Here is a 124,753-nt window from a genome sequence, read left to right as displayed (position 1 = left end):
TTCTACCAGTCTTTTTTAAACACAAATAATGGGATATCATACGTACTGGTGTTCTTGTGTACCTTAGTTTGTTTAAACCTTCTATATATACATATGTCATTTCCAGTACTTTGTAATTTCAAACAATAAATGATTGTACAGAAGTAGTTTTATGTGTGTCAACACACGTGTAGGTTAAATTCCTAGAGCAGGGCTTAACAACTTTGGCACCACTGAAATTTTGGGCTGGATGACTCTATGTTGTGAGAGGCTGTCCTGTGCATCACAGAATATTTAGCAGCATTCTTTGCTTCTACCCACCAGATGCTAGCAGTATTGCACCTCATCCTCCTGTTGTGGTCATCGGAATTATCTCTCATCCTTGCCAAATGTCTCTTGAGAGTACATTACACTTTTTAATTCTTAAGGATTAAAAATAGTTCTCTCGAGTAAACTGGGTTCTCAGTCTTATTGCCTCATGTCCTTGAAATGTGAGGCTTTCTGTTTTCATCCTTCCTAATTGATATTTTTATGAAAAAACTTATGAGAGGTTTTTTGCTGTATAATTAGTTTTTTCCTTAAGGTGACTAATCTTTAAGGCCATCCCCATTTAAAAAGTCATCAAAACTGATAACCTGCATCTTCTTCAGTGATATTCCTGTTTCTTTGCCTCTTTTCGGCCAAACTCTTCAAGGGTTGAAGTTGTTTTATACTCATTTCATTTCCTCACCTCAGCATTCACTCCTTAATTGAATCTATCTATTCTGGTTTCTGGGCTTCACCAGTGGCTCAGCAGTAGAGAATCTGCCTGCAATGCAGGAGACTCGGATTTGATCCCTGGGTTGGGAAGATTCCCTGGAGGAGGGCCTAGTAACCCACTCCAATATTTTTGCCTGGAAAATCCCATGGACAGAGGAGCCTGGTGGGCTACAGCACATAGGGTCACAAAAAGTTGGACACAACTGAAACGACTGAGCATGCATGCATGTGCATACACATGCATATTCTGGTTTTCATCACTCAGCCCTCACCAAAAAGCTCTTAAGCTCACTAAAGACCTCTATGTAGATAATACCCACAAACATCTTTCAACCTGTTTTACTTGATCTAAGTTAAAATTGACATTTTTGTCTGAACTTCCTTCTTTCCAATCATCCCATGATGATTCCTGCTTTATCCTTCAGATGTCACAATTATCACTTATGTAGAGGAGCCTTCCTTGACTTCCTTCCATATCCCCATTCAGTTCAGTTCAGTTCAGTCACTCAGTTGTGTCCGACTCTCTGTGACCCCATGAATTGCAGCACGCCAGGCCTCTCTGTCCATCACCAACTCCCGGAGTCTACCCAAACCCATGATCGTCGAGTCGGTGATGCCATCTAACCGTCTCATCCTCTGTCGTCCCCTTCTCCTCCCGCCCCCAATCCTACCCAGCATTAGGGTCTTCTCCAATGAGTCAACCCTTCGCATGAGGTGGCCAAAGTATTGCAGTTTCAGCTTCAACATCAGACCTTCCAATGAACACCCAGGATTGATCTCTTTTAGGATGGATTGATTGGATCTCCTTGCAGTCCAAGGGACTCTCAAGAGTCTTCTCCAACACCACAGTTCAAAAGCATCAATTCTGCGGCGCTCAGCTTTCTTCACCGTCCAACTCTCACATCCATACATGACCACTGGAAAAACCATAGACTTGACTAGACGGACTTTTGTTGGCAAAGTAATGTCTCTGATTTTCAATATGCTATCTAGGTTGGCCATAACCTTCCTTCCAAGGAGTAAGCGTCTTTTAATTTCATGGCTGCAGTCACCATCAGCAGTGATTCTGGAGCCCCGAAAAATAAAGTCTGACACTGTTTCTACTGTTTCCCCATCTATTTCCCATGGAGTGATGGGACCAGATGCCATGATCTTAGTTTTCTGAACATTGAGCTTTAAGCCAACTTTCTCACTCTCCTCCTTCACCTTCATCAAGAGGCTCTTTAGTTCTTCTTCACTTTCTGCCATAAGGGTGGTGTCATCCGCATATCTGAGGTTATTGATATTTCTCCCGGCAATCTTGATTCCAGCTTGTGTTTCTTCCAGCCCAGCGTTTCTCATGATGTACTCTGCATAGAAGTTAAATAAGCAGGGTGACAATATACAGCCTTGACGTACTCCTTTTTCTACTTGGAACCAGTCTGTTGTTCCATGTCCAGTTCTAACTGTTGCTTCCTGACCTGCATACAGGTTTCTCAAGAGACAGGTCAGATGGTCTGGTATTCCCATCTCTTTCAGAATTTTCCACAGTTTATTGTGATCCACACAGTCAAAGGCTTTGGCATAGTCAATAAAGCAGAAATAGATGTTTTTCTGGAACTCTCTTGCTTTTTTGATGATCCAGCGGATATTGGCAATTTGATCTCTGGTTCCTCTGCCTTTTCTAAAACCAGCTTGAACATCTGGAAGTTCACGGTTCACGTATTGCTGAAGCCTGGCTTGGAGAATTTTGAGCATTACTTTACTAGCATGATGCCAATATCCCCATTGGAATGTACCAAAAAACCTAATTCACTTTAGTTTAAATAAGAGAACTCATTGGCTCATGTGAGTCTCATGTGAATACAAAGTCTGAAGATAAGATGAACCTCAGTGTTGATTTGACTCAAGTATCAATGAGAATTTGATTTCGTTCCTCTTGACTCTACTTTCTGCTCTGCCTCATCTATCCTTAGGCTGAATCCTTACCTTTATATTTATTTGTATGTGTTTTGATTAATAATTGTCTCCACATGTAGATAAAAACTTTTCATGAGTCTGAGGAGCCATGTTTTTCTCACCATTGCATCTCTGGTAGCTAGGATCTCATCTGAGATGGTCGTGGCAGTTTTACAAGAGCATGTATGGGTATGAGTGTGTGTGTGTAGGGTGATGGTAGTCCTTTGGTTATGTGAAATTCGGAAGGGAGTCAGGCATGTAAGTCTCTGTATAGACTTAACCCACCCTCAGATTCTCAGCCCCGATCCTTTTTTTTTTTTTGGTGGAGATGATTTGTGCTGTTTTGCCTGATCACCTCTGTGGGTCATATAGATTGTAACCACCTCTGTTCTGCTAAATTTACCACTGCTTTTCTATTTGTCATGCAACCAACATTTGTTAAAATCTCATCTCTGCTATTGTCTTTTGTTTGCCCTTTGGACTCTACTTTCAAAAAAATTACTTAACTGTGTTATTCATTTTCCATGTTTAACCAAGGTATTCTGTCATGTTTTTATGGTTTTTTAATGTTTAGTTTTCTAATTCACTTGAAACCTTTTGTATATAAGAAATAGGATGTCAATTTAAAATTTTCCTTCCAAATGGGAGAGTCAACTGTCAACATCATTTCATCAATTTACAGATGAAATTATTTGAAATGCTATTTATATTCTTTACTAAATTCACAGACATATTTCTAGATTTGAGTCTGGATTCACTTTTTCCATTGTTTTATTTGGCCAGCTCTAGTATGACAATTAATTGCTGTAGCTTTAGTTTGTTTTGATTTTTGATTGGTGTGGTGGCCATATACACGCACCATTCTGATTTCCTTAAAGATAATGTACTCTGGAGAACAGTTATTCGACAGTAAGTCAACCCTTTGGGGATCCACCATTCTGTTTGTACCACAAATAACTCCAGCTGCCCGGTGACCTCCAGCCAGCGACTGAGCAAGCAGGGGGTATACAACTTGTCCTTTCTTGTCCACAGAACTCCTCTAATGGACAACTTTGGCTTGGGGAACTTATCAGCCAGGATGAGACTTTCTTGGAATTACACTAGTCTGAAGTTCTGCTGTTTTCTTCCCTTCCTCCTTTTACAGGGGTCAGACTTGGCACCATGGTCTGTAGGCTTTCCCTGTCAATCCTGAGCCCACCTGTTTTATCCTTCACTGACATTTCTCCCAATCATTATCTTGCATGTGTAACCCCCTTCTTGGCATCTGCTTTTCTGAGGATCAGGACTGGTAATAGGTGATACAGGGAGTGGTGTCAGAAATCAGACAGTAAGATGTGGTTTGGGAAATAGTTGACTCAGTCCCTTGCAAAACATGGCCATCCTGATTTCACCAGTAGTGACCTAGTAAAACATCCTAGAATGCTGTCACCTATTCAGCAATTTAGGATTTGAAAGATATGGGGGAAGCAATGCTTATGAGAGCAGAGCTGGCCAATTAAGTTATACTTCCTTGCAGAGGGATAATGAGTTGAGGGCACTTAATGCTTAATGCACAGGTAAAAACTAAGTTTGGAAAAACAAAAACTAAGTGTGAGCCAGACGGGGCTCTTTGGGCTTCATAAAGAGGCTCTTATTCCTACAGTGAAAAAACTGACATGGGATTAGACAGTTACAAGAGCTCTGAAGGTACTTGGATCTTCAGCCTAGGGAGGTTTGCTATACAACTAGGGCCCTGCTTGAGAAGGCCTGAAGCTTTGAAACATGGGGTGGGTGCCCCTGAGGATTTTGGCTTTGAAAACTTCCCTGGATCCTTGGGGATTGCAGAAGCAGCTTATAATTCCTAGAAAGAGATAACACTGGCCCCCTTGTAGAAAGTTCTCTTCCATAGCTGCTTCCATTTCTTCTGGCTGAGAGGCTGTGGTAACTAGGGTTAAATCTAGTTGTAATATGCCTGGGGACTGCTTTGCCTGATAAGGGAGGAGATCACACACCAAAGGAACTGAAATAATAAACTAGCATCTACTAGCAGGAACCACAGTACACTTGGGATTGAATTTTGAGGGTTCTTGATCAAGGGGACTGGAGGCTAAGACTGGATAATCAAGATTTCATTGACTTTGGGACAGAAGATTTAACTCTGGTCAGGACCCCAGGGGATGGGGCAAACTCACTGCTGGTGTAGCTCTTTGAAACCTGGAAAAATTGAGAGGAGTGGAAATGAGCTCATACCATAACAGCAGCTGACTGCTATTTATTTTGGCAGATATATGTGGCCTGTTTTATAACAATTTAAAGTGTGTTTTAGATAATCATCTGCAAATGTTTTTTCTTTTCCACCTGTTTTTAATCTCATCACACTCATTAGGACCTCAGAACACTGATGGTGTATTATGTTCATCATTCAACACTGATGAATCAAATAATGTGATTCTTGTTTTGTTCCTGACTTTAATAGCAACATCTTCAGTGTTATATACATGTTCTTCATTGCTGATAGACACCACTTACCAAGTTGAGGACAAATACTAATATTCTAAATTCTCTAGGAAATGTACACTGACTCCTATAAATTGCCTCTCTTGCATCTGGTTATTATATGGTTTTTCTCTATAATTCACTATAGAGATTATATGCCTACCCATCCTTGCATTCCTGTAGACTATTTGGTCCTAATAGCTGTTGCCAGTATTTTATTAAAATAATTATCTGTTTTCACAAATGATAATGGCCTACACATTTTAGCGTTTTTAAAAATATCATCTCTTCTGAGTCCTTGGCAATTGCATTTAATTTTATGGCCACAATATCAAAACTATAGCCAACTATGCAATTTTGGTTTTCATGAAACAATGGGTATTCTTTAGTGTTTCTCAGTATATGCAGAATAAAGTTCAGAGTCCTAAGTTTAATATCTTAAACCCCTCTACAATCTGGCCTATACTTACTGCCTTCTTCATCCACTGATAAAACTGTTCCATTCCACAGGCAGCCTTTCCCTTTATAATCATTCTTAAAAGCCCAACTCAAACATTACCTTTACCTAATGATGTCCTATTCAAATTCCACTTCTTAGAAACTTTCACTTTTTCTTCTGATTAGAATTAACCTATTTTTTCCCCTTCTTATGACTTTTTAAAAACCTTTACTAGACTGCTTATCAATCAGCTTCTCATAAATTATTGACTCTATACGTACATCTCAGAAGGAAATAAACTATTCCATAGCTTAGTACTGTGCTCATAATAGGTAGTTTTAATTACCTTTAATTTTGTAAATTTCAGAGTTACTTTGAAACCTGTTGCAGTGATTTGAGATATGCTTGAGAGGGTAAAACTAAGATTGTTTTAAAATATTCTCTCTGCAAAAGTCATTTATGCCTCAGTTGCTTTTTCAGATATTCAGGTGAATATCCAACCAATATGTTGGTTGGTGATTTCATGCTCATATTTAATAAATCAAACATTTTTCTTTAAAACTATTTACCTGTCCAGGTTTACTATTCATGTCATAGATCTGCCTGTCTTCACAACCCTCAGGCTGAAATCTGCCTTTTCTTCTCTCACCTGCATCCCCTACTATCTGAGTTAATCTAAGTCTATCCATTTTCTTTTTATGTTTGTTCTGCAGTATCTTGGGTATAGGCTCAGTCCATTTTTTCTGTACATTCTCCTCTCCCAGGAATAAGCCCTTAAGAATTCTTCGACTTAGTTGCTTGCACCAGGTTTAGGGTTATCAGATTTAGCAAAAAAAAATACATGAAACCCAGTTAAATGTGAATTTCAAATAAATGAGGAATAATTTTTTAAAAATATAAGTATATCCCAAATATTGTAGAGGCCATACTATACTGAACATTTGTTTACCTGTAATTTCAATTTCACTTGGCATTCTGTTATTTTATCTGGCAATCCTGATCAGGTTTGACACCTTTCTCAAGTTAAGCCTGTCCTTTTCTCCTCCAGAAATTGAACTCAGAGACAAGTAACTTCCTGTGGACAGCCATCTTTTGCCCCATGCTATGAAAACATATTGACTTAGAAGAAAAAAGCTGTTATATGGAAAGAAGCACAAATGAGAGGTCATGAGACTCCATAGGTAGGGGAGAACTGTCTTAGTTCCTAATAATTACCTGACAGTTCTGGTTCCATTCCACCATAGGGATTGTGACTTACTTTCTGTGAAATAAATTCATGACCCCGTGATAAAATTCCCTCTTGCTAAGCTAAGTTGCTTCAGTCGTGTCCGACTCTGTGCGACCCCATAGACGGCAGCCCACCAGGCTCTGCCGTCCCTGGGATTCTCCAGGCAAGAATACTGGAGTGGGTTGCCATTTCCTTCTCCAGTGCATGAAAGGGAAAAGTGAAAGTGAAGTCGCTCAGTCGTATCCGACTCTTAGCGACCCCATGGACTATAGCCTACCAGGCTCCTCTGTCCACGGGATTTTCCAGGCAAGAGTACTGGAGTGGGATGCCATTGCCTTCTCCGAAAATTCCCTCTTAGCTGTAGCTTAATTTAGATTGGTTTCTGACCCTTGATACCAAGATATATTCTCTTTTCCATTTTTGCTGCCTACCACCCTAGTCTCTCATGAGCCTGGAATTTTGTAAAGGCCATTTAAACTTATACAACCTTCATATCTTTTCTCTTCTTACAAGTAAGCAAACATTATTCTTTCCAGATTAAATGCTTTGAAAATTACCACCTTGCACTGATTATATCTCCTCGTTTTATATTCTTTTATAAAATTTGCTTTCTAATTTTGGTGAAGAACAGGCACAAGACTAAGGAGTAAAAGGACTATGTGAAATTGGTTCCTAGAATAGAAAGGCTGCTGTATATTCTACACATACCATACTAATAAAGTTGTTAGTCCCTTTATCTGGAATCTTCTTTCAAAAATTGCTGTATATCTTCCTCCACTTCATTTAGGTCTCTACTCAAATGTTACCTATTCAGAGATGCTATTCTGGATCATTTTATCTACAATAGTACCTTTTTTAATTAAAAAAAAAAAAAAATCACTCTATGCCCTTACCCAGTTTTTCTTTAAAGAACCTACCACTATCTGACTTGTATAGTTATTGTTTCCATCCACTAGAATGTGAGCATTGGAACTTTGTTTACTGATATACCTCCTGTACACATTCTAGAACTTGGCACATAGTAAGTATTGAATAAATGAATGCTATGCTTGGCTGAACTGAACTAAGAAAGATAATGATGTTAGATCCAGAAATTCAAGATATTCTGTAAGAGAAGAAAAAAATTATTGTATTAAAAAAACTGATTTATGGGCAGGAAGTGTTAGTAACAAAGATTATAAAGGAACAAGTCTTGTGAGTACCTATACTGCTTTACTACCAAAGATGGGTAGTCAATTTGAGTCATTATAAATTAGAGATCTTAGCATATAATAGCCCTCATAGAAAAACTTTATTGGAAAGCAGGGAAAACTACCAAGATATGAATGAAGACAAAAATAAAAAAAGTTCAGATATAAAGTGTATGACCTTGGTTTAAGTGGAAATGGAACCCTTTGGTGGTCTGTAGTTAGTGACCTATATTTTCACTTTGTGGCACTGCTGCTGCTGCTAAGTCGTTTCAGTCGTGTCCGACTCTGTGCGATCCCATAGACGGCAGCACCCCAGGATCCTCCATCCCTGGGATTCTCCAGGCAAGAATACTGGAGTGGGTTGCCATTTCCTTCTCCAACGCATGCAGGCATGCTAAGTCGCTTCAGTCGTGTCTGACTCTGCGACCCTATGGACAGCAGCCCACCAGGCTCCTCTGTCCACAGGATTCTCTAGGCAAGAATACTGGAGTGGGTTGCCATTTCCTTCTCCACTGGTCTCTAGAAGTTAAGAACTAGTTTTATTTTTCCAAATTATTAGCAGTTGGGAGTCTTATATGTATAAATGATTTACTTTTAATAATAAATATGTATTGATTTATAATGTAAATAATAATACAGGTAACTTGGAATTTAAAAAATGGAACACGTAAAGTGAGCATTTTCATACAACTCATTAGAATATATTTATATTATATATAAATCTATATGTTAGAAGATGCTACTGAAATTTTGCTCTATAGAATATAGAATATCACCGGGAAGAATTAGATGATGACTGTGAAACAGATTCTCCCATTACAATACTACTTCTGTCATTTAAAGTTTTGACAACAGTTGTAGCTGGAGACTGAAGCACTTTACGAGAAAGCCTCATTCTTCCATCAGCTGGATCACGTCCGAAGTATTTCACCTGTGTTAAAGAAACAAATATACTTTAAATATACTGGCATGTTGCAGTCCATGGGGTTGCAAAGAGTTGGACGTGACTGAACAACAACATACTTTCAAAGTTATAGCACATTGACTGATACCCAAATTAAAAGATACTTGGTCCAAAAAGGCAATGATTAAAGCTTTTACTTGTTCACTGAAAGCATACCTCAGTGCTAATTGGAGGTATATGCTAATAAATACTTGGTTAAGTAGTGATTATAAAAAAAGAAAAGAGACAGGCATTTAGTTGCCCAATTATAACCTTCTGTTAGACTTACCTGTGCCTATTTGTTTGTCCCTATTATGGAAGAACAGTAAAAACCATGGTGAATGAATCTAGACAAGAGCTTCTTGACCCTAACTGTGCTACAATCTATATAGGATTATGCTTAGGTCACTCAGACTAACACTCAGAGGACCATCTTATCATGCTGAAGGTTATTTGGCTTGACCTTAGACACCAGAAGTCAGGGGGAGATGTGCTAACTCTTAAATCCCTTCTGATGTAAAAAAAAAAAAAAAAAAAATCTTATACAGACAGATTATGTTGTAGTTGTTACCTTTCCCTGGAGGCTTTGTGAATAATGGAATGACAGATTGGGAATAAATTTATGTCTTAGTTTTTACTCAGGTCATAGGTATTAGGTACTGCTGCTGCTGCTAAGTCACTTCAGTCGTGTCTGACTCTGTGCGACCCCACAGACGGCAGCCCGCCAGGCTCCCCCGTCCCTGGGATTCTCCAGGCAAGAACACTGGAGTGGGTTGCCATTTCCTTCTCCAATGCCTGCAAGTGAAAAGTGAAAGTGAAGTCGCTCAGTCGTGTCCGACCCTTAGCGAACCCATGGACTGCAGCCTACCAGGCTCCTCTGTCCATAGGATTTTCCAGGCAAGAGTACTGGAGTGGGGTGCCATTGCCTTCTCCGGTATTAGGTACTACTGGAACAGAATGTAGTGTAGCCAAAAAAAAAAAAAAAAACCAGACTGGCAACCACTTCTTTCATCTATTCATAAGGACTATTACAAAGGTCAATTTTGTTATCAAAATTCCAGAACTGACATCATGGCTTTCATCAAACTCAAAAACTCTGAAAGTTTCAGCCTCAACCAGTATATACGGAAGCAATTCAAGTCTTAACTCCTCAAATAAGACAAAGACCTTCAACAAAGTTACCTATCATGTTTCTCATGTCCTGTCTCTGAATCACTGATTCTACATATCCATCGCTGAGTTGCTCATGAATTTTTTTTTAAGGGGACTATTGTCCTAAAAAACCTGTAAGCTCCTTGAGGGTAAGAACTGTATCTAAATCCCTAAAGAGTCTGTTTTAAGGAAGAAGTTAAAAAAGAAGACAGCATATAAATAATATAAACCACAAATGTAGATTTGATTCAGCTTATTTGATTAAATAAATAATTGAAACTTAAAGTATAATTTACAACTTTAAGGCTAAAATGATGAATACAAGTACCTGAATTTCTTGGCCAACTTCTAATCCTAAAGCACTGGGATGTTTAATCTGAAAGACAACATGTTAATCTATTAGTTGTCACACATAACTACCTACTATCCATGGTAGTACACATTTTTTTCCAAGTGGAAAATAGCTTTATTGGTTTAATCTATGAATGTAGGGGAACGGTATATGAGTATTCAGTCTATTATTTTTTCAAGTTTTCTGTAGGTTTAAAATTTTTCAAAATAAAATGCGGAGGAAAAATAAATTGCAGTCTTACAATGATTATACATTCATGTACTCTCTCTTCTCAGAACAATGTCCTACATGTGATGGGACTTGTAGGTCCAAAGAAACTTGTACCTTTACTAGACACTCTCCAAAAAGTTTGCCCCAATTTACATTCCTGTATGTCCATTTTTATCTACACTCTGATGCACACTGGCAAATTTCAACTATCTGAAAAGCTGAAATTGGAATTTGGCTTTACTTGCATTTAAAAAAATTGCTATTGATACTGAATATCTTGGTCAGCTTAAAAAACAATTTTTCCATGTTCTTTGCTCATTTTTCCTGTTGATACTCATTTTTCTTACTGGTCCATACAAGCCCTCAGTATATGAAGCCTCTGTAATATGTTAAAGTATTTTTTCCCCTAAATTGCTGCTTGTCTTTCAGACTTACTATAATTTTGCCATAATTTTAAAAAATGATGGGGTCAAATGTTATCACTTTATTTACATTTTTAGCTTTGATAGCATGTTGAAAAAGAATTTTCCAGTCCCAAGATTAATAAAATATCTGTATTTTCATCTAATGTCCTCCCTCAACCCTTACCCTTCCTGATGCCCAGATTTTTTTTTCTGCCCTCAACTGCCTTAAAAATTTTTTTCTTTTTTACATTTAACTCCTTGATCCAAATAGGACTTTGGTATAAAAAGAGGAAAGATCCTGTTTTATGAAAACAGGCTATTCCAATATGGTTTATTGAATAATCCTTGTTTCTCAACTAAAAATGCAACTTTTAGTATGTATTATATTCTTATGCACATAACTGGGTTTATTTCTGATTTTTGTTGTCCATTTCTGGGCCAGTAATCCATTGTTTTATCCTGTATTGCTTTATATAATATTTTAATATTTGGTAAAACACCTAATATTTCTCTGCCCCATAGTATTCTCGAGTGGTTTCATATTCTTAGTCTTCCAAATATAGACTACAATAAAGATTAAGGCCATCCTAAGAATTATCTTTCCATGACTGGTTAGTCAGGAAAATTGGGAAAACAGGGCTATAGCTAGATATTTTTAGAAATTGCTATGTGTTAACTCTAGAACTGTTCCACCTCAAAACATTCAAGAATGTTTCTACTCCATCATCGAAGGAGAAACATTATCTGGTAAACAGTGTAAACCCTTTTGTCAAGCAGTATTTCTTTTTTGTTTTGTCTTTGTATTTAGTATGGTTATTTTAAGGCAGCTAAAAAAATAATCAAATCTGCCTTTCTTGTTTTTACCTTTCGTTGATCAAGTTGTGTGTTGTGAAGTAGTACTGCAGTCATATTTGGATAGAGTTTAACCATTACTCCAGTGTCTCTATAGTAAGGAAATAAGCCTGATTAGAATAATAAGGAACTTTATTATCTACGGATAATTAAACTGTAGTTATGTTTTCACAGGAGAACAAAGTAAAAAAACACATAAAAACCACTCTCCAGTACATGTTTTTTATAACTATAAAAAGTATGATTATCTAAGTGGGATACTTATTTTTCCAATGGAAAATACACCTTGTATTTAAATACTTAAGGATGAAAGGACAAAGAAAAGATAAAGGAAAAATAGGTGGGGAAAAGATTTTGGAATATACTTTCTTTTATATTTCTCTTCATGATATTTTCCAAAAACTTCTGAAATGGCATTAAATATTTTAAATTAAGTGTAGAATTATCATCAACCTGTTAAGTAGTGATTTAAGGAAGTGAAGTGAGTGAAAGTTGCTCAGTCGTGTCCGACTCTTTGTGACCCCATGGACTATACAGTCCATGGAATTCTCAAGGCCAGAATACTGGAGTAGCCTTTCCCTCCTCCAGGGGATCTTCCCAATCCAGGGATGGAGCTCAGGTCTCCCGCATTGCAGGCGGATTCTTTACCAGCTGAACCTTAAAGGGAAGCCCAAGAATACTGGAGTGGGTAGCCTATGCCTTCTCCAGTGGATCTTCCTGACCCAGGAATTGGACTGGGGTCTCCTGCATTGCAGGTGGATTCTTTACCAACTGAGCTGCCTGATTTAAGGAAGCAGGTTAGATAAAATGGCGTACTTATTTTATTAAAAAATATCTCTCTTTTCCTCTAATATACTAAATAAACTATTCCATTGTCTTTTATAATTCATTTCAATTAGTTTTGAATATTTGTTACATCTGATAATTTCTTTTTTTTTTCTTATTAAGTGAATTTTCTTTCTTTTGGTGGGCAGGTGGGAGGGAGGGGATGTGGGATCATAGTTCCCTGACCAGGGATCAAACCCACACCCCCTGCAGTGAAAGCCTGCAGTCTTAACCAATGGACCACAAGGGAAGTCCCAAAAAGGTAATTTTCTGATTCAGAAAATTCAGTCTTTTTAGCTAGTTAAAAAAAATGAGTTGAGGTTGAAACTGGCATTTAAAAAATTGTACTACTTAGGCATTTAATACTATCTTTAAAACAAGTCAACAAGAAACTACCAAAAGGAAAAAAAGTACAAAGAGAAAGGAAATATGTTTATTGGAAGATTAAATGGTGGGAACTTTGGTTAAAGAAAACAATTCAGTCAGAAAAATCTATTAGTATAATAATCATCACAGAACCATGGTGGTGAAAAATCTACAAACGGGTATAGAAAATAAATTTTATCTTAAGAATAATGATTATATGGTAATTGACACATAATCTAAACACCTTATACTTTCAAAATAAATAATGCAAATGTGAAGTTAATATGAGCTTATAATATAAAATCTTACAAAAAGTAGCACAGCAGTTTAGTTGATATTACCTGATTTCAGTTATTGTGGCAGTGTACACTGCTCCAAATTCTAATTGCTGCTCTTGCTGTAAGAACAAAATAAACCGTAAGATTCATAAAGAAAATAGTAACAAAAGGTAGAAAAAAAAAGTAACTATCGAAAGCTCAATACTTACATCATCTTTGCAGATATCAGTAATGAAGTCTCTTGCTTCATGCATAGCACTAGGTGTTGGTGCAAAGATAGAAAACGTTTCTTCATCTACTTGGCTAATAGTGACTCCTTTAAAAAAAATAATTTTACATATTGAAGTTAACTTGCTCATTCTAGTGGAGAAAAGCCTTAAAAGTAAATTTGAGAGCAGGGGGTGACCTGGATGTAGCTGGGCAGGGTTGTGTGTTTAATCACAAGGAATCACAAAGAGATTCATTCATCAACAAATACACATGGCACACCTGCTATCTATCCAACACTGCGCTAGGCCCTGGGGATACAATAGTGAACCAGTGTCCCTACTTTCTTGGTGGGAGAAAATATTTAAGTTCTAATTTTGGTTCTGTGCTTTTAATTAGAAGAAACTATAGAACACTTTCCTCACCATTTCTTCTTTCTCCCTCTTTTTAGAGTGGTCATCGGATGGATGAGGGATGAAATCATGTCATTTCTCAATCTTGAGAACTGCCTAAGGTTACTTGACTTCTTATGCTCCTTCTATAACCTCAAAGCTGGTAAGTGACTAGGTATCCCAAAGATTGATTCCAGAAAAAAAAGCAAATTAAAGCATACTACTTCTACACATATTCTCTAAATAAAAGAGTCTACATAAGACTAAGTGAAAGACAGAACTCATAATAAGAAAAATTAAAGAAAACTCTTCTAACGTGAAAAAGCAGTTTTTCTAAATGTCTGATTTTAAAATGTTGAAGAAAAACGGATTAATTGTAAGTCACCCTTCTTGAATATAACTAAAGATGATCATTTACTAATTAAGAGGCATACACAGAAATAAAGACATGTCAACATTACATCCTTTTCTCATCTCATTGAAATGTCAATGCTACATTTCTCATTTCTCAAACTTATTTTTGGAGAAACACAGTAGAGATATAATGGCAAATTTACATGACCTAAATAAAAAATCCAAACTTCATACAACCCTTACCTGTTTCAGCCTGAAGTTTTTTTAAATGATATCCACCCGGTCCAACAAATTTTGCTCGTTTTGATAATGGAACCTGAACAGTTTCTGAAATGTAGCATAGACAAAAATAGAAATAATTCACATTCATATATATGTATATATATATATGTATGAACCTAAAAATGTACTGGTTGGTCAAGACTTGGCTAAGACACATGTACAAATATTTTAGTATGAAACAGAAAAACAGTTTACTACGTGACTAAAAAAGTTCTTATGTTTCAGATTATCCCCTCAAATTTAAAGTATTTTAACTGTAAAAGCATTTAAATTGTTTCATGTATGGATTTAAAAATTTTTTTTAAATAGCAGTGTACTTCCATATAATAATGTTTACCTTATCATCAAATCAATAATTTTAATGTATTACCTACAACAGGTCCATTTTCTTTTCTAGATGCTCGAGGTTTTGAAATAGTTTTGTTCATTATCTGTAATATCTCCTTTTTTGCCACTAGAAGAAATAAAAACATAATAATCAAAGTTCTTCGCATCTCAATTACCTTAAGAATTCTACTTGTACTCCCCTCTCCATAAATCCTATCTTGGGGAGTCAATTTGTAAAAACTGAATTTTCACTGGTCATCCACTTTGGTGATAGTCATGTACCTAGTAACTTAATACTTCTTGATTTAGGTTATTACATTAAATTTCATTTTTTAAAGCAGTATTTTTGAATAAGCCTATTTTAAATAATAAGCTTAATGGGAATTATAATTCACATTTAACACATAGACAGTGATGAAAGAAGAATAAGGTGTACTGGCTTGGCATACCTGAGGCTTGCTGAATGGCCTCCATTACAATTTTTATTGGTATTCCAGGTAATTTGATGTCAGCCTAATATGGAAAAGCCAAAAAATTACATAAATATTGATTTCTGATATAATTTAAGTATTTTAAAATAAAATAAGATAGGTTCTAAAATACCTGCAATGCAGTTATTCCTTTAGAAGTGCCAGCTATTTTGAAATCCATGTCACCATGGTAATCTTCAATCCCCTTAAACAATTTAAAAGATTATGATATAGTAATATTTTTAAACAAAAGTGCAATTCACCCATAGTCACTGTAATTTTTAAAAATAGCTTTATAAGTAAACTATGTCCTTTAGAACATATATATTTCATATATTGATAAAATAAAAAACTCATGTATTAAATACAAAAAAAATATGGCTTTTAAGTTACATATATTTCATCAGAAAATCAGTTTATTTTTAGATAATGTTCCATCAATGCATAAGGACTAGTTTATAATCATCCTAAAGTGAGCCAATATGAATATTCATACTGTAATATTTATTTTTAACTCACATCCTATAAAATCCAAGGCAGATATGCAGGAAGAAAATAAAGAACACAGACTTCTATTTTTCCAGCACTAGCATTCTTCTAAGCACTTTGTTTACAAAGTGTGTATAATCTTCACCATTAAACATTTGAAAATGTGAATATACTTGCCAGAATATCTGTCAGCAAACGATAGTCTTCTATTTCACCTTTGTCAGGATTGTTTTTGGTGACCAATCCTATTGCCACACCTGCCACAGCAGATGAAATTGGAACTCCTATAATTGAGAAAAAGAACTTGTGTATAATGTGTACGTATCAGCCGAACATAGGTTATTCATCGTTCTGTTGACATTTATTTTAATATAACTGGATGGTGTTCTATATTGACAATTATCAAAACTAAGTTAGAAGAAGTGAAAGTGAAAGTCGCTTAGTCATGTCCGACTCTTTGCGACCCTATGGACTATACAGTTCATGGAATTCTCCAGGCCAGAATACTGAAGTGGGTAGCCTTTCCCTTCTCCAGGGGATCTTCCCAACCCAGGGATCGAACCCAGGTCTCCCACATTGCAGGCAGATCCTTTACCAGCTGAGCTGCATGGAAGCCTTAATAAATCATCTGCCTGCCTCATTTCTTCTTAAATATATAATAAAAGCCCTTTAACATAATTCTTTGTTCTCAACAAAAACTTCTCTAATAATGGCAAACTTAACTTTTAAAGTAATCCATTTCTTTGTGCTTTGCTTTTGGAGCCTTCTTTTTCTTTTTGAAAAATAATCATGTATTTGATAAATCTTTTTAGCCTGAGTCCTTCAGGCCACTTCCCCATGACAGCACCATTAGATTTTGTGTATCCTCCCAAAAATTATACCCAGGGAATCTAAATGTGAGTCTAATCTTTTCTTTACCTTATTCTTTTGAATAGCTGCAGAGTACTCCCTGTATGTGTTTATAAGCTACACAGTAGGAAGTGGGGTTACTGAGTCAAAGCAAGTGTGGATTTACATTTCTTATAATGTCCAACTGTCTTCCACAGTGTATAGTATTTTATACTTTTACCAGCAGTATATGATGCTCCCTGCTATTCTACATTCTTGTTAATTTTTGCTAAATCTTTTGGCCTTTGCCATCTGAATGATAAAGATGGTAACTTACTCTTTTTAACTTGATTTCTGTTTTTATGACTGAAGTTTAACTTTTTAAAAATGTTTCTAAACCATTTGTATTTCTTTTTCTGTGAACTGGCTCTTCATGGCCTTCAGCCATTTTCTTACATGGTTGTTAGTCTTTTTGTTATTGATTTATAAGAGTTTTTAATATGGACAGATCTTTGTTAAATATATAGACTGTTACAGTAAATAAAATACAAATATGAAATACACGATAAAATATTATTTTCTAGTCTGTTGATTTTCCTGTGTTTTTTCCTGTATAGGGTTTTCTATGTAATCATGGTTCCTAGATTTTGCTTAGAAAGGTGTTTTTTTTTTTTTTTAATTTTTTTGGCTGCACTGCATGGCTTGTGGGATCTTAGTTCCCCAACCAGGGGTTGAACCCAGGCCACTGTAGTGAAAGCACTGAGTGCTAACCACTGGATGACCAGGAAATTCCCTAAAAAGGCTTTTTTTTTCCTATCCAAGAGTTTCATAAAATCTTGTTTAATTTTTTAAAAGAAGTTTAAAGTTTTGATCACTTGAAACTTATCTGGCATAAAGGAATGTGGTAGAGACCTCATTTCATATTCTTTATGCCCACAGTTTTAACTATCACCTATAATGTTGGTGACTTAAAAATCTACCCCTCCTACCTAGTTCTCTCTGCTAAACCTGGTTGTGTACAATCCATCTGCCTGCTGGGTATCTCCAGCTAAATGTCCCTAATGCATCTTAAATTGTAAATAAATATAAAATTTTAAATTTCAAAATTTAATCACCCTCGATAAATCCCTTTTCTCCTGCATTCCCTGTCTTGATCGAAAGCAACGACATACTAGAATCAACACTTCTTTCCTCATTTCCTTCATCTTAATCAAGTCACAAAAATCTGATTAGAGGTTCATCCTCTAAATATTTTTTTGTAGAAAATTTGTCGTTTCTTCCGAATACTGAAATATCCATTGCTACTTCTTTAGTCCAAGTCCACACCATTTCTTCCCCTGGCAAGTTTCCCTGTCCAGTTTTTCAGATTTTTAGCTCCTCTACCCCTACCCCAGCTCCTATTCTCTTCCACTTCATCGCCTAGGTCTGTCATGTAAGCTAGGAATAACTACCCCCAAAAGAATAGCAGATTCACATCATGCTACTTTTCTCTATAAAATCCTTCAAGTTCCCCGTTACTTGCTTTCAGGAATTTTTTATGTAAGTTCTGTGGTCAGAAAAGTTTGGGAAATATTCTGTTCCTAGAGATTCAATATTCACATTAACCTATAAGTTTATTTAAACCTTATTAAACAAACTTGTTTAATCCCGTGTAAACATATTTTTTTTCACAGTATATAATAATCAACATTCTGTGGTACTCTTTTTCATGGAATACTGAGTTGGGAAAATTTCAAACTCCTTAGTACAATAATGATCTTTGAAATATGGTCCCAGTGTATTACATCATCACGGCTTTCAAATATATTTCAGAAACACATTATACTGTTTCATAACTTTGCACATGCTCCTTTCACATTATGGGCCTTATTGCTAATATGCCTGGTCAACAACCACTCAGGCTTTAAATTCAAATGAAATGTAGCTGTCTCTATGAAGCCAATTATGTTCAACCTAGTTCTTCATCCATATTGTACATATTTGTGCCTTGTACATATTTGTATTATCTCTTTGATGTGTTAATATCTTTGTTTTTGTTCCTGTAAACTTTTAAAAAACTGGGTACCCCTGTAGCATAGATAGCGTCTGATGTAAGACACTGCAAGCACTCATGTATTTGAATTGAATACCATTTGTTGGCTCTTCCCACAGAATCTGACATTCATTCTTGTCCATTTCTTTTTCTATTTGGCTCCTTATTTTTTAATGTTAACATTTTTTATTAAGAGATCGAAACTGTCATTTAACACATTAGTCACATACTACTTTTTATCAGTATCTTTTTTATTGGCAGACTAGTGTTCTTAGTTAATTCAATAACATATTTAGGCAGTTTTTAAGGACAAGGTTTAGGATGGAGCATCTTCAAGCTCCAATTCAGAACTCTCTCCAACCTACTGATCAGATTATCTAGTCCTGGCTGCTCACCCTTCAACTAGTTATAAACGGTATACTTATCACCCATTATCAATTTCTGCATCCTTTTCTGCCAGGGTCACAACTGCTAAGCTGAGCTCTAGATACACTGTACAAGCAGCATCTTCCCTCTGCTCTATGGCATGGCTTACTTGGAGTGACTCTCTTCTCCCTCCTTGTTAAAATACTTATACACTAGGGTCACTGTCAAGTTCACTGGGTTATTACACTTTACAGGAAATATATATATCTTTCAAAAGTAAGAATTCTTTGTTTCTTTGGTATACTAATCTCAATGATTTCTCCAATACTGCCAAACTGGTTCAGTTATCTTATCCTGAAATTCTCATTACTTAGGATGAGTTTCTGTCTAGACATGAAGATCTGAATTCATTTAGAGCAGATAAAGACTCTCTTGTGACCTTTTATCTTTCAGTTCACCTTTTTCAGGATTTGTTCTGTGTTTTCCAATATGAGATTGTAAGAGTGATGAATGAAAGCTGCATGAAACAGGAGACTTTGTTTTGTTTACCACCATGTCCCAAGAGTTTAGATCAGTGCTTGGCACAGAGTTAGCACACAATAAAGATTTGTTGAATTAATATATGAAGGTGAAAATAGAAATGGTATTTTAACCAGCTACCTTAAATATCAGGTTATGTTTTCCTTCCACTGAACAGAACTAGAAAAGTGCCTTTAATTGCCTTTAGCTTTTTTTGCTTTGCCTTAAGGTTTTTAGATAATAGTATCATGGTGGCTCAGTGGTCAAGAATCTGCCTGCCAATGCAGGAGACGTGGGTTCAATCCCTGGGTCGGGAAGATCCCCTGGAGAAGGAAATGGCAACCCACTCCAGTATTCTTGCCTGGAAAATCCATGCACAGAGGAGCCTAGTGGGCTACATATGATTCATGGGGTTGCAGAGTCGGACATGACTGAGTGATTGAACACACATTATACATTTATACCATTCTTTCATTTCATTCTTCATTATATCATCCTTTCTACCTTTCTCCTTTTCTGTCCTGTAAATGTAAGAACTTAATAGGGAACTCTGTGTGTAGTCTCTTTGAGTGTCTTTAGGTTCCTCTTCTCTTTCTTCTTAAATAGCATCACTGGTAACTGGCAGATACTGTTTTCAGAGTCTCTTAACATGCTGCTTCTTTCCTTTTTGGTGTTTCAGATCCAGAGACTATACTGAACCACTTGCAGTCTTCCTTCCTCAAGTTCTGTGTACTCTTCTATGAGTGGCATTCTTCCCAGGGTTTGCTTAAAATGACTGAAAAATTACATAAATTATTTTCCTTTATGGGTCCTAATACTTCTGCTTCCTAAGCCAACCTTCCTTAGTGAATGGTGTCAACTGCAGAGCTCTCAGAAATCCCAAGGGGTCACCAAATAAATAATTTCAATTTATTACTTTTAACCAAGAATAAGAATTTCAGCAGATATCTGTAGTTGAAACTGTGCTTTTTAATTTATCTTCCTTCCGGCCTGGTTTGGTAATCTGTAATCTGACTTCATCAAGTCTTGCTAAAATACAGTTTTAAAAAATCCTATATTTTATTACTGATTAAGTCTATATTATATAAATAAGCTTTGGTAGTTTTGAGACATAATTCTTTTACCTGCATCCATTAATGCTAAACTTCCACCACATGCAGATGCCATAGAAGATGATCCTATAAAAACAAAGGAAAATACTTGCTTTAATATTGATTTTTGTTAAATGTAGAAAATTGCTACTGTTAGTTATTTCCTTACAAATTACTCATTTATAATTTAAATATTCAATATTTTTTCCTTCCTTCTTTTTAAAAGCACTTAAGGCAAGCTCTCCTAAACCACAGACTACAGAGCTGCACAGACAATGTGACAGCCATTAGCAACGTGTGGCTAAATTTAAATTATTTGAAATAAATTCAGTCTTTTAGCTGATTTTAGCACAGCACAGAGATCGAGAATTTCTGTCACGAAAGAAAGTTCTATTGGACAGCAGAACTAGAGATTCTGCTTCTAAGAAACTACCAGAAAAACCAGCATGCCTCTTTTGTTGCTTAACTCAGTTCAGTTCAGTTAAGTCGCTCAGTCGTGTCTGACTCTTTGTGACCTCATGAATTGCAGCACACCAGGCCTCTCTGTCCATCACCAACTCCCGGAGTCTACCCAAACCCATGTCCATCGAGTCGGTGATGCCATCCAACCATCTCATCCTCTGTCATCCCCTTCTCCTCCCGCCCCCAATCCTACCCAGCATTAGGGTCTTTTCCAATGAGTCAACCCTTCGCATGAGGTGCCCAAAGTATTGGAGTTTCAGCTTCAACATCAGACCTTCCAGTGAACACCCAGGATTGATCTCCTTCAGGATGGATTGATTAGATCTCCTTGCAGTCCAAGGGACTCTCAAGAGTCTTCTCCAACACCACAGTTCAAAAGCATCAATTCTGCGGCGCTCAGCTTTCTTCACCGTCCAACTCTCACATCCATACATGACCACTGGAAAAACCATAGCCTTGACTAGACGGACTTTTGTTGGCAAAGTAATGTCTCTGCTTTTAAACATGCTATCTAGGTGGGCCATAACCTTCCTTCCAAGGAGTAAGCGTCTTTTAATTTCATGGCTGCAATCACCATCAGCAGTGATTCTGGAGCCCAAAAAAATAAAGTCTGACACTGTCTCCACTGTTTCCCCATCTATTTCCCATGGAGTGATGGGACCAGATGCCATGATCTTAGTTTTCTGAACGTTGAGCTTTAAGCCAACTTTTTTACTCTCCTCTTTCACCTTCATCAAGAGGCTCTTTAGTTCTTCTTCACTTTCTGCCATAAGGGTGGTGTCATCCGCATATCTGAGGTTATTGATATTTCTCCCGGCAATCTTGATTCCAGCTTGTGTTTCTTCCAGCCCAGCGTTTCTCATGATGTACTCTGCATAGAAGTTAAATAAGCAGGGTGACAATATACAGCCTTGACGTACTCCTTTTCCTATTTGGAACCAGTCTGTTGTTCCATGTCCAGTTCTAACTGTTGCTTCCTGACCTGCATACAGGTTTCTCAAGAGACAGGTCAGATGGTCTGGTATTCCCATCTCTTTCAGAATTTTCCACAGTTTATTGTGATCCACACAGTCAAAGGCTTTGGCATAGTCAATAAAGCAGAAATAGATGTTTTTCTGGAACTCTCTTGCTTTTTTGATGATCCAGCAGATATTGGCAATTTGATCTCTGGTTCCTCTGCCTTTTCTAAAACCAGCTTGAACATCTGGAAGTTCACGGTTCATGTATCGCTGAAGCCTGGCTTGGAGAATTTTGAGCATTACTTTACTAGCATGTGAGATGAGTGCAATTGTGCGGTAGTTTGAGCATTCTTTGGCATTGCCTTTCTTTGGGATTGGAACGAAGACTGACCTCTTCTAGTCCTGTGGCCACTGCTGAGTTTTCCAAATTTGCTGGCATATTTGCTTAACTAGAAGGCAGTTAAAAATACAGGAATAGCAACCCACTCCAGTATTCTTGCCTAGAGAATCCTGTAGGCAGAGGAGCCTGGCGGGCTGCTGTCCATAGGGTCGCACAGAGTCAGACACGACTAAAGTGACTTAGCATGTATGCACGCATGCATTAGAGAAGGAAATGGCAACCCACTCCAGTATTCTTGCCTGGAGAATCCTAGGGACAGAGGAGCCTGGTGGGCTGCCGTCTATGGGGTCGCACAGAGTTGGACACGACTGAAGCAACCTAGCAGCAGCTCTCTCACTGGGGCAAAAGCTATAGCCTAATCGCACCCAGTAAAGAACTGAAAGTCCTAGTTTAAATTTTGAGCTTTGGTATTTTTTAGAAAATACCTATAACCATCTGATCTAGGTAGGTTATGTGTTTGAGAATCTGGTGCCCTTTCTGCCTTTAATGATTATGCTACCTTTCCTTGACCTGCGGACTGAGTTTTAATTTAAATTTGACTTTTGGGAATTTCCTGGCAGTTCAGTGGTTAGGACTCTGTGCTCTCGCTGCCAAAGGCCTAGGTTCAATCCCTGGCTGGGGATCTAAAAGAACTAAAATCCCACAAGCTGCATGGCATGGCAAAAAAAAAAAAGATAATTTCTTTTGAAAAAATAAAAATATAAATTTGACTTTTTAAACCCAGCTTCTCTCTGTGGTATCTTCTTATATCTGTGATACATGACAAGTGTCCCCTGCTTAACAGTTCACTATATTTCCCCCCTTCCTCTTTCCAATCTGGCCTTGCTCTATGGTTTGTTTATAAAAATAAGGAAACAAATAACCAAAACTGGATCTATTGTAAATGAGACACAAAGATAAACTTTTTAAAATATTATATTGTTTTCAAAACATATCATTAGGTAAGAACAGAGATTCAGACAAGTATATGATTAAACACATTTTTCTCTTGCAGTGGTTTTGGGTACTACAGTAATAAATGTAATGAAACATTACTTATGAAAAGCTAAAACTATAACAGGGAGTCCATTCTTTTTCAATAGGAAAAATGTTTCAAAACCATACCATTTGACTCTAGTACTTCTGATGTGACTCTTATGGTGAAAGGAAAATCTTTAGGAATAACGGGATACAGAGCTCTCTCAGCAAGAGCACCTAAATCAGAACAGAAAATAATGAGCAAAAAAAAAAAAGCTAGGTCTCTTTAATAAAATCATGTACATACAGAGATTTGTACTTACCATGCCCAAGTTCTCTTCTATTTACACCAGTGACTTTGCCAATTTCATTAGTTGCATAGGGAGGAAACTTAAAAAAAAAAAACCACGTACATATACAATTGACATGGAAAGATATCTCATATATATAAATAAGTTACAAATATAAATAGAATCCCATATTTGTTAAAAAAAGAAAAAAGTACATTCATACACACAGAAAATGTCTGGACCCCGAAGACATATACCAAACTGCTAAAAGTAGCTATTTCTAGTGTTTATATGACCTGGGGTAGGAAATGGATGGTTATGAGGATTTACAACTCAAACTTCTATAACATTTAAATTGTTAACAATAACAAAATACTATATTTTTATAATACAAGAAATACACAATTTAAAAAAATGCACATTAAGGAAACAGATCTTTTCCAATAACAGTATTACTTTAGCCAAGAGTTGCAAACTATTTTATTTGATATTCTGTCTTAAAAGAATGTAAACTAGATGTAGTTGTTTTAAAAAACTGAAAAATTTCCTGTAAAAATTTGGAATTCCACTAACTTTAACTAAATATTTTATTAAAAGAGAGATGGAACATGAATCTGATAAAGCCTCTAGATCTAGTGGTCAATTTGCAGGAGATAGACCACTGAACTGTACCATGAGTGCAATCAGCACCCAGGCTGTGGGGAATACTACAGGTCAGATGGCTCTGGGACTTCAACAGAAAGACTGTAAAGAAAAGAATGTGATGGAGGAGAGACCTATAAATTAAAAGAGACTTAATATCAAATTTAAAAAAAATGGACAAGACTACACCGTTCTATCTAGGTATGTGTGATAGAAACCCAAGGAAGAGATTATTATTAATATAAAACTTAGAAGAGTAGTTACTTTTAGGTAAAGAAGGTTTTTAAGACTGGGATGAAAAACATGGAGACATTCTATTCTATGACTTTGGTGGTAGTTACAAGGATGTCTGTCTTATGAAAACTCATTAAGTCATCCTTTGTTTTATATGGTTTTCAGTATCTGTATTTTATGATAAAAAGATTTTTTAAAAAAATGAAATAAAATAGCATTACAGCCCATATCTTTCTCCTGCCTCTGCCCTCACCTCTTTTCCCAATTATCAGCTAGAGCTCTATTTTTTGCAGGTGCCCTTTTTAAAGACTTTATTAAGATTTTTTTAAAAGATTGCTATGTGCTCTTCAGTTCTTAACCTAAGATTTGCCTTATCAATTATAATTCCTCTGTGGCTTCTCTAGCATCTGTATATATCCCAAATAGGATATTAGGGATTTAAAACCTGTGAGAAACTCCAGGTTTACATATTCTCTAGCATATATTTTCTTCATGAAATATTCTCTATTAGCTATAGCAGATTCAACAAAATTGAGATGCTGGGAATCTGGGCAGCCAACAACAGCCACTCAAAAGGCCTGCTGCTGTACACTAGTCTCCCAAACTGTGTGCTTCAAATACTAAAATTAGAATGCTATATGGTTGTGTCATGTCTGGTGCCTTAGAAAAGCTAATCAAAAACTCAATTACATGTACTGATATCATACATAAAATGATTTAACATTAAATACATCAGTTCTTTTGCTGCTAATCAAATGAGTAAAAATATGAACATTTAAATGAACTAAAGGGAGATGGTGATTTGCCAGTTGAAGTATTTGAAAAGCCCCACTTGTTGGACATACATGTGAACAGTTACAACTCTTTCTCGACTAATACAATTTTGTCTACTATACTTTAGCCTTTATGTATTGACTCAGAACAGGATGTTGTTGGTTGGAAAGGTATTACTTGTCTCTCTACCCTCTAAATCCCTCTGTAAGCATTAAAGTAAGTGCCCAAACCTTAATAGATATATGATAAAACTGGCATAGTAAAATGTCAATGGCAGGAACCTAGGTAGTGGATATACAGGTTATCTACTGTAAAAATCTTTCAAAATAAAATACTGGGGAAAAATTCACCTTACCTCATAGTGCAGCATGAAATTTTTATCTTTTATCCCACTACAAACAAAAAGCATAATATTAAAGACATCATGCAGATATAAATTTATTCAATAAACAATGAAAAAAGATGTAAGGGAATTTAAAAAACAACTCGTTATTAAGGAAAATTGGTCTGAAATTGAATACCAGAAGAATTAGAAGGATGAATGTCAGAGACAGTTGTGTCCCCTTACCAGGGTCAGGGCTTTTGAATGAATTCTACACAGATTTAAGAAAACAATTTTGCTTCAAATAAAGACTTAGATATCCAGACTTAAATACTAAGACAACAGACACATTTTAAAGCATTAATAACTAGTGAGAATCCTAAATGTAACTGAGAACAACCAGAGGATCTGACAGGCAAAGATTTTTATCAGGGTTTGAAAAGACTGAAAAGAGAGAACTGTTATTGAATGTACAACATTGGGGAGAATAAAGATGAGAAGAAAAAATTCCTGGAAGCAGGAAACCAAATTTTTTTTAATTGAGGCAAAGACAGGCATACACAGGTTCTTGACACAGTGGTATTACAAAAGGCAACTACCTCTCTGTACAGAGGATTTAGAAAGTCTTGAGCCAGGGCTGGATTTGCACAACCATAAATTACAGCCTTTTGGAAAGAAACTTGAAAACAAGACACCTCCAGAAGACTAAAGCAATCATAGATTCGGGGGGCTAGAGAGGAGCCTAGGGATCATTAGCCAAGTACCTGCACTTTATTAAGGTAAGAAGACAAAAGACCAGCATAGGTGTGTGATATGTACTACCTCACTTACAGAGGTTATAGACCTGGGACTAGAACGTAGAGAGGTACCCTAGGCAAACCCAGTACACACACTTATGAAGCTGTGTTGCCTCCTAGAAGAAAGGAGTCAGCATGAAGAAAAGCAGGGCAACCAAGTTTTGGCCTAGGTGGGAATTTAAAATACAGAAGTGTAAGAGCTCCCCTGCCACAAAGAATCATGATTATGATGAACATTCAAGTCTTATACAGCTGTGTTATTTTTATTAGATACATGAAAAATAATTAGTGATGCTGTCTTGAAGATGGGCATCTCTGGTGGCTCAGTGGTAAAAGAAAATCTGCCTGCCAAAGGCAGGAGGCACGAAGACATTTGGGCTTGATCCCTGGGTCAAGAAGATTCCCTGGAGAAGGAAATAGCAACCTACTCCAATATTCTTTCCTGGGAAATCCCATGGACAAAGGAGCCTAGTGGGATGGTGACTAAGTAACAACAATCTTGAAGGTACTGGTGATTATCTTCATCAGTTGGGAAGCAGGAAATGGGACGTAGTCCTTTGGTCACTTGAGACCCTTAATAAAGGAAAGGCAGCAACCCTGTTAGGCACTGAGGAAAATCTGTGGCTGTGAGTTCAGAACTCTGCTGCAGAAATGTTGGTGAGGACTGTAATATAGATTCTGATCATATAAAGTTGATCAACATGATTTTACTGCTGACTTTTTAGGAACAGAGGAGGAGAACCAAGTATTTTTTAAAACAGAAGTTCAAATGTACCTTAGAATTAGATAAGTTTTTTTTTCATTTAACAACTTCTAGATTCTTTTTGGGAACTGGGATTCTTGCTTATTATTAATAGAAAAATCTATTCAGTAATGATTCTAGAGATAAGAGAATAAATGTACCCATGCTAGAGAATTAAATGCTTTGTTTGAATAAGTAAGTCAGGAGACAAATATAGCACAAAAAAACCCTTGCCATCACTACTATGTAAACAGAAAAATTAAGTATAGAGATACAGGTTTTAAGAAATAATGATAATATGCCACATGAGTTATATATTATAACATCATAACCAGGAAACATAACTTACTTTATAGCTGTTATAATTCGGTCTGACTTAAAATTGGATTCTAATGAATCAAATGTAACAGTACAAAGCACCTAAAAAAGAAAAAATAAAATTCTTCAAGCTTTAATTTACTAACAACAAAGATGAAAACGGAAAAAACATGTGAAAAACTCATTTAGCTTTTAAAGAAATAAGTACATTCTATTCAAAGCTTGCCAAGGTACAATAAACATTTATTCGAGGTACAGTAAACACTAGAAATTATACTATTTACATATAAATATTATATGTAAATCTCAATAATCCAGATGTCTACTATCACATAGACTACATATGAAAGGTATTAGGAATGCTGGAGGAGGAGGACAAGAAGACGAGTATTTATAAACCTGCCCATAAAGGAATCCTCAATAAAAGTTCAGCCAATAAAACTTCCTGCTTAAAACTGGAAAAAATAAAAAAAAAGTCAATCTAAGAAGACTGGAGGGATATAATATAATCCAGAGACCCTACACTGTATCATTCATAACATCCAGGATACAACCTACAAGAAAACAGAAAATAGGGGCCCATTCTTAAAAGACAATGAATAGCGACAGATCCTGAGTGGATTCAGATGTTGGATTAAAAGACAAAAGATTTTCAATATCTACTATAATTATATTCAAGGACATAAAAAAGAACCAATAGAAATTCTAGAACTGAAAAATAATATAATGCAAATAAGATAATGCAAGAGTCAGTGAATATGAACAAGGATTTGAAGAAATTGCCCAACCTATAGAAAAAAAAGCGGGGAAAAAAAAAGAACACAGCCTCCAGGACCTATGGGATAATATCAAAAGGCCTAAACATATGTACTGGCAATCCCAGTATGAGAGAAAAGTGAGAATGAGATAGAAAAAATATTTGAAGAAATTACAGCTGAAATTTCTCAAGTTTGATGAAAGATACAATAATTTACAGGTTTAAAGCTCAGGAAACTCTTAGCAGTATAAATAAAAGAAAACCACACTTGTCAGTCATGCTGCTGAAAACCAAAGACAAGGAAAACCTTGAAAGCACCCAGATAAAACAATCAATTACAGGGACAATGATAAATGAATGAGCCCTGACTTCTCATCAGAAAAAGGAAAACAAAAAGGAATAGGCCATTTCTTTGAGTGCTAAAAGATATCACCCCAGAATCTATATTCTGGCAAAAAGATTCTTTGTAAAAAGATAAAGACATTTTCAGATAAATGAAAAATAGGAATTTGTTATCATAAGATCCAAAGGACAATACTAAACGAAGTCTTGTCAGATTGAAGGAAAATAACACCAAATGGAAACTTGGATCTTCAGGAAGAAATAAAAACTGTCAGAAATGTCAAATATGTGGGTCAACGTAAAAGTCTTTTTTTTCTTTAAATACATAATTGTTTAAAATAAAGGTCATAATGTTGCCTTGTAGAGTTGTAACACATGTAGATATAACTCGTGAAGTAAATACAGCATAAAGGATAGAATGAGGGGCAAATATACCTAAATGGGTGCAAACTTCACTCATTTTGTGTGAAGTGGGAAAAATTAACTGTAAAAAGACTATGAAAAGTTAAGGATGTATACCATATTCTCTAATAGTAACCATATAAAATAATATAGAAGTATAGCTAAAAAAAAGCAAATACACAAATTAAAATGGAGATTTTAAAAAATATTCAATTAATCCAAAAAGATGGCAGAAGGAATAGAAAAAAAAAAAAAAGAGGGGCTAGACAAAAAACAAATAATGACAGACTAAAGTCAATTAATAATTAAACTGAACATTAATGAACAAAACACTCCAGTTAAAAGGCAGCGATTGTAAGAATGGTTAACAAAAGTATACAAAATATCTTAATGGAGCTATTTATTTTAACTTTTGGGAATTCCCTTGTGGTCCAGTGGATAGGACACCACACTCTCACAGCCGAGGGCCCAGGTTCAATCCCTAGTTGGGGAACTAAGATCCCACAAGCGACTCAGCATGGCCAAAAAAATAAAAATAATAAACTTTTACCAAAAGGCATAAAAGAAAACACAAATCAAAGAAGACAGATTATATTTATTGAAAGACTGATTGAAATTGTAAAAATATCATATTTCACTCATTCCATAAAGTCAGTGCAAAGCCAATCTAAATCACTGATTTAAATGAAGGATCAAAGGTACCAGAATAGCTAAGACAATTTTGCGGGGGAGGGAAGGAAGAATAAAAAGGGAGGTTTTGTCCCTCAGGTATTAAAATATATCCCCCAACTATAATAATTAAAGGAGTCTGACACTGGCCCAGGGAACTCACAAACAATGGAACAGAGTATATAGTTCAAAAATGTACATTTTCAATTGAGAAGGTGACTAAAAATTAATGGGAAAAAATGAATTTTCAGTAAACACTGTTGCAAAACTGATTCACTCTGGAGGGTTTTGCCTCACACCATTTATAGGAATAAACTCCAAGACAGATATAGCTAAAACTAGAAAGTTAATAATAGGTGCATAATTCTATGCCTTTGGAGTAAGGACTTCTTAAAGAAGATCTCAAAACTAAAGATTTTAGGCTCACTGTAGACATATATAGGCATGCCTCATTTTACTGTACTTCACTGTATTGTGTTTAACTTTTTAATTATTTGCCAATAATGATTTTTTTAAAAGCAAGCTGAAGGTTTGTGGCAAACCTGTGTCAAGCAGGTATGTCAGCACCATTTTTCCAACAGCATTTACTCCCTTCTTGTCTTTGTGTCACATTGTAGTTAATTCTTGAAATTTTCAAAACCTCCACCAGCAAAAAGATTGATTTGTTGAAGGCTCAGATGATGGTTAGTGTTTTTTTAGCAGTATTTCTTAATTAAGGTTTGCACAGTTATTTAAGACATAATGCTATCATACTATGTACTATAGACTACAGATAGTTTAAAACGTAAGCTTTATGTGTGATGGGAAACCAAAAAATTTGTGTGATTTGCTTTGCTGTGACATGTATTGTGCTGGTTTGAAACTGAACTTGCAGTATATCTGAGGTATGCCTCTAGTAGACTACCACGAACAAAGCTAGAAGGCTTATGGCAAAGAGGGAGATGATACATACAAATTGTGGTTGCTAAAAAGGATTCATATTTAAAACACATAAGAATTCACTAAAAAATAGCATGAAAAAGACAGTAAACCATATTTTTAAAAAAAGAAAAAAAATCGGTCAAAGGATATAAGCAGATAATTCATGAAAGAGCAAACCTAAACTAGGGCTACCACTTTGTTGAACTCTAGGGACACTATCTATAGGAGTGCCCTGGAGGTATGCACCCCACAGGGTATGGTTTATACAGCTGTTATGTTAATTGGCTATCCTATAAAGAGATATTCATTCCTCATCAGGAAATACAAATGAAAGCAATGACATACCACTTTGTACCTATTAGGTGGGCAAAATTAGTGATTTACATAATTAAAATAAAGCATTATACCATACATGAAACAATGCATACAAATATATGTTAAATGTAAGAGAACAGGTGCCTATGTAAAGGAAAAGAACAGGACTGAGGTTCAGGCTAAATGGAGAAAACAAGTGAGAGCCTTGAATAGACCAACAGTGACAATGTCGTAAACTGAGGAGTATGAGTGACTTGGGACTTCCCTGGTGGTCCAGTGGTTAAGACTCCACACTGCCAATGAAGGGGACAAGGGGTTCAATCCCTGGTCAGGGAATTAAGATCCTACATGCCACGTGGTACAGCCAAAAAAAAGGTTGGGCTTCCCTCATAGCTCAGTTGGTAAAGAATCTGCCTGCAGTGCAGGAGACCTGGGTTCAATCCTGGGTCGGGAAGATCCCCTGGAGAAGGAAATGGCAACCCACTCCAGTATTCTTGCCTGGAAAATCCCATGGACAGAGGAGCCTGGCAGGCTACAGTCCATGGGGTCGCAAGAGTTGGACATGACTTAGGGACTAAAAAGAAGAAGAGAGAGATGAGTGACCGACTTAGTGACTAAAGAGAGAGATGAGTGACTTAATTTCGTATACCTGAGATTAAAAGAAAGATGTAATAAAACTACCAGATAATTCTAGAAAATGCAACTAATTCGCAGTGATGAAAGCTGCCTAAGAAGGGAGGGGAGCAGGAAGAAGACACCAGACAGCAATGAGGAAATTCTTGGGGGCAACTGATATGTTCAATATCTTTAAACATATTTTTAAAAAATCAGATCTTATTCTGAATAGATAATATATTCCATATGCTAAAAACCTACACAAATATACTTCTATTAGGACTAACTAACAATCATGTATTAGCAAATAATTGCAGCTTTTTACATATATTACCTGTGTCTGTCCCCTCTGAAATAATGACGATCCGTGAAGAATTTTAAACATATCTACCTCACAATTTATATTCCTAAGTGAAGTCAAATCTCGACCGTCGCACCTATAGTAATAAAGGAAATAATTATTTACAGCAGCCTTGTAAGTCAGAAAAATCACATATTATCTCTTGATCACTACCACAAAGTTCTCTACTTGAACTGCATATCATAATCACCTGCAGAACTTTAAAAAATAATATAGATACCTGGGCCTGATCCTAAGTCCCACTGAATTAGAAATCTCAGGGGTTGTGACACATACACTTGTTAAAAGTTCTGCAGGTAATTCTGACATGCAGTCATGGCTTTGAAGCAATGCTCTACACATGAATCCTACAGAGAGACAGTCAAAACATATCGACAGAATCCACACACTCGTCAACAGGTATCCATTTATAAAATAAACATTATATAATTAATTCCTGTTATTTGAAGGAAAAAATCCTAGTTTCGAGCTTTTAGCTAGTTGTCCCTTGCAAGGAAACTTGCAGAGAGTGCATGCTTCAATTCCATCAAAAAAGGATATGGAGAAAAAAAAAAGGATATGTTTACCTTTTGTACTCATTCAAAATAATACTTCTAAAAACATCCTTTGTAGCAACATTGAAGGATTCTATTATTTCATAGGAATCAACCTCTGGAAATTTTTCTATAGAAGAAAGACAAACCAAAACAAAGATTTTCTCTTTTTGGAAGATAAAATTTCTCTTTAAGTTCACAGTGTCAAATCAATCAACTACTGAATTGAGCCAAAGGAACTGACTGAACATTAGTCCTCTAAGCAAAAGTTTTTAAGTAGGAGAGACACAACTATTATACCTCAAATGTACCATTAATGGGAACTTAGTTTGCTTTCTACCAGTACAATAGTGATTTAAAATCAACTATTTAATTGTTATCTGACATATCCAGCCAACCATTTTATGAGAAGATTTAACTGATATTTTTAAGAGTAGTCTCTCTGTTTTGCCTTAGGAACTTTTATTTTAGTTCACAAATAGAGGAATAATTTTCTTTATACATTACAAATCCCTACTGACTAGTTGTTTTGTTTTTTTTTTTTAATAGATTTTCTTTTCTTTCTTTATTTTTGGCTGTGCTTGGTCTTGGTTGCTGCATGAGCTTTTCTCCAGTTGTAGCGAGTAGGGGCTACTTTTTAGTTGCAGTGTGCAGGCTTCTCATTGTCTTGGTTTCTCTTGTTGTGGAGCATGGGCTCTAGGGCATGAGTGCTTCAGCAATTGTGGCTCCTGAGCTCTAGAGCACAGGCTGAACAGTTGTGGTGCATGGGCCTAGTTGCTTTACAGTATGTGGGATCTTCCCCAATCAGGGATCGAACCCATGTGTCCTGCATTGGCAGGCAGATTCTTTTATCAGTGAGGAAAGCCCCCTGCTGACTAGTTTTTAGTTAACATTTATCAAGTTCTTTCATAATCCAGGTATTTTACATGTTTTTATTTAAATACCTTTAATCTTGACAGGAATCTGTAAGATAAATGTTATTACTGTTATCTCTGTTTTACAGAAGAAAAAACAGGCCTGAAGAGAAGCAAGTTGCCTGAGATCACCCAGGTAGTAACTGACAGCTGTGACCTGAATAAAGATGTCTGCCTAGGCTTATGCTTTTAAATGTTAAGCTACTTTATCTTATTATCTTAACAGTTGATTCATGCCAAGTTCTAAGCACTGTTCTCTTAAGCATTTGATTTATTAAATATAACTTGAAAGTGGCCAGAACATAAGAAATGGCCACAGAGAGATATCTATTGTGTCTTTGTCAGACAGGAATAATTTTTAATATGAATTTCTATGCTTTATGTTGCACTTAGAAAAATAATTAGTAACAAAACATTTAAAATATTATCCTATGATCCCAGAGAGTCATGAAGGTATTCGACTCTATTATTATTACCACTTTTCTTTTTGTACTGGAGTGGGTTGCCATGCCCTCCTCCGAGGGATCTTCCTGACCCAGGAACTGAACCCACATCTCTTACGTCTCCTACTTTCGCAGGCAGGTTCTTTACCACCAGCGCCACCTGGGAAGCCCCACAACTATGTATTATTAAAATCACTTTCTTTTTATTTTTTTTTTTTATTTTTATTTTTTTTTTTTATAAATTTATTTATTTTACTTGGGGGCTAATTACTTTACAATATTGTAATAGTTTTTGCCATACATTGACAAGAATCAGCCATGGGTTTACATGTGTTCCCCTTCCCGAACCCCCCACCCACCTCCCTCCCCCTCCCATCCCTCTGGATCATCCCACTGCCCCGGCCCCGAGCCCTTGTCACATGCATCGAACATGGAATGGTGCTCTGTTTCACATATGACAATACACATGTCTCAATGCCATTCTCCCAGAACGTCCCACCCTCACCTTCTCCCTCAGAGTCCATAAAATTGTTCCATGCATCTGTGTCTCTCATTCTGTCCCGCATATAGGGTTATCGTTACCATCTTTCAGATTCCATATATATGCATTAGTATACTGTATTGTTGTTTTTCTTTCTGGCTTACTTCACTCTGTATAATGGGCTCCAGTTTCATCCATCTCAGTAGAACCGGTTCAAATGTATTTTTTTTAATGGCTGAGTAATATTCCATTGTGTATATGTACCACAGCTTCCTTATCCATTCATCTGCTGATGGACATCTAGGTTGCTTCCATGTCCTGGCTATTGTAAACAGTGCTGCGATGAACATTGGGGTACACGCGTCTCTTTCAATTCTGGTTTCCTCGGTGTATATGCCCAGCAGTGGGATTGCTGGGTCATATGGCAGTTCTATTCCCAGTTTTTTAAGGAATCTCCACACTGTTCTCCATAGTGGCTGTACTAGTTTGCATTCCCACCAACAGTGTAAGAGGGTTCCCTTTTCTCCACACCCTCTCCAGCATTTATTGCTTGTAGACTTTTGGATAGCAGCCATTCTGACTGGTGTGAAATGATACCTCATTGTGGTTTTGATTTGCATTTCTCTAATAATGAGTGATGTTGAGCATCTTTTCATGTGTTTGTTAGCCATCTGTATGTCTTCTTTGGAGAAATGTCTGTTTAGTTCTTTGGCCCATTTTTTGATTGGGTCATTTATTTTTCAGGAATTCAGCTGCAGAAGTTGCTTGTATATTTTTGAGATTAATTGTTTGTCTGTTGCTTCATTTGCTATTATTTTCTCCCATTCTGAAGGCTGTCTTTTCACCTTGTTTATAGTTTCCTTTGTTGTGCAAAAGCTTTTAATTTTAATTAGGTCCCATTTGTTTATTTTTGCTTTTATTTCCAATATTCTGGGAGGTGGGTCATGGAGGATCCTGCTGTGATTTATGTCGGAGAGTGTTTTGCCTATGTTTTCCTCTAGGAGTTTTATTGTTTCTGGTCTTACGTTTAGATCTTTAATCCATTTTGAGTTTATTTTTGTGTACGGTGTTAGGAAGTGTTCTAGTTTCATTCTTTTACAAGTGGTTGACCGGTTTTCCCAGCACCACTTGTTAAAGAGGTTGTCTTTTCTCCATTGTATATTCTTGCCTCCTTTGTCGAAGATAAGGTGTCCATATGTGCGTGGGTTTATCTCTGGGCTTTCTATTTTGTTCCATTGATCTATATTTCTATCTTTGTGCCAGTACCATACTGTCTTGATGACTGTGGCTTTGTAGTAGAGTCTGAAGTCAGGCAGGTTGATTCCTCCAGTTCCATTCTTCCTCAAGATTGCTTTGGCTATTCGAGGTTTCTTATATTTCCATACAAATTGTGAGATGATTTGTTCTAGTTCTGTGAAAAATACCATTGGTAGCTTGATAGGGATTGCATTGAATCTGTAGATTGCTTTGGGTAGAATACTCATTTTCACTATATTAATTCTTCCAATCCATGAACACGGTATATTTCTCCATCTGTTTGTGTCCTCTTTGATTTCTTTCATCAGTGTTTTATAGTTTTCTATATATAAGTCTTTTGTTTCTTTAGGTAGATATATTCCTAAGTATTTTATTCTTTTGGATGCAATGGTGAATGGTATTGTTTCCTTAATTTCTCTTTCTGTTTTCTCATTATTGGAGTATAGGAATGCAAGGGATTTCTGTGTGTTAATTTTATATCCTGCAACTTTACTATATTCATTGATCAACTCTAGTAATTTTCTAGTAGAGTCTTTAGGGTTTTCTATGTAGAGGATCATGTCATCTGCAAACAGTGAGAGTTTTACTTCTTCTTTTCCTATCTGTATTCCTTTTATTTCTTTTTCAGCTCTGATTGCTGTGGCCAAAACTTCCAAAACTATGTTGAATAGTAGTGGTGAGAGTGGGCATCCTTGCCTTGTTCCTGACTTTAGGGGAAATGCTTTCAATTTTTCACCATTGAGGATAATGTTTGCTGTGGGTTTGTCATATATAGCTTTTATTATGTTGAGATATGTTCCTTCTATTCCTGCTTTCTGGAGGGTTTTAATCATAAATGGATGCTGAATTTTGTCAAAGGCTTTTTCTGCATCTATTGAGATAACCATATGGTTTTTTTCTTTCAATTTGTTAATGTGGTGTATTACATTGATTGATTTGCGGATGTTAAAAAAACCTTGCATTCCTGGGATAAAGCCCACTTGGTCATGATGTATGATCTTTTTAATATGATGTTGGATTCTGTTTGCTAGAATTTTATTAAGGATTTTTGCATCTATGTTCATCAGTGATATTGGCCTGTAGTTTTCCTTTTTTGTGACATCTTTGTCTAGTTTTGGAATTAGGGTGATGGTGGCCTCATAGAATGAGTTTGGAAGTTTACCATCTTCTGCAATTTTCTGGAAGAGTTTGAGCAGGATAGGTGTTAGCTCTTCTCTAAATTTTTGGTAGAATTCCGCTGTGAAGCCGTCTGGTCCTGGGCTTTTGTTTGCTGGAAGATTTCTGATTACACTTTCGATTTCCGTGCTTGTGATGGGTCTGTTAAGATCTTCTATTTCTTCCTGGTTCAGTTTTGGAAAGTTATACTTTTCTAAGAATTTGTCCATTTCTTCCAAGTTGTCCATTTTATTGGCATATAGCTGTTGGTAGTAGTCTCTTATGATCCTTTGTATTTCTGTGGAATCTGTTGTGATCTCTCCATTTTCATTTCTAATTTTGTTGATCTGATTCTTCTCCCTTTGTTTCTTGATGAGTCTGGCTAATGGCTTATCAATTTTGTTTATCTTCTCGAAAAACCAGCTTTTAGTTTTGTTGATTTTTGCTATGGTCTCTTTTGTTTCTTTTGCATTTATTTCTGCCCTAATTTTTAAGATTTCTTTCCTTCTACTGACCCTGGGGTTTTTCATTTCTTCCTTCTCTAGTTGCTTTAGGTGTAGAGTTAGTTGATTTATTTGATTTTTTTCTTGTTTCTTGAGGTACGCCTGTATTGCTATGAACCTTCCCCTTAGTATTGCTTTTACAGTGTCCCATAGGTTTTGGGTTGTTGTGTTTTCATTTTCATTCGTTTCTATGCATAATTTTATTTCTTTTTTGATTTCTTCTGTGATTTGTTGGTTATTCAGAAGCGTGTTGTTTAGCCTCCATATGTTGGAACTTTTAATAGTTTTTTTCCTGTAACTGAGGTCTAATCTTACTGCATTGTGGTCAGAGAAGATGGCTGGGATGATTTCAATTTTTTTGAATTTACCAAGGCTAGATTTATGGCCCAGGATGTGATCTATCCTGGAGAAAGTTCCATGTGCACTTGAGAAAAAGGTAAAATTGATTGTTTTGGGGTGGAAACTCCTGTAAATATCAATTAAATCTAATTTGTCTATTGTATCATTTAAAGTTTGTGTTTCCTTGTTAATTTTCTGTTTAGTTGATCTATCCATATGCGTGAGTGGAGTATTAAAGTCTCCCACTATTATTGTGTTATTGTTAACTTCCCCTTTCATACTTGTTAGTATTTGCCTTATATATTGTGGTGCTCCTATGTTGGGTGCATATATATTTATGATTGTTACGTCTTCTTCTTGAATTGATCCTTTGATCTTTATGTAGTGTCCTTCTTTGTCCCTTTTCACATCCTTTATTTTAAAGTCTATTTTATCTGAAATGAGTATTGCGACTCCTGCTTTCTTTTGGTCTCCGTTTGCATGGAATATGTTTTTCCATCCTTTCACTTTCAGCCTGTGTGTGTCCCTAGTTTTGAGGTGGGTCTCTTGTAGACAGCATATATAGGGGTCTTGTTTTTGTATCCATTCAGCAACCCTTTGCCTTTTGGTTGGGGCATTCAACCCATTTACATTTAAGGTAATTATTGATAAGTATGATCCCGTTGCCATTTGCTTTGTTGTTTTGAGTTCGTGTTGAAACATCCTTTCTGTGTTTCCTGTTTAGAGAAGATCCTTTAGCATTTGCTGGAGAGCTGGTTTGGTGGTGCTGAATTCCCTCAGCTCTTGCTTGTCTGTAAAGCTTTTGAATTCTCCTTCATATCTGAATGAGATCCTTGCTGGGTACAGTAATCTGGGTTGTAGATTATTCTCTTTCATTACTTTAAGTATGTCCTGCCATTCCCTTCTAGCCTGAAGGGTTTCTATTGAAAGATCAGCTGTTATCCTTATGGGGATCCCCTTGTGTGTTATTTGTTGTTTTTCCCTTGCTGCTTTTAATATTTGTTCTTTGTGTTTGATCTTTGTTAATTTGATTAATATGTGTCTTGGGGTGTTTCGCCTTGGGTTTATCCTGTTTGGAACTCTCTGGGTTTCTTGGACTTCTGTGACTATTTCTTTCCTCAATTTAGGGAAATTCTCAACTATTATCTCCTCGAGTATTTTTTCATGGCCTTTCCTTTTATCTTCTTCTTCTGGGACTCCTATGATTCGAATGTTGGGGCGTTTCATATTGTCCCAGAGGTCCCGGAGGTTTTCCTCATTTCTTTTGATTCTTTTTTCTTTTTTCCTCTCTGCATCGTTTATTTCCATCATTCTATCTTCTACCTCACTTATCCTATCTTCTGCCTCCGTTATTCTACTGTTGGTTCCCTCCAGAGTGTCTTTTATCTCCTTTATTTCATTATTCATTCTATATTGATTCCTTTTTATTTCTTCTAAGTCCTTGATAAACATTTCTTGCATCTTCTCAATCTTTGTCTCCAGGCTATTTATCTGTAACTCCATTTTGCTTTCAAGATTTTGGATCATTTTTATTATCCTTATTCTAAATTCTTTTTCGGATAGATTCCCTATCTCCTCCTCTTTTGTTTGGCTTTGTGGGCATTTCTCATTTTCCTTTACTTGCTGAGTATTTCTCTGCCTTTTCATCTTGTTTAGATTGCTGTGTTAGGCGTGGCCCTTCTGTATTCTGGTAGTATGAAGTTCCTCTTTGTTGTGGAGGTTCCTCACTGCGGTTGGGGTTGGACAGGTGGCTTGTCAAGGTTTCCTGGTTGGGGGAGCTTGTGTCGGTGTTCTGGTGGGTGGAGCTGGATTTCTGCTCTCTTGAGTGTAATGGAGTGACCAGTATTAATTTTTGAGATGTCTATGGATTTGGTGTGCCTCTGGGCAGCCTGTATATTGATGCTCAGGTCTATGTTCCTGCGTTGCTGGAGAATTTGCGTGGTATGTCTTGCTCTGGAACTTATTATCTCTTGGGTGGAGCTTGGTTTCAGTGAATTTATGGAGGCTATTGGATGGTCTCTTATTAACTAATGTTTCCCCTGGCTTTCAGTCTTATTCTTGCAGTAGCCTCAAGACTTCTCCTTCCATACAGCCTCAATAATAAAACTTTTAGGTTAATGGTGAAAAGATTCTCCACAGTGAGGGATACCCAGAAAGGTTCACTGAGTTACATGGAGAGATGAGGTGGGGGGGGTGGGTTGAAGTGACCAGGAGGGGAAGAGCGGAATTCAAATGTGGAGAGAGCAATCTAGCCAGTAAGCACTTCCCTCTGTGCTTTCCACAGTTTGGAACCCTCAGAGTGATTCACAGAGATACATAGAGAGGGGGGAGGAAGGTAACAGAGGTGAGCATGAGTAGAAAGGGAGGAATTAAGAGGGGAGAGAGAGATCTGGGCAGTATCCTGTTCCTGAAGTGTTCTCCGGTACCCAGAACACCCTCAGAGATTCACAGAATTGGGTTGAGAAGAGAAGGAGGAGGGTGGGAGATAGAGGTTCCCTGGGGGAGAAGAAAGAGCATCAATAGGGGGAGAGAGTGATCGGGCCAGTGATCACACTCCTGAGTAAAAATGGGTCCTAAAGATTGGGTTCTTAAATGTACAAAGTTGATATCAAATATGTAAAACACAGATTAAAAATCTAGAGTAGAGGTTAGACTCTTATAAAACTTACAATCTAAAAAAAAAAAAAAAAAAGAAAAAAGGGAACAGTGTAAAAAGAAAAAAAAACAGTAAAACAGTAAAAAAAGAAACAGTAAAAAAATGTAGAACAGGAAAAAAACATTAAAAAAAAAAAAACACAAAAGGTATAAGATATATGTATGTAGTTTGCTTCAAAAATAGGGGTTTTTTTTTTTTTTTGCAAGTTAATAGTGGGTTATGAAAATGAAAGTTAAAGGTGTAATAGAGGACTTGAAGAAAAAGGAAAGAAGAGAAAAAAAAATTTTTTTAATTAAAAAAAAAAATTAAAAAAAAATTAAAAAAAATAATAATAGTAAAAAATATATATATCCCGGACTTTCTCTGGAGCTGTTGTGAGCAGTGTGGGATCTGCTCAGTTTTAGATAGATCCTTATTCCTGCTTATACTTTTCAAGATCTGTAGGTCCTTTTTAATGCAGTCGGTATTAGCTACAGGGATCTTAATCTGTTGGCCTGTCCCTTCCAAAGCACTTCCCTCTGTTTATTTGGCTTCTGTTTGGAGATCTCTTCAGTATCTAATTTCCGCCCTGCAACAAAGCGGTGGAGGTGATCTCTTTAGGTTCCCTTGTTCAATCGTGCTGTGGGGAGGAAGGAACACTGCAATTCTGGCGTGTGTGTGGTAAGCTCGCAGTGTCTCGGCCGCACTGGGTTCGCCCCCGCTCACGGCGTGTGTGCTTTCCCCGTCTACCCTGCTCAGGCTTCAGGTTACTCGGCCGGGGAGCGGGCCCTGAGCTGCGTGCACTTCCCAGGACTAAGCCGCTCAGGTTCAGGCTCCCGGTTACTCCACAAAGGCGCAGACTCGATTTTGCCCGCGGCTTGTGCCGTTCCCGGTCGGAGCTGCCCAGGCGGCCAGGAGTTTGGCGAGGGCGCTGTCCCCTGTTGGGGCGGTGCGGCTTATCACCTCCCTGGTCCCCGCCTCGGTTTACAGGCGCGCCCGGCTCCGGTGTGCTTTGTGTCGGTTCTGGGGAGCTGGTCTCTGGCTGCGACCCTCCCGGCTGCTGTCGACCCTCCGGGATCTCAGGCAGTCTTTGCTTAAAAACTGGGAGCCTGTTTGCAGTTTGGTAGGGGGTGCCCTCTCTGGAGCCGAGTTTGCCCCTTTCCGGCTCTGGCGGGCCCCGCCTGCCCGCTGTGTCCGGCGGGGGATGGCGCAGTCCGCAGCCGGCTAGCTCTCCTCTGGTATCGCTCAGTCCTTTGTTCTGTGAGCGGGCCGGCAGTGCCTTAGAGTTGGGCTTTTCGCGGGATAGTTCTCTCTCTCTCTTGCTGTCCCACAGTTTAGGTTACTATCTCACGTTAGCTCCCTCAGATTGCCCTCGGGGCACTCGGGCCCGGTCCTTACCCTAGGCAATGCCGCCCGCTCCTCTCCGTTCAGCCCCCACTTGCTGGTGGCGGATGATGCGAGCGTCTGGGGTTCTTTGCTGGGAGTTGCTTTAGGCACGTAATCTGTCGATTTTATTTATTTTTTCCTCCCAGTTACGTTGCCCTCCGAGATAAAAAATCCTCCCCCTCACCCGCCGGTGAGAGGGTTTCCTGGTGCTTGGAAATTCCTCCTCTTTTACGACTCCCTCCCCGGGACGGGTCTCCGTCCCTAACTCTTTTGTCTCTCTTTTTATCTTTTATAATTTCTCCTACCTCTTTTGAAGATAATGCGCAGTTTTTGTGAAAGCCTGACGTCCTCAGCCAGCCTTCAGAAGTAGTTTTGTGAAGTTTGGTCAGCGTTCAGATGTTCTTTCGATAAATTTGTGGAGGAGAGAGTGGTCTCCCCGTCCTATTCCTCCGCCATCTTCTGCTCTCCCCTCTCCCACTTTCTTTTTAAATAAGGCATCAGGTGTTATACAACTTCTAATCTTTTTTTTTTTTTGGCATTTCCCCTCCCCAACTTTTTATTTTGTATTGGGGTACAGCCGGTTATCAATGTTGTGATAGTTTCAGGTGAACAGTGAAGGAACTCAGCCATGCATATACATGTATCCATTCTCCCCCAAACTCCCCTCCCATCCAGGTGCCACATAATATTGAGCTGAGTTCCATGTGCTATTCAGTAGGTCCTTGTTGGTTATCCATTTTAAACATAGCAGTGTGTACATGTCCAAACCAAACTCCCTAACTATCCCTTCCCTCCTTTCTTCCCCACTGGCAACCATATAAGTTCATTCTCTAAGTCTGTGAGTCTCTTTCTGTCTTACAAATAAGTTCATTTGTATCATTTCTTTTCAGATTCCACATATAAGGGATGTCATATGTTATTTCTCCTTCTCTATCTGCTGCTGCTGCTGCTAAGTCGCTTCAGTCGTGTCCGATTCTGTGCGACCCCATAGACGGCAGCCTTCTCTATCTGACTTACTTCCAATCCTTAATAGGATAAAATATAGTGAGAAAAGACCAAACTTTTTCAATGGCAATTACAGATGTAGATAATGGATACAAATAATTATAGAAATACATAATGGCCTTAATATTGATGCTAGCAGCAAAATTTTTGTCTTGAGATATGCAGGTGAGAGGATATTTGCCTATTAGCAGAAAAATTAATAAGAACTATATGTCATGCGTGGTACACATCAGTTTGTGTGACTGCTATTAAGCAATAAAATCCTTTTGTTTAATAATTTTTAGACAGAAACATTCTTGAAAATCTAAATTTTACAATTCCACATGTTAATAACATCAGTTAACATTTACTGAACACCTGCAATGTGCCAGGCACAGATGTAAATGGTTTATTCATTCAATCCTCACAAACCGTATTAGTATTGCAATTTTATAAATTAAACTCAAGAATTTTAAAGAGTATCTTTTAGGTTTTCATAGGACAGGATACAAGGATACCCATTTTGGAGTATAAGAGTTTGATCTAGAAAAGATTAGCAACACCACATACTCAGCAGTTATTGGTGCTCACTTTGGGTCAGATGCAGTTCTTACCCATTCATAGAAGTCAGTTTAACAGTAACTTTGGGATGTATCATTATCACAAGTTTACTCAAGATAAAACTAAGGAGTAACAAGAATAACTGATCTCTTAACAACTGAAATTTTAAAATCTATTATTTCCTTTATTTTTTTAAACTAAAAAAAAATAAAATTTACCTTTTAGTTGTTCCTCTGTATCTAATCTAATCTTGTTAATAGCTTCATCTCTGGAAATCTAAAAGAAAGTTGAAGTTCAGTTGTTATATATGGCATTTATATTTAACATTTCTATTTTTTAAATTACTATACAATTAACACATTGTAATAGTAATCAGATTTCCCTAATGGTAATAGTCTTTAAAAGATTGCAACTGGTTATTGATTTTTAAGAAATACTACCTGTTTAATTCACTTAAATGTATTCACACACTCCCCTTTTCATAAAAATATGACAGATATTCATAAATAAAATTGTATGAGCTATGACAAAAAAGAATTCCCAGAACAATTATATAAACAAAATTCAGGTATACCTACTTTATCATGTTCATGATCTGTAAAAACTGTGTAGAGTTTTTCCATGGCGAGTCTATTTTAAGCAAAAAGTAAAGGTCAGCATAATATGTAGAAACATTAGGGAGTGTTTATTATAAACAAGACTGAAACATTTAACAGGCTAAAATACTTAACATTTCATCATTAAAAATATGTATTTATTGCTCTGTAACACTGTTAATCTGTTTACTATTTATGATGCAGTGAAAGTCGCTCAGTTGTGTCTGACTTTTTGCAACCCCATGGACTATACAGTCCATGGAATTTTCCAGGCCAGAATACTGGAGTGGGTAGCCTTTCCCTTCTCCAGGGTATCTTCCCAGCCCAGGGATCGAACCCTGGTCTCCCACATCGCAGGCAGATTCTTTACCAGCTGAGCCACAAGGGAAGAACACAAATTTCTTTCTCCTCACATATTAGGGAAATCACTCACACATACCTTCCCTTCTAAACGGTACAATTAATTTCATCTTAGATTTTTCTCTCTTCACTCACTCTCATGGAACCAGCTGTTTTTTTTTTTTCTATGCATTTTGGCTGTTATTGCAGGTAATCTTTTGATTGGGTAGTGTTAAAACTCCAATCTCTAAGTAATGGCTGTGAGACTCATACTAAGGGAAATATTAACTTTTTCAGTTTATTTCAAATTAAATAATTCTCTGGTCATTCATTCATAATTTATTGAGTACTTTATGTACAGGCACTATTATAAGGACCGGGCATATAGTCGTGGCTGTATTTCTTTTTGAGAACCTCAACAGTTTCCTTAGATATTCAAATATCTTATGCTTTATACTCTTTTTCCTTGACAGAGAGAGAGGAGAATTATCTTAATTTGGACAAGTACACTCACTCTCCCCTTTCCTTTGAGATTTAAACTTAGGTCCTTGAAGAGAGATGTAGGTTTATCCTTTTAAAAGCATTACACTGCTATTTATGGCAATGACTCTTAAAATAGAAAGCTGGTATTTAGGAAGTAATGTATGGACAGTGCTTCCATGAGAAGTTATTTCTGAGAGGAAATTAAATCTGGTGATACTTTCATATTTTCTTTTGTACAGATGTTCTTACTTATGAGCGTGTTTGACAATCTCTGGCGAAGGGACAAATAACTTCTGAGGTGTCCTCTTGATAACACCATTTTCTTTTACCAACTGCTGGATGCCCTGAATTATTTGTTGTGTATGTTTTACTCCCACTTTGATAGCATGGCAAAAGTCCTGCTGTAAAATATTCTCTGCAGAGGCTTCCAACATGACTAAAAAGAAAAAAAAAAAAGACTGCCATTGAACCTTTTACCAATTTTCAAATGTTTCAAATTTGAATTTTCAAATTTCAATTTTACCATTTTCAAAGACCATGACGTGACAAATCCTACAGATCCATTTTCTACCTTTTTGATTTCTTTCCTCAGAATTAACACAATTCCAAAATATAAACAGTAGTAAATGAATAAAGAAACCTTGATATTTGAAGTTAAGTATATATTCTTCATAAATTTACTGAGGAATTTCTCATTAAAAAAATGAAACAGAAAATGAAATATGCACACAATTTTTTGTAACAGTTCTATAAGATATAATTCAAGTATCATACAGTTCCAGCCTTTAACATATACAACTACATCTATTTTTTAAATGTATTTAAATTGAAAATTTAAAATATCAGCACAGTAGGTGTCCAATAACGTTTCCTGTAACATTTGATGTGACCTCTCACTTAATTTGGTCCTTGTCACATTTTCTAATTCTTGCCTGGGTCAGGAAATCTTTGCAGTGATACTGTTTCAAGTTAGCCAACTAGAGGACCCAAGCTACTACCATAAAACAGTTATTTTTAGTTTTGTAAAGTATAACTCCTGTAGAAACCAGGGAAGCTCCAAAGTAAGGCTTCTAGCACTTTAGCTTTGGTTTCTATAAGGCTGAATAGACTCTTGCCAACCTGTGTGCCATTTCTGCCATCTCTCAACTTGTCCAAAGTCTAAGATCATGTAATGCATAGCTACCACCAAACTAGTGTATTTAACCACATCATGCTGTCATTAAGATTTATTATGGCTAAAAAGTCATAATGAATCACTTCTAAAAAGTCACTTCTAAGGCTTCTAAGCATAATCAAGAATGGAAAAAAAAATCTTATATGCTTTATATGTTGGAATTCCATCAGTCAGCTGAAGCAGATCTGTGAAACTATAATGGAAGATCTAACATTTGTGTCACTGCTGTCTTGGAAAGAGAGGAGAAAGATGGCAGGGCTGAAAGTACTGGGGGAAAAATAGCTGGAAATCCCCCAAATTTGGTGGAAACATAAACCTGCATATTCAAGAAGCTGAATAAACCCTACATAGGATAACCCAAAGAAAGACATATCGTAATTAAACTTCTGATAACCAAAGACAAAGGAAAAAAATCTTGAAACCAGCTAGAGAAAAATGACACCATACCCATATGGGAAAAGCATTCAAAAAACAGCAGATTTATCATCAGAAACCATGGAGGACAGAAGGAAGAGGCATAATATCTTTCAGGTGCTGAAAGAGAAGAACTTTCAACCCAGAATCCTATTCCCAGTGAAAATATTTAAGAGTGAAGAAGAAATTAAAACTCTTAGATGTAGGAGAACGAAGAAAATGTGTCACCCTGAAATGGCTAAAGGAAGTTCTCTAAACAGAAAGAAAACAATAAAGGAAGAAACCATGTTAAGAACATATTAAGCAGAAATATGGGTAAATACAACACACTGGAATACTTGTCTGGAATTTTCTAAACTGTTTGATGGTTGAAGCAAACATTATAACACTCCCCTGTTGTGGTTCTAAAAGTAGAGAAATATTAAACAAATATACATGGAGGAGGATGAAGGGAGGTTAGGTTTCAATTGTTCACATGAGGCACAAAGAAGCTTCCCCTGATATCATGATATGGAGATGGTATATCCTTTCTCTTATCTGTGTTCCCATGACATCGCCTCTCCCTTTCACAGAACTGGAGATTTAAAAACATGTATTTAATGTATGTAAACTGTTACCTCAGTAAATTAATGTTAAAAAGAGCATATGAAGAGAATATGGTAAAGAAAATGAGTATTTCTCAAACTTTGTTTTCACCAATTAAACTTCAAAGCAATTCATTATTAAAGGTGCTTTACAAGAAAATTCCTTATTGTTTTGAGTCTGTAGACCTGTGCTGTTCAATATAATTACCTGCCCCATATAGCTATTTGCATTTAAATAAGTTAAAATTATATAAAATTAAAAATTCAGTTTCTTAGTCACTAGCTACATTTTAAGTACTCAGTAGTTACATGTTCAGGTATAAAACATTTCCTTTATTGCAGAGTTCTACTGGACAGCACTGCCACAGAGGCTAAAATTTTAAACAAAAAAGCTTGTCAAAATGACTGCTCTGAACCTAGCCATTTTCAATAGTTGAAGATAGTGGATTTTTGAGATTAGCTGAAACTATGAATTCTAGATACAATTTTTTTAATAAAAATTGTTACTGGTGTACTTTTTTCCTGAATTATATCCTAGTATACATAGAAAGAAGATTAGTGATATTAAATGTTGACAGTTGGAAACAAGAATCCAAGTGACATTGTGCAGAATAATGGCTGAAGTAATCTAGCAGCTGACAGTGCAGAGAAATTATTCTTGCCCTCTGTAAGGTTATACTTGAGAGATTTAGATTACTAAATACTTTAATGATGAAGTGGTAGCAATTACTTGTTCATATTTTTGTACTCAGAAGTTCCAGGATGATGGTTTTTGGAACCAATATTCACTTTAACACATCAACATGGGGTCAAATGTTCATCTGGTGTATCCTGACAAAAGCACACAGCTGACTGAAAATAGTGATGCAAAAGTCGTAAAATGGATGCTGGTAACTTCTGAAACCACTTTCCTTACAGGCTGGTTCTGAATCACCTTCAGCCTCCTTATAACTAACTACTCAAGACTACCCTGTGACGGTTTAAGCAGTTTCTAATTTCATTCTTCCATCTAGAGGAACAGGTCAGAACCGCAGCTGGAAGGCTGCCTACTGGGTTTCTGTGGCATGCTGCAGATACTGTAAAGATCCTTAGTTCATTCCTCCAGTATCTCTTTAAAATTAGAGTGGTTCAGACACAAAGGCAGATAAAGGTATATGACCATTTAGAAGATGGTTTATTTTGCATCTTAACAGTAATATTAACCATTTGCTTACTACGTTCTAGGTACTATGTTGGGTACTCTACAAACCTTGACTCTAATCTTCATAATGGCCCTATAAAGTAGCCAAATCAATTTACTAATTGATAGATTAGTAAATTTCTTTTTTTACTAATTTTGCTGAAAGTTACTAACTTTCAGCAGAAAAATTTCAGATATAGACCAAGTGAACTTCAAATAGCAAACCAACACTCTACTCAGGGCCCTTTTTGAGATGCTCAAATATAATGTAGGGGTCATTTATTATTCACAGCCTCCCCAAATCTTTAGAATTTTCTCTATATTGTGATGGTTCTCTATATTGTGATGGTTCCCCACCTTCACCTTTAAAAGGGAGGGTGACTTACTCTTTTTACTATTCCTCCTGGTCCCTTGCCCCCACCTCTTTTTTCCCTTCCTGCCTGTAAGTAAGATAAGTTGGCCAGAGTTACGTTAGCCAGAGCTCTGGAATCCCATGGTCAGAGAAGCCTGGCAGGCTACAGTCCATGGTGTTTCAAGAGTTGTACATGACTTAGCAACTATACCACCACTGGTAGCCAGTACATAAGCATGAAGATGTGGGCAACGCCCTGGGCATAGCAGAGTAGAAAGCTATAAAACAATCTAGATTTCTGAGGACATTAGGGGAGCTGCTGTAACTGTCCTGGACTCATTATCTCTGAATTTTTGTTACTTGAGAGAAATTAAGTTCCCGTTTTGTTTAAGCCTTGTTATTTAGTTTAACCATACAATTCCTAACTAACATGTAGATAATACACAATTCCTCTTTCATGTATTTTGTCTATCATCTAGTTCTAAGTCATTATGAACATTCCAAAAGCAGCAGCTGGAAATGAGGTATTTCACATGTTAACTGAACAAAAAAAGCACTAAAAGTTTAATAAGTTTACATTTCATCAAAATGTTCCCACACCAGAAGATTCTGTGTCAGAAACTTCCAGACAACAAATGTCAGGTAGCAGGATAAACTAAGGTACCTTAATTTATTTGTCCAAGTTTGCATGGTTAACTATGGCAGATGCTGAGTTTCAAACCCAAGTCATTCTGACTGTTAAAGGCTATTCCCCTTCAACAGAACCAGCCTTTGATTTTTGTTCATGTTGATTATGGCATTTTAGTTGGAAGGAGTAAAGGTGACCCATGGTCCAGTGCATATCTTTATCACTAGTTTCCTATGAGGAAATACGATACCTCTTTCTCAGAGGACAACAAACAGGCTTAGAATGACTGCATTAGCTAAATTAACATATTTAAACTAATAAAACAATTTACCACCAGATTTAAAACTTCAAATTTTAGACTAGCCTATCAGTCTAAAAATAATTACTAAAATTACCTTAGTAAAGATTTTTGTATTTCAATTAGTTATATAACAGTCTATAATTCCAGGTATTATTCAACATGAAGCAAGAGTACTACCAAAATAGGGCAGCAATAAAACAAAACCAAAATTTTTATGGCTAATTAACAAAACACACATACATTTTTAGAAGCCAAAACCTGTACATAAAATCCAGAACAAATCTACCACATAAACTACTTACCAATCTGACTTTTAGGTGCTCCAGTAACCACTAAATTTAAAGTACTGTTAGCCATTTCTTTTCGTGTTGGGTTAACTACACATTCTCCATCAATCATTCCTATTCGTACTGCCCCTAAAATATATTAAAATATTGTCAATTGTTTAATAAAAACTCAGTTTTCAAGACATTCCAGTAATGGCTTCAATCCCTGTCTTCCACTGTGACCACAATAAAATCCATATTTCTATCGTGGTATTTAAGGACCATTGATTATACTACCTCACCCTATCTTCTGGCCTCACTGGGTGACTCAAGTTCAGCATTCATCTCTGTGATTACGCTCGTGGTCTTTTCCTAGTCTTGACTGTCTTTTCTCTTAAGACAAGTGCTTACCTTCTGATCCTGCTAAGGTACAGCATAAATGTCAGTGACTCTTGAGAAACCCTCTCTGACACCTAACCACACAAATATAAACCTGCCCTTCTCTATCATTTCCTTAACACTGACTATACTTTTATAGTATTGTTTATAAAAATTTGTTTCACTCATGCTGAAACCAAGAACTGTCTCATTCATCTTTGTACTGCTGATACCTAGTCTGCCTTAGTTCTTTCATTGCTAAGTCCAATATCGGGCATTTAGGACACTCAATAATCATTTACCTGAGAAATCATTTGTATATTGCATGAATACAACTGACATGAGCTGTAAGTTACAAACAAGTTTATACTTCAATATTATCTTGAAAGAGTGTGTACCCTGACAATTTCTCAGTCCAAAAATAGAGAAGTTCTTCAAACAGAAGAGGCAACTAAGAAGTCACATTATCTGAGAACATAAAATAATCTCTAACATATAACATATTGCTATAAGAAACAAAACCCAAAGCAAAGATAAAAGTGTCTTAAAGATCTGAAAAAAAAAAAGTGTCTTAAAGATCTGAAAGGACTCTTCTTAGAATGTCATCTAATCAGACTCCCCAAGAAATAGTAAATCAAAGCTAATAAATCTATGCCCTTGCTATAGCATGCTTACTCCTATTTTCTGGAAAAAAAAAAAAAAGTTTCTTTAGTGATCTTAGCCAAAAAGCTGAGAAGTCACAGAAAAAATGTTTTTTATTTTCAAATCCTAACTTACCAATAGGTCCATTCCAAGGAATATCTGATAATGAGAGGGCTACAGAAGCTTTAAAAAAGAAAGAAAATAAGAGCTGAAATAAAAATATTTCATTGCTTAAAAAAGAAAATCAACAGTAATAATTTTAATCTTTATTTTTATACTTACCACCATTAATTGCTAGGACATCAGGTTCATTAACACCATCTACTGCTAACAGATTACAAAGGATCTGGTGCAAGGGAAAAAATGCAAAACACTTAAAAAAAAAATCTTACTTGATTTGGGAGGATTATCATTTGGAATAACATCTTGGCCTAAAATATAGGAAAACTATATGATATCAGTTCAGTTCAGTCGCTCACTCGTGTCCGACTCCCTGCGACCCCATGAATTGCAGCACGCCAGGCCTCTCTGTCCATCACCAACTCCCGGAGTTTACCCAAACCCATGTTCATCGAGTCGGTGATGCCATCCAACCATCTCATCCTCTGTCGTCCCCTTCTCCTCCCGCCCCCAATCCTACCCAGCATTAGGGTCTTTTCCAATGAGTCAACCCTTCGCATGAGGTGGCCAAAGTATTGGAGCTTCAGCTTCAACATCAGACCTTCCAATGAACACCCAGGATTGATCTCTTTTAGGATGGATTGATTGGATCTCCTTGCAGTCCAAGAAACTCTCAAGAGTCTTCTCCAACACCACAGTTCAAAAGCATCAATTCTGCGGCGCTCAGCTTTCTTCACCGTCCAACTCTCACATCCATACATGACCACTGGAAAAACCATAGTCTTGACTAGATGGACTTTTGTTGGCAAAGTAATGTCTCTGCTTTTAAACATGCTATCTAGGTTGGCCATAACCTTCCTTCCAAGTAGTAAGCGTCTTTTAATTTCATGGCTGCAGTCACCATCAGCAGTGATTCTGGAGCCCAAAAAAGTAAAGTCTGACACTGTTTCCACTGTTTCCCCATCTATTTCCCATGGAGTGATGGGACCAGATGCCATGATCTTAGTTTTCTGAACGTTGAGCTTTAAGCCAACTTTTTCACTCTCCTTCACCTTCATCAAGAGGCTCTTTAGTTCTTCTTCACTTTCTGCCATAAGGGTGGTGTCATCCGCATATCTGAGGTTATTGATATTTCTCCTGGCAATCTTGATTCCAGCTTGTGTTTCTTCCAGCCCAGCGTTTCTCATGATGTACTCTGCATAGAAGTTAAATAAGCAGGGTGACAATATACAGCCTTGACGTACTCCTTTTCCTATTTGGAACCAGTCTGTTGTTCCATGTCCAGTTCTAACTGTTGCTTCCTGACCTGCATACAGGTTTCTCAAGAGACAGGTCAGATGATCTGGTATTCCCATCTCTTTCAGAATTTTCCACAGTTTATTGTGATCCACACAGTCAAAGGCTTTGGCATAGTCAATAAAGCAGAAATAGATGTTTTTCTGGAACTCTCTTGCTTTTTTGATGATCCAGCGGATATTGGCAATTTGATCTCTGGTTCCTCTGCCTTTTCTAAAACCAGCTTGAACATCTGGAAGTTCACGGTTCACGTATTGCTGAAGCCTGGCTTGGAGAATTTTGAGCATTACTTTACTAGCATGTGAGATGAGTGCAATTGTGCGGTAGTTTGAGCATTCTTTGGCATTGCCTTTCTTTGGGATTGGAACGAAGACTGACCTCTTCCAGTCCTGTGGCCACTGCTGAGTTTTCCAAATTTGCTGGCATATCGAGTGCAGCACTTTCACAGCATCACCTTTGAGGATTTGAAATAGCTCAACTGGAATTCCATCACCTCCACTAGCTTTGTTCGTAGTGATGCTTTCTAAGGCCCACTTGACTTCACATTCCAGGATGTCTGGCTCTAGGTGAGTGATCACACCATCGTGATTATCTGTGTCGTGAAGATCTTTTTTGTACAGTTCTTCTGTGTATTCTTGCCACCTCTTCTTAATATCTTCTGCTTCTGTTAGGTCCATACCATTTCTGTCCTTTATCGAGCCTATGTTTGCGTGAAATGTTCCCTTGGTATCTCTAATTTTCTTGAAGAGGTCTCTAGTCTTTCCCAATCTGTTGTTTTCCTCTATTTGTTTGCACTGATCGCTGAGGAAGGCTTTCTTATCTCTCCTTGCTATTCTTTGGAACTCTGCATTCAGATGAGAATATCTTTCCTTTTCTCCTTTGCTTTTCGCTTCTCTTCTCTTCCCAGCTATGTGTAAGGCCTCCTCAGACAGCCATTTTGCTTTTTTGCATTTCTTTTCCATGGGGATTTTCTTGATCCCTGTCTCCTGTACAATGTCACGAACCTCTGTCCATAGTTCATCAGGCATTCTGTCTATAAGGTCTAGCCCCTTAAATCTATTTGTCACTTCCACTGTATACTCATAAGGGATTTGAACTATATGATATGGTTCAAAGCAAAAGCTTTGTAGTCAAACCCCTTTCTTTTGGCTATCATTAACTACATGCTTGATCATAGAAAAAATTACTTAAATTAAGCCTCAAAAGTTTCCTCATCTTTAAAAGGGAAAAATAATGGTATCTTCCTAAAAAGTTCTTAGGAAAATTATAGGAAATTCTGTGGATAAATTATTTATAATACTGAGCAGTAAATGTTAGTTAGCTATGTTAGTAAATGTTACATCAAAATATTGTCTTCTGTTTGTTAAGCATACACAAATTACATTGTAATAATATGCTTATGTCATGTACTTAGGAAAATAACTTCTCCAGGCAGTGACATTCTGACAAAGGGATATTTGCAAGGCATATTTATTTTTTTCAAACACATAAAATAGTTAATTAAAGTATATCTATGCGTCATTATTACAGAAGAAGGTAATATTCAGAAAGTAACAAAATATAACAAAGTAGAGGTTTAGAGAACCCAATGATAAAAAATAGGTAATAAAGACTGTGTTGACAGTCCTTGTCTGTTACTAGTATGACCTTTCAGGCCCAGTCTGAACTGTCCCCACCCACCTCAATTACTCTAACCTTTTTTCAAATTTACCAATTTCTTTCCTGCCCAAGGATTTTGTGCTTCCTGTTCCATCTTCCTCCACTCCTACATTGGTTAATTCCTACTCATAATTCAGGTATCAGCTCATATTGATACCAAATAAATGTTAGATTTTAAAAATTAATGTAAACTGCAGCAGCATCACCAAAAATTCTTCTTTTATACTGTTTATAATGTTTGGCCTAGGAAGTATTAAATAGAGATTACATCACTGTTTTTTTTACTGACCTGGAAACAAATAAACCTAAAACAGAACATACCTGTGTATCATAAAAGTAGCCAGCTGGAAAGAGAGGTCTAATTGAGCGATCTGCCAAAAGAAAAAAAACGAGAGATTAAATAGTTATTAACAGAAGTTGCTTCACCATTCAAAACTTTTCCCCCATTAAAGACCAAGCTAAAAAATAATGTTAACTAGCCATTTAATAAAACAAAACAATAACAGCAAAAACAAAACCCCTCGACTAATTTACTCATAGGGACACAGATAAATATTAATATACACCAGGTCCTAAAGATGGAAAACCAGCAGGACAGGAGCACCCAAGTATAAAACTGGGGAGGAACTTTTCATTCTGGTTCCACAGACATCAGAAATCAGTTATTTATTTATTTAAGCAGAGGAAAGAGGCTTAAGACCAACAGCACACCAAAATAAAACCCTTCCTTGGAACTCTGTGTCTGACGAGTGCATATAAATATATATAAAATAGAAATTTTGGCTAGAAGAACTATAAACTACAAATGATCCCACGATATTTAAGGATATCAAAGATTCGAAAAATCATAAACATATTTCAGTAGTGGATGAATATAATGCTTTCAGGAATTACTATGCTGAACATACAAATGAAAAATACTTAGGACAGGTTCAACAGAGTAGAGGTGTGGGCCACAGAATTTATATGATTAACAGAGATTGATTCATTTGGTCAACAAGCATTTGTTGAATGCCTTGTTTTGTGCCAGACAGTATGCTAGGTATAGGGGATTCAGTATTAAACAAAAAGTTTTTTCTCACAAAGCCCACATTTGAATGAGGGGATACAGAAAGTAAATAATCTTAGGTGGTGTTAATGTAATGAAGAAAATTTAAGAGATATTATAGAACACAGATGGAAGAGAAGAGATACTAACACAGGTATATCAGAGACCTTAATATCTTACCTATTACTCGACTTGTAAGAATTTCTTTATCAGAAGATCCAATCTCTCTTCTGAGATAGTTTGTGGGAATTCTACCTGCTGCAGCAGCCTTCTGTCTATAGTCAACCTGAAGGAGCGATGAAAAAAAAATGCTGTTCATTTGACTGCTTTTTTAGTAGCAAATTTTCCCCAAGAAATTACTATGGAGATACAATTGTCCTGAGGTTGCCAACAACATATTCCAGACAAAGAGTGAATATTTTGCTTAGTTTTAGTGTTTTGTATCTCTTAGAGAAAGGAGAGGTGACAGAAATGTCAGTAAACTGATTTTTTAAAAAGCCTTCCACTACTCAGTTGGACGACTGTGTAGACTCAGTACTTCCCACAGGAGCTTATCCTGGTCAAGTTCAACACTGCCTTTTTTGTGTGTCAACTCTTAGATATAACTGCATTCCCCTTATCATAATAAAAGAAGCCATAAAGTACTATTTTCCCCAAAAATATACTTGTAGACTCATATAAAGGGAAATCTATGAAAGCAATGAATTCATTGCTTTCAGTTCAGTTCAGTCCCTCAGTCATGTCCGACTCTTTGTGACCCCATGAACTGCAGCACACCAGGCTTCCCTGTCCATCACCAACTTCCAGAATTTACCCAAACTCATGTCCATTGAGTCGGTGATGCCATCTAACCATCTCATCCTCTGTCGTCCCCTTCTCCTCCTGCCTTCAATCTTTCCCAACATCAGGGTCTTTTCAAATGAGTCAGCTCTTCGCATCAGGTGGCCAAAATATTGGAGTTTCAGCTTCACCATCAGTCCTTTCAATGAACACCCAGAACTGACTTCCTTTAGGATGGACTGGTTGGATCTCCTTGCAGTCCAAGGGACTCTCAAGAATCTTCTCCAACACCACAGTTCAAAAGCATCAATTCTTCTGCGCTCAACCTTCTTTATAGTCCAACTCTCACATCCATACATAACCAGTGGAAAAACCATAGCCTTGACTAGACAGACCTTTGTTGAGAAAGTAATGTCTTTGCTTTTGAGTATGCTGTCTAGGTTGGTCATAACTTTCCTTCCAAGGAGTAAGCGTCTTTTAATTTCATGGCTGCAATCACCATCTGCAGTGATTTTGGAGCCCAGAAAAATAAAGTCAGCCATTGTTTCCCCATCTATTTGCCATGAAGTGATGGGACCAGATGCCATGATCTTAGTTTTCTGAATGTTGAGCTTTAAGCCAACTTTTTCACTCTCCTCTTTCACTTTCATCAAGAGGCTCTCTAGTTCTTCTTCACTTTCTGCCGTAAGAGTGGTGTCATCTGCATATCTGAGGTTATTGATATTTCTCCCGGCAATCTTGATTCCAGCTTGTGCTTCCTGCAGCCCAGCGTCTCTCATGATGTTGTACTCTGCATGTAAGTTAAATAAGCAGGGTGACAATATACAGCCTTGATGTACTCCTTTTCCTATTTGGAACCTGTCTGTTGTTCCATGTCCAGTTCTGACTGTTGCTTCCTAACCTGCATACAGGTTTCTCAAGAGGCAGGTCAGGTGGTCTGGTACTCCTATCTCTTTGAGAATTTTCCACAAGTTATTGTGATCCATACAGTCAAAGGCTTTGGCATAGAAAATAAAGCAGAAATTGCTTACTAAACATTAAAGTACTTGTGCACTTCCACTGTTTCTGTCAACTTGATAAACCTGGATCTTTAAAAAAGTCTGACGACCACTGATACAAGAACTTGTTATGAAGCAATCAGTTTAAATTCTTTTAATGACTCAATATCAAACAATTAAGGAAAATCCTTTATTGTGCAAAGTTTACAATTTGTACTCACTAGACATTGGACAGAAATATTACAAATTCTGTATTTATTCTATATTACAGTTCAGAAAAATCAGCTAATACTTACCACCAAAGGCATGAACTGGGAAGGTGAAGGTTTTGTTTTACTGACTGCTGTGACCATCACTGCAGTGTCACCTGACTTAAACAAAAACAACAACACTGGTAAATTCCTTTAAAATTAGATATTAATATATAAGCAGTGATTCATATAAGACTGAATCCTCCCTCAGTTAAAGCCAAGGAAAGAGAATTGTATTCTGTGACACTGTGACTATGAAGATAATTATTCACAAGCAGTCCAATCTTAATCCCTTCTGCATAATCATGATTATATTAGAATAGTCACTAAGTTTTTCAAAAGTAACAGAACTAAAAGGGAAAAGGCTCACTGATAGCTTAGTCACATCCAATCATATTTTCTACTTCTTATTAGGAAATTTAGGCTATAAATAAAGAAAAAATTATTACTGAAGAAACCAGTAAAATTACTTTCTCTAGAAAAGCATTACAGAATTTATTAACAATAAAATAGAACCCCAAGTTTGGAAGAGACCTTAAAGGTCATTTAGTATACCTGTCCTCTGATTCCCTGGTTGTCTGGAATGATTCTGACACTAGAAATAGTCTGATTAATTTCCAGTACCAGAATTCTAAGAAGTTACATGACAGTACAAAGATATTCAGTACCAGTCTCCATACCATTTTTAGGATGAAAATTTAACAATTTGGACTTTTTACCTGTACTACAGCAGAGCCATCTGCAAATCTGGCCAGTTTTCCAGAGGATATTTCTAATTTTCTGTTCAAAATAAAAATTCAATACAAAAGGACTTAGGTCATTAGTACAATTCCTAACTTAGAATAAATCAATCAAAGATTCTAAAGAACTAAAGGTGCCATAGGCCCGCAACTAGCAAAAAACAAACAAATAAACAAAAAAGGGACGGAGCTCACTATCATTACCAAAGATTCAAGGGGAGTTTAAGATCTCCTTTAGGAAAAATACAGAAACCAAGGCACAGGAGTAATCTGAATGACAAGAGTATTTCTGAAGTGAAGAAGCTCCCTTCTAAAGGTTAATTTCCCATTTATCACATCTTTTGTCTCTTGTCTTTCCACCCTTGCCTTGTTGACTAAAGTAGCCTTTTAACACACAAACTTTATCATTTTTCTCCTTAATTCCTTTAAAATCTCCCTCATTGCCTTTAAAATATAAACTCAAAAATTGCCAACAGACACTTTCATTTTCTACAACGGTGCCAAGATAAGTCAGTGGGGGAAAGAAATAGTCTTTTCAACCAATGGTGCTGGGACAATTGGATATCCATATGCAAAAAAGTTAATAAAAGTTGGACTATTTCCTCATATTATAAATAAAAATTAACTCAAAATGGATTATTGACATAAATGTAAAAATTAAAACAATAATACTCTAAGAAAAAAAACACAGGAGTAAATCTTCATAAACCTGGGTTAGACTACTTCTTCCCATAGATGACATCAAAAGCACAAATAACAAAAGAAAAAATAGATAAATCTGATTTTATCAAAATTAAAAACTTTGATGCTACAAAGGATATCATCAACAAAGTGAAAGAAAACCTACAGAATAGCAGAAAGTATTTGGAAATCATATACCTGATAAGGGACTTGTATCGAGAATATGTAAAGAACTCTTACAACTCAAAAATAAAAAGAAACCCAATTTTATAAACTGGTAGAGGATTTCAATCAATGTCTCTTCTAGGAAGATCAACAGTACTGCATAAAAATATGCACATCATTAACCACCAGGGAAATGCAAATCAAAACCACAATGAGATCACGCCCATCAACACATACCCATCATAACCATCCTAGTAAGACTAGGTTATGATGGGTATGTGTTGATGGGCGTGTGGAGAAATTGGCAGTCTCATACACTGCTGTCTGAAATGTAAAATGGTACACATGCTTTGGGAAATAATCTGGCAATTCCTCAAAAGGTAAAACACAGAAGTACCCCAGATGTTCTCAAACACAGGCTTGGATTAATAGTCAAATACCAAATCCTCCCACTTTCTCTGTTCTTTCTGTTATCTACACAGTGTCTCCTTTAGAGGTCCCAGACCACCTACCAGATAGTCCTGCCTTGGTGACTGACCTTATTTAAACTTTTTCCCCCTAGGTGGTTACTTTCCATTATGTCTTATGATCTCAGCTGGTGTCTAACTGACACATGTAATTTTTTCCTGTAAATGCACTTTTAGTTGTTTTTGATGCAAATATGTTATTAGTTTTGTATTTCATGGTGATTTTACCTCTTGTCAATTTACTTGCCAATATTTTAATGTATAAAATACCTCCAAATATATATAAAAGATTATTAACATACCAGTGGTTCCTGGAATTGGAACTGGGTGACTATGGAACTATATGAGAAGATTTTTTTTTTTAATAAATTTATTTATTTTAGTTGGGGGCTAATTACTTTACAATATTGTAGTAGTTTTTGCCATACATTGACATGAATCAGCCATGGTTGATTCTGAAGAGAATTCATTCTGAAGAGAATTCATTCATGTGAGTGAATACCTAATCAAAATATACTTTTGAAAAAAATAATAAAAAGGAAAAGATGAGCAGGGAGGTCCTATTGGTGGGCAAAAGAGTGGGAGGAGATAGGTTAGGAAGAGAGAAGGGAAAAGAGGAGCTATCTGCCACAGGAAGTAGAATTTCAGGGAGAGAGAGATGCAAGTATTTTTGGAAACACTTGCAAAATGGTATGGAATGTAACCACCTTCCTCCAAGAAAAATTCAGTAGTTCAAAACTCATGCTACCCCACACCCACTCCCGCAAAAACAAAACAAACACCCACTTTTATGATTTGGCCTTGCCTTTGCTGCCAAACTCATATTTCACTTTTCACTCCATCCACAGTGAGTTATTTGTAGCTAGTCAATATACTCTCTCACTTCTCTGCAACTGCACTTGCCATTTTCTCTGCTACCTTCTTCTTGCTAATTCCTTTTTGCGTTTCAGGATTCACCTTCAATAGCAAGCTTTACAGTGTGATAAACATCCCTTTGTACTCCTTCAGCACCCTATTCGTATCTTTACCATACTGATTTTCTCAGCACTGAATCTGTGTTCTTCCTCATCAGACTATCTCTAGTTGTCTTGGAACTCAATATAGTAAATGCTCAATAACTTGCTGAAGTGAAAATTACTACAAAGTTTATTGTGAGTAGTAAAGACATTTACCACAATAGTATACAACCTTCTAGGACACTGTAAAGAATACACATAATAAGTATCAAGTTGGTGGTACAGTCACCCAAAAAAGTTTGTTGCAAACTTACCACAAAGAAAATAATTTACCCAGCAGGTATGTATTTATGAATCTCACTGCTACAACACATGACATAGGTTTAAAAAGAGGTTACAAAAAAAAAAATCCCAGTTGACTAATAAATGAGATTCAAAGTAGATTATTTATGAAAAATTTGGAGGGCAAACCTAACCTTGTTGTTTTGAGTCCCTAGTGCCTAACAAATAGTAGATGTCTGTGTAATAAAATGTTCTGGGGCACTTCTTCAGAGAATAAATTTTCAGTCCTTGAAGAATGGAAGAGACATCTTTTCCCTCAAAAATCAGAATCAAAGAATGCAAGAGGTGGAAAGAAAGACCTTAGAGATCATCTAGTCTAGCAGTCAACAAACTACAGCTCTTTTCTTTTTAGTCTTTAACCTAACAACTTTTTTTTTCTTTTTACATTTTTAGAGGGTATGTAAGCACATATGATTATGTGACTGACACACAGTAGGCAAAACCAAAACACTCACACACTCACCTTTATGATTTGGTCTAAAATATTTACTATCTGACCCATTACAGAAAAAGTTTGCTGACTCTTGATCTAATAACAGTCTCCTCATTCAGGGGAGTGGAAGGAGTGGTGATATAACTTGTTCAAAGATCATTCAGTAAGTTAGGGAGGAAGTGTTGGATTCAAAGCCAAATTTTGTGACTTTTGTATGAACTAGGGTCAACGTTTTTTAAAAGATACATGTGAAAAGTATATATAAAGTATTAGCAGTTTCATTTATTCTAAAAGTGAATCCCATACTAGTTTTATAACAGTGATTTTAGACATGAATTCTGGCAAACAGACCCCAAGAGAAAGTATCAGTTTGAATCACAAGTTCAAAATCCACCTAGTCTCATAGGAATAGCTTTGACTGACACTGAGAAAGTTACCTAAACTTCTCTGAGCCCCTGTTGCTTTAACTATAAAATGAGAGTAATAGTACATTTACTACAGGCTTCCCAGGTGGCTCAGACCGTAAAGAATTTGCCTGCAATTCAGGAGACCTGGGTTCCATCCCTGGGTTAGGAAGATCCCCTGCAGAAGGGAATGGCAACCCACTCCAGTAATCTTGCCTGGAGAATTCCATGGACAGAAGAGCCTGGCTGGGGTCGCAAAGAGTCAGACAGGACTAAGTGACTAACACTTTCACAGGCTTTAACAGAGTATCCTATAACCAGTGTCAACGAACTGACTTTGTCCTTCTCTTCCTACCCAGAGTCATACGGGCCAAGCTTTTTTAGGCAATAAACTGTGTTGAAGGGCGTAAGAATCAATTGTTAACGCCTTATCTCTTCATTTCATAGCCGAGGAATCACCAAAAGTAAAGAGAATGGAAATCAGGTGGGCAGACTCAGTTGGGGAAAAGAAGCTCGGAACAGGTAGGGAGGGAGGAAGAAGCAGCAAAGGGCACAGTACTGAGACAGCAAGAGAAGTAGGGGGATGGGGGTGGGGGTGCCAAGAAACAGATTCCAAACACGGAAAGGGGAATTTGGAGCTTAGGTTTAGGGTAAAGAGACTTGGGTTGCCGGATTCGTACTCTAGGAAGTCAATGTACTCGGACCCGCCTTGTGAAAGGACAGAGAACACACACGGTTCCTTACCTGCTGCCTAAGTCCACGGCCACGGATCGCGTCCCGGTGCCACCCCATAGTGCTCGCACCTGTAACTGGGTGAGTGTCCTATCCCGCCCTGGCAGACGGAGGGGACCATCGACCAGAGGCCGCAGCCGGAGGCACGAGCAGCAATGCCTGCAGGCCGCCATGACACCTGGCACGCGATCAGCCCGGGCCGCGCCCTGATTGGCTTACTCAGCAGATAGTGGGGCGGAGCCTGATGCAGTTTCGTTTCCGCTGTTCCGGGGGGAACGCCGGGGAAGTGGATACCTGGCCGCTTCTACGAAGCGTAGAGAGGGTCAAAACTATCTGAACGCAATTGAGACAACGCGTCTTTCTGTATTAGCCAATCAACAACAATTAGAAAAATAATGTGAGGTTTTTGGTTTGTTTTTCGTTTTTCTATCGTAGTTTAAAAGAGAATCTAAAATAGCACAAGTATTTAAAAGAGTATTGCAGTAATAGAAGTAATCAGAAAACACATTGTTGTTATCTGGCTTCTGCCAGCTGAAAATTAGGAGAATTTGCGTAGTGGGCCATGGAAAGAGACCTCTCTCTCTTCCATCTTCCCCCTTGGCTTTTATTTTATAAAGTTCAAGCAACAAATAATGTTACTGCTTTACCAAGGGAGTACCAAGGGCCACCATAGGAGCCCAATTTATTTCCAGTAAGTTAATTTCACCTCTGGTTGACCTATGTTATCATTTTATATATCATTATGATCATTTTGGGTTCATTTACATCTTAATATTTAGCAATTAATTTCTCTGCCTATTTTGGTCAAGTGTTAATACTTTCTAAACCAACTCTTTTTTTTTTTTTTAATGAATTTATTTATTTTAGTTGGGGGCTAATTACTTTACAATATTGTAGTAGTTTTTGCCATACATTGACATGAATCAGCCATGGGTTTACATGTGTTCCCCATCCTGAACCCCCCTCCCACCTCCCTCCCCATCCCATCCCGTCCCTCTGGGTCATCCCATTGCCCCAGCCCTAAGCATTTGTCTCATGCATCGAACATGGAATGGTGTTCTGTTTCACATATGATAATATACATGTTTCAATGCTATTGTCCCAGAACGTCCCACCCTCACCTTCTCCCTCAGAGTCCATAAGACTGTTCTATGCATCTGTGTCTCTTATTCTGTCTCGCATATAGGGTTATTGTTACCATCTTTCAAATTCCATATATATGCATTAGTATACTGTATTGGTGTTTTTCTTTCTGGCTTACTTCACTCTGTATAATGGGCTCCAGTTTCATCCATCTCAATAGAACCGATTCAAATGTACTTTTTTTAATGGCTGAGTAATATTCCATTGTGTATATGTACCACAGCTTCCTTATCCATTCGTCTGCTGATGGACATCTAGGTTGCTTCCATGTCCTGGCTATTGTAAACAGTGCTGCGATGAACATTGGGGTCCACGCGTCTCTTTCAATTCTGGTTTCCTCGGTGTGTATGCCCAGCAGTGGGATTGCTGGGTCATATGGCAGTTCTATTCCCAGTTTTTTAAGGAATCTCCACACTGTTCTCCATAGTGGCTGTACTAGTTTGCATTCCCACCAACAGTGTAAGAGGGTTCCCTTTTCTCCACACCCTCTCCAGCATTTATTGCTTGTAGACTTTTGGATAGCAGCCATTCTGACTGGTGTGAAATGGTACCTCATTGTGGTTTTGATTTGCATTTCTCTAATAATGAGTGATGTTGAGCATCTTTTCATGGTAAACCAACTCTTAAATGCAAAAAACTTGCCACTACTTTTTAAAAGTTTTGGAAAATGAAAAAAAAAGTTTTTGGAATTTGATTTGATAAATTTCTAGGGGGTGGATAAATTTCTCCCACCCCTCTTAAACCAGTCTGTTGGAGAAATCTTTATATGGTTCCTGGAATGAATCAAATGATTATTCTTCTGAGGATTGTATTTCTCTTTTAAGATCATAACCCTGTCCCCCAAAGAAATCCAAAAACAAATTGCTCTCAAGAGCAATTCCAATCACTGATTTGGAATTTCCATGTCAATAGAAGGGATTACAGATAACTCTGTTTACAGGTATTTAATGGTAAACTAGTTTTTGCCTTTTTTCTACCTTTTTCTTTACCTTGTGTCACCAGTATTTTCAAGACCAATCCACTGAAACCTGTCATAAGGACAAATCTATGAGAATCTACCTGCCACGATTCAACATGATTTTTGTTTTATAAATTAAGAATATTAAATCACCTTTTGGTAAAGGACCTAAGTACTATATAATTCTTTTCATTTAGGCCTAGTAGTTTAGAGCATAGAGTTGAAGTTGTTACCAATCCCCAAAGAGTCAGTGAGTCTTCAATTGGTCCTTTGCCTGGAGTTGCAAATGCCACTCAAATGAAGCCAAGTTTGGTATAGTACAGCAGAAGCTTTATTTATAGATCAAGGAACGGAGAAAGGAGAACTTGTACTTTAAAAACACCTTCTCCCCAAAGGGAGGGGGAATAAAGGAATTTTAAGAGGTAGGAGGCAGTTAAGTCATCAGGGCTCTAGGAAAGGAGTGGCGATTGCCAGTGGCTGGGGCATATGTAATCTTTCACACTTCTTTGCAGAAGGCAAGAAGTATGCCTAGTATGCGTAGCATAGTACAAATCACCCTCTCCCCACCCCTGCCTTGGGCAGAGATGGTAGCACAATAATGGAGCAAAGGTAACTTTTGGATACTTCCAAGTCTTGTCTGTGTAGGTGAGTTCCTGTGGTAAAGTCAGAGTGAGTTCAGGAAAGTTGACCACTACATATCTCCTAGCACAGCAGCAAAACAACTCTGTCAAATACCAGATGATTTTGAAACCAACGGATAAATCAAGGCAAGGATCCATTAGTTCTCAGGGGCTGGTATGGGTGACAAAATATCTCCTTTCTCCATTCCTTGATGAATGAATAAAGTTTCTGCTGTACTACACGGAACCTGCTTTCATTTGATTGACATTTTCAACTCCGAGCAAAAGACCCATTGACCCATTGAGGGATCTCCAAACCATTGGGGATCCGTAACAAAGTTAGTCTTGAGTGGTCCTAGTCTTGGCTTTGCCATTTCCTCGTTGTCTGACCCTATCTCTCTGAGCCTTAGTTTTCTCATCTATAGAAATGGATAATAATACAAATCTCACAGTACTTTGTTTTTTATTATTTAAGTTTAACTGTGACAGAGGGTGTAAGGTGTTTACAGTACCTGGCATATTGTCAGTTCAGTTCAATTCAGTCTCTCAGTTGTGTCCGACTCTTTGTGACCCCATGGACTGCAGCATGCCAGGCTTCCCTGTCCATCACCAGCTCCAGGAACTTGCTCAAACTCATGTCCATCGAGTCAGTGATGCTGTCCAACCATCTCATCCTCTGTCGTCCCCTTCTCCTCCTGCCTTCAGTCATTCCCAGCATCAGGATTGTTTCCAAAGAGTAAGTTCTCATCAGGTGGCCAAAGTATTGGAGTTCAGCTTTAGCGTCAGTCCTTCCAATGAACATTCAGGACTGATCTTTAGGATTGTCTGGTTTGATCTCTTTGTAGCCCAAGGGACTCTCAAGAGGCTTCTCCCCAACACCACAGTTCAAAAGCATCAGTTCTTCGGCACTCAGCCTTCTTTATAGTCCAACTCTCACATCCATACCCGACTACTGGAAAAACCATAGCTTTGACCAGACAGACCTTTGTTGGCAAAGTAATGTCTCTGCTTTTTAATATGCTGTCTAGGTTTGTCATAGCTTTTCTTCCAAGGAGCAAGCATCTTTTAATTTCATGGCTGCAGTCACCATCTGCAGTGATTTTGGAGCCCAAGAATATAAAGTCTCTTGACTGTTTTCATTGTCTCCCCATCTATTTGCCATGAAGTAATGAGACTGGATGCCATGATCTTCATTTTTTGAATGTTGAGTTTTAAGCCAACTTTTTCACTCTCCCCTTTCACCTTCATCAAGAGGCCCTTTAGTTCTCCTTCACTTTCTGCCATAAGGGTGGTGTCATCTGCACATCTGAGGTTATTGATATTTCTCCCGGCAATCTTAATTCCAGCTTGTGCTTCATTCAGACTGGCATTTCGCATGGTGTACTCTGCATACAGCAACTCAATAAATGGTAGATTTAGCTTTGATTCAGTCTTTTCTCAATTTTCCTTTTAGTTTACTCTGTTTGAAATACCCAACGACCTTCTTTTCTTCAGAAACCATGGGTCAGTTAGTTTTCATCCAGTTGGAAATGCTAGAAAGCAGAATTTGCACATTGAACCCATCTATTTCCTCCCACCAATCCAAAATAATTGAAATGATAGTAATTGGATCATAAACTGAAAGGCAAATGTGGATGCTGAGGTCTTGTGGCAGAGCTTTGTTATGAAGTAGTCATCCAGATGATCCAGACTATGTTCATATTAAGCACTTTAAGATTGACTTAAAAACATATGAGGTTTACAGTCTTGTGGTTGCAGCTACCAAAGCTGTGATCCATGAGATTCAATCTGAAATGTCACATTCTAGAAGTACAGTTCTGCCAAGTCTAGTTCAACATCCAAAATATAATTTAAAATCAACTTCTTTACCTTGAAACACGTTAAAGGTGATCCAATTTAAATCCACCAGTAATGTTTCTCAATGTTTCTCTATTCCTTCTCTCTTTTCTTCAAACTCCAGTGAACCTGCATCAAAACAGTTAAGACCACTGCACCCTCTGAGTAGCAATTTCATTTAAGTAAAGCACCGTTGCATTAAATGATTGCTAATTAAAATTTAATTTGGTTTGTAGCTTGGTTTAAACCATATATATATATATATATATACACATATACATATGTAAATATTTGTCGTTGTTTAGTTTCTAAGTTGTGTCCTACTCTTTGCGACTCCGTGTACTGTGGCCTGCCAGGCTCCTCTGTTCATGGGATTTCCCAGGCAAGAATACTGGAGTGGGCTGCCATTTCCTTTTCCAGGGGATTCTCCCAAGCCAGGGATCAAACCCATGTCTGCTGCATTGGCAGGTGGATTCTTTTTTTTTTTTTTTTATAAATTTATTTATTTTAGTTGGGGGCCAATCACTTCACAACATTGCAATAGTTTTTGCCATACATTGACATGAATCAGCCATGGGTTTACATGTGTTCCCCCTCCTGGACCCCCCACCCACCTCCCTCCCCATCCCATCCTTCTGGATCATCCCATTGCCCCGGCCCTGAGCCCTTGTCTCATGCATCGAACATGGAATGGTGTTCTGTTTCACATATGATAATATACATGTTTCAATGCTATTCTCCCAGAACGTCCCACCCTCACCTTCTCCCTCAGAGTCCATAAAATTGTTCCATGCATCTGTGTCTCTTATTCTGTCTCGCATATAGGGTTATTGTTACCATCTTTCAAATTCCATATATATGCATTAGTATACTGTATTGTTGTTTTTCTTTCTGGCTTACTTCACTCTGTATAATGGGCTCCAGTTTCATCCATCTCAGTAGAACCGATTCAAATGTATTTTTTTTAATGGCTGAGTAATATTCCATTGTGTATATGTACCACAGCTTCCTTATCCATTCGTCTGCTGATGGACATCTAGGTTGCTTCCATGTCCTGGCTATTGTAAACAGTGCTGCGATGAACATTGGGGTACACATGTCTCTGTCAATTCTGGTTTCCTCGGTGTATATGCCCAGCAGTGGGATTGCTGGGTCATATGGCAGTTCTATTCCCAGTTTTTTAAGGAATCTCCACACTGTTCTCCATAGTGGCTGTACTAGTTTGCATTCCCACCAACAGTGTAAGAGGGTTCCCTTTTCTCCACACCCTCTCCAGCATTTATTGCTTGTAGACTTTTGGATAGCAGCCATTCTGACTGGTGTGAAATGATACCTCATTGTGGTTTTGATTTGCATTTCTCTAATAATGAGTGATGTTGAGCATCTTTTCATGTGTTTGTTAGCCATCTGTATGTCTTCTTTGGAGAAATGTCTGTTTAGTTCTTTGGCCCATTTTTTGATTGGGTCGTTTATTTTTCGGGAATTCAGCTGCAGAAGTTGCTTGTATATTTTTGATATTAATTGTTTGTCTGTTGCTTCATTTGCTATTATTTTCTCCCATTCTGAAGGCTGTCTTTTCACCTTGTTTATAGTTTCCTTTGTTGTGCAAAACCTTTTAATTTTAATTAGGTCCCATTTGTTTATTTTTGCTTTTATTTCCAATATTCTAGGAGGGGGGTCATGGAGGATCCTGCTGTGATTTATGTCGGAGAGTGTTTTGCCTATGTTTTCCTCTAGGAGTTTTATTGTTTCTGGTCTTACATTTAGATCTTTAATCCATTTTGAGTTTATTTTTGTGTACGGTGTTAGGAAATGTTCTAGTTTCATTCTTTTACAAGTGGTTGACCAGTTTTCCCAGCACCACTTGTTAAAGAGATTGTCTTTTCTCCATTGAATATTCTTGCCTCCTTTGTCGAAGATAAGGTGTCCATAGGTGCGTGGGTTTATCTCTGGGCTTTCTATTTTGTTCCATTGATCTATATTTCTATCTTTGTGCCAGTACCATACTGTCTTGATGACTGTGGCTTTGTAGTAGAGCCTGAAGTCAGGCAGGTTGATTCCTCCAGTTCCATTCTTCTTCCTCAAGATTGCTTTGGCTATTCGAGGTTTCTTATATTTCCATACAAATTGTGAGATGATTTGTTCTAGTTCTGTGAAAAATACCATTGGTAGCTTGATAGGGATTGCATTGAATCTATAGATTGCTTTGGGTAGTATACTCATTTTCACTATATTAATTCTTCCAATCCATGAACACGGTATATTTCTCCATCTGTTTGTGTCCTCTTTGATTTCTTTCATCAGTGTTTTATAGTTTTCTATATATAAGTCTTTTGTTTCTTTAGGTAGATATATTCCTAAGTATTTTATTCTTTTTGATGCAATGGTGAATGGTATTGTTTCCTTAATTTCTCTTTCTGTTTTCTCATTATTGGAGTATAGGAATGCAAGGGATTTCTGTGTGTTAATTTTATATCCTGCAACTTTACTATATTCATTGATCAACTCTAGTAATTTTCTAGTAGAGTCTTTAGGGTTTTCTATGTAGAGAATCATGTCGTCTGCAAACAGTGAGAGTTTTACTTCTTCTTTTCCTATCTGTATTCCTTTTATTTCTTTTTCAGCTCTGATTGCTGTGGCCAAAACTTCCAAAACTATGTTGAATAGTAGTGGTGAGAGTGGGCATCCTTGCCTTGTTCCTGACTTTAGGGGAAATGCTTTCAATTTTTCACCATTGAGGATAATGTTTGCTGTGGGTTTGTCATATATAGCTTTTATTATGTTGAGATATGTTCCTTCTATTCCTGCTTTCTGGAGGGTTTTAATCATAAATGGATGCTGAATTTTGTCAAAGGCTTTTTCTGCATCTATTGAGATAACCATATGGTTTTTTTCTTTCAATTTGTTAATGTGGTGTATTACATTGATTGATTTGCGGATGTTAAAAAAACCTTGCATTCCTGGGATAAAGCCCACTTGGTCATGATGTATGATCTTTTTAATATGATGTTGGATTCTGTTTGCTAGAATTTTATTAAGGATTTTTGCATCTATGTTCATCAGTGATATTGGCCTGTAGTTTTCCTTTTTTGTGACATCTTTGTCTGGTTTTGGAATTAGGGTGATGGTGGCCTCATAGAATGAGTTTGGAAGTTTACCATCTTCTGCAATTTTCTGGAAGAGTTTGAGTAGGATAGGTGTTAGCTCTTCTCTAAATTTTTGGTAGAATTCCGCTGTGAAGCCGTCTGGTCCTGGGCTTTTGTTTGCTGGAAGATTTCTGATTACAGTTTCGATTTCCGTGCTTGTGATGGGTCTGTTAAGATCTTCTATTTCTCCCTGGTTCAGTTTTGGAAAGTTATACTTTTCTAAGAATTTGTCCATTTCTTCCAAGTTGTTCATTTTATTGGCATATAGCTGTTGGTAGTAGTCTCTTATGATCCTTTGTATTTCTGTGGAGTCTGTTGTGATCTCTCCATTTTCATTTCTAATTTTGTTGATCTGATTCTTCTCCCTTTGTTTCTTGATGAGTCTGGCTAATGGCTTATCAATTTTGTTTATCTTCTCGAAAAACCAGCTTTTAGTTTTGTTGATTTTTGCTATGGTCTCTTTTGTTTCTTTTGCATTTATTTCTGCCCTAATTTTTAAGATTTCTTTCCTTCTACTGACCCTGGGGTTTTTCATTTCTTCCTTCTCTAGTTGCTTTAGGTGTAGAGTTAGTTGATTTATTTGATTTTTTTCTTGTTTCTTGAGGTACGCCTGTATTGCTATGAACCTTCCCCTTAGTATTGCTTTTACAGTGTCCCATAGGTTTTGGGTTGTTGTGTTTTCATTTTCATTCGTTTCCATGCATAATTTTATTTCTTTTTTGATTTCTTCTGTGATTTGTTGGTTATTCAGAAGCGTGTTGTTTAGCCTCCATATGTTGGAACTTTTAATAGTTTTTTTCCTGTAATTGAGGTCTAATCTTACTGCATTGTGGTCAGAGAAGATGGCTGGGATGATTTCAATTTTTTTGAATTTACCAAGGCTAGATTTATGGCCCAGGATGTGATCTATCCTGGAGAAAGTTCCATGTGCACTTGAGAAAAAGGTAAAATTGATTGTTTTGGGGTGGAAACTCCTGTAAATATCAATTAAATCTAATTTGTCTATTGTATCATTTAAAGTTTGTGTTTCCTTGTTAATTTTCTGTTTAGTTGATCTATCCATATGCGTGAGTGGAGTATTAAAGTCTCCCACTATTATTGTGTTATTGTTAATTTCCCCTTTCATACTTGTTAGTATTTGCCTTATATATTGTGGTGCTCCTATGTTGGGTGCATATATATTTATGATTGTTACGTCTTCTTCTTGAATTGATCCTTTGATCTTTATGTAGTGTCCTTCTTTGTCCCTTTTCACATCCTTTATTTTAAAGTCTATTTTATCTGAAATGAGTATTGCGACTCCTGCTTTCTTTTGGTCTCCGTTTGCATGGAATATGTTTTTCCATCCTTTCACTTTCAGCCTGTGTGTGTCTCTAGTTTTGAGGTGGGTCTCTTGTAGACAGCATATATAGGGGTCTTGTTTTTGTATCCATTCAGCAACCCTTTGTCTTTTGGTTGGGGCATTCAACCCATTTACATTTAAGGTAATTATTGATAAGTATGATCCCGTTGCCATTTACTTTGCTGTTTTGAGTTCGTGTTGAAACATCCTTTCTGTGTTTCCTGTTTAGAGAAGATCCTTTAGCATTTGCTGGAGAGCTGGTTTGGTGGTGCTGAATTCCCTCAGCTCTTGCTTGTCTGTAAAGCTTTTGAATTCTCCTTCATATCTGAATGAAATCCTTGCTGGGTACAGTAATCTGGGTTGTAGATTATTCTCTTTCATTACTTTAAGTATGTCCTGCCATTCCCTTCTAGCCTGAAGGGTTTCTATTGAAAGATCAGCTGTTATCCTTATGGGGATCCCTTTGTGTGTTATTTGTTGTTTTTCCCTTGCTGCTTTTAATATTTGTTCTTTGTGTTTGATCTTTGTTAATTTGATTAATATGTGTCTTGGGGTGTTTCGCCTTGGGTTTATCCTGTTTGGAACTCTCTGGGTTTCTTGGACTTCTGTGACTATTTCTTTCCTCAATTTAGGGAAATTCTCAACTATTATCTCCTCGAGTATTTTTTCATGGCCTTTCCTTTTATCTTCTTCTTCTGGGACTCCTATGATTCGAATGTTGGGGCGTTTCATATTGTCCCAGAGGTCCCGGAGGTTTTCCTCATTTCTTTTGATTCTTTTTTCTTTTTTCCTCTCTGCTTCGTTTATTTCCATCATTCTATCTTCTACCTCACTTATCCTATCTTCTGCCTCCGTTATTCTACTGTTGGTTCCCTCCAGAGTGTCTTTTATCTCCTTTATTTCATTATTCATTCTATATTGATTCCTTTTTATTTCTTCTAAGTCCTTGATAAACATTTCTTGCATCTTCTCAATCTTTGTCTCCAGGCTATTTATCTGTAACTCCATTTTGCTTTCAAGATTTTGGATCATTTTTATTATCCTTATTCTAAATTCTTTTTCAGATAGATTCCCTATCTCCTCCTCTTTTGTTTGGCTTTGTGGGCATTTCTCATTGTCCTTTACTTGCTGAGTATTTCTCTGTCTTTTCATCTTGTTTAGATTGCTGTGTTAGGCGTGGCCCTTCTGTATTCTGGTAGTATGAAGTTCCTCTTTGTTGTGGAGGTTCCTCACTGCGGTTGGGGTTGGACAGGTGGCTTGTCAAGGTTTCCTGGTTGGGGGAGCTTGTGTCGGTGTTCTGGTGGGTGGAGCTGGATTTCTGCTCTCTAGAGTGTAATGGAGTGACCAGTATTAATTTTTGAGATGTCTATGGATTTGGTGTGCCTCTGGGCAGCCTGTATATTGATGCTCAGGTCTATGTTCTTTCGTTGCTGGAGAATTTGCGTGGTATGTCTTGCTCTGGAACTTATTGTCTCTTGGGTGGAGCTTGGTTTCAGTGAATTTATGGAGGCTATTGGATGGTCTCTTATTAATTAATGTTTCCCCTGGCTTTCAGTCTTATTCTTGCAGTAGCCTCAAGACTTCTCCTTCCATACAGCCTCAATAATAAAACTTTTAGGTTAATGGTGAAAAGATTCTCCACAGTGAGGGATACCCAGAAAGGTTCACTGAGTTACATGGAGAGATGAGGTGGGGGGGGTGGGTTGAGGTGACCAGGAGGGGAAGAGGGGAATTCAAATGTGGAGAGAGCAATCTAGCCAGTAAGCACTTCCCTCTGTGCTTTCCACAGTTTGGAACCCTCAGAGTGATTCACAGAGATACATAGAGAGGGGGGAGGAAGGTAACAGAGGTGAGCATGAGTAGAAAGGGAGGAATTAAGAGGGGAGAGAGAGATCTGGGCAGTATCCTGTTCCTGAAGTGTTCTCCGGTACCCAGAACACCCTCAGAGATTCACAGAATTGGGTTGAGAAGAGAAGGAGGAGGGTGGGAGATAGAGGTTCCCTGAGGGAGAAGAGCATCAATAGGTGGAGAGAGTGATCAGGCCAGTGATCACACTCCTGAGTAAAAGTGGGTCCTAAAGATTGGGTTCTTAAATGTACAAAGTTGATATCAAATATGTAAAACAAAGATTAAAAATCTAGAGTAGAGGTTAGACTCTTATAAAACTTACAATCTAAAAAAAAAAAAAAAAGAAAAAAGGGAACAGTGTAAAAAGAAAAAAAAACAGTAAAACAGTAAAAAAAGAAACAGTAAAAAAATGTAGAACAGGAAAAAAACATTAAAAAAAGAAAACACAAAAGGTATAAGATATATGTATGTAGTTTGCTTCAAAAATAGGGTTTTTTTTTTTTGCAAGTTAATAGTGGGTTATGAAAATGAAAGTTAAAGGTGTAATAGAGGACTTGAAGAAAAAGGAAAGAAGAGAAAAAAAAATTTTTTTTTTAATTAAAAAAAAAAATTAAAAAAAAAAATAGTAAAAAATATATATATCCCGGACTTTCTCTGGAGCTGTTGTGAGCAGTGTGGGATCTGCTCAGTTTTAGATAGATCCTTATTCCTGCTTATACTTTTCAAGATCTATAGGTCCTTTTCAATGCAGTCGGTATTAACTACAGGGATCTTAATCTGTTGGCCTGTCCCTTCCAAAGCGCTTCCCTCTGTTTATTTGGCTTCTGTTTGGAGATCTCTTCAGTATCTAATTTCCGCCCTGCAACAAAGCGGTGGAGGTGATCTCTTTAGGTTCGCTTGTTCAATCGTGCTGTGGGGAGGAAGGAACACTGCAATTCTGGCGTGCGTGTGGTAAGCTCGCAGTGTCTCGGCCGCACTGGGTTCGCCCCCGCTCACGGCGTGTGTGCTTTCCCCGTCTACCCTGCTCAGGCTTCAGGTTACTCGGCCGGGGAGCGGGCCCTGAGCTGCGTGCACTTCCCAGGTCTAAGCCGCTCAGGTTCAGGCTCCCGGTTACTCCACAAAGGCGCAGACTCGGTTTCGCCCGCGGCTTGTGCCGTTCCCGGTCGGAGCTGCCCAGGCGGCCAGGAGTTTGGCGAGGGCGCTCTTCCCTGTTGGGGCGGTGCGGCTTATCACCTCCCTGGTCCCCGCCTCGGTTTACGGGCGCGCCCGGCTCCGGTGTGCTTTGTGTCGGTTCTGGGGAGCTGGTCTCTGGCTGCGACCCTCCCGGCGGCTGTCGACCCTCCGGGATCTCAGGCAGTCTTTGCTTAGAAACTGGGAGCCTGTTTGCAGTTTGGTAGGGGGAGCCCTCTCTGGAGCCGAGTTTGCCCCTTTCCGGCTCTGGCGGGCCCCGCCTGCCCGCTGTGTCCGGCGGGGGATGGGGCAGTCCGCAGCCGGCTAGCTCTCCTCTGGTATCGCTCAGTCCTTTGTTCTGTGAGCGGGCCGGCAGTGCCTTAGAGTTGGGCTTTTCGCGGGATAGTTCTTTCTCTCTCGCTGTCCCACAGTTTAGGTTACTATCTCACGTTAGCTCCCTCAGATTGCCCTCGGGGCACTCGGGCCCGGTCCTTACCCTAGGCAATGCCGCCCGCTCCTCTCCGTTCAGCCCCCACTTGCTGGTGGCGGATGATGCGAGCGTCTGGGGTTCTTTGCTGGGAGTTGCTTTAGGCACGTAATCTGTGGATTTTATTTATTTTTTCCTCCCAGTTACGTTGCCCTCCGAGATAAAAAATCCTCCCCCACACCCGCCGGTGAGAGGGTTTCCTGGTGCTTGGAAATTCCTCCTCTTTTACGACTCCCTCCCCGGGACGGGTCTCCGTCCCTAACTCTTTTGTCTCTCTTTTTATCTTTTATAATTTCTCCTACCTCTTTTGAAGATAATGCGCAGTTTTTGTGGAAGCCTGAAGTCCTCAGCCAGCCTTCAGAAGTAGTTTTGTGAAGTTTGGTCAGCGTTTAGATGTTCTTTCGATACATTTGTGGAGGAGAGAGTGGTCTCCCCGTCCTATTCCTCCGCCATCTTATCCCCGCCCCCCTGGCAGGTGGATTCTTTGCCACAAAGCCACCAGGGAAGTCCATATATAAATATATGTGTATATATACATACTTATGTATTTATTTAGTTTAGTTTATGACTAAGATACCAGATTAAGGAGCTTATGGTTTGTTATATATATATGTGCCTATTTAAGCAACATAATAAAAAGTGTCTTCAGATACTGAAGAATTGATGAAAAAAGATTTTTTTTCTTGAAAGAATATAGCCTATTCAACTTTAAGAAAGTCTGCTCAACACCATTGCCAGAGGAATCTTTCTAAATCACAAATATAACTGCGTCTGCACCTTGATTAAACTTCTTCAATGCCTTTCTAAATCCTTAATCTACACAATAAAAGTTCAACTGCTTTGTGTGGACTATGAATTTTTCCTATTCAGCCTTATCAATTTTGACTTACTATCCTTCCTTATCTCCCTCTCCTCATTTTATTTTTATATTTTTGGCCATGAAACACTTGTGTTCTTAGTTTCCTGACCAGGGACTGAACCCGTGGCCCCTGCAGTGGAAGCGTGGAGTCTTAGCAACTGGACCACCAAGCAAGTGCCCCTCTCATTTTATATTCCATGTAAACTGAACTACTTCTTGTTCTTTAACACACCACTCTCTCTTCTGCCTCTGTTCCTTTGCATGTATGATCCTCTGTGCTTCACATACATCCCCTCGTGTGTATCAGTCTTGCAAACTCAGTCTTCTGGTTTCAGCTTCAATGCTATCTCCTCTGACTTCCCCAGGCTGACTTATGGGTACATCTATGTCTGTCCTCACACTTTATTAATTCATATATTCACTATTTGATCCATGGAAATGAATGTGGAAATAAGTATTGCATAGTGATTAAAAGCACTGACCCTGGCCTCAGATTGTCTAGGTTTGAATCTCACCTCTGTTACCTCTTAAACATATGACTCTTGGTAAGTCACTTACCCTTTCTATTCTTCAGTTACCTTGTTTGTAAAATGAGAATGAAAATAATATCTACCTCTTAGGATTGTTATGTGATTTAAATGCAGTCTTATTTTTATGGAAATAAGCATAGACCCTAGCACATGGAAAATGTAATAGGGTGCTGTAATACTTCTCAAATACCTGTTTCATGTCAGGTGCTATATGCTGGGCTCAGAGGTTATAAGGTGTCAAGATAGTCATTAGGGCATAAAAATCCCTGCTTTATGGAGATTCCAGTGTAGTATGAGAGAGCAACAAAAACACAGCCAAACAACAGAAAAACTAGAGTGTGAGGGGCTTCTCAGATGGCATTAGTGGCAAAGAACCCGCCTGCCAATGCAGGAGACATAAGAGATTTGAGTTCGATCCTTGGGTCGGGAAGATCCCCTGGAGAAGGGCATGGGAACCCACTCTAGTATTCTTGCTAGAGAATCCCATGGACAGAGGACTCTGGTGGACTGCAGTCCATAGGGTTGCAAAACGTCGAACACAACTGAAGGAACTTAGCATGCAATGCTAAGAAAGATATAAACTAGTCACGAAGGTAGAAAATAGTGAGATGAAGGTGTAACTTGCATCAAATAAGGTGGCCAGGAAAGGGCTTCCTGAGGAAGAGACATTTAAGCCAGCCTGAACGATAAGAAGGAGACAGTTTCTGAGACATGGGGCCGGGTGGGAGAAGCTACTTGCAGGGGGATGGTTACCCCGAAGTCATGAAAGAGTTTGGCTTCTATGAGGACATACAGAAAAGCCAATGTGGCTAGAGAGTGGTAAAGAAGAGTGTGGCAGAGATGAGGAAGGAGAGAAAGGAATGGGAAAGTTTTGAAAGTCATGGCCTAATCTACATTTTAAGATGGTCCCTCTGGCTGCTGAGTTCAAAATGGATTGGGGATGGATGAGAGAGTAGTATAGAGATCAGGAGTAATATGGTGACAAGGGCGACAAGAAGAAAGGATGGACGGATTTGGAATATATTTTAGTGTTGAGATTGGCAGGATTTGTTGATGAATTGGATTCAGGATGGGGAGAATTACAACTATCAATAGTCTTAGATGGATTAGAAATGGAGTGTCTGAGACACCTGAGATGCTGTCAAAATGTGGACCTGACTCAAGGAGAGGACTAGAGTAATATAAATATAAGAGTAATAAGCATACCAACAATGTCACAAGCCACCAAAATGCATGATATCTCCTAGAGAGAGGTTAGAAAGAAAAGAGAAGGCCTGGATCTGAGCCCTAAGCTGGGAGAGGCTGCTAAGTCTATGGAGATGGAGTCAACTTTGTTGCAGGAGGAATGCTAGGATATATTCAGTTCAGTTCAGTTGCTCAGTCGTGTCTGACTCTTTGCAACCCCATGAATCATAGCACGCCAGGCCTCCCTGTCCATCACCAACTCTTGGAGTTTACCCAAACCCATGTCCATCGAGTCGGTGATGCCATCCAACCATCTCATCCTCTGTCGTCCCCTTCTCCTCCTGCCCCCAGTCCTTCCCAGCATTAGGGTCTTTTCCAATGAGTCAACTCTTCGCATGAGGTGGGCAAAGTATTAGAGTTTCAGCTTCAACATCAGTCCTTCCAATGAACACCCAGGACTGATCTCCTTTAGGATGGACTGGTTGGATCTTCTTGCAGTTCAAGGGACTCTCAAGAGTCTTCTCCAACACCACAGTTCAAAAGCATCAATTCTTCGGCTCTCAGCTTTCTTCACTCTCCAACTCTCACATCCATACACGACCACTGGAAAAACCATAGCCTTGACTAGACAGACCTTTGTTGGCAAAGTAATGTCTCTGCTTTTAAATATGCATATGCAAGGATATATTAGGCTAGGTATTTTACATTTGCGTCTGCTCCTTCCACTTTCTACTCTTCTTAGCTCTGCCCTGTACCCCAAGGGGCTGATTTACAGGTTGTAACACTCCACCTCCCTGGCCCTCTGACTTGTGGTTGGGTCAGCCAGTGGGAGACACCAGCAGGAGATCAGAGGGTTGGAGGAGAGAGAATTTAAAAACACAGAACCTGAATTTGTGGTGGTGTGGCAGTGACTGTTTCCACCTGAGGCCTTGCTTACTTGACTCTGGCTATCATTCCAATTACACTGTTTCTTCTCCTTGCTACATTAGGCCTTAAGAGTTTCCTACTGCTGCCCATCTTGCAGTACCTCAGCATTCCTCACTGTTAGTTCCAGAATCACTTTCCCCTCTGTAAATAGTCCTTTCATTAAATTTTCTTCAGAACTCCTCTGAGTATCCCCTCTGTTTCCTGCTTCCTTTTTTTCCTTAGAGGGGCTCTCTTCACTCTTTGCATCTCATCAGTAGAACACTGTTACTTGTAGGTGGGAGATGAGAGGTATGCTGTTCTGATTAATCCTCAGTCTTAGGAAGGATTATCTCCCTGGATCTTGGGTGTGAGAAGCGTTCTCAGTGCTGAAGTCCCTCTTCCAGCTGTAATTCCTTAATACCCAGCATGTATTCTGTCCCTTCCCCAGAGGTAAAGGGTTATGTTCTGTCATTTCTCCCACCTGCAGTGGATTTTCACAATGTCTTAGGTGACAGCACTTACCTTCCTGTAATGGGTAAGGATTTTATTCCTAGGGGAGGTAGGGGAGAAGGATCACTTTCCCACAGTGACTGCTGTGCTCCTTCCCAGGCCTGCACTAGGAAGGACACTTCTCAGGACTCTTGCTCTGTGCTCTCTTGTGTCCAACTCTTTGTGACACCTATGTACCATAGCATGCCAGGCTCCTCTGTCCCTGGGATTTTTTAGGCAAGAATACTGGAGTGGGCTGCCATTTCCTCCCCTAGAGGATCTTCCCAATCCAGGGATCAAACCTGTGTCTCCTGCATTGCAGTCAGATTCTTCACCTCTGAGCCACCACGGAAGCCCACTCTTACTCTTATCCAGGCTTTTTTTGTTGAGTGCCCAAGTGAGGTCCACAGAGAAGAGGCTGTGAGTGGTTGTGAATTCCTCTTGTATCTACAGCTTCCAGGGGTTCTATAGTCTCTAGGTAGCCTACAATTGGCCTCTAGTAATTATTTAAAAATTATAGTTGAATTCTCCTTGCCAATGTCTTTTGATGATTGTGCCAGGTAAGCAAGGGTTCATGTCCTGTCTCTCTTTGGAGGCTCTTATCTTTCTTTGGATTTCAGATTATTTGGTTACTCTTTCATTTTAGTGCTCTAATGGGTTCTAGGAGAGTTTTGAATTTCCAGATTGTCTGGTGTTATTGTTACTGTTATAAGGATGGGATGCTCTTTCCAGATGTCCACCATTACTGCAGACATCCAAAAGCTGGCTATGATATGTGGTGTACGTGTGGGACCACCTCTGCTGAGACTACCAAACTGCATGCTTTCCTAATGTGGATACTCCCTGGGTGACATTTTGTGACCTTCCCAGCTTCTGCTCCTGGTGTTCTGTTGCACAGCTTCTTACTGCTGAGACTCTCTTGTCTTGGCTTTTAGCCCTCTTGGGTAAAGTACTGTTGAAATAGCTTCCTTGGGTTCTCTTGGCCCATAAAGTCACACATCCTTGCCCCCTAAAACTGGTAGCACTGTCACTTATTTCAACCACTGACCTCTTTTCTTACCCTCCTTTGCAGGTGGCTCCAGTCAGTCTCTGGCCTCCAAATTCTCTCATGTGGAAACCAGGCACTAGAGTCCGTGTTCTTTCTTCCTTGGCTTTGTCAGGTCTTAGTTGCATCATGTAGGATCTTCATCGGGTCACGTGGGATCTTTCATTGTGGCCCATGGACTCTCTAGTTGTGGTGCATGGCTAGATAGTTGCAGCACTCGGGCTTAGTTGCTCTGTGGCATATAGGATCTTAGTTTCCTGACCAGAGGTCGAACCCGTGTCCCCTGCATCCCAAGGCAGATTCTTAACCACTGGACCCACCAGGGAGGTCCCTAGAGTCTATATTCTCAAATGTCCCTGTAAGACCACTTTGTAGTATTAAGATGGACTCTCAAAATTGGGTTGGATGTCAAGAATGATGTCACACCCGCACCTCACCTCCACCTACATACCAAGATGAGTATGAAAAAGTGTATTAGTTACCTAATGGGGCTTTTGAGAGGAGCAAGACAGACTTCACAAGCTGATATTTTAAGAAAATATTATTTATTTACTTATTTTATTTTTGGCTGTGTTGAGTCTTCATTGCTGCATGCCAGCTTTCTTTAGTTGCAGCGAGCAGGGGCTACTCTCCAGTTCTGGTACATGGGCTTCTCATTGTGGTGGCTTCTCTTGCTACAGAGTACAGGCTCTAGGGCATGCAGGCTCATTAGTTGTGGCGCACAGGTTTAGCTGCCCTGAGGCATGTGGGATCTTTCTAGACCAGGGATCAAACCCATGTCCCCTGCATTGACAGGCAAATTCTTAACCGCGGACCACCAGGGAAGTTCTACAAGCTGACTTGACTTTGAAAATGGCTTGAGAGAGCAGGGAAAGGAGACTGGCTTAGAGTTTTCATTGTGGTTATGAGGTGGTGCTGGGGTGAGTGTCCTTATGTGTGGATGGCCAGAGGCTTGTGTGCTTTGAATTTCCCACTAGTGTGAAAAGAACGAGTGCTCGAACTTTCTTATCAGTGTGCCGAAATGTAAGGCACAAGAAGAGGGATGTTGAGGGTTACAAGTTATCTTCAATCAAACTAAAAAATGATAGATTCAAATTCTTTATTCCAGTCCTCCAGCTGTAGGTGACATATATCAAGCCTTCTTGAGAATTCTCTTACTGTATTTGCTCCTATTTCATGGCATCACACAGCTATTCTACAGCTTAATAAATGTTTAGTTGTGGAAGAAAATAATATTTTTATTATCCTCGTTCAGGGGTTCTCTTGAGCTCCCACTGCTTAGTTTGATTGAGGTGGAAAGGACAGGGAAGACTGTCTTCCTCCATGGAAAGGGCAGGAAAATGCCATATCATTCCTCATTAGGTTGGCAAGCCTTTACCTACATGGCTCTTCTTAATTCAAGTTCCAAATTGTTAGTGTCCTCTGTTTTGGCTGGAATGGATGTTGGGAGTTGACTGTTATGGACTGGTTCTGCTGTCTTGCAGAATGTTGGGGTAATTATCACTAATTATTTTTATTTTTGGAGCCTTAACCCAAAGTCTGGTACAGTAGGACAAGTCCTCATTTAATACTCTGTTTTACACATAATGGGAGAAAATTTTCCTTCACTGAAATAAGGGAGAAGGTAGAGAGATAGGAGCAAATGCACGTGAGTTTGAAGGCTTGCCTTAAGGAGAATTAAGGAAATTTGTTTTACTTCAGTATCTTTAATGAAGTTTGAGATAAAGCCAGTAGCTGAGAGTTGAAGGTAGTGGATTGTGGGGGAGAGAAGACATATGAAGTTTAGGAAGGAAGTTATTTTGGGGGATAGAAAATTGAATCTTCTCAGGAAGTATGATGGGATTGCCAGACACTGGGGTTGCATGGCTGTGTGCCCTTAGAGATTTGTGATCATGTATTTCAAGGGAAACCAATCTATTCATTTGGGTGAATTTTTTTCTAGCAAAGTTAGCTGTTTGGGGAATAAGGTTTATTTTGAGCTGAAGGAAATTAAGAACCAACAAATATAAGAAAGATTCTCTGCTCTCTCCTTATCTGCCCAGAAATAGGGCATAAATTTCCCTTTGTGAAGGTGGCATAAATTCCCCTCTACCCCTTGTGGTGTGTCAGGATGAGGAGAATGGATTTTATCACTGGCAGTGGAAGGCTGGAACTGAGATGAATCTGAATAAACAAAACCTTACTAAAATAGCTCTCATTTTCCACTGATTTCCCTCAATTGATCACTAGAGAAGCTTAACCCCCCCTTTCCTTTGTCTAATTGCTTTTCTGCAATTTGTCACATTTTGTTAAAATGGTACAGCCCCTGGGTCTAAGTGCTTTGGGTTTTCACTTGTTTCCTTTGAAGCCTCTATGTATGTGTAAATATTAGCATGAGTAAAATTTATATGCATTTTCTTTATGAATATATCTTTTGTCAGTTTAATTTATAGACCTCACTTAACCTAAGAGGGTAGAGGAAAATTTAAAAAGCATCTGTTCCTCATTGTCATGGATTATTAAGAAAGCTGTGACTGGATATCACCACTGTCCCACATTTTCTGCTGTGAGGAAAGCAATAATGGGGATTAGGAAATTTTCCTCCTTTGGAATAGTCACCCAGCCTTTCTGATACATGAGGTAGCAGATATTTCTTTAGTATCTTTCCCAGGAATCAAGTGAACTGAGCAGTTTTAGGGCTTTGAATCATTTAGATAACTAAAAATTCCCACCTTATGGCAGAGAGTAGGAGCTAGTAAGGTAATACAGAGATAATACTCGCTGCTATTTTTGGGAAGAGAATGCATGCTAAATCACTTCAGTCGTGCCCAACTCAATCATGCGATCCTATGGACTGTATCCTGCCAAGCTTCTCTGTCCATGGGATTCTCCAGGCAAGAGTAATCGAGTGGGTTGCCATGTCCTCTGCCAGGGAATCTTCCAAACCCAGGAATCAAACTCAAGTCATTGGCAGGCAGGTCACTGGCAAGGATCAAACTCAAGTCATTGGCAGGCGGGTTCTTTACCACTAGTGCCGCATGGGAGGAGAATAAGGGATAGTAAAAATCCCTTCCATTTCTCTTTGTCTTGGTGTACTGAAATTTCCCTCCATCCCAATAAAAGAAGAATCAGAAAGAGGTCTGCTCCAATGAAGGTATCACCCTAATTTTTCCATACCATGAAACAGCTTAGGTTCTATATCTAGATCCTCAGTCTCAGGGGTGTTCCTCTGTGTCCTGATACCATCAATCACCATTATGGTTATTTGTTACTTATACTACCACTAGTCATTGTCACTTTTCCTAATGGATGGATTTTCCTATACTGATTACACTCCTGCTGCATTCACTCATTGTTACTATCTAGGAAAAAGTTCTATAGAATTTTAATGAATAAAATCAATTTACAAATAAGTTTTTGCATATGTTTGTGTGTCTTTTGAATTCTAACTAATTGCAACCTCCACTGGATTGTTATTTAAATTTTATGTTAGTTATTCTTTGGATAGTGGAATCATTGTTCCTTGTTACAAAACAGTTTCTTTGAAGTCCGCATGAAGGAACAATAATTGAGCACAAAAGCCTGACCTTGCCAACACTGCATTGCATGCTCAGTCAAATTAGTTCAGGCCATGATGGCTTATATTAACTGTGTTTGTCATTTTTAATTAACATAGATTAAAATTTGGAGATTTTTGGATCTATTTTTTGGTAATGCTAGTGGAAATTTCAGACCATATTAAAATTTTCTCTTGCTTCTCAAATTTGTTCTGTGTCTTCTTAACAGAATAATTATATCTTTGATCTGATTTTGGAATAGGCTGACATTAATGTTTGGTCAGGAACAACACAGAGCCATCTTTTGCACAATTTTCTCCTTTTCCCTTTGACAATTCACACAGAAGTCTGATCAGGAGAGAAGCAATCCACACATTGGAGTTTTGGCTGATTGGGTAAGATGATAATGTTGATATAAATTTGGAATGTCTTGGAGAAACTTAAGGTTTTGTATTAAAATACACTTGCTGTGTCTTGGATATGAAATAGGTGACTCTGCAAACAGGTATGAGCTGATGCTATTAAATGGACTGTAGTATACAAAGTAGCTTTATATTATCATCATTAACCCTCATTAAAATCACAAGCCTTTAGCTTCTCACAGCTTGTTCTTTTTTAAAGAGATGATGTCTAAGGTCACACACTATTCCTTGAAATGCTTACATTTAAAATAAAGCTTCTCTTGTGGTTGTACACATGCATCAGTCTTATGAGAGAAGAAGCTTTCAAGTTGAGTAGCAATATTAGCTTTCATATTTTGTTGTCTTTTTTCAGTCTTTTATATAGCTTTCAAAAATCAATAGGCATATAAGAATTCCCTTTGTGCATCTTTATTTTCTCTTCCTTTAAACAACTGGTATGTCTTTTTTCCTGTTTATAATATTCATCATTCTTATTTCCACTAAACATTTATGGAGCCCACACCATTGCATGAGAAACCAGAGCAATTTCTGTAGCAAATGCCTGCACATTTTTGTTTCTTAAATACAGACTCTCATGGACTCCCAACAAGGCAATTCCAGGGTGAAGAGGGCAAATGAGATTTGTTTCAGGCTGCTGCCTAGTTCTTATTAAGCCTCCTTTAATTTGGTTTTGGCATTAGATACATAACTTAGTTTAATTTTTCATGGCTGGTATGTTTCACTATTCCCATCAAAGTTTCATTCCTCCCACCCCCCAATATTTTCTTATGGAAAACTTTAATTTTTATCTTTCATAAAGTTTGATTGCTTTGACTGTTAAGAAAGTATACTTCATTCAAGCCTTGATTTCAGTGTACATTTCAATTATTTTCCCTTTTGATGAAGAGGTAAATTTGGAAAAGGTACTTAAAGTATTAGGGATTCCCAGGTGGCTCAGTGTTAAAGAATCTGCCTGCCAGTGCAAGAGATGCAGGAAACCTGGGCATGATCCCTGAGTTAAGAAGATCCCATGGAGCAGAAATGGCAACCCACTCCAGTATTCTTGCTGGGAAAACCGCATTGACAGAAGAGTCTGTGAGGGAGGAAAGAGTCAAACGTGACTGAGCGACTGAGCATGCGCACACACACACCCACACAGTATTCGAGTTCAGTTTCAACAATAATTTATTGAGTATGTTGGATATAGGCACTATACTGTTTTCACATTTATTATTTTACTTAAATTTGGAAAAGGTACTTAAAGTATTAGGGTTCAGTTTCAACAGTAATTTATTATTTTATCTAATTTTAGAGAATAGGGGAGCATAGCCATGCAGACTTAGCTTAGTATAAATTCACGAGCTACAGGGAATTCAAATGATACAGAAGATTGTCCCTCTTGAGACATTTGAAAAGAGACATACAAGTATAGGGAAATTATATTTTCAGATGCTTATTCATCTTTTCTAGTATTTTCTACTGTTTTACTATTTTCCCTCACTCAGGAAGTAACTTGGGTATAATATTCTCACTGTCTCTGGGAAAGGTTATACAAAAGAGAGAAGATGATAGATACTTAGTTTATGAGTTTGAAAATGGATGCAGACAATACTTGGAAATAAATTATCTGTGAGACTTTGGGCAAAAATTTATGCATACCATAAAACATAGATTAGAAAGAATACATTATGATGTAGTAATCATTTTTCCAGTTTGTGAAAAGATCTCTAGTGAGTGCATAAATATGAGTGGGAAAAGAGTGGCAATAGAAACATCATGGAAGCTTGAGGATCTGTGAGTAGAGGTGACTTCATCCATGAGAGCTACTTTCATTCCCTTAAAGAGCCATGCTCACTTATGCCTTGATGATTTTGCTCATACTTCTACATTTGCTTTCTTATCTGTGTTTCTGGCTGATTCTTCTCTTCTAATATGCAGCTCAAATGTTGTATGTATTGAGAGTTTCTCCTTAGCCCACTTCAGTCTACTGAGTTTCTGTAAACTGAGAGGGATTAACTCAGAAGGCCTGGGTTGCCCAAACCCTGCACATTCTAAAGGTCTTGAGGACAGGCCCTGGATGACCTCCTGGCATATAACCTCTGAGCCCTTGAAATAATCATTGACAAGAGTATCTTTATATAACTAAGACTTTGTACTGTGCCAGATACAGTTATCTCAGGACTTTCCAAAGTTCTCTTTACACCACTTCACTTTCACAAAAGATCTGTGTTAGTTCTTGTGTTTGCTAACCAAAAGAAATCTGAAGAGGATTTTCACTTTTATGAAAAAAGAGAAAATAGTGTTCAGTGTTTGTTCTGTAGTGAGCAGTTATAGAGGTAGGGCAATCCCAGCGCAGGAGTGGCACCACCAAGCTCCTTCCCCAGAGAACTGCACTCAGCATCTCAGCATCCAGGTGCCATAGTTTTGAACTGGCTTTATTTTGATTTATTTTGTACATCTGTTAGCAAGGTGTTTCCTAAGGTGATTGCTTCTTCACTTTACACCATTTGGCTTATGAAAGTTTTCATAGATATACTTTACTTTTGCCCATCATGGCAATGAAAACAATGGTTTATACTAACAGTGTGATTTGTGGTGAATGCCTGTTTTTTCATTCCCTGGGCTTTGGGTTATCCTGTATCAGTTTTATCTTTAGGTTGGGAACAGGATACTAAGTAACTAAACTCAGTCATGCGGGTACTTTATGCCTTTGTGACTGACTGCCCCAGGAGAAATTCTGGAATGAAAGCTCAAGTGGGTTTCCCTGGTTGGCAACACTTTGCATGTGTTCTCACACATCTTTGTTGGGAGAATTAAGTGCTGTCAGTGAGACTCCTCTGAGAGAGGACACTTGGAAGCTTGTATTTAGTTTCTCCTGGACTCTGTTTTATGCACTCTTTTTCCTTTCTGAGTTTAATCTTTATTTTTCTGTAACAAATCATAACACACATTCTGTGAGTATATTCTGTGAGTATAACACACATTATGTCTTGTGACTCCTTCTAGTGAATCATGGAACCTGAAGGTGGTCTTAATACCTATGATAATTTTATGATAAATATATAACACTTATCATATAGTCTATTCATTAGTTCATTTATTCTTCCATCCATCCATTTGACCAATTAACTACTGAATTGTACTACCATGTACTGAGCATTGTGTTAAGCCCAGAGATTTGGGAGTGAACATTATAGGCAAAATCTCTACCTTCAGTGAGTTTATAGTCTGATGGGAAAAATAGACAATTAAATAGATAAACACAATTTAGTAAGGTAGCACCTATGATGGGCATAGTACAGAGAGATTAGAATCTGACATAAACTGGTTATGGGGGAGGAGGTATCAAGTAAGCTTCTAGATAGGTAGAAAAGTGGCCAAGAGATAGAAAAAGTGGTTAATGCAAATGCAACATACATATGGAAGCCAGGAGTGAGAGAGGAATAAAATAAATTCATTGTGTCTGGATAAGGGTGTCTGAGGGAGAAAATGGCAAGAGATGAGGCTAGAGAAGGGGCCAGAAAATGCAGCATTCTTTTAGCTATCTTAAGGAGTGTGCCCTCTATTCTATTGCAAGTGGGGAGCCATTGAAAAGTTATAAACAGGAGAATGAACTTATTAGATTTGTTTTTTAGAAAAACTGGTTGTGGTTTGTAAGAATGAATTGGAAAAGCATAAGGAAGTATGGAGGGATACCCATGACAAAGCTATTTCAGAAGTCCAGATATGAGATGATAGAGGTCTAAATTGGGATGTTGGAAGTTCACTGGAGAAAAGTGGACAGATTCACAAGATACTTAGGAGATAGTACCTATAAAACTAGGTGATACATTGGATGTGGAGGAGAGGGCATGAAAAGAGTCAAATGTGTCAGAAATGCCTGTCTTAGGTATGAGAAAACATGTCTCTCCTAGAGAAGTGGGAAGAAGGCCAGATTTGGGGAAAAATATGAGTTCTGGTTTTGTCATGTTGATGTTTAATGATTTTTTTCTTCTTTAGTCTGTAAGCTCCATTTGATCCGCTAGTTGTCCCAATGCCATTTTTAATATAATCCTTTCTGCTATAACTGAATAGTATCATTCCTGAGATACTTCTCACTATGTAAGTATGTTATCAAAACAATTGTTTCAGTAGAAAAAGGAAATTAGGGGTTAGAGAGTTTTAGATTGGCAATAACCAAGTTATTTTTTGCTGCAGGGATTTCAATAATAAAGGAATTTTGAATATAAATGTATTATTAAACACTAAAAATAATAAATTATATTAAAATAGACAAAACAAAGCAATCTGCTTCATTTTCTTTACATTCCACTCACTCCAGAGCCTCATACCACTTTAATCTTAAGCCTTGATCTGGCAATTTTTCTTGTAGCATAACTCACAAACACCAAAAGTAAATATAATAGCAAATGTTATGCCCAGGTAAATAAATATTGGACATGCCAAAAGAGAGGTTAGCCTTCCTAGCAAAATGGCTCTGTGTCCTATGCTTTATACACATTTTCTCTACTTACTCAGCATTATCTTCCTATCACAATCAAATGATTAAACTATTGATCACAGAATATCTTATGAATATGATAAAAATTAGCACTATTGGAGAAATAATTGCTATCCTTCCCCTCACCCCCCGGTACTATGAAAGGTCACCTTTGTAATATACGCATTTCTCAGAAACTGTACTTAAAACTCCTCAGATTCTGATAGCTAGCTTTGTGTATGATGAGTATAGAGAATGGAAAGATATGTATTAGAAGCCAGAATTCCTCCTCTCTAGCAAACCACAATCCTGACAGCAAGATGGCATGAGTATAACATTTCAGTTTAACCAGTATTTATTGAATGTATGAAACACTGGGTTGGAGCTACAAGGATGAGTAAATAATGATCTTCACCTTCAAGTCTGTTAATGGGAGAGGCAAACACATAACCAGATGATTAAAAAAAATATGGCAACATGCTATACTAGAAGCCATGTGCACAGACTACTGGAGAATTCCAGAGAAACTTTCTGGGAAAGATGAATTTCAAACTGAACCAGAATAACAGATCTGAATTCATCAGGTAAGAAGTGGGACTGGGGATGTCAGGGGCTACTGCTGACACAGCTAAATGTTGTTCAGTTGCCCAGTCATGTCCGATTCCTCGTGACCCCATGAACTGCTGCACGCCAGGCTTCCCTGTTCTTTACTTTCGCTAAGAGTTTGCTCAGATTCATGTCCATTGAGTTGGTGACACTATCTAACCATCTCATCCTCTGTCACTCCCTTCTCCTTTTGCCTTCAGTCATTCCCAGCATCAGAGTCTTTTCCAGTGAGTTAGTTCTTCACATAAGATGGCCAAAGTATTGGAGTTCAGCTTCAGCACCAGTCCTTCCAATGAATATTCAGAGTTGATTTCCTTTAGGATTGACGGATTGATCTCCTTGCAGTCCAAGAGACTCTCAAGAGTCTTCTCCAGAACCACAGTTTGAAAGCACTAATTCTTTCCTTCTTCATGTTCCAACTCTCATATCTGTACATGACTATTGGAAAAACCGTAGCTTTGACTATACACAGCTTTGTAGGCAAAGTGATCTCTGCTTTTTTATATGCTGCCTAGGTTGGTCATGGCTTTCCTTCCAAGGAGCAAGCATCTTTTAATTTTATGGCTGCAGTCACTGTTCGTAGTGATTTTGAAACCCAATAAATTAAAATCTGTCACTGCTTCCACTTTTTCCTCTTCTGTTTGCCATGAAGTTTTTGAATGTTGGGACTAGATGCCATGATCTTAGTTTTTTGAATGTTGAGTTTTAAGCCAGCTTTTTCACTCCCCTCCTTTACCCTTATCAGAGGCTCTTTAGTTCCTCTTCACTTTCTGCCACTAGAATGGTATCATCTGCATATCTGAGGTTGTTGATATTTCTCCTGGCAGTCTTGAGTCCAGCATGTGATTCATCCAGTCCAGCATTTCTCATGATATACTCTGCATAGAAGTTAAATAAACAGGGTGACAATATACAGCTTTGTAGTTCTCATTTCCAAATTTGGAACCAGTCTGTTGTTCCATGTCCAGTTCTAACTGTTGCTTCTTGACCCGCATTCAGGCTTCTCAGGAGACAGGTAAGGTTGTCTGGTATTCCCATCTCTTTAAGAATTTTCCATGGTTTGTTGTGATCCTCTTAAAGGTTTTAGCATAGTCAATGAAGCAGAAGTAGATGTTTTTCTAGAATTCCTTTGTTTTCTCCATGATCCAGCAAATGTTAATGATTTGATCTTTGGTTCCTCTGCCTTTTCTAAACCCAGCTTGTACATCTGGAATTTCTCAGTTCATGTACTGCTGAAGCCTAGCTTGAAGGATTTTGAACATAACCTTGCTAGCACAATTGTATGGTAGTGTGAATGTTCTCTGGCATTGCCTTTCTTTGGCTATTTCCTTTTCATTTATTTGGACTTCTGTGTTTCTAGTTTGTTCCTTCATCTGCGTAGTATTTCTCTGCCTTTTCATTATTTTTTTTTTAACTTATTGTGTTTGAGGTCTCTTTTCCCCAGGTTTCAAAGTTGAATTCTTTCTTCCTTTTGGTTTCTGCCCTCCTAAAGTTGGTTCAGTGGCTTGTGCAAGCTTCATATAGGTTGAGATTTGTGCTGAATTTTTGTTTGTTTGTTTTTCCTCTGATGGGCAAGGATGAGTGAGGTGGTAATCCTGTCTGCTGATGATTGGGTTTGTATTTTTGTTTTGTTTGTTGTTTAGATGAAGCGGCCTGCACAGGGTGCTACTACTGGTGGTTGGGTGATGCCAGGTCTTGTATTCAAGTGGTTTCCTTTGTGCGAGTTCTCACTATTTGATACTCCCTAAGGTTAGTTCTCTGGTAGTCTAGGGTCTTGGAGTCAGTGCTCCCACTCCAATGGCTCAGGGCTTGATCTTGATGAATCAGCCAGAACCAGAACCCTTAGAACCGGTCAGCCCTCCTGTTAGGTATTCAATATCCTCCTGAGTGCTGAGCTTGTATCCTTTCCACTTCCTCGCCTCCCGAGGTGCTGGGTCCTTCCCTCTCGAGGTCTCCTGGGCTTCAGACTTCGCATGGAAATCTTCTGAAGTCAGACTGGGTCCAATATAGAAACAGGTGCTTCTACTTCTTTAATAAACAGAGTGATGCTTTTTCTGTTTTCTTTTCCTTTGTGCTTCATCTAGTTTCTCTTGCCCATAGGGAGCCACGCACAGAGGCCTTGTCACCAGCTCCTGAGGCCAGAGTTCCTAGTGAGAAATGGCTGCATGGACACTTGCCTTTCTTTGGGATTGGAATGAAAACTGACTTTTTCCAGTCCTGTGGCCACTGCTGAGTTTTCCAAATTTGCTGGCATATTGAGTGCAGTACTTTCATAGCATCATCTTTTAGGATTTGAAATAGCTCAGCTGGAATTCCATCACCTCAACTAGCTTTGTTTGTAGTAATGCTTCCTAAGGCCCTATTAACTTCACATTCCAGAATGCCTGGCTTTAGGTGAGTGACCATACCATCATGGTTATCCAGGTCATTAAGACCTTTTTGTACAGTTTTTCTGTGTATTCTTGCCACTTCTTAATCTCTTCTGTATCTGTTAGGTCCATACCGTTTCTGTCCCCATCCGTGCCTGAAGCGTTCCCTCAGTATCTCCATTTTCTTGAAGAGATCTCTGGTCTTTCCCATCCTATTGTTTTCCTCTATTTTTTTTCTACATTGTTCATTTAAGAAGGGATTCTTATCTCTCCTTCTTGTTGTATGGAATTCTGCATTCAGTATATCTTTCCCTTTCTTCCTTGACTTTCATTTCTCTTCTTTCCTCAACTGTTTGTAAAGCCTCTTCAGATAACCACCTTGCCTTCTTACATTTTTTTTTTCTTTGGAATGGTTTTGGTCACTGCCTCCTGTACAATGTTATGAACCTCCATTCATAGTTCTTTAGGCACGCTGTCTACCAGACTTAATTCCTTGAATCTATTCATCACCTCCACTGAATAATCATAAGGGATCATATAACCTAATTGTATCCTATGTGAATGGTACCCACTCTACCCCAGGTAATGCAGCATAGAAGCTCTGGAAGAGAGAGAACTAAGGAGAAGATCAATCCAGACAGAACAAAGGCAGAGAAGTGTAAAATAACAAATTGTATTCTGGGAACTGGAGTCAGTGTGATTTTGTGAGATTGCAAAATGAAGGTGGAAAGTGATAGGACCCACAACTAGATACTGGATGATTCTATGGCGTGGATCTTGGACAGTACTCTGTCGCCAGTGGAGAACTCTGGATGGGTTTGAGCAGAGGAGTGAAGTGGAGACTTGAATTTCTAATAGATGGTTTGTGTGGTGGTATATGGAGGATGAACTTGAGGGGGTAAGATTTGAGGACAAGAAAAGAGTTAAGAGACTAACTGCTATAGTTTTTGAGTGATGATGAGGACATAAACCAGGGCATTACAGAAGACTGAGTTGGAATGAGTGTTTGAGATGTTCAGAGAGAATAAAATTTGGCCCCTGATTCAAAGTAAGGGGTAAGGATGAGGAAGGAGGACTCTAGGATGATGCCCAAGTTTCTGAAAGATTTGGAGTATGAGAGAAGATGTCAGTTTTGATCATGCAGAGTTTAAGGTACTTGTCAACCACCCACATGGATTTGTCCTAAAACACAAGATCAAAAATAGTAAATGACACAGAGGAAGTAGGAATAAAACTTAGAGGAGCAAAAATATTCTAGTTTGCAGAAAGTAATATTTGACCTAGGCCTTGAAGGATTGGTAAGATCCGAATATAGGGATGTGGTGGAAGAGAAATGTCCAAGGGAAGTCATGGACATCCTTACTATATTGTTTGATAACAGCCGAGACTTCCTGTTTGTGACTAGAATGAAGAATTTGCTAAAGCCCGAGGAGGGGAATATGGCTGATGTGTGGGTTAAAACCAGGTCACAAAAGGTCTGGGGGTTCTGTGTGTCATGGGAATTGGGCTTTGCATTGGTAATGATCTGAATAGAGCCATTTGGGAAGAATAATCTCAGGTATTATCTGAGACAAAATAGATATAGAGAGATTGCAGGCAGAAAGGAATCAGGATGCTACACCAAGATGCCAGAAACCGAGAGGAGGAGACCAGTGATGAAAAAGATTGCATTTGAGAGTGTGGCTCAGGTCAGATGTTATAGATGGATAGATAATAAGAGATTGAAAAAATGAAGCTGCTTCTACAGAAAGAAAGGAATCTAATAGAGAAACAGGTTTATAGAGGTAATATGTGCTAGAAGTACCAGGGGCACATTCAAATAGAACACTACCTATGTCCTCACTTGTCTTTTTCTTTCTTAAAAGCAAAGAGATAAAAAGAAAACAATAAAAAGGGAGATAGTGTGCCATACTGTTAGGACTATAGTTAAGGCTTCTTGGGTTTAAATCTCTGTTCTGCTCTTAATGAGTTGTACTTGGCTGAGTGCTCCAACCACTGTAAATCTGAGTTTCCTGATCTGTTAACATGGAAACAGCAAGAGTGCTCATCACATAAGGTTGCAGTGAATAGCTATAGCAGTTATTAAGTGCTAAATGTTATTATTAAAATCCTAAAAGGAAGGAAATACTGTTAAATATGTCAGTTACTATGTTAAAAATATAGTTCACTCAAAATTTTCATCAGCTCTTCTAGATGGATTGAAGGTTGGTAAGAAGATATCAATATCATGTAATAATATTCCAAATGGTGGTTGCTAGCAACTGAGCAAGTGCTAGAGATTACCTCCTAGACTTAATTACTAATTTAAAGATGTTCTCAGCTGAATCCCTTAGGCCTGATTCCGAACCTGTAGGTCTGTGCTGTGGATTCAAAGAGATATATACAGCCAGTCGGTATACTTTACAAAACACAAAAGAGGGCTTTACAAAATGTCAAGTAAATGGAAGCAAGCCTGGTGACTTAAACAGAAGACATGGGCATTTTCAAGTGAGACCAGCAGAATATTTATAACTTGAGATAATTTCAAGAGTTTTCTAGAATCCTAGGTTTGTAAATTAACTATTGTTCAAGTGCTTTGGAATCTATAATATAAATAAAAACATTTTTCTGTCATCATCATAGTAATTGATTCAGGCAAGAATCATCAGTGAAGCTAAGACTAGTGGGTAAAAATTTGAAGAGGAACAGGTTTGATTTAGATCCATATGTTAGATCTAAAATTTAGCTATTTTCATAACAGTGCTCTCCAAAATCTCTCTTCCCCAGTAATCTTTTCCTTTATATTTGTTCTCATAAAACATTCACCAATTTCAAAGGATTGGAAAAGAAATGAAAGTGTCTCTTATGGTTGCTTATCACGGGGAACACTTTTGCTTGGGCAGTGGAGAATTCAGTTCCCACCAGGGGGCGCTCGGATGTTACTTAAGTTATTTCTTTCGATTTCCAGACCTTTGTAACTCAAAATGTAAAATGGAATTTTTATTGTTTTGTACTTGTAGGTGAACTTAGTTTGAGATTTTGGGATAAATGTAACTCCAATGTTTTGCAACTGGACTATATCTTGTTTTTCCTGTCAGATTAGAATAATTACCCAAATGACACATTAATCAGAACTTATTATCACCACCACCCCTGAAAAGAATAAAAAGAAAAAAAAAAAATCAAATTCCCACTACCTAAAATCCATTGCTTTTGTTTTTCAACAAACACTTCCAACGCTGGTTCATTGCTGGTTTGAGAGCAGATTTCCTTCTCCATCTTAGCCACCTTCTGTGGAACCAGATTGTGAGGGCAGAGTTCGAGCAGGTTGAAAGGAACTCTCAGTTTCAAGGGTTCTGGTGCCAGAACCCTGCTGACATTCCTATGAGACCTGCTTCCCAGGATGGTCATGCTTTCTATTAGGCTATGACAATGGTTCTCCTCTCCTCACCCCCCTCCTGCCGGATCTACTGAAGCAGAACTTGTGGAGTAGGCCCCAGGAGTATATGTTTTAACAAGTTCTCTAGGTGATTCTGATGTATACTACCATTTGAGAACCACTAGGCTAGACACTGTTTTCACAAGGTGTGCTGCATTTGGGCAATCAGAGCTTCAGTATTATTGTGTAGACCTACTCTGAGAATCAGAAGCAGAATTCCTTCCAGGCTAGGTCTCAGACTCTTAGGCAAATAGTAATCAGTATCAAGTGGTTTTCTAACAGCTTCAAGCTTCTAAAGGAACTTGTTTTCACTGATCTAAGCGGGGGTACCACGGAAGGAAATTTTGGAAGGAGATCTCTCATATATAAAGGGGACCAAGAGAGTCAGTTGAAAGTCTAGAAATAATATAAAGCTTGGTGGTTAGGTCTACAGATTCTGGATCCATTTTGCCTGCTTCAAATAACAGCTCTGTATGATACTGGGCAAGTTATTTTACCTCTCTGTAACTCAGTTTCCTTATCTGCAAACTGAAGATAATAATAGTACGTATAGGATTGTTATAAGGATTAAATTAGATAAGATTTCTAATTCACTTAGAACAGTCCCTAGTACTATTTAAGAGTTTAAAAATACTGCATTTTGCAGAAGTCACCTACCATCCTGACAATACAATCCTATCATCTTTGTTCTGCCAAAAAGCAACATAGTTCCCACGTCCCCAATTTTTATAGGAAAATCTTAATATAAGCAAACTGTCACATTTACATTGGTGACAGTGACATAGGCTGGGACCTGGGACCCTTTGTTGCAGTGCTTGCACTGAGACAAATGGCTCCCTGAGCAACAAAATACAGAGAAATTGTAAGAGACTAAAAACAACTGTATGCATGCACAGTTGGGGCAAGTTTTAGACAACAAGATACAAAAAGACCAGAAAAACTCAACTATCACTTCTGAAGATTTGGGAGCAAAAAGCTGGGTGTTGGAAGAAAAAGCAGGTTACTGTGCATGCCCCCTGCACTCAACACCACCAAAGAGGTGGGCAAACCATCTAAGCCACCCCTCCGGCCTGACCCATGGACATACCGCTTACCCTTACTCCATATAGGAACCAGCTTGTCCCTACCCCACCAAGGGAGTCAGCAAGGGAAACTGTTACTTGTTTCATTCCCTCATGCTGCAGCAGGAGCCCCAGTAAAGGCTTGCCTGAATTTCTTGACTGGCTTCTTATCAATTTCTATTGATTGTGAAAGGCCAAGAACCCTGGTCAATATCAACAGGAGTCCTAGAATCTTCTTTGGAATCAGACAGACCCATTCTTTTAATCCCAGCTCTTCCATCTAATAGATGTCTGATTTTGAGTAACTTACTTGACCTCTCTTTAAATCTCACTTTCTTTTTAAAAATGGGGTTATAATACCCATCTGGTAGAACTAGTGTAGAGAAAGGAACACAGTCAGAGGGTAAACTGTGGAAATAAAGCACATTATCTGTATACTACTGTGCCAGGAAATTCCATAGTGTAGAATAGTGCTTGGCACATAATAGGGCTCAATATATATTAGTTCCTTTTCATTCACAGCTTTATACATTTTAAGTACTCAAGGATCTTTTAACTTGCCAAAGCTAATTATGTTTTTGTACTGCTAACTTCCAGCTTTCCAGTCCAGCTTTTGGATTTCTGGCCTGGAGTGACTGGGAGAGTTCTGTATATCCCCTCCTCCTTTTGGGCCCAATTTTCTAGTCAGCTCTTTCCCACTTCTTTAGGCTGACTTTCTCTGCAGATCAAAAAGCTTTTATTTTTCATTGTAGAAAATTTGGAACATTCAGCAAAGCATAAATGAGAAAATAACATCACCAATTATTCGCTAAAAGAAAACATCATTAATATTTTGGTGTATTTCCTGCTAGACTCCCCCACCTTTGCTTACACAACATTACTATCATAAAGTATGTTCCATTTTCCTTCTTACCCTAGGGCTTATATAAATGTGATTCTCTTGGCCTGGCATGCCCTTCCATGACTTGAGATGCTCCTTATTTCCCCACCCCTTCCCTCTATCCTAGCCATTCCTGGTGTTTCAGATGAGATTAGGTCTCTCTGTTAGACACTTTCAAAGTGTGCTGTAGTCATTCTGGACAGTTTTATTCCTGATTTGTACTGATAGCTTTACTTGTGTGATTTTGTGAGTAGTATCTGTCTCCATGACTTAACTGTAAGCTCCAGGGGAATAGGAACCATGTCTGGTTTACTCATTACTACATCCCAAATGCCAGCACAATGCCAGACAAATAGTATATTCTCAACAAATAAATTTGAATGAATGAATGAGTAATTGAAATATATTGTAAGCATTATTCCACACTGAACATGATTTTGAGTAAATGATTTTATCTGGCATGATTTTAACTGGTTGATGGCAGGGTGATAGATGAGATGTTGTCAGCATTTCAGAGAACTTCATGGATTTCTGAAGCAGTCTGTTATGGTGGGAGGATCCTGGGCTGGAAATCAAGAGACTCGAGTTTTCCTTTCTGCTCTGCCAGTTCCTGTCATCTTGAGCAAGTCGCTAACCACCACTGAGCCTCATTTTCCTTATCTCCTATGCTTCTCTTCCAGGGAATCTCATATACCAAATAAAACAATGTATATGAAAACAAGTCTTAAAGTGTAAAGGACCGTATTAATATGTGACTGACTTTTCAAAAGACATTTTTCTTGGTTGATAAATAGACCCACTTGCAGATTTGCAGCAAGTCTCCAATATTCAAACTTGAGATTGAGTTTGTCCCTAAGAGAATTTCCTGTTTCAAAACTTAATGATTAGAATAATTGTAGCCAAATTGTAGCCAAAACCATTAACTACTATAACTGCCCTTTATTAAATACTATAACTGCCCTTTATTCCTTAAGGGAAATTATAGTAGAATTAGGTTCAATTTTGTATTTGAAGATTGCAATAAATACTTAGGTGTATTGTGACAACAGAAGCTTAGATTTCTGTTTCTTTCAAATTTTAGTTGACTAATGTGGTCCAGATATTTTTGGCAGACTGGCCAATGAATGTAAATTAAATAGATAATTTAAAAAAAACAACAGCAGTTTTTGACTATGCTTTTTAAATTTTCAGCAAGCAAGGAATATGGGAAGGCTTGGAATTTTCAAAATGGAATGAATTATCCTGTGGTATTATTAGTGTTCATATTTGAAGGCAGTATAGAAGAAAACATTCCACCATCATCTTCAGTTCTGTTCAGTTGCTCAGTTGTGTCCAACTCTTTGTGACCTCATGCATGCCAGGCTTCTCTGTCCATCACCAACTCCCGAAGCTTGCTCAAATTCAGTGTCCATCAAGTTGGTGATGCCATCCAACCATCTCGTCCTCTGTCGTCCTCTTCTCCTCCTACCTTCAATCTTTGCCAGCATCAGGGTCATTGCCAATGAGTCAGTTCTTCGCATCAGGTGGCCAAAGTATTGGAGTTAAGCTTCAGCATCAGTCCTTCCAATTAATATTCAGGACTGATTTCCTTTAGGATTGACTGGTTTGATCTTGCAATCCAAGGGACTCTCAAGAGTCTTCTCCAGCACCACAGTTCAAAAGAATCAATTCTTCAGCACTCAGCCTTCTTTATGGTCCAACTCTTACACCCATACATGACTACTGGAAAAACCATAGCTTTCACTAGATGGATCTTTGTTGGAAAAGTAATCTCTCTGCTTTTTAATATGCTGTTTATGTTTGTCATAGCTTTTCTTCCAAGGAACAAGCGTATTTTTATTTCATGGCTGCAGTCACCATCTGCAGTGATTTTGGAGCCCAAGAAAATAAAGTCTCTCACTGTTTTCATTGTTTCCCCATCTACTTGCCATGAAGTGATGGGACTGGCTGCCATGATCTTTGCTTTTTGAATGTTGCATTTTAAGCCAGCTTTATCACTCTCCTCTTTCACTTTCATCAAGAGGCTCTTTAGTTCCTCTTTGCTTTCTGCCATAATGGTGGTGTCTCTGCATATCTGAGGTTATCGATATTTCTCCCAGCAATCTTGATCCCAGCTTGTGCTTCATCCAGCCCAGCATTTCTCATGATGTACTCTGTATATAAGTTAAATAAGCAAGGTGACAGTATGCAGCCTTGACATACTCCTTTCCCAGTTTGGAACCAGTCCGTTGTTCTATGTCCAGTTCTAACTGTTGCTTCTTGACCTGCATACAGATTTCTCAGGAGGCAGGTAAGGTGGTCTGGTATTCCCATCTCTTTAAGAATTTCCCACCGTTTGTTGCGATCCACACAGTTAAAGGCTTTAGCGTCCATTATCTTAGATGTAAGGAATCGGAATAAGTAACTCCTATGACTAAATTTTATTGGCTCATTCTCTGGAAGTTTTCCATTGCATCTTAAGTCATTTCCTTTCTGTGTTATGTTATATGAAGGTACTTGAGAAGGTAAAGCATTCTGGAGAACAGATGAGAATTGAGTATAATGAAAGGGAAGAGCAGTCTTTTACACTCTGAAAATTATGATTTCACAAATAGAATGAGACAGTGTTTGCTGATTTTATTTATTAATGTTTCCAGTATACTCTGTTGAAAAGTGAAAATTTTCTTTTCTTTCTTCATAATGGTAAATTCATGGCATTTTAGAAGAGGAAATACTTTGTGAGACTGATGCACTGCTGGCTTTGCTAGGAGGGCAGCTTTAGAAGAGGAAAAGTTTAAAGATTCAATGTCCTCGTTTTATAGATAATATCTAACATTTACAAAGAAATTTATAATTGCTACCAGATAATACAATTCCATAAAATCTTTGAACATGAATCTTAGACTCTTTCTTTAGAATTTTATTATTATCCTTAATTAAACATGAGGAAATGGAGACTCAGAGAGCTTAAATGACTTGTGTAAGGCCAGAAATAATAGTAATAATAATAGATGATATTAATTGAGCAATTACTCTATGCCAGGCTCTCCTAATGCATGATAAATTTAATTCTCACAATAGTCCTGTAATCTCATACATAGTGGCAACAAACTGAGATTATAAATCAGTGCTAAGAAACTGGCATACTAACTTATTTTTTTAATTGAATGTTCTTCTATAGATGCAAACTAAATAGTCAATAAAATTAGTGATTCTATGTTTTTAGACTGTATATGAATGAAGCTTATTAATCAAGTAAATAATATTCTCATTGTACAGATGAGAAAATATGGAGGGTTAACACTCCCATCATAGTATTATGCTAGCTAATGCTCACTTTGGACTTCCCTGGTGACTCAGTGGTAAAGAAGCTGCCTGCCAAGCAGAAGACATGGGTTCAATCACTGGGTCAGGAATATCCCCTGGAGAATGAAATGGCAACCCATTCCAGTATTCTTGCCTGAGAAATCTCATGGCCAGAGAAACCTGGCAGGCTACAGTCTATGGGGTCGCAAAGAGTCAGACATGACTTAGTAACTAAACAACAACAACAACAAATGCTGACAAACAAAGGCAAGAATCCAGTTCTCCCCAGTAGACCAGGTTTCCTCTCTGCCATAGGTATCAGAGTGTTGAATAGGCAACTGGCAACTAGGAGCCAAAGCTCAGGAAAAAGAGGTATCAAGTACCCTATATTCTGAATATTTAAGACCAGTATCACCTTTAGGATTTAATGGGTCAGACAAACTAACTCTGCATCCCTCTGCATGCCCCACTCCCCATCATCCTCTGAGACTGAACCCCTCCTCATGCCCAACCCACTTAAACTTTCGACTAGACAAGGGGAGATGGACATGCCATTAGAGTTGTGAGTCTTCGGCCTGGTGGAAAGTAATATGGCTCCTCCTTTGAAACCCTAGGGGGTCCTCTGAGGACCACCTACAGAGAAGGGCACTAAAAGAGGAAAATGATACCTTATTTCTTAGTCATCAAACCAAATTATCTGACCCTATTGCCTGTGCAAGAAACAGAACAGAGAATCGAAGTGAAATAAGTGGGCAGAGAGAAGTTAGGCAATGGAACAGCTGTCCCCACCTTATGGCATGACACTGATGTGTGGGTTTCGTAGGGGTCGAGAAGCCCCTAGGGAAAGTAGCCAGACTTGATCTGACTTACCTGTACCCTACATAAGAGGCTGTGGGGGTAATGCCAGGTGTAGCAACTGAGGGGGTATTAGAAGAGCAAGGTGAAGGCTATGCCCTGGGGAGGCCCCTCCCAAACCCCTAAAGATCCCTCACATAGAGGAACCAGTGCTAGGATGTCTGTCACACAGAGGCCAATAAGCAGCATCAGCCCAGAGAAGGCTACAAGGCTGCACTGAAACAGACACTTGTTCCTTCCCATCTCTGCTTCCATGATAAGCTGTAACCCCCAAACCCACTACTCCGGAGGTAAGAGTAGAGAAGTGAAGAAGGAGAACAAGCCTTTTCTCCATTTCTCAGGCTCTGGCCACAAATGTCTGAGCTGCAGGAAGGGACAAGCTAAAAGGAAGTTTTAAACTGGGACTGGACTTCTTAATAACATCATCATTTCAGAGCTATAGGAGCTGCCCAGAATGTTGTTAAAGGATAAGAAAATAAGATTCAGCAGACAGGATTAAAGTAGTAATTGGAAAAAAGAGACATTATATGTTTGTATTCTACTGAGTTCAGGCTGTTTGGAATGGATATTATATATGTAATAGCCAAAAATATATGTAATAGCCATAGCTTACTTGGACAGCTCTGCATCCTTTTCAAATATGCAGAAAGTTTTATGGGATGATGTTGTCAGAAATCAAAAAGTATCTTTAAAATCTATCATTATTGCACATCCAAGGGATGAAATTGAGAAAGTGTGGCTCAGCCAAAAAAGCAGCCCTCTTCTTTTGATTTTTCTTTTTGCCACAGCAGACATTTTGGCATTTGACCTGCCAGAATGAAAATGTGTGATTTCAAGCCAGGTACGTCACTTTTGCATTAAGAAATCCTGACAGATAGATCTAGTTAAACAGTCATTAGTTAATGTTTGCCTTCCATGATAATACCATAGAGATTAGAATTATACAAAAATGGTCCCTACTTTCAAGAAGGTTACAATCTAGATAAGTATATACTATATACTCATCAAAGATAGGATACAATACTACTGTACACAATAGCGTACAACAGGTGCCAAATGAATGGAAGTGACAGTTACAGTACCGTATGAATTTAGATTACCTAGATACCATCTTGGGCTTCCCAGGTGGCTCAAATGGTAAAGAATGAGCCTGACAATGCAGGGAAACCAGGAGACACAGGTTCAATCCCTGGGTTGGGAAGATCTCCTGGAGGAGGAAATGGCAATCTGCTCCAGTATTCTTGCCTGGAGAATTCCAGGGACAGTGGAGCTTGGTGGGCTACAGTCCGTGGGGTTGCAAGAGTCAGATACGACTTGGCAACTAAACAACAACAAAAGTGGTCAGAGACTAAAGGGATTCTTCATGAGCAAATGGGCAGAGATCAGGGTAATTTGGAAGTCAAATATAGAGGCAATGAGTGCCCCCCAAACAAATTCTGCATCAGCCTACTTTTCTTTATGAGCACTGGAAAATGTAAATCAAATTTGTTTTAAAAAGAAAAGGCATTTATTTGTTGGCTTATGTAATTGAAGACAACTAGAGGTAAAGTGGCCTTTAGGTGTGCATTAATTAGGGCTGTAGCTCCATTTCTTTATAATCCTTAATAGCCCTTTACCTTTAGCTTAGTTTTCTTAGTTTCTAGAATGATTCCTCAAGTGTATGAGTTATCTATTGCTGCATAACAAAATTACCCCAGTGAAGTGAAGTGAAAGTCTATTCAGTTGTGTCTGACTCTTTGTGACCCCATGGATTATACAGTCCATGGAATTCTGCAGGCCAGAATACTGGAGTTACCCACTTTCCCTTCTCCAGGGGATCTTCCAAACCCAGGGACAGAACCCAGGTCTCCCGCATTGCAGGTGGATTCTTTACCAGCTGAGCCACAAGAGAAGTCCAAGAATACTGGTGTGGGTAACCTATGCTTTCTCCAGTGAATCTTCCTGACCCAGGAGTCAAACTGGGGTCTCCTGCATTGCAGGCGGATTCTTTTTTTTTTTTAATAATTTATTTATTTTAATTGGAGGTGAATTACTTTACAATATTGTAGTGGTTTTTGCCATATGTTGACATGAATCAGCCATGGATGTACATGTGTCCCCCATCCTGAACCCCCTCCCACCTCCCCATCCCATCCCTCAGGGTTGTCCCAGTGCACCAGTTTTGAGTGCCCTGTTTCATGCATCGAACTGCTGCTGCTGCTGCTAAGTCGCTTCAGTCGTGTCTGACTCTGTGCATCCCCATAGACGGCAGCGCACCAGGCTCTGCCATCCCTGTGATTCTTGGACTGGTCATCTATTTCACATGTTTCAATGCTTTTTTCTCAAATCATCCCACCCTCGCCTTCTCCCACAGAGTCCAAAAATCTGTTCTTTATATCTGTCTCTTTTGCTGTCTCGTATATAAGGTCATCGTTACCATCTTTCTAAATTCCATATATATGTGTTAAAATATTGTATTGGTGTTTTTCTTTCTGACTTACTTCACTCTGGATAATAGGCTCCAGTTTCATCCACTTCATTAGAACTGATTCAAATGCATTCTTTTTAATAGCTGAGTACTTTCCATTGTGTATATGTACCACAGCTTTCTTATCCATTCGTCTGCTGATGGACTTCTAGGTTGCTTCCATGTCCTGGCTATTGTAAACAGTGCTGTGATGAACACTGGGGTACACATGTCTCGTTCAGTTCTGGTTTCCTCGGTGTGTATGCCCAGCATTGGGATTGCTGGGTCATATGGCAGTTCTATTTCCAGTTTTTTAAGGAATCTCCACACTATTCTCCATAGTGGCTGCACTAGTTTGCATTCCCTCCAAACGTGTAAGAGGGTTCCCTTTTCTCTGCACCCTTTCCAGCATTTATTGTTTGTAGACTTTTTGATAGCAGCCATTCTGACTGGCATGAGATGGTACCTCATTGTGGTTTTGATTTGCATTTCTCTAATAATGAGTGACGTTGAGCATCTTTTCATGTGTTTGTTAGCCATCTGTATGTTGTCTTTGGAGAAATGTCTGTTTAGTTCTTTGGCCCATATATTTTTCTGGAATTGAGCTGCAGGGGCTGCTTGTATACTTTTGAGATTAATTCTTTGTCCGTTGCTTCGTTTACTATTATTTTCTCCCATTCTGAAGGCTGTCTTTTCACCTTGCTTATAGTTTCCTTTGTTGTGCAAAAGCTTTTAAGTTTAATTAGGTTCCATTTGTTTATTTTTGCTTTTTTTCCATTTCTCTGGGAAGTGTGTCATAGAGGATCCTGCTGTGATTTATGTCAGAGAGTGTTTTGCCTATGTTTTCCTCCAGGAGTTTTATAGTTTCTGGTCTTACATTTAGATCTTTAATCCATTTTGAGTTTATTTTTGTGTATGGTGTTAGAAAATGTTCTAGTTTCATTCTTTTACAGGTGGTTGGCCAGTTTTCCCAGCACCACTTGTTAAAGAGATAGTCTTTTGTCCATTGTATATTCTTGCCTCCTTTGTCAAAGATAAGGTGTCCATAGGTGTGTGGATTTATCTCTGGGTTTTCTATGTTGTTCCATTGATCTATATTTCTGTCTTTGTGCCAGTACCATACTGTCTTGATGACTGTAGCTTTGTAGTATAATCTGAAGTCAGGCAGATTGATTCCTCCAGTTCCATTCTTCTTTCTCAAGATTGCTTTGGCTATTTGAGGTTTTTTGTATTTCCATACAAATTGTGAAATTATTCTAGTTCTGTGAAAACTACTGTTAGTAGCTTGATAGGGCTTGCATTGAATCTATAGATTGCTTTGGGTAGTATAGTCTTTTTCACTATATTAATTCTTCCAATCCATGACCATGGTATATGGTCTCCATCTATTTGGGTCATCTTTGATTTCTTTCATCAGTGTTTTATAGTTTTCTATATGTAGGTCTTTTGTTTCTTTAGGTAGATTTATTCCTAAGTGTTTTATTCTTTTCGTCACAATGGTGAATGGAATTGTTTCCTTAATTTCTCTTTCTGTTTTTTCATTGTTAGTGTATAGGAATGCAAGGGATTTCTGTGTGTTAATTTTATATCTTGCAACTTTACTGTATTCATTGATTAGCTCTAGTAATTTACCAGTAGTTTTTAGGGTTTTCTATGTAGAGGATCATGTCATCTGCAAACAGTGAGAGTTTTACTTCTTCTTTTCCTATCTATATTCCTTTTATTTCTTTTTCTCTCTGATTGCTATGGTTAAAACTTCCAAAACTATATTGAATAGTAGTGGTGAGAGTGAGCACCCTTGTCGTGTTCCTGACTTTAGGGGAAATGCTTTCAATTTTTCACCATTGAGGATAATGTTTGCTGTGGGTTTATCATATATGGCTTTTATTATGTTGAGGTATGTTCCTTCTATGTCTGCTTTCTGGAGGGTTTTTTATCATAAATGGATGTTGAATTTTGTCAAAGGCTTTTTCTGCATCTAATGAGATAATCATATGGTTTTTATCTTTCAATTTGTTAATGTGGTGTATCACGTTGATCTATTTGTGAATATTGAAGAATCCTTGCATCCCTGGAATAAAGCCCACTTGGTCATGATGTATGATCTTTTTAACATGTTTTTGGATTCTGCTTGCTACCATTTTGTTGAGAATTTTTGCATCTATGTTCAGTGATATTGGCCTGTAGTTTTCTTTTTTGTGGTTTCTTTGTCTGGTTTTGGTATTAGGGTGATGGTGGCCTCATAGAATGAGTTTGGCAGTTTACCTTCCTCTGCAACTTTCTGAAAGAGTTTGAGTAGGATAGATGTTAGCTCTTCTCTAAATTTTTGGTAGAATTCACCTGTGAAACCATCTGGTCCTGGGCCTTTGTTTGTTGGAAGATTTTTTATTATAGTTTCAGTTTCTGTGCTTGTGATGGGTCTGTTAAGATTTTCTACTTCTTCCTGGTTCAGTTTTGAAAGGTTATACTTTTCTAAAAATTTGTTCTTTTCCTCCAAGTTGTCCATTTCATTGGCATATAGTTGCTGATAGTAGTTCTTATGATCCTTTGTATTTCTGTGTTGTCTGTTGTGATTTCTCCATTTTCATTTCTAATTTTGTTGATTTGATTTGTCTCCCTTTTTTTCTTGATGAATCTGGCTAATGGTTTGTCTATTTTATATATCTTCTCAAAGAACCAGCTTTTAGTTTTGCTGATTTTGCTATGGTCTCCTTTGTTTCTTTTTCATTTATTTCTGCCCTAATTTGTATGATTTCTTTCCTTCTACTAATCCTGGGGTTCTTCATTTCCTCTTTTTCTAGTTGCTTTAGGTGTAAAGTTAGGTTATTTATTTGATTTTTCTCTTGTTTCTTGAGGTAAGCTTGTATTGCTATGAATCTTCCCATTAACACTGCTTTTACTTAATCCCATAGGTTTTGGTTTGTTGTGTTTTCATTTTCATTTGTTTCTATGCATATTTTGTTTTCTTTTTTGATTTCTTCTGTGACTTGTTGGTTATTCAGAAGCGTGTTGTTTAGCATCCATATGTTTGTATTTTTTAATAGTTTTTTTCCTGTAGTTGACATCTAATCTTACTGCATTGTGGTCAGAAAAGATTCTTGAAATGATTTCAATTTTCTTGAATTTATCAAGGCTAGATTTATGGCCTAGGATATGGTCTATCCTGGAGAATGTTCCATGTGCACTTGAGAAAAAGATGAAATTCATTGTTTTGGGGTGAAATGTCCTATAGATATCAATTAGGTCTAACTGGTCCATTTTATCATTTAAAGTTTCTGTTTCCTTGCTAATTTTCTTTTTGGTTGATCTATCTATAGGTGTGAGTGGGGTATTAAAGTCTCCCACTATTATTGTTTTACTATTAATTTCCCCTTTGATACTTGTCAGCATTTGCCTTACATATTGCAGTGCTCCTATGTTGGGTGCATATATATTTATAGTTGTTATAGCTTCTTCTTGAATTGACCCTTTGATCATTATGTAGTGTCCTTCTTTGTCTCTTTTCACTGCTTTTATTTCAAAGTCTATTTTATCTGATATGAGTATTGCTACTCCTGCTTTCTTTTGGTCTCCATTTGCATGAAATATCTTTTTCCAGCCCTTCACTTTCAGTCTGTATGTGTCCCTTGTTTTGAGATGGATCTCTTGTAGACAGCATATATAGGGGTCTTGTTTTTGTATCCATTCAGCCAGTCTTTATCTTTTGGTTGGGGCATTCAACCCATTTACATTTAAGGTAATTATTGGTAACTATGATCCCATTGTGCAGGAGGATTCTGTACCAACTGAGCTACCACATGTATGAGTTATCTATTGCTGCATAACAAAATTTCCCCAAAACTTCAGCAAATTAAGCAATAAGCATTGTCACATAGTTTCTGTGTGGCAGAGATCTAGACACAGGTTAGCTGAAGAGCTCTATCTGAATCTCTCACAAGGAGGTAATCAAGATGTCACCTGGGGGTTAGTTGTCTTAGGCTTCCCTGGGGCTTGGAAAACCTGCTTCCAAGTACATTCATGTGGCTGATGGCTGGAGGCTTCCATTCCTTGTCACATGGGCCTCTATTTCAGTTTTTCATGACATGGCAGTAAGCTTCCTCCAGAGCAAATAATGAGAGATAGAGGAGAGGAGCGAAAACCCAGTCTGTTATTATGTAATCTCAGACATGGCATACCATCACTTCTGCCCTATTGGCCATACAGACAAACCCTGGTACATTGTACGAGGGGGGTTATACTAAGATGTGAATATCAGGAGGCTGTAATCATTGGGGGTCATTTTGGAGTCTGGCTACCACATCCGGCCTATGTGATTTCCTTGTTCATATTCAAAAAAGAGTTGCTTTTTTTTTTAGCCACTGAACAAAAATTGTCAGATTTGCTCTGATTGTACCATCCTTAAGCCAGTCACAGTGGCTGGTAGAATAACAGCTACTGAATGACTTGATACTGGGTTACTGAGCTAATGTTTGTTTCAAAGGAGATAAGATGACAATGATTGGCTTAGAGAAATTAGTGTCTACCTAGAGCTGGAGATGTGGTTTGCTGCCACTCAAACAGCATGGTTTTTCTACAAAAGGAGCAGATAATTGAGGGAGGCACTCACAGAGTCCTCCACAATCTGTTTCTGGCTCAGCATCTGCCCATATCCTTTTTTCCTACCCATACACTGTTACATGCATTTACAAACTCTCTCCAAAGGAAGATAATCCAAGTCTAATTCAAGTTCCAAGTCCAGGATCTCTAAATGTTTTTCCTTCCTCTCCATCAGGTGTGGACACAACTCTTTACAGGTTAATGATATATGAGCTCCACTTCCAAACAAAACAACCAATATGGAATTGTGGGAAAAGAACAGGATAATTTCAGTAAAACTCCCATGAGTAAGGGTGGTTAGAATACAATACATAATTTCCCCTGGTCCACAGCACACATCATATCCCATTGGATAGGAATTTTAAGTTCTTCTTGTCCTGGTTAGAAGAGAGGGTCTGGGTAGAGAGGGTAGGAAGTGAGGGCACTGTCACTAACTGCTGCCAGATTGTTCAGGAACTTTTAGAACTTTAGCCTGTAGGATATGGAGAAAGAAAATCATTGAGGGGTTTTGAGGAAGGTAGTGACATGATTAAAATTGCTTTGGTGAAATTAATTTGGAGGCATTATGCAGTTTAAATTCACAAATTCCCTTAAAGTAATGCCCTGGGGACAAGTTTCCTCACATAAACTGAAAGTGATACTTGAAAAAGAAATACTAACGGATTCCACAGTAAAAGTACATGTATAACCCAGATTTGTCTCTTTCCAAATAGAAATTATAAGTTGTTTCTAGGAACCTACATGAGACAAACAGAGTGGTTCATATTGTGTCACTTCCCTGGCATTAATTCCAAATAGAATGAATGAGCTTTTAAGGCTTTTTTGAAAAGATTTGTAGTAGAGGTTGACTTGGTAGGTAGAGAATGACTGGAACTAAGTTTAACTTGAAAAAGTAATAAAAAAAATTAGTAGAGAAAGCATTTTAGATAACAATAACCCTTCACTTACCTGTGCATGGTGAAGGAAACAATAAAAATTATTGTTTAAATTGGGGCTTCTCAGATGGCTAAGTGGTAAAGAATCCGCTTGCCATTGCAGGAGATGCAGGTTCGATCCCTGGGTCAGGAAGATCCCTTGTAGTAGGAAATGGCAAACCACTCCAGTATTCTTGCCTGGGAAATCTCATGGACAGAGGAACCTGGTGGGCTACAGTCTATGGGGTCACAAAGAGATGGACACGATTGAGAATGCACCGTTTAAATTACTTTACTATTGTAAGTCCTAGACATATTAATTGGTTAAAGGTTTGTGTAGGTTGTAAAGCATTTGTTTTTTTAAAAAAGAATCAATTCACTTGAGGGGTAAGTGAAGCAGTGAATCTGCAGAATCACCTGCTATTGTGAGGACCCTTTACTAGTTCAGGATATGAAGGAATATGCTCTTCATAGAAAACTTATGGGATTTCTCCTCAGATGGCCTGGAAGGAATCCAAGATGGAAAGTGGTGGAGAAATTGAGTATTCCTATTTGAAATTTCAGATATTACAACTGAATTTGTATTTGACTTATTCCTGAGAAACATAATGGAAATACCCACACCCCTCAAAAAATAAGGTTGTTATTTCTCTGGTCTACAGACTTGAGTGAATATGGGTGAGTGAAATGTATAAAAGAAAACATTTTTTGAGGTAGGAATAGATTCATCATTGAGTTTCCCTGCAAAATTCAGAATTAGATAGTGGAAAAATTCTATTTATTTTGAGTTTGTGATTCTGCCAACAAACTGTTGGGAAAAATAAAGACAAGCCAGATGAGGAATTGGGTTATGGAATGAACCATAGATGACATATGAATGAACTTTTAAAAAGAAGAATATAGTTTTTAATAGTTTTATTTCCTAGTTTTAGAGTCTTTAATAACCTATCTGCAGTATGCTTTCTATTATACTGAACTCTAGCAGCAAAATGGAAAACACAGCATATTGCAGTATTGAAATCAACCTTGAGAGTCAGGAAATTGAAAATATCAAGTTTCCATAGTAACACTAATTTATTCAAATCACACATTTTGTTTATGAGCCATTAGTTTATGCTTATGATGTTAAAAGAACATAATATTCAATATTTACTCTGTAATGTGGTTAAGCTAATATTAAAATACAAAGTAATTTCATATTTTCTTCATGTACATTTTAAATCATTTTATTATGGTAAGCATGACTTTCGATTATTTGCACTGTTTTGGAAAATGTGAAAATGTTGTAACTTTTTTTTTAAGTTTCTGAAGAAAAATTAAACAGGAAATCATGAACAAATCACAACTTAGGAAAATGATAAGATAAACTGGAGTTTAAAAGTTAGCAGAATTTTCGTTGAATTTCCGAGAATTTATTTGATCTTTCAGTTGGGTAGCTTTGATGTGATCTGATTTTAGTTTTCACACTTATCACATTCTACATGGTGTATCCTTGATATCAGCTAGAGATTTGTCCCAAGTCCTTTTTGAATCCTCAAATTCATGAATACTACTATAGTTTTGTTTGCTGACTGACTGTTTGAGCCCACTTTCCACAGAGACACCTTTTCCTCCACAACTTTATAGGAGTTACTACGAAGGTAATGATCTAGAAAAGGGCCAATTTGCCTTTTCAGCAGGGCCCCTTTTGGTGCACATACCAAGCATATCTTCATGATTGGTCTTCACATATTAGTCTCTCATGGCATGTAATTCAAATTTGCCTCTTAGTAAAATGACAAAATGTTACATCTTCAAGGTCACTTATGATGATCACATTGATTTTCAGCCATTAAATAACTTTGCATTCCTGGGATAAATCCCAGTTGACCAAAGTGTATAATTCTTTTTATATGTTGCTGTATTTTGTTGACTAGTATTTTGTTGGGGATATTTGCATCTATGGGTTGTCCAAAAAGTTTGTTCAGGTTTTTCCATAAGATCTTGTGGCCAACCCAATATACTTATAAGTGATACTGGTCTGTAGTTTTATCTTCTGATGGCATTCATGAATATTAGAGTGTGCTCTTCCCATTTGGTTCACTTTGTTGTTGTTCAGTCACTCAGTCATGTCCGACTCTTTGCGACCCCATGGACTGTAACACGCTAGGCTTCGCTGTCTTTCACCATCTCCCAGAGCTTGCTCAAACACATGTCCATCAAGCCAGTGATGTCATCCAACCATCTCATCCTCTATTATCCCCTTCTCCTCCTGCCTTCAATCTTTCTCAGCATCAGGGTCTTTTCTAATGAGCTGGCTCTTCGTATCAGGTGACCAAAGTATTGGAGTTCAGTTTCAGCATCAGTCCTTTCGATGAATATTCAGGACTGATTTCCTTCAGGATTGTCTGATTTACTCTCTTTGCAGTTCAAGGGACTCTCAACAGTCTTCTCTAACACCACAGTTCAAAAGCTTCAATTCTTCGGTGCTCAGCCTTCTTTATGGTCCAACTCTCACATCTATACATGACTACTGGGAAAACCAGAGCTTTGACTAGATGGATCTTTGTTGGCAAGGTAGTGTCTCTGCTTTTTAACATGCTGTCTAGGTTTGTCATAGCTTTTCTTCCAAGGAGCAAGCATCTTTTAATTTCATGGCTGCAGTCACCATCTGAAGTGATTTTGGAGCCCAAGAAAGTAAAGTCTCTCACTGTTTTCACTGCTTCCCCATCTATTTGCCATGAAATGATGGGACCAAATAACATGATCTTTGTTTTTTAAATGTTGAGTTTTAAGCCAGCCTTTTCACTCTCCTTTCACTTTCATCAAGAGACTCTTTAGTTCCTCTTTGCTCTCTGGCATAAGGGTGGTGTCTTCTCTGCATATCTGAGGTTATTGATATTTCTTCTGACAATCTTGATTCCAGCTTGTGCTTCATTTAGCCCAGCATTTCTTATGATGTACTCTGCGTATAAGTTAAATAAGCAGGATGACAATATACAGCCTTGACGTACTCCTTTCCCAATTTGGAACCAGTTTATTATTCCATGTCTGGTTCTAACTGTTGCTTCTTGACCTGCATACAGATTTCTCAGGAGGCTGGTAAGGTGGTCTGGTAGTCCCATCTCTTTAAGAATTTTCCACAGTTTGTTGTGATCCACACAGTCAAAGGCTTTAGCATAGTCAATGAAGCCAAAGTAGATGTTTTTCTGGAATTCTCTAGCTTTTTCTATGATCCAACGGATGTTGGCAATTTGATCTCTGGTTCCTCTGCCTTTTCTAAATCCAGCTTGTACATGTCGGCATTCTCAGTTCACATACTGTTGAAGTCTAGCTTGGAGAATTTTGAGCATTACTTTGCTAGCATGTGAAATAAGTACAGTTGTGTGGTAGTTTGAACATCCTTTGGCATTGCCCTTCTTTGGGATTGGAATGAAAACTGACCGTTTCCAGTCCTGTGGTCACTGCTGAGTTTTCCAAATTTGCTGACATACTGAGTGAAGCACTTTGACAGCATCACCTTTTATTTAACTATAACTGATAAAAGCAAGTTAGTTCAATGAAAAATGACAGCCATGCTTTTTGATAGATACTGTGAATATGAATATGATTTTTTTGGTTGACTAGATTATTCATTCCTTGCTTGTCTGAGTCTAAGTAATGTGAGAAATTAAATTCAAGAAATATGTATCAAATGCTTATTATGCTAGGTATCATGCTAGGTACTGGGTGTATATGGATGAATAATGAATGGAAATAGCAGTACTAGTAATAATAAGTTGCATATTGAGTAAGAGTACTTAGATTTGACTCTTGTCTCTACCGCTTCCTAACTGACAGACCACAAGTGAATTACTTAACCTCAGTTTCCTCATCTGTAAAATGGTGCTACAAATAGCATGTCATTCATAGGATTGCTGTGAAGATTAAGGAATGCATGTAAACAGTGTCTGGCACTTGGTAATCACTAGATATAGTTTAGCTATTATTACTATTATTATTATTTGCTTTTCATGTGCCATACTTATTTACATTACTTCATTTAATTCTAATAACAACGTTGTTGAAGAGATTATTAGTATTATCTCCACTTGTATAGCTGAGAAACCAGGGCTTATAAAGGCTATGTAACTTGCCTGTGATCACCAATATGGTGACTTGTGAAGCAGAATTCACACCCAGAATATGCTTGACTGCCAAGTTAGCATTCAAATATATTACCCTATACAGCCTGTCTCTGGCTTTAAGGAGTTCTCATCTAGTTTTCCAGGAAGCCCTGTCCAATAACTGGCTTAGATTCTTCCAAATTTCCAGAGGAGGTCTTTTGGTGCCATGTTCCAGTGACTTGTTCACCTAAAGTAAGTCAGAAAAAAATAATCTAATACAAATTTCATCTATTGAAATTGAACTCTGTTTTTTCCTTAGTATAGAGAAGAAAATATATCTATCCAAGTGGCAACCTAAAGTCAATATATTCCAGTATTTTCTCTTACATTTATTAAGATAATTCTTTGTTGAGTTGGGGAAAAACACATTATCTATGAGCACTTTGTTTTTCTGGATTTCTCTTTGGTATTGTAAAGCTCAGTTAAGAAACTGATTCTTTTGTTGTCTATCTGGATACTCTTTCTGCCCTTGACTTTGATCCCGTTTTAACATTATTTTCCAGTGCCTTCTGACTTCCTAGTCATGGATTAGGCTCCTACCTTGTAGTTTTTAAATGCTGTCCGTTTTCCCACAATCCGATGGACCTAAGAAGTCATGAGAAAGTGGGAAGAGGGTCAATAAATAATGTGAAGGCAAAGGTAGAAACACTGAGGGCCACATTTAAGGCAGTTTCTCTTGTGAAGAAACAGCTTTTCTGTGGTTTAAAAGGCTATCATTTTCGGGGAAAGATTATAGGACTTTAGATGCTGAGGCATCAGGGGAAGGAGTTTAAGGACTGAGACATAGAAACATAATGCAGAATGAAGGTAGGGTAACTATTGTGCTTCTCCAAGAGACATCCTATGACTTGACAATAGTCTTGTTTACACTTCAGGGAAAATAACATTTAGAAAACCAACTTGCTTCTCCCAAGGGGAGAAATTGCTTAACATTTCCTTTTTTTCTTCCCATCCACTGACTCTTATAGGTAATGTTTTTAAACCGTATCTCAAGGGATTGGGCTAATATTTCCCCTAAAAATTCAGTATTATGAGCAATATATACTTAGAGTTGAAATTCTCTGTGAAAGATGGGTGAATACCTAAAAACCAGACAACTTTCTGAGAGGAGAAAAAAGTCTTTATTTTAAAGGAAGAAAAACTACCAAGTATGACACAAGACTGATACCCACCCAGTGGCCAGATATGTTTTCCTGAGGGATTTCATTGTGTTTATTCCTCTAGCATTTTTTCATTCCTAACTTTTGGGGTGGCCCTTCTGTGAAAAGTTTCCTCATCCCAGCTGTTATGATGTTTAATCTAGAGTTGCCAACTTCTGATCTGGCGGTTCCAAGACACAGGGTGAGGAAAACAAAGCTTTCCAGTATTTCTGAATCCTATCCTCCACCCCCACTGGAATGAGTGCTTTCATCTCTGGTCAGTCCTGAATTGTTTTCAACCCTAGCTTCATCCTTCCTCTCCCCCAGAATAGCAGAACAATTACTAATGGTAAAGATCCATGTCCATGTTCAGAGTTCAAATTACATATGCCCCACGCAAATTTCAATTTATTCTTTTTTCCCTTTTCTGTCCCTCTCCTCCCCTCTACCCAAGTGAATTATAGAGGTTTTCTTTGGGGGAAATATTTACTTTAAAGAGAATTTTTTTCAAGATAAAAATTAGATTTTATTTTTAAAACTAACTAGGAAAAACAGGGTAATCTTTGAAAAGGATAATCGTTTGGTTTTGATACTAAGGGATACCATGAGATGGCTTGACACTTCCAGTAAGGGAAGTCATGGCATTTCATTCTAGAAATTCACAAGGATGGCTCCCTCCTGCCCTCAGCCTGAATTGTTTAATGTTAAGGAAGAAAAGTTATGACAAACTTAGACGATATATTAAAAAGCAGAGACATTACTTTGCCAACCAAGGTCCATCTAGTCAAAGTCTGGTTTTTCCAGTAGTCATGTATGGATGTGAGAGTTGGACCATAAAGAAAGCTGAGCACTGAAGAAGTGATGCTTTTGAACTGTGGTGTTGGAGAAGACTCTTGAGAGTCCCTTGGGCTGCAGGGAGATCAAACCAGTCAATCCGAAAGGAAATCAGTCCTGACTATTCATTGGAAGGACTGATGCTGAAGCTGAAACTCCAATACTTTGGCCACCTGATGCAAAGAGCTGGCTCATTAGTAAAGACCCTGATGCTGAGAAAGATTGAAGGCAGGAGGAGAAGGGGATGACAGAGGGTGAGATGGTGGATGACATCACTGACTCAATGGACATAAGTTTGAACAAGCTCCAGGAAATGGTGAAAGACAGGGAAGCCAGGTGTGCTGCAGTCCACGGGGTCACGAAGAGTTGGACACGACTGAATGACTGAACAACAACAAGGTGAGGTAGTCCTGGCTGGTATTCTATTTTAGGCCTTGTCTGCTGCAGAGCTAGGCAGATGAGGAATCAGAGGTAAGCAGAATTAATATTTGAAGACAGAAAGCAGAGCACAGATATAGATGAAGAGACAGCCCCTTTTACCAAATGTGGAAAGGCATAAATCTTACAGTACTAAAACATGCTGCTTTCTTCTGGTGTGTTCAACTTGCTATTGTTACTATGAATTTATTTACCCCGGCAATGGAAAATATTTAGGAGATCAAATAGTAAAGTAGAAATATGTGGTTCTTTGGTTCTCCTACTATTCCCAAGGATCTGTTATAACATGGCTTTCCCCCCATGGCTTTATTTAAGGACCCCACACTCAGAGCCCCCACAAATTTGCCTTTAGGTCATACCTCATTCTCTGGATATTTTCTTCGCTCTTACCATCCACAATAAAGATGGATACCCACTGGCCTGAAATAGTTTAATGTCCCCTTCCTTTATATACATTTGCTCCCAACTATGTACAACTGGGCTTCTCTGGTGGCTCAGATGGTAAAGAATCTGCCTGCAATGTGAGAGACCCAGGTTAAATCCCTGGGTTGGGAAGATCCCCTGGAGAAGGGAATGGCAATCCACTCCAGTATTCTTGCCTGGAGAATTCCATGGATAGAGGAGCCTGGCAGTTCACAGTCCATGGGACCGCAAAGAGTTGGATATGACTAAATGACTGACACATACACATGTACATGTACAACTGGCTAGCTGGTTGGAAAAACATTAGCATTAATATAACATTTTGTATTTTAGCAATACAAATCTTTCAGAATTCCCTATGCCCAAAGACACTCTAATATAACAAATTAATGGACATTTCAGATGATGTCAGGCTAATTGAACAGGTGTCTAGGAACAGGCAGGCTCTAGTGTTTTCTATAGGATTTTATGCATAAGATCAAAACTGCCTTTGAATTTTCATTTGTTTTCCATTGAGAAAAATTCCTATAACTGCCACTGAAAGGTCTTAATGAAAACTGCAAAGAAAAATACAGATTTGTAATGAGGGAAGGATGTTTTAATCCCAAAATGCAAACATTAAATTATGTCCCCAGTATTTCACAGCAGTCTGAATGGGAAAAACACAGATTCCTATAATGTTTTTGCTATATAATTCTAAGACTTTTGTAAGCTTGATAACTCTTGTTCATGTTTCCTTTCCTTTCTGCCTCATCTGTATTATTAATACTTTTGTTTCCATATAAAAATTCCTTTCAAATATTTGAAATGTCTATAAAGTTTTTGTTGTTGTTATTATTATTTTTTTAAGAATAAAGGTAGAAATGTAACTTTGGCAGAATGTAAAGTATTTAGAAGATCCTAGTCACATTTAAACTATTATCGGGGGACTTCCCTGGTGGTCCAGTGGTTAAGAATCCACCTTCCATTGCAGGGAATGTGGTCGATCCCTGGTCAGGGAACTAAGATCTGGTATGCCATGGGGCAACTAAGCCCATGGGCTGCAACTAGAGAGAAACCTACTTGCTGCAATGACAGATCCTACATGCCACAGTGAAGATCCCACATGCTGCAACTAAGACCCAATGCAGGAAAGAGAAAAAAAATTCAGGATTAAAAAACTACTATTGATGTTGATACTATATATGATATCCCTCAATATTAAATATGCTGGAAACCTTTTATGAATGAAGCTTGTGTTGAAAGGATCCAAGTCTGACTTATAGACTAGGCATGCCTTCTTTGGAATTTTTGTTTTTATAAAAACATATGTCATATACCATATACTTGAATTTGCCTAATAATTAAATTCTGCAGAATTTAAGAAAATAATTCCCTTCTGTTTATACATTAAAATGTGCTTCCTAAATTGTATATTAATATAAAGCATAATTATTTTGTTTACTATTAAGAAGTTACATTGATCAAAATATTAAACTACTTTTGGTTTGTTTACTCATTTTCAGTTGTCAAAATAAGTATAATTGGAAACAGCTGCCTCAAGATTATTTCTGACAACTCTTCACATTCAACTCTAAAATGGATAACTTTAAGAAAATGGGGCTTGTCTAATTATGATTTTTCCTAAAATATATATTCAGATTGCTATTCTGCAAATTAGAAGTTAATTAAAACCAGAAATGAGTCATTTTAAAACTAGTACCACAGTTTTATAGAAAGACATTTTCCATGGCTTTCTTGTTTTTATATAAATTGGTTAACTTCATTTGGTTATTTTACCATATTTACATTTTAGTATTATTTGGAATGATTAAAATGTGGTAGAAGACTAATAAAGTGTTTTTCTACCCTTTTATTCTTGTCTTCAAGCTATATTTAAACTTCTTTTCATTTCTAGAGCAGCTTAGCAATGTGATTTGATATTAGCAAGAGGTTTAGGAATTTTCATTATTTTAATAACTTCTATGGTTAAATAAGTACATTCATTTTAATAGTTCCTCAGATTAATTTATCTCATTCTAAGTGAGATCTTGATTAAATTAGAAATTAGGAAGTTATTGGAAATATTTTTTTAAATGCCAGTTTATTATAAAGGTCTCTACTGTTGGATAACTTTATTCTAAATTTATCCTTATAGTACTTCTAATTTATTTTAGAAATTTAACAAAGACATATTTTGCACTTTTTTTTCTTTCTTAGAGCAGAGAGCCTGGAAAAGACCAAAATAAAGATAGTCAAAGATACCATGTCCGAAAGTATGGAAACTGCTTATTTTACTGTTAATGCTATGATTCCATTTCTATGCACACATCACATACAACTGACTCCTCATGTTTCCTACACTATCCGTTTCAAGCATTTTATATTTTTCTAAAGGTCCACACTTTATGACAGACAGAAAAACTCACTGACTGCAGATGACTGTAAATTTGAGAGCAACACAAATAGCGTGTCACAAACCACAATAAAAGCAAACAAAATGCAGAAACACTTTGTGTAACATGAGCCCCCGGAATAATGAAGGCTGAATTCTTTCTGAGGAACTCGTGATGAAAATAAATTTACTTCCGACTTCTGTCATCTACATGTAGGTGGCCATCCTTGCCCACATGGTAACCATGTGAGGAAATGGCTGCTTAAACAGATTTACTGTTATCTTGTTAAACTTGCTTCCTCTCCTCCCCTGCCCCCGCAAATACGTTCTGTATTCTTTGTTTAGGGCTTCCCTGATGGCTCAGTGGGTAAAGAATCCACCTGCAATGCAGGAGACATGGGAGATGCGGGTTTGATCCCTGGGTCGGGAAAATTCTTTGGAGAAGGAAATGGCAACCCACTCCAGTATTCTTGCCTGGGAAATCCCATGGACAGAGGAGCCTGGTGGGCTACAGTCTGCATGTGTGCTAAGTCACTTCAGTAGTGTCCAACTCTTTGCGACCCTATGGACTGTAGCCTGCCAGGCTCCTCTGTCCATGGGGATTCTCCAGGCAAGAGTACTGGAGTGAGCAACCATGCCCTCCCCCATGGGATCTTCCCAACCCAGGGACAGAACCTTATATATGTTCTAAGAACCATAAGAGCACAAGTGTAAGAGTTAGTCTTTGAAAGGAGGTCCGCACACCCTGTCTGAGGCAGAAGAATCTTTGTTATTAAAATGTTGAGCTTGAAAGGAAAACTCAGAGATAAAAGCGTTTATAAAGAAAAGAGAAGAAAACCCTTGTGCACTGTGGTAGGAATGTAACTTGGTGCAGTCACTATGGAAAACAGATGTCTCTTATATCTCCTGTATTAGCAGGTGGGTTCTTTACCACTAGCATCACCTGGAAAGCCCAGTGGGGTTACAAAAGAGTCAGATGTGACTTATAAACTAAACAACAACAACAAAACAGCACCACTACAAGGCATTAGCTGTAAAAACACTTCTTTTCCTTCTGTTTTACAAGATCTATCCTCTTAACAACTTTCAGTTATGCAATACAATATTATTAACTATGCTCACCATGCTGTATATCCTCCCAGGTATTTATTGTATAAGTGGAAGTTTGTCACCCATTTTGCACCTTGCCGCCTCTAGTAGCCACCAACTAGTTCTTTATTACTAAGAGCTTATTCCACATATAAGTGAGATCATGTGGTTTTGTCTTTCTCTGTCTGACATTTCATTTAGCATAATTCCCTCAAGGTATATTCCATGTTGTCATAAATGGTAATATTTCATTACTTTTTATGGATTAATAATATTTATATATATCATTCATTATATCACATTTTCTTTATCCACTCTTCTGTCAATGAACACTTAGGTTATTCCCATATCTTGAATATTAGAAATAATACTACTATGTACATGAGGGTGCATATATCCTTTCAAGTTAGTATTTTCATTTTCTTTGTATAAATACTCAAGAAGGGAACTGTTGGATTGTATAGTAGCTCTATTTTCAATTTTTTGAGGGACCTCCATACTGTTTTCCATGGTGACTGCACCAAGTTACATTCCTACCACAGTGCACAAGGGTTTTCTTCTCTTTTCTTTATAAACGCTTTTATCTCTGAATTTTCCTTTCAAGCTCAACATTTTAATAACAAAGATTCTTCTGCCTCAGACAGGGTGTGAGGACCTCCTTTCAAAGACTAACTCTTACACTTGTGCTCTTGTGGTTCTTAGAACATCATTCCATCGTTTGCCACTCTGACCACCATTCTGCATCTTTAGTATTTCTTCATTGTAGTAGTTTTTGTCTACTAAAAGGCCCTTTTCTTTTGACTTTATTACTCTCCTGTTACTTTCCTTTACTTCACGTTTTCACTACCAAAAGTTTTGAAAGCATCACGTTTGCTTCCTCTGCTTTAGAGTGATTCATAAATTCCATAATTGTTTGTAGCCTGACTTCTGTCCTCAAAAATGTGCTGAAATCACTCTCTTTAAGGTGGTTAGAACTGGTTCATCACTGAGCACAATGACTTTCTGTCGACTAACCCATTGTTAGAAACGGAAACTCTTTCCTCTTTTGGCTTCTTTACATTATATTCTCCTGGTTTTCCCACCTTTCTGCCGGTTCCTTTTCTGTCTTATCATTCTTCTTCTATAACTTTAGTTGTTCCTCAAGGTCTGATCTTAGCATCTCTTTCTTCATTTTTGTTCATTTTTAGACTTTTCCAGTCTTTTGGGATGCACTGTTAGCTGTGTGTGGCTGATGTCTAAATCTTTATCTATACCTCTACTTTCTCAACTACATGACTTTCCCTCCCTCATTTCTTCCCATATTGTATTAGTCACCTCAGGGTGTAATAACAAAACACTGTAGACTGGTGGCTTGAACAACTGGAATTTATTACTCACAGTTCTGGAGACCGGGAAGTCCAAGATCAGGGGCCAGCCAATTTGGTTCTCCTCTAGGGGATCTCATCCTGGCTTGTAGACAGCTGTCTTCTGGCTGTGTCTTCACATAATGGAGAGAGAAAACTGGTCTCTCTTCCTCTTCTTATGATGACACTAATCCTATCATGAGGCTTTACCGTCATGGCTTCATCTAAACCTAATTATCATCCAAAGGCCTTACTTCCAAATATCATTACATTGGGGGTTAGGGCTTAACATTTGAATTTTGGGGAGACAGAAACATTCAGCCCTTAATTCATATTTATAGAGTATCTAACAGGTCTAAATCCAATGGTTAGCTAAATATCAGCTGTGGGATATTTTCTTTTTTTAATTTATTTATTTGTCAGGGCCAGCTCCTAGTTGTGGCATGTGGGATCTAGTTCCCTGGCCAGGAATCGAACCCAGTACCCCTGCATTGGAGTTTTAGCGACTGGACCACCAAGGAAGTCCCACAGTGTGGTATTTTCTGGTACCTCAGTGTCATTATGTATAGAATGAAACTTGTCATGCATATGCTTAAATCTCCTCTTCCTCACATACTTCTTTTTTTGTATTTAATAAAACCATCCATAAAAGTTGCTCAGAACTGAGACCTTGGATCCATATTTGACTTTTCTCTCTGTCTTTTTCTTTGCTCTGTTGACCAGTTGCTAAGTTGTTAACTTCCATACCACCGTTTCCATTTTGTTCCAACAGATGCAATTTTGAGCTTTCATGTCCTCTTATAGTTCTCTTGCTGTCAACTGTTTTCCATACTGCTGCCAGCTGAGCTCTGACATTGTTAATTCCCTGTTCAAAAAGTCTTCAGTGTTGTATCTATTTGTGGCTTCTAGAAGGATCTCTTTTCAAAAACTACTGTCTCCTCACTGAACTCTTATATTCTAAGGGCCCTGACTATGTAACTGACTTCTTACTCTCCTCCAGACCATGTGGACTTTAACATTTATGTTTAGTTTAACAAATATTTTTAAATACCCCTGTAACTATCACCCAGGTCAGAAAATAGAACAGTACTGGTACACGGAAAGCCTCTTGTGTATGTCTTCCTAATTATTCTCTCTCAATCCCAAGCTCCTTTCCTTCCCCTCAAGATAATCATTACCTTGACTTTTATAGAAGTATTTCCTTACTTTTCTTGATAATTTTACCACTTGGATATACTTCCTGAACAACAAATTGTTTCTTGGTTTTTGACTTTTATATAGATGAAATCATTATTGTATGTTTTTTGTGTGTAACTTGGCTTTTTGGTCTTGACATTATTTTAAGAATTATTCATATTGCTGTTTGCAGCTATGGATTGTTCATTCTCACTGCTTATTAAGACTACAATTTATTCATTTTATTGCTGATGGACATTTGAATTGTTTACACTTTTTGGTATTTTTAAACAGTGCTTCTAGGAATATTTTTATTTATATATTGTGGTAATTATAAAGGTATGCATGCATGCTAAATCACTTCAGTTGTGTCTGAGGCTTTGCGATTGTATGAACTGTAGCCTGCCAGGCTCCTATAAATATATATCTCCAGGGTTAAGATTTGGGAGAATTGCAGAGTGATAGGATATGCATGTCTTCAACTTGACTAGACAATGCAACAGGTTTTCAAAGAATTTGTACCTATACACAATTCACATTATTAAAATTCCTGATGTTCCGTATTTTGGCTGATAGTTGATATTGTCAGACTTATGCTTTTTCTCATCAGATGAGTGAATAGTGGTATTTCATCATGGTTTTATTTTTTTATTTTTATTTTTATTTTTTTTTATAAATTTATTTATTTTAGTTGGGGGCTAATTACTTTACAATATTGTAATAGTTTTTGCCATACATTGACATGAATCAGCCATGGGTTTACATGTGTTCCCCTTCCTGGACACCCCACCCACCTCCCTCCCCATCCCATCCCTCTGGGTCATCCCATTGCCCCGGCCCTGAGCCTTTGTCTCATGCATTGAACATGGAATGGTGTTCTGTTTCACATATGATAATATACATGTTTCAATGCTATTCTCCCAGAACGTCCCACCCTCACCTTCTCCCTCAGAGTCCATAAAATTGTTCTATGCATCTGTGTCTCTTATTCTGTCTTGCATATAGGGTTATCGTTACCATCTTTCAAATTCCATATATATGCATTAGTATACTGTATTGTTGTTTTTCTTTCTGGCTTACTTCACTCTGTATAATGGGCTCCAGTTTCATCCATCTCAATAGAACCGATTCAAATGTATTTTTTCAATGGCTGAGTAATATTCCATTGTGTATAATGTACCACAGCTTCCTTATCCATTCGTCTGCTGATGGACATCTAGGTTGCTTCCATGTCCTGGCTATTGTAAACAGTGCTGCGATGAACATTGGGGTCCACGCGTCTCTTTCAATTCTGGTTTCCTCGGTGTGTATGCCCAGCAGTGGGATTGCTGGGTCATATGGCAGTTCTATTCCCAGTTTTTTAAGGAATCTCCACACTGTTCTCCATAGTGGCTGTACTAGTTTGCATTCCCACCAACAGTGTAAGAGGGTTCCCTTTTCTCCACACCCTCTCCAGCATTTATTGCTTGTAGACTTTTGGATAGCAGCCATTCTGACTGGTGTGAAATGATACCTCATTGTGGTTTTGATTTGCATTTCTCTAATAATGAGTGATGTTGAGCATCTTTTCATGTGTTTGTTAGCCATCTGTATGTCTTCTCTGGAGAAGTGTCTGTTTAGTTCTTTGGCCCACTTTTTGATTGGGTCGTTTATTTTTCTGGAATTCAGCTGCAGAAGTTGCTTGTATATTTTTGAGATTAATTGTTTGTCTGTTGCTTTGTTTGCTATTATTTTCTCCCATTCTGAAGGCTGTCTTTTCACCTTGCTTATAGTTTCCTTTGTTGTGCAAAAGCTTTTAATTTTCATTAGGTCCCATTTGTTTATTTTTGCTTTTATTTCCAATATTCTGGGAGGTGGGTCATGGAGGATCCTGCTGTGATTTATGTCGGAGAGTGTTTTGCCTATGTTTTCCTCTAGGAGTTTTATAGTTTCTGGTCTTGCGTTTAGATATTTAATCCATTTTGAGTTTATTTTTGTGTATGGTGTTAGGAAGTGTTCTAGTTTCATTCTTTTACAAGTGGTTGACCAGTTTTCCCAGCACCACTTGTTAAAGAGATTGTCTTTTCTCCATTGTATATTCTTGCCTCCTTTGTCGAAGATAAGGTGTCCATAGGTGCGTGGGTTTATCTCTGGGCTTTCTATTTTGTTCCATTGATCTATATTTCTATCTTTGTGCCAGTACCATACTGTCTTGATGACTGTGGCTTTGTAGTAGAGCCTGAAGTCAGGCAGGTTGATTCCTCCAGTTCCATTCTTCTTCCTCAAGATTGCTTTGGCTATTCGAGGTTTCTTATATTTCCATACAAATTGTGAGATGATTTGTTCTAGTTCTGTGAAAAATACCATTGGTAGCTTGATAGGGATTGCATTGAATCTATAGATTGCTTTGGGTAGTATACTCATTTTCACTATATTAATTCTTCCAATCCATGAACACGGTATATTTCTCCATCTGTTTGTGTCCTCTTTGATTTCTTTCATCAGTGTTTTAAAATGCATTTAAAAAATAGTGACAGTGAAAAATAGTGACACTGAACATTTTAAACTGTGGGATTGGTCTTTGGGATTACCTGTTTTGTGAAGTGCTTTTTGAAATCTTTTCACCATTTTTACTTTTGGGTACTTTTTCCTTGTTATTTGTAGGAGTTTCTTTATATTCTGGATCCTGGTTCTTTATTTATGTATTTAATTGTACATATTGCATATGTCTTTTCCTACTCTGAGAGTTGACTTTCCACTCTCTCTCTTTTGCCTTCTTAATTTAAATTAAGTTTACTAGTAACTTTCTCCATTATGAAGACTTGTTGTGTTTATTTAGGAAAACCTTCCTGAGTTCAAGGTCAAGAAGAAATCATCCTGTATTTTCTAAAATTCACTGGGTTTGATTTTTGCATATGCTATGAAAGAGGGGTCCAATAAAAATTTTCTCATTGTCCTAGTGCTTTCTTTTGGAAATCCATTCCATTCTTACTGTTATGCAGTGCTGTCTCTGTAATAAATCAAGTGTAACACAGGTCAGTTTCTATGCTGTTTCTGAGCTCTCCTATTCATCTATTTTTCTGCCCCTGTGCCAACACTGCACTGTCTTGATTACTATAACTTTGTAATATGTCGTGATGTCTAGAAGAACAAATTTTCCTTTTTGTTCTTTTTATTCAAGAGTGATGTTATAAACTGAATTGTGTCCCTCCATAAACAGATATGTTGAAATCTCCAGTACCTCAGAAAGTGATCTTATTTGGAAACAGGGTCATTGCAGTGGTTATTAGTTAAGATGAGGTCTCTACTTCAATACGACTGGTGTCCTTATAATATGATGGCCTTGTAAAGACAGAAACATAGGGAGAATGCTATGTGATGATGAAGGTAGATATTGGAGTTATGGCAGCTGCAAGCCAGATATTGGAGTTATGGCAGCTGCAAGCCAAGGAAAGCCAAAGTTTGTCAGGAAGCCATAGAAACTAGGAAGAGACAAGGAAGAATTCTCTGTACAGGTTTCAGAGGAAGCATTAACCTGGTAACATCTTGATTTTGGAATTTTAGCCTCCAGGACTATGAGATGATAAACTTGTTTTAAGCCCTCCAATTTGTGGTGGTTTCTTAAGCAGTCCTAGGGAGCTCATATAAGTGCCTTAACTGCTTTTAGCCTTTTGCATTTGTATATAAATTTTAGAAGTAGTTTGTCAATTCCATAGATACTTGTGATTTTGATAAGATTGCATGAATCTATAAATAAATTTGAGAAGTTACAAATT

At 37.9% G+C, this 124,753-nt stretch overlaps 1 protein-coding gene across 5 annotated transcripts; it reads right to left on the bottom strand.

The window, feature by feature from the left end:
• Positions 1 to 3,429: 3,429 nt before the first annotated feature.
• Positions 3,430 to 61,822, bottom strand: PNPT1 (polyribonucleotide nucleotidyltransferase 1). Of its 5 annotated transcripts, XM_081589529.1 has the most exons (32): positions 61,639 to 61,822; positions 57,426 to 57,486; positions 56,752 to 56,826; positions 54,858 to 54,963; positions 53,951 to 54,000; positions 50,837 to 50,900; positions 50,690 to 50,737; positions 49,571 to 49,684; positions 44,885 to 45,071; positions 43,796 to 43,847; positions 43,436 to 43,493; positions 32,593 to 32,689; positions 32,000 to 32,102; positions 27,676 to 27,746; positions 25,821 to 25,857; positions 23,849 to 23,915; positions 23,673 to 23,762; positions 20,781 to 20,834; positions 16,089 to 16,195; positions 15,556 to 15,627; positions 15,402 to 15,465; positions 14,996 to 15,079; positions 14,587 to 14,670; positions 13,600 to 13,706; positions 13,454 to 13,509; positions 11,934 to 12,012; positions 10,432 to 10,479; positions 8,785 to 8,939; positions 7,712 to 7,923; positions 7,527 to 7,609; positions 6,540 to 6,724; positions 3,430 to 4,869 (listed from the first exon to the last, which is right to left on the bottom strand). In XM_081589529.1, the coding sequence occupies exons 1-29, from the start codon at positions 61,797 to 61,799 to the stop codon at positions 7,914 to 7,916; spliced, it is 2,361 nt and encodes a 786-aa protein (XP_081445655.1). In that variant the 5' UTR covers positions 61,800 to 61,822; the 3' UTR covers positions 3,430 to 4,869; positions 6,540 to 6,724; positions 7,527 to 7,609; positions 7,712 to 7,913. The 5 variants fall into 5 exon arrangements, with proteins under 5 accessions (XP_081445655.1, XP_081445654.1, XP_081445653.1 ...); XM_081589528.1 differs by having other exon boundaries at positions 7,527 to 7,923; XM_081589527.1 differs by lacking the exon at positions 7,712 to 7,923 and having other exon boundaries at positions 7,527 to 7,668.
• Positions 61,823 to 124,753: the final 62,931 nt, after the last annotated feature.

This window comes from Giraffa tippelskirchi, chromosome 4 (genome assembly GCF_054371585.1).
Source record: "Giraffa tippelskirchi isolate mGirTip1 chromosome 4, T2T-mGirTip1v1.2.pri, whole genome shotgun sequence".
Lineage (NCBI taxonomy): Eukaryota > Metazoa > Chordata > Mammalia > Artiodactyla > Giraffidae > Giraffa > Giraffa tippelskirchi.
This window is presented reverse-complemented; position numbering and strand designations above follow the sequence as displayed.

Excerpts from the sequence above, each read along its gene's own strand:
- PNPT1 (XM_081589527.1), bottom strand. The coding sequence starts at position 61,799 with ATGGCGGCCTGCAGGCATTGCTGCTCGTGCCTCCGGCTGCGGCCTCTG. Across the intron at positions 32,103-32,592 it reads ATTTTGAATGAGTACAAAAG|GTGCGACGGTCGAGATTTGA; the intron begins GTAAACATATCC and ends TTATTACTATAG. Across the intron at positions 15,628-16,088 it reads GTTTGCTGACAGATATTCTG|GGGATTGAAGATTACCATGG; the intron begins GCAAGTATATTC and ends AAATTGTTTAAG.